The sequence below is a fragment of the Psittacula echo genome (assembly GCF_963264785.1).
Source record: "Psittacula echo genome assembly, chromosome: Z".
In the NCBI taxonomy this organism is placed as follows: Eukaryota; Metazoa; Chordata; class Aves; order Psittaciformes; family Psittacidae; genus Psittacula; species Psittacula echo.
Window position 1 is genome coordinate 13,528,459 of NC_137742.1, and position 130,652 is coordinate 13,659,110.

At 42.0% G+C, this 130,652-nt stretch overlaps 3 protein-coding genes across 3 annotated transcripts; all 3 read right to left on the reverse strand.

Annotated features, from left to right (window-relative positions):
* Positions 1-919: 919 nt before the first annotated feature.
* SLC45A2 (solute carrier family 45 member 2) lies at positions 920-15,142 on the reverse strand (the record flags this gene model as incomplete). The annotated part of the gene is made up of 7 exons (XM_080637364.1): positions 920-1,144; positions 3,634-3,839; positions 4,744-4,867; positions 6,320-6,463; positions 10,237-10,562; positions 13,387-13,563; positions 14,650-15,142. The coding sequence occupies 7 exons, from the start codon at positions 15,140-15,142 to the stop codon at positions 920-922; spliced, it is 1,695 nt and encodes a 564-aa protein (XP_080493490.1).
* A 2,000-nt stretch (positions 15,143-17,142) lies between these two features.
* Positions 17,143-37,306, reverse strand: AMACR (alpha-methylacyl-CoA racemase; the record flags this gene model as incomplete). The annotated part of the gene is made up of 5 exons (XM_080636643.1): positions 17,143-17,552; positions 26,050-26,236; positions 31,541-31,701; positions 34,265-34,408; positions 37,057-37,306. 5 exons carry the CDS (start codon positions 37,304-37,306, stop codon positions 17,143-17,145), a joined length of 1,152 nt encoding a protein of 383 aa, XP_080492769.1.
* A 10,424-nt stretch (positions 37,307-47,730) lies between these two features.
* On the reverse strand, positions 47,731-62,556 carry C1QTNF3 (C1q and TNF related 3; the record flags this gene model as incomplete). The annotated part of the gene is made up of 6 exons (XM_080637995.1): positions 62,266-62,556; positions 57,162-57,273; positions 54,412-54,566; positions 50,884-51,013; positions 49,334-49,433; positions 47,731-47,890 (listed from the first exon to the last, which is right to left on the reverse strand). Exons 1-6 carry the CDS (start codon positions 62,551-62,553, stop codon positions 47,731-47,733), a joined length of 945 nt encoding a protein of 314 aa, XP_080494121.1. The 5' UTR covers positions 62,554-62,556.
* Positions 62,557-130,652: the final 68,096 nt, after the last annotated feature.

The following is a 130,652-nucleotide window of genomic DNA, read 5'->3' on the forward strand; positions in this document are numbered from 1 at the left end:
ATCCAATGTCAAGATTTATGTGGCTTACAACCATTCATAAAATTCTTATTTTGGCCAAGTTTATTTCTTCAATTACAGTATCAAAGTCAAGAGGCCAGCTTTTTAAGAAGGAAGAAGTAGCACCTGTTTCCCATAGATGGATTGTTTAGGTGCCTACGCATGGATTTGCAGACCAGCCTTGGGCAGACATTCATGACAAGCTCCATCAGTACTTTCGTTTCATTTATGTAGAAGCAGCAGGATCCAGCATAAAATAATTACTTTATAGTTATGCTTTTAAACAATAGGCTTCAATCTTTCTATATTCCAGTCATCTTGAACACTCAAACCTGCTTTTGACAGTAGCTGGGAATTAACTGATCTTTACTACTAACATTATTACTAATCATAACACAATTGCATCCTGCACGGCCTCTGTTTGATCCTCCTGCAGCTTTTGAGTACCAGAAGGAATATCCCCAAACTTAAGATACTTGAAAAACAAGATAAATAACAACATTCTTCCTCGCTGTCCATTTCTACTACTTTTTCAGTTTATGACATATTTTCTCTATTAATTTCCACAAATTTGTAATGAGGAGTTGTCCCGAACCCAGGACAGGAGTTTTGTAATGACTCCTCATGTAGGACGTTGAGTTATCATGTGCACACACTGTCATGTGTGATAGTGTGTTCATACACTGAGGTCAGCAGGAATGAAGTAACAAAGCAGTCAAAATGTATAAGATTTAAATCTGAGGCAATAAGCAACCAGTTTTATCCAGTCTCCATTTAGTAAAGCTCTGGAATTGCAATTGCTCCAAGGAGGTAAGTGAGAAGGATGTGCAGCAGTATCAGCACAGCAACAGCACCAGTGTGCTACTGACTCAGAAAGAAAACGCTGCCCTGGGGAGCTTCCTTCCAATCACTTCACACGGTCCTACTCCACATAGTGTACACAAAAAGCAACAAAGCAGCAGCCGATCAGTGCCACTGTCGATGCTGAAATCACAGTGACCGTGCTGCCAGCAACACTGACCAAGAGCCCCAGGCACACACCGAGGATGATCTGGGCCAGCTGGACCATGGAGGTGAGAGCAGCACAGTCAATGCCCTTCCCTCGCCCAGGCTGTCCAGCTTGTTCCCCGTCCTGCAGCTTCAGGCTCTGCAAATAAGCACAAAACAAAACCCAGCAAAATGAGACGGTGCTGACAACTTGCAGTTCTCAGCCAATGCACTGTCACAACCCTGAGGTGCCGCAAGGCAAGCCAATGGCTGTCTGCTTCCCTTCTGTTTTTAATACTTGTCCCACAGAGCATACAGAATTCAAACAGAGATAGTACAAGTGCTAACGAGTTTTCCAAGCTCTCCCCAAATTTTCCCATTTCTCCCATTTGCAATTTTTCCCTCTATCACTTCTCTCAAGGAATTAAAATTAGCCATTTCCTTCAAGTTCAAGTCTATTTGAGCTCTGGAAAACTTACATTTCACAGTACAGGACACCCTATCACGTACAATTTAGCTCCAGCTCTCATGGTTGAAGGAGAGCCTCAAAGTGATGCTAAGATGAGTCATACTGTTTCCCACGCACATACAACGCATAATTCATTATAACAGAGTACTGTGCTCTGAAGTTATAGCCCAAAGCACATAAAGGAGTTCAGTATAAAATCTAAATGTAATCTTTTTGCTGGGGGGGGGGATATTAATCTGAAAATTAATGTCCAGACTAGGACTCTTCTACACTATCAAAGACCATTATTAACTACTGATTATCTGTATATCTGCTATGATATACACAGCAGACCAAAAAGCTTAGTTCATTATGTCTTCTGGTATCCAAACAATCTTGACCATTACGATGCTTTTTCGCTTTTCATGACACCTCTTAAGTTGCCTTTTAGCTGTTACCACATAAAGCTCAAAAGTACTGAAGACAGTCTCTTCCAAATCCAGTAGACAAAGTTGAATTTGGGTCCTAGGGAACAGTACCATGGAATAGGAGTTGGAATGTCGGCATTTAACAGCCCAGCACATTATTCTGGTAGAATGCATAGTGACAGAAATTGCCTGCTCTTTGTTCTGGAGTGACACAGTCCTTATACCTGAAATATTTCCAGTTTCAGACACATTTTTTTTGTTGAATGATACCTATTTTGCTGAGCTGTGCCCAGTGCTCAAAGTGCTAGGAGTTCTGGCTATAGTATATGAATGTGTAAATGAATGCAGTCTTGCACTTAATGTTGCCTCTTTATTTTTTCTATCTATCTTGTACATTATGGAAAATTTGAGCTAAATCTAATTCTGTTGTAGAATTATAGAACATATATATAGCATATATATCATTTACATATAGAATTATATATCGTTTAACATACGGCATAGCAAGTACCCTACTCCAAATAAGTACCAATTGGTTGCCTTACAAGTAACATTTGAATATATTAGCCTATTAAATACAAAGTCCATGCAGACTTCAGTGTATTTTATTTCACTTCTGTCTTGGAACAGCTCTGAATCAGAATTTCGCCTTTATTCCCTCTCTTGGAGCTGGCTGCCCAAAGGTTAGGATTGTGATCTCACCCTAAACTGCAGTCGTTGCCTGTCCTTTGTTATATCCTTCTAAAATGCTTCATCATATCATTCTCTGTTGGAAGGAACAGAGAAATTAACTGAAAACTTAGGACTCAGATCTATGCAGCTTTCAATCACATTGAGACATCCTCCTATGATTCCTCCAATAGAATAATTCAGTTTTCTTCCATTCATCCTTCTGATGCTGATGCTTAGCAGTTGTACAGAGCAGCAGGACATGTTCTCAAGGACTTGATCTAGCCCTGCACTGGTCCCAGCTGTTACTGTGTTGTTTTTCAACAGTTCAACACTTTCTTCATTAATTTTGTTGAATGTCCCCAGATAGAATGAGAACTTTTCCTAAGTCCTCCCAACTCTCCTTAATCCTTCTTTTTTCCAGCTTTCTCACCAGTTTAAGAGACTTGAGAGAACCTTTCCGTTAAAGAGCTTTACAAGATGTGAAGATCCTGCTGTGCCCAGAAACATAATATAAGGAGTGCAAGCTTTTCCAGACTTTCCTTGGAAACAGTATTTCATGCTGTGGAGGACCAAAACCCAGTCCCTGACATTTAGAGAGATAATGAGAATGAGGTATATAATACTGAACTATATAAAACTGTTTGTACTTGAATTTCACATCTTTATTAGCTAACAGCTTTTGTAACACTTTGCAGTTAAGTAAAAATGCTTCCAGCCTTTACAGTGTGGTTATTAACCTTAGGAACTCAGAAGTCACCTCTTCAACTGATACGGATGGAAAGAGGGATATAAGGAAAGTAGCACTTGAAGACAGCACAAGTGGAGCCTTGTTATCTGCTTACTGCCTGAACTCATGCTATTGGCTTTGTTTCAGTTCTGAGGATACATAATGATCTGTCTCACTGCAGGACTGTTTAGAGAGTTTGGAGCTGGGGCTTTACTTCTCTCTGTCAGAAACTTTCCATTCATAATGTGTGTCATTATAAATAGTTCGAAATTAAAATCAAACGCTGCTCACCAGTTCTATCCTGTTTTCTCCCAAAATAGACTAAACAGACCCAGACGCATATAAACTTATCCTTCCTTAGACATTGAACTCACCTCTTCTTCCCTGTGATACTCTGCAATGAGGTGGAATGGCACTGTATACAGAGTGCTGGACATGATGCCAAAGAGGGAACATAGAGCCAGAGTGGAATAGACATTGGGGAACAAGCCAATTAATCCAGTACCCAAACCAAAAAGTAGGTATCCGATGAAATAAAGTCCCTTTAGTCCTAGGTGTGGCAGGAGAATTTTCTGTATGTCTGTGAAAAGAAAGTGAAAATGCTGAAAAAAAAACAGGTCACATTTAATCAGGAAATTCCTTTAGGGTGTTTTATTTTGTAAAATGCAGTGAAGGAGATAATCTTACTCCTTCTGGAAATTGCCTCAAATTAGTGTAGGTATAAACTTGCCAAAGAATATTTGCTCACTCTGGGGATAGTCTTATTCTGACATAGCCAACTCCAGAGAAGTAGTTAACAAACATTCTGGAATAACTGCACTCATTGACAACCTCAGACATTTCCGCTGTTTGATTATAATGTGTACATTTGGCATCAAACTCTGTCTGACCTGAGAAAGATGCTACAGAAATGCCTGTAGTTAGGCTCCAAAGGCAAAAAGCCTCTCTTAAATATGCAGCTCAGCCCTCTCAAAGTTACTCAATTGAGTTTTCGGATCGCAAGTTTAATCCCGCATAAGAGCTACAGTGAAATCTGTATGCGGAACTGTGCTAGCATGTTTACACATAATTTTGAAGACCAAGGTTCATGCTTCTGGCAAGAACTTCTACTGCATTCTGAAAGACTTATTTTATGAGGAAGGCAGATGGGGAGAGGCCACAAGTACCTTCAAGAACCTACAGCTACAGCACTACTAGGTGCTAGAGCATCTCAGAATAATGCCCACGGCATCCATTTCAGTCTGGCATTTAACTTCCAAGTGATTTTCAGTATTCAGGGTCTGAACATGCAGAACAATGCCTTCTCCCAAAGTGACCCCTCATCACAGGTCATGAGGTGCGTGTCTAATAATGCTTCTCAAAGTTTTAATGTGGGAATAAAACAGTTAATTTGGCATCACATTATTTTTTCAAACAATGGCAAACAGCAAACAGTTAAAAATTATTTCAAAGCACAGAGTTGGAGTGCATTGCTGGGTACTTACAAGAATAGGCTGATGAAGAAATTGCATTGATGCACAGCCCCCAGCATCCCATCTCTACTCCTTTTCTGTAGGAAAGGTAAAGCGTGGAGTTATGAGGAGCATAAGGACTACCGTGGTATACAACCTGAAAGAGACCACAAAGATCACAGAAGGCAAGGATGACTGCACGTATACACTACCTCCTTCTTAAGGGAACAGGGTGGCCAACACAAGGCCTCATCCTTCTTAGAAGAGACAGCACCCAAGAAATCAATTAAGCAATGCCTTAACCATCCCTTCACAGCTCTCCAGGTTTCACACTGATTTCTCTCAGATTGTCACATCCCAGGCTTCTCCTTGTGTGTTATTCTTTGCCTTTTCCTGGACTGTCTAGTCTACACTGGTTCGTTTGCACTTTTTCTTTGGCTTCATTTCTCTGGTTCATTTCTTTCATTTCTTTTCCCACTCTTCTCTCTCCAATTGTGCATTCTTGCCTGTCCTGGGTTCATCTATAACAGTTATTTTTCTCCTTCTTAGTAGCTGGTGTAGTGCTCTGTTTCAGCTTTAGTCTAGGAACAATGCTGATAACATACCAATGTTTTAGTTGTTGCTAAGTACCACAACATTGCCTTATCCTGTCCCTAATTTATCTACAATTGGGCGCTTTTTTTTCTCATTTAGGCTTACCCCAACACACTAATTTTTCTACCCAGTAATTGTCTCATTCGGTTCCTTATCTAGGCAAGCAAAACCTTTTCTTTCACTTGTTCATATACACTGCAGGAAAACACAAAACAAAACAAAAACCAGCAAGCTTTCGTCTTGCCAACAGAGACAAAAAAAAAGGCAATAAAATGGGAATACTGCGTGTAAAGCACAGGGAAAAAAAAGGAAGTGGCAATGAGAAGATTTGTGCCAGGAACATATTTGAACCCTGGAAGAAAAGAGGCAGACAGGATCATACAGGCTAGAATCACTGGCAGGGACATAGTCTTACTGCCTGGAAAGGATGCAGGAAAGGGAGCACTGGGTATCATGAAGCAAATAGTTGCTGGCAGAGGGGGCTCAGGGAAAGGTTTAAGGAGGTGTGCCAGGGACAGCCAAATTGAAGGAGACAAGAGGTTTCAGCTTCAAAGCAGCTTACTGTGTACAAAGAGCTGCAATCAGTGCCTGAGGCCAGGGAGGCCGCAGTGCAAGTGAACAGGTAACGCTCACAGTGCCCACACCAAGGCAAGGCTGGCTACACCCAAGCAACAGCAGCAGTACTTTAGTTAGGAAACCTGCCCACCCCGGAACAGCTCCAAAGCCAAAGCAGAGAATGGATGTGTTTGGAACAGCTCATTTGGAACAGTTAAATAAACACAAATAGCTTTACAAATGCCAAAAGGTCTTCCTCAAAGATCCAACAGACTGATTCAGAATGGGGGTGTCTGAGATCAATTAGCTGTTCCCCAAAACTCCTGTTGAACCATCTGATGCAACCGGATCTGCCACCACTGCCACTTCCTCAGAATTATAACACTGTCTCATTTCTTTCCGGTGGAGGAGAAGGAAGATGCTAAGAAGAATGAGAAGTGAGAGGATTTTACACTTTTACCTGTCCCATGAAATCCGTGAAGAAGAGCATGTTGGACAGGAAAGCCATCCATCCAAAGAGGTGGCTCACACACAGACACCGATAGTGGGATGGCATGTTTAAAAGTGTCTTCAAGAGTGATTTAAGGGTCATCCGCCTTTGATCCTGAAAGCAAGTATTTAACAATAATACTGTATTATTGCCCTGAAGGCTAATAAAATAGCTGACAGCAAATGGAGACAGCCTTTATATCTTTTCATTGGTAAACTTCCAAAGATTTTTATTTTCTGCTAGGATACAGAAAGTCCTTCAATATAAATTTGACTTGTAGAGCTCTTGCCTAGTAAAGCCATCTGAACGATTCTCAAAGGCTCTGAGAGAGCTGAGGTATATCAGCAAAGGCGTAACATTTCTTGCTGTGGGATACTCAGTGGGATTATTGTTTACCTGTAGAACCAAGAGAAAATTTTCTGCCAAAACAAATCAATGGAGTTTCAAAAAAAAAAACAAAAAACAAACAACAAACCAAAACACAAAAAAACCCAAACAAAAAACCCCAAAACAAACCAAAACCAACCAAACAAAATGAAACCAGAAACAAAAATACAGAGACCATCAACTTTACATTGAAAATTTAAAGCTGCCACAGAAAAAATGAAACTCAAAATACTTCCTGAGAATTAAGAAGTATGAGTCATGGAATTCACCATTTCTGAGACCTCGTTCCCATTCCTTTGCCTAGAAAACTTCACCTATTCTGGCATATGATGAGATTTCCACTATGCACTGTCCTCCCCTCCATGAAGCAGGGAGAGACTGTGACACATCACAGGAGAGGCAGCACCACTCAAAATCCTAGCTCCCAGAGAATGTGAGCTCCAGCACCTGAAGACCTCATCCCACAGCAGAAATAAGTAATTCTAAAATCAAAACGTTATTGGTGCTGGTTAACAAATCCCACTGATGGGGAAAACCAAAGTATCTCTTTTAATGCCCAACCTTATCTCCCTCCTCCTTGTCTGAGTCCTGTGCCCAAAGCCATCTCTCAGTAACTTTTCCAGTCACATTCATCACATCACTTGTATCATTTCAATTTTTTTTAGTACTGTAGGTGTGCTTGATGTCAGGCATTTGTGACATGTAATTCTTACTGCTGTAAAGCTCCTCATGGCTCTTTGCTTTCAGAGAAAAGAAAAGATATTATCTGTGCATGATGAAACACTTCCAATTTCCTTTAGTGATGTTTGGAGGCAAAAGTGTTGGGAGAGATGGTAAGGGAAATGTGAAAGAATTGTAAAAGTTACATTCATTACTGTTAAGATGAATTTTGTCTTCAATTTGCTGTAAGATAATGACTTTTTTTTTATTTTTTCCTTCAATGTTCTACTTCTCACAATTCTGCTCTCCTTTGAGCTAAGTTATGCTGCGAGCTACTCTATGAATAATCGGCACGTACAAAGTTGGAAATTATTTGCTCCAGTGGGAGGTTTTTAATCCTCACAGGAATGACAAAACCTAAGTGGCTGACTTTCACCTTGAACTGCATATTGTCCAAATCCCTTGGAATTTCTCTTGGCATCACTGTCCCTTTTAAACCGAGTAAGCTTTCTATTCTTCTACATTGTCAAAAACCAAGAAAAAGAAGAAAAATTCATGTTGACTTACTAATGTTATTTCAAAGTAATTACTATCATTTGACTTGGTTTATCTAGTTCATTCAGCTTTTCCACGCAGTTCTTTAAAACAGCCTCTGCAATTAAAGTGTTAAGATAAGGACAGGGAACTAGACAAGGATACTGCTGTAATTGCAAACAATAATTTGACAGCTAGGTGAAATGCTTGCTTTCTATCTAGTTGTTTTAGAGAGTGGAAATGGAATCTGAGAAGTTTAATGCACATATTCAGTACACAGCAACACACAAAACCCACACTAATTTAAATGGCATGCTGAAGTTTGGCTCCATTTAAGTACCTTATCCTGCAAAAGCTCACGATGACAACTTATTTGCTCTATAAAATCACTGCAGCTCAAGGCCTAAGATGGTTCCTAAGGGATACAAAGGAATCAATGTAACTTGGCTTTTATGGCAGTAGATCCTGAGTAATCTGGCACCATACTAAAGAACAAAAGTCTAATCACTTTGGACGTCTGTTCATACTGTAACAGGTCAAATCTCATTAATAATCATGCTAATTACAGCTAATAGCTACATTAGCATGTAAGAGCACAGCCCTTAATTTAGAAGATACAGGGCCGTGATGCCTGCAGCAAAAAAAGAGACACAGAAAAACAGGAAGCCAAACCATTTCTTCAAGGAAGCAATTATAGTAATGAATGGACTCACAAAACATGTACCACAAGAGACAGACCATTAAGCCAGTGATGTCTAGAAAATGAATATGCCCAGGCACATCAAAGAAACATGAGACAGATAAAAGCACTTTAAGCCTCTCTCAGTCTGCCCGGTGAAGAATACAGAGAGGAGGGCAATGGCACAAGCTTGCCACAGTGGACACCAGAGCTTTACCTCAGGGATCAGATGTTACTGATTCAGAGGATTTAGTTCTTGCTAGGGTAGAAGCTCCCCTCTTGCTTCCACTGCATCTGCTCTCTTTTCATCATTTACCTTCCTTTCTTCAGAGCCCACATGGGCCAAGCAGTCAGTGGTACTCAGCTTCTCTGACAATTTGGAGGGCGCTCAGAGTGAGCAGTGCTGGTGAAGGATGCTCAAGGTAGCTTATGGTGAGGAAACAGCGAGAGCATCACAGTGTGCTAGCTATGTTCTCCCCCAAACTGTTGCTTTGCTGTCTGCTCCTCTCTGTCTTTGTCATTTTCACCAGGCAGTGTTCATCTTTTATTTTACCTTTGTTTTGCATCTGGTGAATTGTTTTGATTTGAGTTAGGAAAAGCAAGTATTATAATAAAAATGATAAATAGTAATAGGCAATAAATCCCTTTTATTTGTAGCTAAAACTTGAGTTTAGGTTTCTAACTTATAACCATCTGCACAGTCTCAATATTTTTTTACCCAATTTATCAAGACCTGACAGGGATGGATACACATGAGGCCAAGCGATCAGAAGTAAAATTAGAACAGCAGAACTGTTTTCATCACTTGTAGAAGCCAGTGAGGATTCCTAGCACTAAAAGTTATCAACAAAACAGTAAAACCGATCATCTGTTCCCAAGACCATTCTAGAAGTGTACTCTCCAGGTATTTTGGGAGTAGATTCACCTTTTCCTAGCTGCCTTAGATTGAAGCAATCTCTCATAAAAATGCAGCAGAATCAAGTAAGAGCGATGATCTGAAAGTACTCACTATTCTCTTTCACCTAAAAGTTCTGCCAAAGACACAGCTTACAACATAACTTCAAAATAAAACTAAACCTCTCGAGGTAGCATTGCTGTAAAAGTGGCAATTTTAAACACAATACTGACAAATTACTGTCAATAAACCCTCAATGGTGTGTTAGGCAGCAGCAAACCCATTTGCTAGACCAGGGAACAAACACTTCACGTGCTACGTATGAAAGCACGTGGACTTCAATGGAAGTTACATATTTATACCAAAGATCTTTAGTCTTTGCCCACAATTTGACATTAATTCTATCAGATTTAAAGGTCAAAGTAGATCCTTTCAACAAAATTCACGAGTGATGCTGAAACAGAGCAGAAAAGTGAACCTGGTTCTCCCTCATCCCTACCAATTGTTCAAAGCATCAGGACTAGCCTGCCTTGTACCTTTTGCTGGAAATACTTCATAACTTTAAAACCAATATATAAAGAGAAAAGAAAGCAGGCTTTATCCTGATCCTGTATCCTGATGGAGGATTATTTTTATGTGTGTGTGAAAAAAGAGTCAGTCTATCAATTTTAGTTAGATTAAAGGGTTCCAGGGATAAAATGACATGGCTTACAAAATCATCTCTGCACTTACCCCCATGTCTGACGTATCAGCACATTTCTCTGGTTTAGCTTCAGCCTTTATTTCAGTACATGTTGATTTTAAGTAACCATTCTTGATTTCTTCCTCTATGGAGCTATATTTATAGGATTCAGTCACTTCCAACAAGAACTTTGACTCTTCATTTTCATATCTGAGTGGAACTTCTGGAATACTGCGCAGATGTACAGCAAGGCAGATGAGCAAAACCAAGGCTGCGAAGAAGAAAATCACCTGGAATTCTGATGTCAAGGAATATCCCAGCATAATCTGCCCCCAGTCCACAGCACCTGTCAGGTAACCCAGGGCTCCTCCCAAACCTATGGGGATGGGAAAAAAAGAGAAGAAAGGTCTACTGGCACTGATAAAACAAACAAATCATACACAGTACTCTCAACATGTGACCCCCGCTAGAACTGGCTGAATAATCATTCTTCAGGTATTTATCACAAGAAATAGGAATACTGAGCTAATCACATACATGACGTGATTACCAAACATCTCTTGAGAAATCTCCTCAGCTCTGGAGCACAGAACTCTCAAAAACATGCCTGAGGAAACAGCAACACGGACTTCCATCTCTTTTCTTGACTCTTCAAAGTTTTCTTTCTTTGAAACAGTGAGTTCATAAAATTCTAATGAAATTTATGCAAAAAGAGTTAATGAAAAACCCAAACATTTTTAAATTATATCAGGACTATTTATAGTTCAGATTTTGTAAAATGTTTTTTTATAGAGGTGAATCTAAACAGAAATACTCTTTCCGTGTGAGTATTTCTTAAAGGAAATAAAACTAAAAGCGTTGTTTTGTAGTTATCAAAATCCAAGTACCTCACCATGCAGAGAACAAAACTAATAAAATACAAACGTGTAATTTCATTTACTGATTTTCTCAGAAAAGTTATGATAAAGGTGAAATGAGAATTCTGCCTTGTGTCTTGAGACTAATAAAACCAGCGCTCCGTCTGGTTGTTTTTACGATTTCTTCATTTTGTTCTTTTTGTGCCCACATAGTTTCAGAAGCATAAGAAAGCGCACACTGTTACATACAGAACAGGGCTCTGGAAGGGAAAGCAGCTCTGTAGTGTCGTGACACCCTTTTAACCAGGTGGCTGTGCAGGTCATGGGAGCTAAGCAGGATAGAAGCATTTGAAGGACTTATTGGAAGTATTTCTGTTCTGCTTAGGAGAACTGAAGACAACGTATGGCAGAACCATTCTGTCTAACAAAAAGCAACAGGACCTACATTTGCTTCACCTACAAAACCTGGGATTTTGGTTTCATTCTGGGCTTTCTGTACTCTTTTCCCTCTTGGATGTAATTAAGGCCCTTCATTGTGTCCTACTGTATTCTACAGGGGATTGTATCCTTGTTGTTTTCACGAAGAACTATTAAGCTGTCAATAACTTTTTGAAGGAAACCTACACTAAATGTTTGCACAGAGCTAATGTTTGATGTTTGAGGCTGTCTTTGCATGCTGTTTTGACAAAAAGTAATGATGACATTGGAATGCAGTCTGAGTGCTGTGTGTTGGACATGTGCGCTGTTCCTTCCACGTCTCAGTGGTCGTAAGTTTCATAACTGCAAAGCTCTACAGGGTTTCATGTTCAAACTTTAAAGTGAAGACAAATTGGAGAGCCAGATCTTGAAAATACGTAGTACAAAAAGAAGGAACTAAATCAGGGAAACAAAATGATAGCTAAAATGAAAGCTAGAAAAGAAATGGGAAGATTGCTGTCTGTGTCTAGTAGGGCTAGAACAAGGAATGATAAATGTAAATTGTAGGGAATGGGTATCAAGATTAGATTTTAGAGAAAACTGTTTAACAACAGGCCAGTGAAGTGCTGGAACCGACTGCCTTGGAAGGGCTGCAGAACCCCTGTTGAGGGAAGATTTCAAGAACAGGGTAGGTAATGACCCATAAGATAGAGGGCACAGGGTGATGGACCAAATAATGCAGTCTGTTCTAGTCTTTTTTGATGTTATTTGTCTCACATCCCTTTTCACAGCTCAGTATACAAATGAATCAGCTAAATCTGTGGCTACAAATGTGGAAATCAAGCCTTTTTCCTATCATCCAAGCAAAAATTGCAACCAGAGTTCTGTTGATGGGAAGAATGTACATAAGACTGACTCCCCTCTCTGTCCAAACAAGTGATTGTTAAAAATCTGATCTGTCAGTTTCCAGTGGGTAATACTGATTTAATTCCATGTGGTTTTAAGGTTCCCTTATAATCTGTGTTCCTGGACACAGCTATTTTAAATGCCCAATGTTAATAGCTACTACACCTCCCTCCTCAACTACAGTAACTGTCACTGAATCTATATGCCTCTGCTCTTGGTTTGGCTCAATAGGCACAAAAATCTGCATCAATACAGATTGCATGACTCCTCATCCAGTCTGCTTTTTGTCTACTCCTTTTACAGTAACTGCTTTTAAGATATGGCTGAAAGTGCCTCCTGATCCACATTACAGGTACCCAGCCTTATGTGTCTTCCCTGTGCATCTTCTCAACACAAACGTAGTGCAGAAGGTTTCCTTCTGTAACTGAGCAACATTTCAAACACGTATAAAGGCAAATGAAGCTCTCACTTCATATGCAAACCCCTGCACTGAGCCAGTTAGATGTATTTTGCGGAAGCTGTGAAGTTCTGAATTTTACACAGAATTCCTATTTCTATACAGGAAGGCACATACTGGAGCACTGCTGAAGAATGGAAACCAACTGTTCTGGTTCGTGCAGCTCTTGCTCTATGTCACACCAAGTCAAAAATGTTATTCTTAAGTGCTATGGCAAGGAAACAAGTTACATCCCTTTTCACTTCACCAAAAACTTGACAAAAATCAGAACAAGATGAATAAATGCTACTTCACTTTTTAAAATAACTAATTGCTCTTACTTAAATCATGGTTATGTTGCTGTAAATGTTTATGCCTGCAGCCTTCTGCAGCAGAGTTCCTGTAGCAGCAATCACAAGTCCTGTTCTCTGGAGCAGTGAAAACTCAGCAAAAAAAGACTCGTGACTGAAGCGCGGGATCAGATGATCAGTTCATTCAATATTAGAAACACAGGGAGGATAAAATCCATGCAGTTACCTTCCCCTCCTTTGAGAAGGAGGGAGGAAAAGAAGGGATCTGAGTACCTGTGAGGAGGGCGTGGTAATGCAGACCTTTCTCTTTATCCTCATGGCAGCAGACATCAAATAAATACGCTTTGATGGGGCCATCGATAAAATCAGCTGCAAAATCAAAAAGCACTACTCCCAGCATGGTAATGATTATTGCCCACGTCTGCTGCTTTTGTCTCTCACCGATGAAAGCTACAAAAAGAAAAACACCCTCATTCTGACAGCAACAGTACCATGTTCTGCAAAACCACATTTTATCTTTCCTGATACCTCCAAATCTAAACAATGCTTAGCTATGCAAAAGAGATTCTGTGTTGATACCAGAATCCCATCAGAGAAGCAGGATAACTGAATCTGTAGTGCTGAGCTGTGCTGGGTTAACTTACTACTTTGAGTCAGCACAAGTTTAGGGTATCCCAAGCTCCACAATCAAGAGCATCAGTAGCCTTAATCTACTCCTTCGCATCTCCATGGCATACTCTGGTAGACTAGCACACATGCAGTCCTTTTCTGCTTTATTCTACTTGTCCCACCCTTCCATTGTTGTAGATAATCAAGAATTTGCTGTAACTCTTTGGGCAGATGAATACAAGTTTATTCAACACCAGTGATTATCAGGAAGAGAGAATAAATCAATCCCCAAAAACATACACCTCCCCCCTCTGCCAAGTCATAGTGACAGCAACAGCTTTCTATCAAGACTCTGAGAACTCCACTGCAAGCTGAAAAACAATAGCATCCACGGATGTCATTCCTGTTCAATTTTGAACATTCCAAGTACAACACGGTTTCCAAGGAATTGCGAATTTCTATAATTCACCAGCATAACATAGTTCTGAGTCAAGCCACTGCTCCAGTAATTAAAGATAGGTATTTTAAATGGTCACCTTTCTAAAATAGGGATTAAAAGTTATTCAGTTTCAATTAGTATTATGTCACAAAACCAATATTTATTGCTTAATTTAACAAGCTAGATTTAAGCTCATAAAAACTTCTCTGGGCCTAAGCAGTGCTCTATTTATATGAACAGATCAGGCCACCACACCAACATGCAACGTGCTATAATCACATGCACAAACTACAGAACACTATGTACAGGGTACGTAACTGTTGGAATTCAACATATATTAAGATTTTAGTGTTCCCCAGCTCCTTCAATGCAGCTGAGCAACACTGTACCCAATTTTAACAGGAGAAAAAAGGAACCCCTCTTTTCTTTCTGATTCAAAAGGCTAGGATGAGTTTTGTCTGTCAGCACAGTGCATGCCCCTCACTCACCTGAGATCATCATGTCCCCATTGAGGTACAAAGCCATGCCTAACAGCATTATGATGCCCAGACCCAGAATGTAAGGTCGCCTCTTGCCCCAGCTACAGGTGCAGTGATCACTGGCTGAACCTACCACGGGCTGCAGCATGAAGCCCAGGATAGGGCTGATGAGCCACACCAGGCTGTAGAGGTTCTTGGGCAGCCCTACACTGAGCAGCACCGGCGTGACAAAGGCGGCCTCCACGGCATAGCAGAACTCCCGGCCGAACATCACCATGCTGTGCATGACCAGCCTTCCCACCGCTCGCTTCCTCGGCACCATGGCTCCAGCCCTCCTCACAGACTGCAGCAGAGCCTCCTCTTCTTTGGTGCTGTCCATGTCGGCCTTGGCCACCTTGAAAGGAGATAGAAACTCTCTTCTGTGAAGCTGATTGCCCTGGCTATGTGCGGCGTGCTGGCAAGTCAGTGCTGCCCGCTCTGGCTGACATGGAGCCCAGGTCATATGCCGGGTGGGATCAGACTGTGCTGGGGGAGGGACTCACATACTTTTATGGCTCTGGGATCACAAGTTATGCAAGGAAGGGGGCGGGGAGATGTGTTAACTTGAGCAGATCTGAGCTCTTGGGCGTCTGCAAAGCTCCCAGCTATCCACAACTAATTACTGTTTAAGCATGAAACACACATACAATGGGAACATACATCACGCGGGAAAGGTGCAGGATTAGCCTGCCACAAAGCTATTTCTTGCTGCTGTTAAGACAGTGATGCCAAGAATACAGAACCCTCATCTCTCTGTTACACAAACATGAACACCAACCAGAGTTCTGGTTTCCTGTGGATTGAACAGGGTGGCAAAAATCTAGAAGATGTGTCCAGAAAAGGATTTCAATGCACTTCATGAAGATAAGGAAGTGAACCTACCTACTGCCCTGGAGTGTTAGTGGCAGATAAAAAGCGTAACAGATGTCTGTCAAACAGCAACTGGCTGTTATTTTTGTGTACCTGCTGTGTGCCATCCCCAGTACAACCAATTATTTCCTTGGTTCCTTAAGAACAAAGGTATCAGGATCACTTACTCTCACTTAGAGAAGGCCTTAAAAGAAATCTGTAGTGACATACCAAGACTGTACCCTTTAGATTAGCCACCTGTGTGAGGCAGCTGATCCAACCTGCACGGAGTTAAAATGAGCCTTTTAAAATTGACTTCAGCAATTTTGGGGTCAAAAGTTATGTGCACTGGAGAGTACATTTGATAAGGTTTATTGTTCTCCGACATGATCAGATGCAGCTGGGACTAAGCAAATGGTCACCTCTTACTGTAAAGGTATGTAATATTCAGTAATTGACATTAGTGTGATTATTAGCTGGAAACTTAAGATGCTTCTGTTGATTGTTTATCTAATTTGTCAGGACCTACTAGGTAAATCTTGCTTTCATGCAGGTGTTCATGTGGTAGAATATAAAAGGTGTTTTTATGGTAACAACACCGCCAATTTCAGCATGACACAGGTAAAATGAGCTAAAGTCTATCTCATCTTTCAAAGTCTTTGTCAGCAACAAATTAATCTTTGGCAAGGTAAACACTCTGACATAATGAACTAAAACCCCAGCACCTCATATCGTCATTCCTGACATGTCAGACTAAAGAAAATTATATTAAGGCCATATAACTAATTCGTTTTAAAAGTGTATTTTCTTTTGCCTAGAAGGAGACTGTTTCAAATGATGGTTTAATTCTGAAGGAAATGAAAACCACGGTGGAATAACCACTGTTTACAACCTGTGCAGCTAAGCTGCCTACCGTTTCATCCAAAAAGAGAGGAAAGGATTAATACTTGGCTGCTATTTTAAAGTAACAAATTTAATTCTGAAGTGATTTTCTAGGCAAACTGAAATTCCAAATGTAATATAATGAGGAGACTGCATTAAGAAAATGTAGTCAGGCTATTAAATAGAATTACTTTATGATAATAACTCTGCAGCAGCACATAAGAAAACAGCATTATTTCAATGACTGTTTTGGCATGATTCGGCAAATGAACTAACACGATAAGATAAGAGGAAAAAAAGATCCCTTTTAATCAATGAATAAACACCACAACCACTTGTTTAGGAAGAATATAACTGTATTTTATGAAAAGTAGCGCCTTCATGTAATTACAACATATATTACAATGCAACAGTGTAACTAAGAATTAAAAGAAACAAACGTTTCACAGGAGGCAATATTTACTGAAGAATTTTGAGGATTTTCAGCTGCTTTCTAAGCCAGCTGTGTAGATCTTCAGAACACAATCCTGGTATCATCCTAGACTGCACACCACCCAGGTACACGTGTACACAGCTCCCACTGTTTTCAGTTGAATTTAGAACTTTAATAACTTTTCTTTAAATTATTTCAAAGCAGTATTGTAGAAACATTTTTTATTACATAATTCAATTTTTAATGCATAAAATCTCACTGTATCAGCCTGAAATTTGTCTGCTCTACATAGTCAGTGATTATAAATTAGATTTTGGTTTCCTGAATTCTATTACCTTATCAGAATAAAGTTTAGCAATCTCTTGCTTAGTGAATCCATATTCCAGAAGTACCTCTTCTGTGTGTTCTCCTATAAAAGGATCTCTTTTACACGATGGAACAGCAGGCGTCCTTGATAGAAGAGGAGCAGGTCTGGGACTTATCTCTTCCTGATCGTTCTTGATAAAAGACCTTCTTTGTTTGTTATGCTGATGGGAGGCAACATCATCAAAGGATAAAACAGGAGTCACACAGGCATCAGTACCATCAAATATACTGCACCACTCAGCTTGTGTCTTCTGTGCAAATATGGATGCAAATTTTTTCTTCATTTTGGGCCAGTCGGAGAAACTCAACTGACTGGGAAGTTTATCCGAATCTAGCCCAAGACCTGAAAGGAGGAAAACAAAGTTTAACTGTAACGTAGCTCAGATAAATTACCAAGTGCTATTCACAACTAGGTATGTTTCTCAAGAAGCTAATATTTCACAAGCAGTCCAACACAGCAGAGCATATTAGCTGAGAGTCATTTCAAACTTTATTAGGGTACCTATGAGGGAGAGGGAGCAGGAGAATAAAATGTTCTATTATTTGCAATTAGACTAAACTGCATCAGCTACAGCCTTTTAACTAAGTGCATATAACAAACACTCATTTGTATAAACACTGCATAAGAGTAGCAGCTGCCTAGAAATAACATTTTGTCCTGAGAACGTTTTCTACAATAGGTATTGTATTCTCTAGCTGGCAGTAGCAACACAAAAGTCTGCTGAATGCATCTTGGTTTATAGAAATATGCTTCTACCTCATAAAAGCCAGTACATCAGCCAGAGCTGGACATTCAGCAGGCTACTGTGTTTGAAGTCCAACACAACTGGGTTATTTCTGTGCCAGAGATGAGAAGATGGTGAGGATGGATATATCAAGGCTCAATGTGCATGAGGTTGCTCAGCTGCAGATGCCTGCAGGTTAACTGACTGCTTCTTGACTCCCTCAGTCCAAATGGACTACAGCAGTGTTTGCTGCCCCTCTCTCTCCAGCACATTTTCCAGGCTCCAACTCTACTGCTGCTTTTCCAGAAAATAAAACCCATAGTCCCTGCACTCACTAAGTGCTTAAGAACTCTGCTTCCCAGAAGATCAACTGCATGACTAGGTATGCAGTATGCACATCCCTTCTAAGACACAGGCTTTGTACTGAAAAGTCCCTGAACTAGAGATGTCTTAGGTCCTTCCCTGAACTAAGCACCACCTTTCCTGTCACTGGGGAGTTTACATCTCTCCTGTGCAGCCAGTTTCACAGCTTGTTCTCAAGGATTGTGCTCTGTGCACTCCTAACCTTTCATTCTTCTACTTCAAAGAGATGCAAGAATTATCACTCCTTGTAGGATTTGTCTCAAAATGGAGGCAAGAAACAAGAATGAGAAAAGGAAATGACACTTTTAAAAGGCAATTACATTATACTTTCAAAATGTAGATATTATAAACAGATGTACAAACAGCCTACAAAATCAAACAGAAATCAGAAGCGGTTTATTGAGGGCTGTCCAGTCAGTCACACCTTGAAATATAGGGGCATGAACATAGCAGGAAAATTTTAAGAAGAAAAGGGATAAGAAGTTAAATTGAGAACTTAAGAAAGGCTGGAGAACAACTATCATCATAATGCTTCACAAACAACAAGAAAAGGGAGCTGCTTAGAGAACAACAGCTCTGTGTAAATGGCAAGGAAAATGTCGATTGCTGCAAACATTTGATTTTGGGCATTCTTTCCTATATCTTTGAATACCTGGTATCAGATTAATGATTTGACTTACAACTGATAACAGCCTTGGCTACACTGATCTCCTCTAATCTTTAGCTGCAGATAGGCGGAAAGAAATCTGCGTATTTCTATTTCTACAGCTTATTTGTCACTGAGAGTGGTAGACACATAGCTACTGAAACATACAGGGGAGAACAAAGGAAGACAATGCCCTTTCTTGTGCTCTTTAAATTCTTTCTTTCTGCTCATAATCTCTACTACATGCACCTCCTGGGGCTCATAGTCTCCCCCAAGTAATCATAGTATTTAAGAATTAAACTGCTGAGCACAAGATACTTACTAGCTTTGAAAACAAATATATGCTTTGAAATCTTAACTTTGGTACTGCAAAGGGAAACACAGAGAAATTGCCAGTCTCCAGACTCAGGAATAGAGCCTTGCAGTTGTTCGTGTTTAGAAGAATATCAACAGAGTCAAAGACAGAATAAGCATTTTCATATCTTATTAAGAGATTACTATAGGTATCAGGATAAATATTACTACAAGGTAAATAAACATCACTCCTTATCAAGTTACCGAGTCATGTGCACTTTAAATCACTAAACTTACAATCTAGTCTTCATAGCCATTCATATCATCCTGAAAAATGATCAGCTGATGAGTATAATACTAAAGATGTACAGTGCTATATAGCTTTCTTAAGAACTAGGTGAGGCAAATTTATTTCCCACAAATGATAAGTAATAACACACTGAGACACTGTCTCAATGCACGAAACACTGTCAATTGGAAACATTATTTTGTAAGTTTTATTTGCATATTAATTATTGTTTGGTTTCTAGTAGCCAGTCCAACATCAACAGAGCTCTACCATTATCCCATTACACAATTATATTAAAGATCATGCCAGATGGAAAGTTGGCTCAACCTAACCGTACACGCTTTAGCAAAATAGAACAATATGCAGAACCTGGAATTTAATATTATATGCTCATTTTCCACTGACCACTGAAGACTTCAACTTTAAATAGCATAAACTGACAGCATTTAAGCACTACAGCTTCTCATTTTCCAGCTTGTGCTAACCATTTGTGGTGCAGACGAACAGAATCACAGCAGGAGCGACTGAGTCAACAAGGAAACAATTACACAGCACAGAACTGTTTTGGGATACCGCAGGATGACATATTTCACCCAACATAATCAAAAGCAAAGTATCTTTTACACAGAATATCTGGTAAAGCAATCACGTCTTGTTTCCAAGGTTTTTTTGTCCAAATTTTCATGTATGGATTTTTGTTTAGAAAAGCCAGGCAAACTGCCCTCGCACAGCTTTGAAATAACTGTTCTTGAAAAATCACAGAATCACTGATTCATTAGGGTTGGAAGGGATCTCTGAAGATCATTTAGTCCAAGCCCCTGCCAAAGCAGGGCTACCTACATCAGGTTACACAGGAACATGTCCAGGCAGGGTCTGAATGTCTCCAGAGAGGGAGACACCACAACCCCCCTGGGGCAACCTGTTCCAGTGCTCTGCCACCCTTCCTAATTTTTTTTTTCCTTCTTTTTAAATACAAGTCACACAATGTAGGAGTATCAAAGTAGTTTGAAAAGAGTTAAAGTTCACCTTACTAACTTATTGTATGGTATACCACATGACAACACAGGATGAAACAATTACTACCATATACTACTATATACAAAATCATAGAATCATAGAATGGTTTGGGTTAGTAAACTAAGCCTGTGTAGTCCAGATGGATATCAAAGGCCCTGTAGCTCAGTCAGAGCTGGGAGGTTACAGGAGGATACAGAAGTTATAGCATGAGAAATGTTACTGGCTTTGTTAAGCAAGTCTATTGTACGATCACAGTAGCTTGCTATAATTCATAGAATCATAGAATCATAGAATAGTTAGGGTTAGAAAGGACCTTGAGATCATCTAGTTCCAACCCCCCTGCCATGGGCAGGGACACCTCACACTAAAGCATGTCACCCAAGGCTTTGTCCAGCCTGGCCTTGAGCACCGTCAGGGATGGAGCATTCACAGCTTCCCTGGGCAACCCATTCCAGTGCCTCACCACCCTCACAGTAAAGAACTTCTTCCTTATATCCAATCTAAACTTCCCCTGTTTAAGTTTGAACCCGTTACCCCTTGTCCTATCACTACAGTTCCCGATGAAGAGTCCCTCTCCAGCATCCTTGTAGGCCAGCTTCAGATAATCTACTGTGTTCTGCAAGCCTTTTGTAGCCTGGTGTCCTGGGTTCAGCAGCAGCAGTCAGTTTTTCTCCTTCTTAGTAGCTGGTGCAGTGCTGTGGTTTTGACTTTCAGCCTGGGAATAATACTGATAAAGCCAATGTTTTCAGTTGCTGGTCAGAATGTTTACCCTGACCAAGGACTTTGAGAGTCTCTTGCTCTGCAAGGGAGGAGGAGAAGCCGGGAGGAAGCAGGGACAGGACACCTGCCCCAAACTAGCCAAAGAGGTATTCCATACCACAGCACGTCATGCCTTGGGATGTAACTGGGAGCTACCCGGAAGGGCACGTCCTCTTTTCTGTCCGGCTCTTTTCTGGCGGGTGGTATCGTATTCTCTTCCCTTGTTATTTCTCTTATCATTATTATTATTGGTGGCAGCAGTAGTGATTTGTGTTATACCTTGGTTACTGGACTGTTTTTATCTCAACCCGTGGGAGTTACATTCTTTCGATTCTCCTCCCCACCCCTCTGGGCGGAGGTGGGGGGAGTAGAAACTGCGTGGTTCTAATTTACGGCCTGGGCTTAAACCACGACACCTGGCTACAGCAATATGAAACACACTGCTAAAAATCAAGAGAAACCTGCAGAAGCAATTTACAGGTCAGCTGGAACACATTCTGTCTCTTTCAAAATATTGAAACGTAACATTAGTAGCATATGTTTCTTACATCAGATTTTTCATAAGATGCAAAGGCATTTTAGTTATTTAATGGCTGAATTTTGTAGTAATGAAATTAATGTAAGTAAAAGGATTATAGAATGTTTGTTAACAGCAAACAGTCTATAGTGAGCCCAGAATACACTCCTAATACTACAACTATTATTTACCATATCTATTTTATATAGCTTCAGTTTCTCACATAACTTAAAAAAAAAAATAAACTGTATATTTGTGGTAAGCAGAAATTCAATTTTCCCTACCAAGCACAATCTACCATGCCAATAACCTTGTCAAACAAAGATGCTCTCGGCCGAGGAAGATGGTCCCTCACTGTCGTGAGTATGACTTGTTTGCAAACATGAGTTCTAAGCTACTCAGTCTTGAAAAAGAAAGTATAGAAGTTATGTAAGAAGTTATTCCACACTTTGCAGTTCTTTGATTCTCCTCAAATCCCTTGGGATTTTTGTACTTGTGGGAAATGGAGAACAAAAGTAGATGGTAACAAAGTAAAACAGACGCCTGTAAGTTGGGGAATGGAATTCCAACACGTCTTCAGGGACAATGGCTGTATTAAATACAAAGAAAACAAGAAAAGAATATATCTGCTTATTCAAATACCCGTATGTTTGGCTTAAAGTCATCAAACACTGGCCTGCAGCGTTCATGGCTGCAGTATTTTATACTTCTCTACAGATTAAGTTGAATAGCACTTACTTTAAAGCTACAGGAGTGGGGTGGGATGGAACGTATGTTAGTTTAAAGAGAAAACAAATTCTGTAACAGTCTGGTCTTATTTGTCATTCTTCTTCTCAGTGAATCTTTGCTGGATGCTCCAGCATTCTTGTATTGGTAACTACTACACAGCAAGACTCAGGCTTTTGTCTCTCAACCAGCCAGTCACCTTATCTAGAAAGCAGTGTCTGATGGCTGCATGTACCGGTCAGGCAATATAGCATGATCACTGACTGGTCTCTGTCCTACTTAGATAGCTTTTCACTGAAGAAAATGCTAAAATTCTGAGTTCCTCTTAGTTGTTTCTCAGAAATTTAGAGCATAAAGTTGAAGCAGCAACTCAGAATTCATCTGCCTATTTTGGGGCACGCACATTGGGCAACTTTATTTTCCATGTTTCAAAGTATTCTTTATGCTTACAGTGCATAGGAATGGCTTGATTTTAACAGATGAAGTTTAAAAAATAGTTACTCAGCAATAAAGAACTGGAGTGCCTGTCTGTAAGTGGACAACAACTTCAGTCACAGCTGTGCTTGTGTACCAGTCTGCTGCTACCATTTAACAAAATGACACTACAGCCTTTTAAGGAAATTTTGCTTTTTGTCTCCATTTGTATCACAACCTTTGCTTTTTTACAGTCATAAGATCATAAAATGTTTTAGGTTGGAAGGGTTCTTGAACAGCAACCAACCCCCTGGATCCAACCCCCTGTCATGGGTAGGGACACCTTCCCCTAGACCAGGTTGCTCCAAGCCCTGTCCAACCTGGCCATGAATACTGCCAGGGATGGGACAGCCACATCTTCTCTGGACAACCATTGCCAGCACCTCAGCACCCTCAGAGGGGTGTATTTTTTTCCTAATATCTAACCTAAATCTCCCCTCTTCCAGCTTAAAGAAATTCCCCCTTGTCCTGTCATTGTATGTCCTTGTAAAAAGTCCTTATAAAATGTCAAGAATGTTTCTTTGGGGTTTTTTGTATATATTTGTTGCTTAAAGTATCAGACCAAACTCAAGTTTTTTTCACAATATTGTATTTACAATAAGTGGTCTTTCTTTATTGTATTTTAGGTGCATATTATGAATTGTTCATATTTTCACATAAGAAATATTTATCCCTTTCAGCAGTTACGGTTGCAAGCTTTCTGAAGCAATAATGTACTGAGCTAGAACAGATTCTTCTTGTGGCTTAGGGAATTTTCCTTTCTGGGAGTTCTATCACAGAAATTCAGTTCAGAATTTAAGCCTTTAAGTGTTACAAGGAAGAAAAAGCTGCTTGTGAGAATTGTATTGCTCTTTCACAAACCTTAGGGGTTTTGACTTAAGCTGAGCTGCCTGTTTCAGGCATTAATTCCTTGCTTTGAAGTAGTTTTAAAATGGTATGTTCCAATTTCCATAGTTTATTTCATACTTTTTTTTTTCTTTAATCCATAATTCTGGTCAGTTCTCCTGGTGAACAGTTTAGCGCTGTTCCAGACAAAATATATTCAAATGCCACTTTATGTCTCTCTGTCCATATTCAGAGAGTACATTACTTTAGTTACTCCTATATAACGAGAACACAAGGATATGGGTGTTGGAAATATAAGAGCTAGAGATGTAAAGATTGCAGAACTGCAAAAGGAACATGATTTCTGAACCATTTGTCACTGCCCTCAGAATTCTGGTTAGCTGAAGTGAAACTAATGTCCTTTTGGTTTTGATTCACCACAGCGATTCCCTGCAGAATTAAGAACCCAGTGCTGGATCACACTGCAGTTAATGACATGGCATGGCAAGTAAAGTTCTTAAGGGGTTCGCAGGGGGAAACTAAGTAAGTTTGAGAAAATAGAGAAGCACCTTGGGAGCACCACACATTGCAAGAGAACAAAGTCATAATGTATAGAGGAAGATCTCTCTTTGGGATCCTGCTCACCAGCTGCATACCCCATCTTGCAGCCCCATACCCTCATTTCATCTTACCATGCTCCTGAATTTCAACATCTCCTGGAACTGCAGGCCCTGAGGAGTGTCGCCTCCCAACCTCCCCCCAGTTTTATTGCTGAAACAATATGCTCTCATATGGTCATCATATGGTGTGGAACATCCCTTGGGTCAATTGGGGTCAGTTGTCCTGGCTGTGCTCCCTCTCAACTCCTTGTGCATCCCCAGCCTCCTCACTAGTGTGAGGAGCAGAAAAGGCCTTGGCTCTGTATAAGCACTGCTGAGCAGTAACTAAACCATCCATGTGTTATCAGCACAATCTTCAATACAAATCCAAAACATCTACCCATACAAGCTACTATGTAGGAGAAGAGCACCTTAAATCCCCTCACTACTACAAAGAAACTGAACTCCATCACAGCCAAAAGCAGTACATGTATCCACGCCGCAATTCAAGGAATAATCAGTGGGCAGAGACTGAACAAGAAGTAGGAGCTCACTCAGCAAAGGTTTAGCACACGCACATACAAAAATAGTTCATATAACAACTAGGTACACCCACTTTACGTATATCCTTTGTTAGTATTCCTTCTACTCATTAAGCAACACTAAAATTAGATTGAGAACTTATATCCTTCATATTCAGAATAATGGAAATAGAATAAATCTGAAATTATTTTGAATTTTTTTTGTATTTTCATAAAATTTGTACAGAAAGCATTGCAATTTGCAATGCTTTGGTATACCAAATACCAATTGCTTTGGTAGATCAAAGGAGCACAACAGAAGAAATTATTTTTAAATTAAATAACTATTAAGAAGCAAAGAGCACATCTGATTTAAAAGCTTGCAGCACACAAACAGTTCAGGAATAAAGAGGCACCTGCAAATTTGTTTTACCTTTGGAAAATGATTTTTCATGACCATTCTAATTTCTCAGATAAACCATATTTTATATTCATACTTAAAGACTGTCCTATCAAATATAAAAATTATATCTACAACCAGACAGTAAAGGCTGTCTTGAAATTGTGTGGTGGAAATTAATTCATAAAGCTGATTTTGCTGCTGGAAAAATTCTGTTCTATCAAGAAATACTATGAATTACTTCCAATGAACATTCATTTCTGAAGCAATTGAAATAGCTTCTTTTCAAAAAGAATTATATCAAAAACACCTAAAATTGCTTGAAATTTCATATGCAATACTAAAGAATTAGGTCTCATTTTTAAAGTACATTCACAATCCCTTGAAAAAATTGGATTTCCAAAACAGTTATTTAGTGCTCCAGTCACATCACAGGCAAGCCTTACTGTAACTCCAGAAGAAAACCTGTAATTTAAGAGTAGTTTGTGAAGGTAAGGTGAAGAAGGGATGAAAAAAGAAAGAAACCAAATATTAGAAGAGACTCAACTGAAGTGCTACGCTACTACCCAATTAGTTTCGAGAAGAGTTTGGCTTTTACAAAGAAATCAACATAACCAATGTAATGAATCAGTAAAGAATTGAATCATGCTTTGCTAACGTGAAACAACTGCTCCAAGCTACTTACCCTTTATTAACTGCTCATAGAATTGAGGCTCAATGGCACCAACAGCCATGAATTTTCCATCGGAGGTCTTGTAGGTTTCATAAAAAGGTGCACCACTGTCTAGCATGTTTTCACCTCGAGGTCTGTTCCAAAGTCCCAGATTCTGTGATTTCCACAGGAAAGAACTTAGGTATGCTGCTCCTTCCACCTTGAAGGTTCAAAGGAAAAAGTAACAGCTTCAGTAAATTAGCTGGCATGTTTCCTTAATTCTACATAAAACAAAACAGCAAAAACCTTACTGCCAGTTCAGTCCTTTGTTAAGATTTTTAATGACAAGATCTCTTGTAAGCAGCTTAATTTCTTAAAATTCTCAATTACTGCTCATATTGCGTATGTGAAGTCATCTAGAATTAGAGAATAAGAAGGAGCATAAATGTACTAATGCAGCTTCAGATGGATAGCACACTTTCAACATACACAGTTTGTCAGTTTAGCAAGTTCGCAAACATTAGTAATCAAGGAGAACTACTCACAAAGAGAATGTAAGTAATTTTACGTGATGGAACAAGCTTTTTGGTGCTACAGAACATTAAGTAATCTGACAGCTGTCTGGAAATCAAGATGTCTATACCAGTTTGTTAAGTATCAAATTTTTATCTTAATATTAACTTCTTTGAAGTTCCAGATTATAAAGAGACTGCTATTTTTATAAGAAAACTGGAAGGAAATCAAAGGTTAAGGCTCTCTTATACCATGGGAACTGGGAAGCTCATCTCCATCACTAAGTTAAAACAAAAATTATTCTCGCACTCTCATTGCTGGCAGGTACAGAGACATAAGGTTATCCTAAATAGGCAAGTGTCTGATGCATACGGCACTAAAAGAAAAATTATTAAACCTGTTCACTCCTTAAAATTTTGGCTATGTGGAGTACAACCATATGAAAATTTAGTTTGTTCAGCTTTTCAGTAATTCTCAAGCTTATACCAGTCTTTCCAAGCAAAATCACATCCTACAGTTCTGCTCACCAGCAGCATCCATTCTTTTTTACAACTGCATTAGAAAAACTTTGAGAGAAGGTGAGGCAGTAACAGCATACAGCCAGAAACATTGCAGCAGAACAGAGGGAAACATGAGCTGTACTGTTTTGAGTATTGTTTTGATTCATGCATTTTCAGCTGTGCAAAATTAACCTAATATTGTCTATAGAGAAAATCACACAGATTGGACCAAAATAAAAAGCTACTGAATTTTCATGTGGAAAGGTCTATTAGTTTCTACCTTTCTAAGCAAGAATTTAAAGCACACAAATCTTTGAAGTATGTCTGCATGAAGGCTTCTTCATTTAATGTGTATTACTTGGTGTCTTTCTGAAGTACCCGCCACAAGGAGGACAGGAATACTTTTGCCCTACTTGTCATATGTTAAAGTCAGTTAAAATACTTTTGTATGAGAAAATACTGTATACGTTCCCCTATATGTTTGCAAAATGATTGCAAGGATATCAAAACAGTGTTTGCCTTACACTCTGTAACACTACTCATACTGACAAAAAAACCCCCACAACCAACAACAAAACAAACCAAAAAACTCCCTCTCAAAAAAAAATCTGAAGTAAGGTTTCACTTCATAATAATAGAAAGGAATAATATCAGAATAAGCTTTAACTGAAAATTAGATTTTGGTTCTGACAGAACTACTCAATACCTATATACAATGCTACTTGCCCTGGAAACCCTTAAAAGTAAAATAGCACATGGTTTGGACTAGTATAGGGACTACAGAAATATCCTGGTTGGACAACTGGACAGATAGGTTCCACCTGAGGCCCGCTGCAATTCAGAGACAAGTGTAAAGGTGGCTAACATCAGCAGCTAACCTCCAAAGGCAAACCACACACACACTAATGTCACTTTCCTTCAAAAACTGAAAAGCACAACACGGGGAGACTCCACTTAAGCCAAACTGCAAAGTGATTACAGTAACAGTTATGGGTTTCACTTAATGGTTCCATCATGCTAAAAGCAGTCTCTGAAGCAGGGACAAGAATTCAGAGGCACTGGGCAACCTGACATGTCTGCTACACACGTCTTCTCTTCCTTCTTCAAAGTGAAAGAGTTCAAACAAAGCTGAGAATGATTCTGTATCAACCTCATCTTTACCCTCATGACAAATGAATGCCTCTAGGGTGTAAAAGCTTTGGTTTTGAATATCTCCAGGCTGAGAAAAACCTGGAACCCCAGACTTCCATTGAACAGCTCAATGCTCTTGCCATGGGGCTATTGCACAAGCTGTCATTACCACCATCATCTGCTGCAGCTATCTCTTCACAAAGAGTGAGTCACACTTAATCAGATGCCTACCATCAGAAGACACCATCTGAATTTGGAGTGAACCTGAAGTACGGCCCTGACTCACATGCCTCTATTTCAGTATGGCGCAGCAGTGCAGATGTACAATTGTGCCTACTGTATCACATCGCAGTGTCCACTCCACATCCTACTCAGCACATGGGAACTATGAGGCCCACTCTAAGAAACCTATGATACCTCTAGAATCAATGAGAAGAGACAGCAACTAACATAAACCAATTCAGACCAGGTATTTCATTCTTCTAAGGTAGACCACTGAAACACAGGATCCAGCATCTAGTTTTTACACAGGGCAACAATAATACTGGACACTGCAATTAGGTGATGCAATTTTAGCCCTTAGCCTGATCCTCTCTATGCAATTTTTGTACCAGTTTAGTTTCACCAAGTAGAGGGCTTCCTTGTGTGTATTTTACTGATTGTAAGAATGCTCACAAGCCATTTTTCAGCTTTCAGCACAGTAATTAGAAATAAAAGATAAATAACAAACTGTTCTATTGCAAAAAATCAGATCTCAATCTAGGACTACTAACCTCAAAGACAACGAATACTTACGTTTTTAGATTACTTCAGAAAAACAGACATTGTAATAAGTGGAAAAAAACCAAACAAGTAGTCAGTAAAACAATCCATGAAGATGAAAATTTAACAAAAGTAATCCTGAAGACACAAAGCTGCTGAAACAGAAATTCAGCTTCCCTATTCTGCCACAGAAAATTCCACCATGTGTCAGAGCCCTTATGTATTCAGGCTACCTGAACTGTGCAACAACTTAAAATGACAGCTGAAATGATGCTGTGTTGCGCTTCTGAAAATATCTACTTCCATGAAAGAAGCTTAAGATATAAAAACAGGCTCATCAACTCAGTCTGTTAACTGTCTTTGCTGTTGATGGGGCATGTATGGCTCTCATTAACTGCTCACTGAAAGTCTTCTCAAGTGAAAGGAATGTAACATAATGCCAGATAAAGTACATTTTGTGGTAGTGGACAATACTCCCTCCATTTCACAAGACACAAGAAACATCAGCAGAGCACTGTAAATTCCACATCTACAATGAGACAAGAAAAAACTGAAAGAGGGAAGTTTTGAGGGCTTAAAAAAAACCCCACAAAAAGTCATTACACATTCCATTCCCAGTAAGCCACAGATCTCATTAGGACATTAGCAGGCTTACATTGATTCTTCTTGTAACAAATTCTTTTAATAATTTAAAGTACCAATAGTGAAAATAAGGTAATGCTCTAAACTGCAAGAAATATCTTTTTAAATATTTGAAGACCAGTCACAATTCTCCACAGTTTTTGCTTCACAAATACGCAGACTCCTTCAATTTTCCTTTGTAGGTCACGTTTTTAGACTCAGGTCACTTGTGTTGTATTTATCGGACTTCCTCAAATTGACCTTAGAAATGTTGAATAGAAACTTTGCTGACTCTACTTCCTGTTTACATATCCCAATACAGTGTGCATGTGTTTTACAACAACATCATATTGTTCACTCATGTTCAGCTTGTGACTACTATAAACCCCCAGGATTGTACTTCAGCCAATTGTTTTCACACAGCCTTTGTGCAGCTAATTGTTTCTGCCTAGAAGAACTACACTCTGTAGTGGTCTCCATGAATTTCAGCCAATTTTCTTCAGGTCATTTCTCCAACTTGACAAGGTCATTTTCAGTTCTAATCCAAGTGTCCAACATTCCTGTAGTTCTTCCCACATGCATATAATTTGTAAATCTACTAAACACAACCACTCATCTGCTATTCAGCTTATTGGAGAAAACACTAAGAGATGTTCGTAGAATTCAACTTGGTAAGCTTTTTGTTTTGACAATCAATTACTAAGAACTATTTTCGGGGTAAAAACATTAGACCAGTTTTGCACTTATCCCATAGGATTTTTATGTAGACCATAATGCTGTTGGCTGCTTCTGAGAACGTCATGTGAATTTCCCAAAAACTTTTTCAAGTAAGCTAAGACCTCTTGCTATGCTCTTCTTTTCAAGATCTCTTCAACAAAGCTATTCTGTTCAAATAATGTATTATTTTTAAATTTATACTTAAGTCCAAATCATAGCCTTCACTCTACCATAACACTTTGGAGGTAGGTCAGATTTTAATTGCAATGCTCTTTAAAAACAGAGAGAGAGACAGACAGAAAAAGCACTTCCAGGTAATGAAGGTTTCAAGGATAAATATAAATGTGAATTTCTCCTCTTTGTCTAAGTGGGTGGCCTTGCAGTGAAAAAACGCATGGTATTCATTATTAAGCTAATTTAGCCTTTCATTCATTTTACAGCACATTAACACGAAGTGTTTGAAACTGACTTCTTGGCAATAATCCATAGCAGTGTAATTATTCTAGGGAACAGTGGCTATAGTCAGACATGACATGACCTGTCATAAATTCATTACCAGATGTACCTTGTATAAAGCTAATGCAATTCTTTATTAGGTTTGTCATTTTTGCTGTTATTCATGATATTAATCATAGAATCACAGAACGGTTTGGGTAGGAACGGACCTTAAAGATCAGCTAGTTCCAACCCCCTGCCATGGGCAGCGACAACTTCCACTAGACCAAGTTGCTCCAAGCCCTGTTCAATTTGGCCTTAAACACTGCCAGGGATGCGGCAGACACAGCTTCTCTGGGCAACCTGTTCCAGTGTCTCCCCACCCTGACGGTAAACAACTTCTTCCTAATGTTTAAATCTCCCCTCTTTCATTTTATAGCCATTCCTCTTTGTCTTATCCCTACATGCCCTTGTAAAAAGTCTCTCTCCAGCTTTCTTGCAGGCCTATTTCCATACACCAAACTTACTCACCAAATATATACAGCTAATATTTTGTGAAGAAGGCAGATTGGAAAAAAAGATAAGGAATGGTACAGGGTTACAGCTGCAGTCTGTGTCTCACACCTTAAGGATGTTATGGCAACACTGGTATGTGAAAACTGCTTGCACATGAAGGAATAGCCATTTTATGAGATTGCTTGCTTCCTTTTTCCCAAGTTCTCAATCTTAAACCTCACAAAGTTTAACCTTAAAAGCTCAGAATTCCTCCCTTTTACAGATTTAAAGTAGGAAAAACGCAAACAAGCAAACTTAAGAAACTCTACTTTCCTTGAGACCAAACTTACCATACTTGCATCAATGATCTGCCCCTTGCCAGATTTGGTACGTTCATAGAGAGCTGTAACAATGCCCAGTGCACATATGACACCTCCACCAGCAAAATCAGCTAGGAGATTTAAGGGTGCATAAGGATTTTCATCTTTTCTACCCATCTTTGACAGCACACCTGACAGTAGAGCAAAAAAAAGCAAGCATAAGCATAAATTTCACTATAAATATTCACTTTTACATTTCTACAAAGTTTCATTCTTTTTCATCCATGCAAGTAAACAAGGGAGAAAGCAAACTCCTAACAACAGTTTTCTGTCTCTACTCAGCTGTTTCTTATCAAATAGTTAATCTTTCATTTGTAAAGTATGTAATATATGAAATCATATTAGTGAAGATGCATTTAATTAAAGAGATTTTAATAAAACTCTCAGAAATAAACCATTGATAATTTAGCTATATACAGACAAAATTTCATCCAAAAAACCTGGTGTGCAATAAGTCTGTATTAGTACTTTGTACATACATAGAACCTCCCCTGTAAGAACTGAATAGGCATTATGAACATGTCTCAAAGCAACTTTGGTAAACTACTTCTTTTAATCTTTTAAGCAAAGAATGCAGATGTACAGTCTTCTCTGAAAATAACCCATCACAACAAATGATTTCACACCAACAATTGCACTTCAGTACTATCCTCCCTCTCCAACTACCCTTGGAAAAAAAAAACAAGTTGCATATAGGACGAATGGGTGAATAACACGGTAAGATTAACTCTTATTACATGCAACACAGACACAGAGAACCTGTGTTTATGCAGAAATGAAAAGGAATAGAGCAAAGGCTAAGGCAGTTTACTTCAGATGGAGCTCTTAATCTGCTAGCTTTTCTCTGCCATCCTGAACCACCTCTTTACTGTCACCTTACTCTTTGTAGCTCTCTCACAGTGATTCCCTTTTGGCCAGCAAGATGCTCTGCAGTACAACCTTACATCTCTTGTGCCTGTAGCCTCAAGTCTGAGACTTGCAGCATACATGGTCAAAGTCTCCTGAGAACTGCATGACCTGATGTACTGTTTAGTTAGTTAATGGTCTGATGAACACAAGAGCAAGCGACTGAGTGCACAGTATAAAGAAGTTTCCAAAGCCTGCAGTGCAAACAAACCCAGTCACTGACTAAAACCTCACTTTTAATAGTCTAAAGGTCATCACAGGCACCAGCAGATTAATGTATTAACTTACAGCTGGAGTTTCTAATGCAACCTATTTTTTAGTTAAAGAAATCCAAAGCTCATCTGGAAAATACTCAGGATACAAGTTCTCTTTTTTGAGGAATGTTACCTCCTAAACACCTTGTCCTATTTCCTTCAAAAAGGCAGAAAAAGTTGACTGTGAAATTTCAACCAAAATTATTTAATTTTAGGGAGACAGCACTAACCAAAATACTGATTAAATCATCTCCAGAGGAAAAAAACAAAAAAAACAAAACCCCAAACAACAAAACCATGTTTCTTTCCTTTTGTAAACAGAAAGCACAACAATCTGAGGTAGCAACATACTATGCTGTCTCTGTATTGACTCCCTATGCTAATAACAAAGAAAAATGTCATAATACTTTAAAATCACCTGGACATGAAGTCAAAAGTGTTTCAAATGAGGCAACATTCCTTTTACTCTTTTTTATTCTCTGACAATTTAAACACTGAGAAGACCTTTAGGCCTTTGCTAGAGAAATGTAATTCCGCTGACTCTATAGCAGGTGATACTGAATCACCGTATTTGCGGTGCTTCTACTCTGGCCCTTGTTTGAGCCTAAAAGAAATGCTTTATGCAGTGCAAAGCCAAGAAGTTTTAGGCCACTTCCTCTCCTCCTTCAAAGGCTGGGAGAAGCAGCAGAGACAGAAGCAGTGTGAACACCAGTCAATGGGACGATGCATGACACATTGATGGCTATCACCACAGTCGGGTAATTTTGTTATTGTTTGTTACTGCATACTTGGAGGATCATGATAGTTAAAAACAACATACTGTCTCCAGCTTAAGGAAACACAGAATTGCCACTTTAAGCTCACCTTTCTTTCACTTGGTATCAGTGGAGGGATATTTACAGCAGATATGCAAAAGAGCTCAAATGGATGAGGCTGCCTAGTTTTTCTTTCCTCAAAAAACCTGCCCACAAACATGGAGAATAATCTGCAGCCTTTTTGGGATTATAAACACACAGATTTTATAGGAAAGAGGCCCTGAAGAAAGGCAAAAAAGCTTAAAAACTTCAGTCCTCTCTTCAAAGAGTAAAACTTTATCCAGCTAAAACAGCACAAAGGAAGGAAAATGCCATACAGCCTCAGAAGACAGCCACTGTGGCTCCCAAAACTAACACCCTGTCCAGGCCATGTTTGCTCCTTTCTTGTGCCTATTTTTTGCATTTGTTGAATCCCTTAATGAAATGCTTCACCTCAACATCCTGACAGAAAAACATCCTCATTTCTCCTGGCCAGTTTCCAATGTGTGAAGTAGCTTACAGAGGGATTAAGCAAGCACCGTAGCTGACTGGGGAGAAAGGAGCAGGGAGATGCAGGGAGAAAAGAAACTATCCTTTCACTGACACACACTGCTCAGCTGTTTCATCAGACTACACATCAGATAATTTGAGCTACCTGCAAATAACCTTTCGATAAATTCTTGAGTCTTGATTTGAGAGGGAGAGGTGGAACTTACTTGTCAGGAAATTTTACAGCCTACCTGATAAAGCCAAATAATTGATGTCATGACCTGCTGACTTGGCATATTTTCCTGTCTGGCCAAATCCAGTAAGTCTAGCGTAGATGAGTCTGGGATTCTCCTGCAGAAGTACATCTGGACCAAGCCCAAGTTTTTCCATGACACCTTCAAAAGACAAAGGCAGAGAATCCTAACTCACATTTATTTTTTGTAAAACTTGAAAGGTCCGTGGTTCAAAGTTAAATCATACAACAACAAAATTAAACAGCAATTTATGAAGGAATAGATGACAATTCAGTAGCCGTATTACAGCACAACCAACCAGAATGTTATAAATTACCAACATAGATATATACATACACACACATTTTTGATACAAGTCAATTAAGCAGAAATGAAGCTTTAAGGTATTTTTTTTTTCCTTAAGGTTCTTTCTTCTTTTCAGCTTCTTTTCCTGTTTTACTTCTCCAAAAGATTGCCAGGCAGCTTGTTGCTGCTGAATGACAGAGAAAGCTACCAAAGGCTTGTTAAAAAAAAAAAAAAAAGAGAGAGAGACAGAGAAGAGCAAACTTTTATATTTTTCACAGTAAAATGACTGGAAATCTCTTTCATCTTTCCCTGGAATATACTTTCCTCACCATATTAGCCTCTCAGTATTCTGTGTGATCCTGCATCATTCAACTCACTGATGTGGATGGACGATGCTAGTATTCCACACAATTATTTGTAGCAACTGCACAAAAGAAAACGCATTCTTTTGTAACACAGAGAATCAGGAACCTTCAGAAATCAATGAAATGTAAGTTTGGTCAGCATGGATTTACAGTTAATCAGGGCTAAAATTTTGATCTGGCAGCCTAAAATTGTGGTTTTATATGAAGTAAATTCAAATTGCAAATAAATGAAAGATTTTAATTGGCTTAGTGCAGTGTGTCCAGACTATGCTCTATAATTTACGCTGGCACTGCAGACGACACATTTTGGAGGGGGATAGCATAATGTCAATGCCTGTTCTATTCCAGAATCTACTACTGCAACTTGTTTCACAGGCTAGCCCATAATATTGCTAAATATTTAATAGATCCTTGAAATCCATTTCTACTGTATTTTTTTACTGGGCAGTGGCAAGTGATTAATGCCAGGGAGAATTATGCAGTGAAACTTGGTAAAGAGTAAGATTTTCAAAACACAGGTGAGAAATGAGTGCCAAATACCTCCTGGTGTTAGAAAGTCATTGTCCAAAGGTCAATAGTGCATGTGTATTTAAAGAAACTCTCCTGTCACTTGTGTCTTCAGCTTTTCATTGGATCACACTAGCTTCCTGCTCAATCACAGATTTGCCTAGCTCAGTTACGCACCCATAAAGCCTAATGTCCAGTTACAAAATTACCTGCAATTCTAGATTAAAAAACAAAACTAAAACAAAAACCCAAATGCCTACGTAACCAAAGAAAACAGAAACTTCCACTAGAAAATAGACAACTAGCTACAATGAAAAATGGGATTTAATGTCTTAATTTTGGTTGCACAGCTTCTGAGGAACTAAACAAAAAAAATCCTAGGGTAAAAACCATCACAATCATGAACCCATTTTCAGAACACAAAGCATTATCCATGACACAGGATACATAAGCGTTTTTATAATGTGTGATGTTTAACTGACACAGCCTTCTATTTCTCAGCTGACTTCAGAAACCCCAAAACCCTTCAGTTAGCTCCTCACTGAAGCATGATCACCGGATGGTCTGGGTTGGAAGGGACCTTTAAAGGTCATCCAGTCCAACCCCGCCTGCCATGAGCAGGCCATCTTCAATGAGATCTGGTTGCTCAGAGCTTTGTCCAATCTGCCTTTGGTGATACTCTTTGTAACACAACAGCATCTTCAAGGAGCAGCACAGATACTGAAATACCCCATGCATAAGCGTAAGATGAGTGCCTATGTATGGTTTATAAGTGAAGCAAGCATGTTAAATCTGTTGTCTTCAGAGTAATGGAGAAGAGAAAGCTCAGGGGAGACCTTATTGCTCTCTACAACTACCTGAAAGGAAGAGAGGTAGGAGTAGGTCTGTTCTTCCCAGTAACAAGTGACAGGACAAGAGGAAACAGCCTCAAGCTGCACTAGGGGAGGTTTAGACTGCATATTAGGAAAAATTTCTTCCCTGAGAGGGTGCTCAGGCACTGGAACAAACTGCCCAGAGCAGTGGTGGAATTGCCATCCCTCTAAGTGTTCAAAAACCGTGTAGATGAGGCTCTCAGTGATACAGTTTAGTGATGGATTTGGCAGTCCTGGGGTAATGGCTGGACTTGATGACTTTAAAGGTCTCTTCCAACCTAATTGAGTCTATGAATCATACACTTTGAGAGTTGGACCACTACTTGCTACATCTTAGTCACAAGCTAACCTCACAAATGTAAACTGAGTTGTATCAGCAGGCCTGACAACCACTGCAGGACCAACGCCGACGCTGTGTGCACGGCTCCTCAGCTCGGCCAAACCCTTGTGCCATCCAGAACTATTTGCTCAGTGTGTCTGTCAGTGGGGCAACTCCCTGTTCAGGCAGCTGGCCGAGCACCTTCCACGGCTTCTTCCCTGGGCCGCCGCAGGGCTGCTGCACTCCACAAACCCCAGTACGTCCCGCAGCGGTCTTCACCCCACATAACCCCACATAACCCCGCAGACGCTGCTCCCTTCCCTCAAGCCCCTCAGCACCGCACCCCACAGCCCCCTCACGGCCACCCACCCAAGCTCCACCTCCTAGCCGCCCCGCTCCCACTACCCTACCCCGGTCCGCCCCGGGCCGTCTCCGCCTCACCGTGGCGGAAGGGCTCGATGAGCACGTCCGCCGCGCAGCACAGCCGCCGCAGCGCCGCCGCGCCGGAGGGCTGCTTGAGGTCGAGCGCCAAGGAGCGCTTGCCGCGGCCCTGCACGTCGGTGGACACGGCGGAGCGGGGCGCCCGGTCCACCCGCACCACGCTGGCGCCGAAGTCGGCGAGGATCATCCCGCAGAGCGGCGCCGGCGCCAAGCCGGCCAGCTCCAACACCCGCACTCCGCTTAGCGCCATGGCGGCTGCTGTCTGCCGAGCGCCGAGATATCGATCCCCGCTGTCGCTCTGCCCGCGCCGAGGCGGTTCCGGGGACGGGCTCGGCGGCCCCCGGCCCCGTGAGTGCCGCTGGAGGAGTGCGCTGTGCCCCGCAGCGCTGTTCCCTTGCCTGTCTCCGGGGGCTGAGGAGGCTCGACTGGCCGCTCGCCAGTGGAGACGGCCCGTGCTGTCCCGCGGCCGCGTCCTTGAGCTCCGGTCTGCCTGTGTTACCCCTCCGCACCAGGAGGTAACAAGAAACAGGTATTCTCGTGTTACTGGGGGTAGGACAGACAGTAAAAGATGTGAAAATCAACACTTAGTTTAAGAAAAAGCTCCCCAGCATGAACTGTCGCATTGTGGAGGGAGGCTAACAGCCATGCCAGTCGTCCACCCCGTACAGGATGGTCCAAACCCACACGCACCTCAGCCTCCCTTGGTCACACTCTGGAGTATTAGGTTAAAATATATATATATATTTTTTATATAATATATATGAAAAATATATAATATATAAAATATATATAATATATACATATATATGTATAATAATTTTCTATAATATATGTATTATATAATATATAAAAATATATAATATATACATATATAATATATATAAATATATATTATATATTTTTATATATTATATATATTTTATATATATTTTATATATATATAAGAGCTGGTTAAACCTTGGGGTCTTTTTTCACCAGACGTGCTTTTAAACTGGGCTGTCTGATGCTGCTGCTCCTGCTCCATCGGCTGTGAGCAGGTCCCCCTTGTCTCCTCTGGGGACAGAACCCACCACTGGGGTACTGATGTCTTCAGCAGCACCTGAGCAGTCTGGTCAGGACAGGGCTGCCGTGTGATCTTAAACACAGATTTTAATCAGATCTTCATGCTTGCAGTTCACCTGCGCGGAGCAGTGCCACAGAGGGAAGACTCGCTGTGGAGGCCATCAGCCATCTGCTGGCCAGGAGTGCTGCGGGACTTCAGCCAGAAATGTCTCCTGTTTACCCTCCGCAGAGCACAGGGGTTTATGTTTGATTAAATCAGGCCAGGTTTAATAAAGCCTACATTCACACACAGCTGCTGTTTTAGTGCAGCCTGCTAGAAACGGAGCCATGTTTGACTGGAGGCTGCGATCGTTTTGTTTTTGTTTAGGCTGTTCACAGGAGCAGACATCCATCCAGGAGAGGGGATGAAACAGGCATTGTATTAATGCAGCTTGTCAAAACTCTATCTTGTTCCCCATGTTTCAAGTAGGAGACAGAGCAAAGAGGGCCTTAAAATCAATTCCATGGTCATTTTATTGATTTCTTTAAAGTTGTTGGACTCCAAAAGTGTGTAAAGGCTGCAAATAATGAATGCAGAATTTGTTTTAACTCTACAATAACAAAAGAGGTCTATTGCCAGAATAGCTGTCATTTTGCAGGCAGACACCTGGTCCTGCAATGCAAGTACTTCTTGTATTCATGGCCATGGTGCCTCCCACAAGAAATGGTGGGGAGAAAAATATGTGCATATTCTTTCAAATGAAGCTGGTTTGTTTTGTTTATTATCCATCTGTCCTAGAGACACTATTCCAATGAAAGGTTTGTTTCCAAGTCATCATCATGTTACTGGGACAATACATTTCGTTAAATTATTTTCAGTTTCATTTATCCCCTCTCACCTTCAGGTCTTGGAGTTTGTGTTGAATAGGAACAGGCTATTCTGTTGTTTAGCCTTATTTTATTTCACCTGCCGCTGTTTATTTTGTAACATCCAGATAACACCATAATCACAAACACACTTGATAATGTCTGGATTTTGCTATGGTTTAACTGAGCAGCCCTTTGCACTTGTTTTGTTTTTTTTTTTGTTGTCATGCCCCATTACAATGGGTATTCTGTGACAGAAACATTCGTGTCAGGACCTTATTAAATTACTTCAGTTTCAGGGAGGTGAGAGCAGCATTTTATGGGAAAAAAAAAATGTATTTCAAGAAACTAAGAAATAAACAGGCATGAGAAAGAAACAGAAATTCCAGTTAACCAAGAGATGAGGCAGATGATTTGAATCCAGTAAACTCTCCTGAACCAGCAAGCTGGCCAGCAGAAAATATATGTTAAAAACGAGGAGCAATCCCCTAGGATGGGCTTGCAGTAAAAACGGTACCTATGCAATACCATTTAATATACATTATTAATATGCAGCAGGAAGTAGGTGGCCACGTGAATCCAGCTCTGGAGAGGCAGTGGGTAGAGGTAGGAGATTGGAGATTAAAACCCCAGTGCGGGTGGCAGGACACTTGGTTGTTTCACACCTTGTCAAACTGCTTTGTGAGCTTTATTGAATTAGGTCAGTCAGTCTGTGTCCTGTGAAATGCTTGTAATTCCTATACTGAAATCAGTGTATTTCGTAGTCAGTGTTAAAAAAAATATTACATTATATGTACTGTGTGTTACACCAACGTTTATTGCAGAGGTACAGGCACTTCCGTGATACAGGCTGGCTACACTGCATGCCAGACTTTTACAGTTTGTATCAGATTTGTTGTTTAGAAATACTCTGACTTTTCAGTGCTTTGGAAAAACACCAAGACAGCAGTGTGAAGTTACAGCTATACACAAAACCTGGATTCTCCCATTTCACATGTATATTGTTTGTGATTTAGTCCATCTTAATACATGGTTAAAGAGATACTGAACGATAGTATTGAGTTTGTTAAATGAAAAAGCAAGAATTGCTCACTTCTGTTATAGTATTTGAAATCATGATAATTATGATTGCCTAAAAATGCGAGTACTAGGTCACTACTTTGGGTGAAACTTCTCTAGTCAATTCAAATGTATCGACATTAATCTGAAATTGAGAACTTGGATTCTCATGAAATTTAAGGCAGTGTCCCAATTTTATCAAAAGTTTCAAGCATGGGTGCTTTATCCCAAGTCTGCATGTATGCCTTGCTTGAATTAAATCTGTGCTCCATAACACTTCTCAATATCCGCAAGGACAATGTACATGATACTTCACATTTCTGACCTTACACTGGCCTTCCTTCCACACTTTTGTCAAATGCAGCAGTTAAATCTCCACAATTTCAGTAGGTTCTTCAGTTTGGAGCATCTCTTTGCTTTTCGGTGTTTCTCTGCTTCTGTGTGAGTGTGGGTTTGCACATTATCACTCTCTCTCTTAAGTGTACATTCCATCACATAACAGCAAAAAGCCGCAGAGTGAACCTACCCTGAGGTCTATACATCCCTCTAAAGTAGCTGTGAATTCATGCTGTTTGAAAATCTGGTGGTTTGTCTGAGATTATGAATTACAGATCTAGACGTGAAAGCTCAGTTTCATCCACAGAAAGTAACTGCATAAGCTGCCTTGTGCTGCTTCATTAAAACTGACATATTCTAGAAAAACTACTGTTTGTGAGTTGTTAAGTCCAGTCATAAGGGTGATGGTCTGTCCGAGCTTGGTGAATAAGCTTTGCCATTAACTTTCACAGTGCCAGAAATTTACCTCCTGTTACTCTGTTAAAGTAGGATAACAAATTATTGATGCCTGTGACAGTGATTTCTGGTCTTTGGATGTTTACCCTTATACCTGAATCAAAATATCTTTACTTCATTTGAGTCATTGCTTATGGTATTATTGTGCTTTCATGATTTAGATGAAATGACTGGCAAGTAGCTTTATATAGCTAATCTTTATATTGGCTAATGAGTAGAAAATAAATATTTTCCTGGGAGTTTATTATTAACCAACATTGTTGGAACTGGAAACTCTAGAGCACAGTTATTCCCAGATTTTGTTTGCCGGGATACTGAGCTTCAGCTCTGTGCTGGGCACCACAAATACTACTGCTTGGCCATCTTGCTCTGAACTTATTTCCGGTGAGCCATTCCTGCTGGATAGTATTGTCCACTGCATTCATTAAAGACAATTTCTCATGCATTACTAGTGTGATTGATAAGCCTTTGTTTTTATAAAATATTTCCATCACCTTGCCCCTGAACCATCCAGCTGCACCTTAGCTATGACATACCTGATTCACGGTCTTTGTTTTGTGTGCCCTTGATAATCTGAGAAAGCAGACATGGACCATTCTGACAAGCAGGTAGTCTTGTAGGGAAGCAAGCATTGATCTGAAGTGATGCAGTATCAGAAAGATTTTATTCAAAACAATCATGCTTCTGCTCTTTTATAGGTTAAATGATGATCAAAAATTGAATTTCATCCCGCACTTTCAGCAGCAGAGCAGGAGTTTTCACATGTCAGAATAGGCACACTCTGAATTCCCATCTCCTGGCCTGAAGTTCCTGTCCTTAGGAACTTTCTTGACTCTCATCAACTTAAGCATTCTGTGGGAGCTTGGAGTGGTTTTATTTCAAAGAATTGCTAAGATTGAAAAAGTAAACTCTTAGAATCTGAGAAAATGCTAAAATGAAAGTTGCTGCTGTGAATTTAATTCGGCTGTTCTTCCTTACTCTTTCTGTGGTAATAGGGCTTCATTAACTATACATTTGGATTGAGTTACTGAATGAAACTGGTTTATATTCATTTCTTGCTATCACATTCTCATCACATACATATGACCCATGCCTCATTCAGCAAGCATAATACAATTATGCAATTGCTCCTGGATGAGACAGAGAAGTAGCATGTGACTAGATAATGGGAGGAACATACTGTGAGACACATTCACAGGGAACTGGAGCTAAGATGTCAAAGATGGTTTTAACGTGGGTATTTCCACTCTTGGTGTTGTAATAATGTGATTCTTCTAAAACGCTGTGTTTTGTGGAATTTCTCATGTCTGCTGGATTGTTTTCAGAAAAGCAGAAGGAAGAATCTCCATTTGTGCAATTTTTCACCAGTGAACACAAGAAGTCTCTTTGTTTAACAAAACCTTGCAGCATATGGGTTTTATTATTCTGTGAATGTGTTCATGGAGGATGCCCTGCCCGAGTTCAGATGGAGATGCGTAATACTGAGCCTCTACCACTGACTGCTTTACAGTCTTCATGCAAACCATGTCACCATGTTGGTGACACAGTGGGATTGAGTGCGCCCTCAGTAAGTTTGCCAATCACACCAAGCTGTGTGGTTCGGTTGATACGCTAGAGGGAAGGGATGCCATCCAGAGGGACCTTGACATGCTTGTGAGATGGGCTGATGCCAACCTTATGAAGTTTAACCATGCCAAGTGCAAGGTCCTACACCTGGGTCGGAGCAATCCTAGGCACAGCTACAGGTTGGGCAGAGAAGAGATTCAGAGCAGCCCTGCAGAGAAGGACTTGGGGGTGCTGGTCAGTGAGAAACTGAACATGAGCCGGCTTCAGTGTGCGCTCACAGCCCAGAAAGCCAACTGTATCCTGGGCTGCATCAAGAGGAGCTTGACCAGCAGGTCAAAGGAGGTGATCCTGCCCCTCTACTCTGCTCTCGTGAGACCTCACTTGGAGCATTGTGTGCAGTTCTGGTGTCCTCAACATAAAAAGGACATGGAACTGTTGGAACAAGTCCAGAGGAGGGCCACAAGGATGATCAGGGGACTGGAGCACCTCCGGTATGAAGACAGGCTGAGAAAGTTGGGGCTGTTCAGCCTGGAGAAGAGAAGGCTGCGTGGAGACCTCATAGCAGCCTTCCAGTAACTGAAGGGGGCCTATAAGGATGCTGGGGAGGGACTATTCATTAGGAACTGTAGCGATCGGACAAGGGGTAATGGGTTAAAACTTAAGGGAAGTTTAGATTGGATATAAGGAGGAAGTTCTTTACTGTAAGGGTGGTGAAGCACTGGAATGGGTTGCCCAGGGAACTTGTGAGTGCTCCATCCCTGGCAGTGTTCAAGGCTGGGTTGGACAGAGCCTTGGGTGACATGGTTTAGTGTGAGACATCCCTGCCCATGGCAGGGCGGTTGAAACTAGATGATCTTAAGGTCCTTTCCAACCCTGACTGTTCTATGATTCTAAACAACTATGTGCTGATTTCATTAATCCAGTGATAGGAAAGAGCAACCAATCCAGTCATTCTTGTTGAGAGGAAGTTGCCTTGTGAAGAAGCCATCATAATCTCTTCCCACAGCTATTACCAGACCTTGTTCAACCTGCAAGGTATTTGGAATGATGTACACGCTACTGAATTGAATAGCAATAAGAGTTTACATGTCTGGGAATTTTCAGAGTGTTGTGTTACCAGAATGAATGGATTATAAAACTACATTAGCAAGACAGTCCTTTAGCCCAATGACAAGGAGCTATCTTTTCTTGAGTACTACTTGAAAGGTAGAACAAACGGGGGATCAGTCCCAACAGACAGTTTTGCAAGCAGACAGCCTGCTATGCAGGCTAAGGGAGTTTAATTAGCATTAAACTAATGATGTAAGTCAGATGGTAACTCTGGGCTGGAGAATAGACTCTAGTACAGGTTTTTTTTAGTATCAGTTTACTCAAAGAGCAGGGGAGAGTGAGGCTTGGGAAGTACGGCTGCTCTGTGCTACTACTCCTGTGCTATATAATTCCCTCAAGGAAATGATTTGATAATGAAATCAACGTGGCACTGCAGGTGGTCTCACTCCAGCTAGGACCGTGTTGGGCCCAAAGACTAAAGAAACAGTTGCCCTTTGGTGTAAGAGAGAAGCTGGTCATACTAAGAAGTTAGTTCCTAGAGTTTGTGTCATTCTTCATTTGTATCCAAGTGTGACACCCAGCCTGGAGCACTGCTTTGTACAATTCCTTTTATTACTTCAGATTTTAAATCTGAACTGATCACCACAAGTCTTTATTTCCTTTGGTTGCTGAAGCAGAACTAACTTCAAAACACAGAGATTTTGCTAGTTATTCACCAAAATGGAAGAACTGTGGGCTTTTCCACATACCACTCAGTGTCTCCCTGCATGTGTTGTCTTTGTGTGGCTTTGTTTTTCTGTTTTTTTCTTTCGTTTTGAGCACAAACTGTAATTTTAATAGTGTGAATTTAGTAGGAGAAAAGCAGTTTCACTGAAAAAACCCCGCTGTTATTAAAAACTGCTTCCAAAAGTGTTAGGGTGTAACGTGGGAAGCTCAATGCAGAATTTTCATGGGGAAGATTAAAGATTTAAGTGAAGAGCATGTTCCTTACTTTCCCTTTAGAAAACGACTACTTTTTTTTTGAAGACCTGCCTTTGGCCCCCAAGGTTTTCAGTGGGACCGTTGCTGCAAAGTGCTGTCAGTCTAATTTGCTTCCTCAGTCAGAATCAACTCAAATCACCCTCAGACCATGAACTGGCCTCTGAAATCAAAGCCACAGCTGGATTTTTTTCTCAAGCATTTCTAATTAAACTGCTTTCTGTTTTCTTTAAACACCATTCATAAAACTGGGACCCAGATCTAAGATGTTTTCATTCAGCTGGGTTTCATTCTTGTTTATTCTAGTTTTTCTCACACAAAAGTTGTTTTACCTCTGCCAAGGGGGTCTAACCAGCATCTCTCAAGTTGCAGACAGCCCTATTTTATGAAATGCAGTCCTTAATGCTCCTTATGAGAACTGATACTTTGCAAGGATGTCAGAGGGAAGGACAGTGGTCCCTGGGCCTCAGTGTGAAAGGGAGACAGAGAGCAAAGCTCAACTTGTCTCTGTGTGACAGAGCTGTGTGGGAGCTTAGGGAGTGGAAGAGAGGGATAGACTCAGCACAGCAAAGGCAAGGAACCAGTAAGAATACTCCAAATTGTGGCTTTTTTGTTTCCAGAAGGTTTCTCACTTGTAACACAAATTACAAGATGCCACCTATTTTATAATAGAGGACAAAAGTCTGTGGCAGAAGACATTTTGTCTTGAGCATATGCTGAGCAAGAGGCTTTCATTTATCACCAGCTATGGAAAGATTACTAATTTTCATCAACATTTCTGGGAGAAAACAAACATTCCACTGTAAAACTTGTTAATTTTGAGGAACGGGGACACACAGATTTTTACATCAACTGCTATATTTTGAAGGATCTTTAAAATTGACAGGGAAGTTAATTTGTAAAGTGTTACAACACTCAGCAGAGCTTTCATGCAATAACTTTGCAGAAAAAAGACTGTAGAGATTTCATACAAAAACTAGAAATTTCAACCTTGATATAAAAAGCCTCTTAGCTTTACCCTTGAATTGAGGCCATGCTGCAGTTTGTTTGTCAGAAGCTGTTGTGGTGATTCTTAGTTGCTTTCCACTCTTAGCAGGCCAACTTGTGAAAGCAACATAAAATGAGAATGGTGAAACTTTGCTTTCTTTTATATCATGGCCATTACAAGAGAGAATGTAAAGAGCTTAAAATGAGCGTATGTATCATAGTTTCTAGGTGCTTTTTTCTGACCAAAATGGATTAAAATAACCATGTCATAAAGGAAGAATCTTAGAGATTTAAATTTTATGTATGTTCATAAATATACAAACACATATACATGTAAAATAAACTTATTTTGACCCTTAGTGTTGGCTTTCTCCCATTCAGTAGGAAAATGAATGCTTAGGAAATATATACTAAGATACATCTCCATAGTCTCTAAATGGTAAGGTCCTTGTTAAATATAGATACAAACAAACCAGTATAATTTTATGACTATTAATCTTTATTGGGTAAATGTATGTTTTACAAAGTAAACGAACATTCCTAACACAACAAGAAATACTTTTTTTCAGGTTTTTCCTACTGTGAACATTAGCTTATGATGCCATATATCTCATACAACTTGTGCACTAATTCCGGAAGAGTAACATTATCTCATTACTTGGTGGGTGGATTTAGTTTGAAGGCATGCCTGAATTTTACTAAAATGCTTTTTAAAATAACTCTGTGGTGCAAACCTGACCCAAGTTCATAAAGAGACAATAAAACTCATCGGATGACAGTTCATTAAAGCTAATATTTTCAGTGGTTGATGCATAAAACTGAAAAATCACAAGTCATAATCATCAAGTGTCAACATGCATTTTTCATCATAAGACGTGGTTTACATACACTAGGAGCATCTACAAGGACGTATAAATTCATAGGGCAGATTTTGATTGGTTTGCTCTATGTCATGCTACTGATAATCTGTATCCAGTATAAAAGAATTGCATATAAATATTTTCTTAATCCCACCTGCTTGTTATACATTAATAGCAGGTAACATCTGGTTAAAATGCAATGTCTGTTAAAATGTGATTTATATTTCATTAGCTTGTGTGTGGAGAGCCAGAATGTGCGGAAGATACATTCAAATTTCAGTGTTGTCTTAGTATGTTTGGTGTTGATTCAGATGAAAAGAAAACAGCAAGGCAGGATCTCAGGAACCCAAATTCTGAAAAGCCAGTCGCAAATATTAACGCTGAAGAATGGCCCAGTTCGCTGTGACCAGAACTTCTGAGACAGCCAGCGTTTGCTTTCACCAGTTAAATATTGAACTGAATTAGCTGCTGCTTTGCCCGGCTGCAATGTCTTTTTCTGAAATACTCTTTCTTGGAAAGCTGCTAGGAAAATTGTATCAACAACTTCACTGTTAAGTAAATACGCGGTATTAAAAGGTACATCCTTCTAAAAGAGCTCCAGACTCCACAACGCTTGTGTTTTTCTGTTTGTCCTGTGGGCATATTCCAGCTTCTCCGGCATATATGGCTCTGCTTTGACACCTTACATTCAGTTACATCAGGTTTTAATAATTTTAAGGCTAGGAAGAAAAGTTACATTCCCCTGTCTGATCCCCATTACACTGCATGCTAAATTACCTTAGCTTCAAGCTGCTACTAAGGCAAGAACTACTACCACTCATTTTTAAGAGAAACTGAGCATAAATATGTACTAAAAATCTGTGAAAAATGACACCAGATACATCTTCAGAGGTTTGAGATGGAAATGCAATAAACCTGAATCCTTGACATCTATATATTCACATTTTTTTCTTCTGTTTGTAAAGTTCATTCTAGTTCAGTAAAAACTCCTTCCTTTAAATCTGGTCTTAGTTGAGCCCACTTATAATTTATTTAGGTCTATTTCCATGATGCAAACTTAAACATGTACTTGAACATGTAATGAGAACTAAAGGAACAGAAAAACTTGAATTGATTGTTCAGTTCCTGACATATACTTAACTGAAGTATATTTAGAGACAGAATTGACTTTACTGTGCAAACTGCTCTCTAAATTATTTCAAATCCTTTTCCTTTGGGTTTTTTTGTAGTCACTTTGGAGATGAGAGCAATAGCAACATTTAACGATTCACTAGATACAACCCAGAAGACAATACAATGAATCTGTGTGTCAGCTACCCAATGTATTCAACTCAACTCTGATACACAAATAGCAACGATGATGTAGCATCAATACAAGCCTTCTTGATCTTTCAATGTTGTACTGCTATTCCACAGTCCAGAGAAAAATACCAGTTCCAAAAGAGAAGTTTTCTCAGATAAACATCTATTGGTTTTACTTGGTTTCAAAAAGAAGAAACCCAGCAAAGGTGGAGAAGCGTTGATGATCCCCATGGAGGGCTCCATTTCCCATTCGCAGCCAAACTTCATCTCCCTTGGCAAGTTTCAGGACTGCACTGTTGCCTGAAGTGTCTGCTTTCCCTTTCGATTCATAGCTAAGAATTAATATTTTAACAAGTCATCTGTTTGTTTCTTAACGACTAAGAAAACAACTTTAAAAAAGGATCAAAAACCCCACATTGTTATCCTGAGCAAAACTTTCTTGAAAGGCTCACAAACATTTTTTCAGCTGTATGAGGAAATTTTGGCATTTTTCTGCATTTGATTTCCTAGTCAAATTTTGCACTTTACCTTATTGCGTCCTTTCATTCCTTTCTGAATTTTAATTTATATATTGTTTTCCAGGGCACAGGAACAAATTTGTTGTGTAGTATAAAACCCTGCTCATTCACCACAACAGTCCAGGTTTTTTGCTGTGCTGCTCTTCTTACGTTGGATTCATCCTGGCTAATCTGAAATGCCCTCAGGTCAGGAGTCTTGTGTGCTGAGCCCCTGTGCTCCTGGCACAGGCAGGAGGCAGAGACAGCCAGCTCACTCCATCCTGAGGCCTTTTCATTTGAACTTAGATGCGTTCAGTATGGGCTAACCTGCTGGCTTTGCATTAGTGCTGGCTCCCTTTCTTCCACCTGTTGTTCCACCTTTTCTAACATCAGTGCTTCAGAGGAAAAAAGTTGAGCACTTCTTTTTTTCAGGAAAGACCTATTGGGAAGGAAGCAGCCTTTGGTGGTGCTTCAGGTGCGGGCTGTTGATGAAACCTTGACAGCTTAAATGAACTTGCTGTCGTCTAAGTGCCTAAAATACAATGTAATCCATCTAAGCTTTTGTGTCTGTTTATTCAGGCTCAGGAGAGAATCTTGGTTTTCGTATCAGAGCCCTAGTTGATATTTAAGAAATAATACTTTCTCTCACTGTATATGTATGTATTGATTTTTTTTCTGTAAGATCCTTCTGGCTACAGGCTACAAGCTTCTTGACTTGATCCTCATATGAGTTGATAAGCTGGAAATGGATTCTGTTCTTGTTGACCATCAAGCTAACATAAAGAGTTAGAAATCTTTTATTCCAACTGTGCTAATGATAACAAAGCCAGTAAAAGGGGGATCTTTGCTTCTTCCTCATCCTCACCACTGCAGTTTAATTGCTTTCCACCTTTAAGGTAAATTCCTCCCCTACTGATCTTTAACAAGACTGTAACCGAACACTCCATTATGCTCTTTTTCTGACAGGCAAAACAGAGGATGAAGATTGGTTTTAGCAGAATGACAGCATTGGACTCCAACCCTTACTTGCAGTGCTAATTCCTTTTCCCTGAGCTTTGAGGGGCTTGTAATTAAGATTGTATTTTATATGTGTGTGGCAGGTATGATCCATATTTGCAAGTTGAAGAGTGCAAAATACAATAGTTATTCTTTTTTTGTTATTTTGCCCCCCAGAATTTCTTCAAACAATCAATGATTTCATGTTTCTTGAAATATGAGCAAACTATCACATCTGTGCAAACATGTCTTTAGCATTAAAATGGCATGGTCTTCACTTACCTGTACAAGCTGAAAACTGTGTTACCATTATGCATCAGGTACACGTACACTTCCTCCACATCTTCATGTTTCATCATATTGAAGGTGAAGAAATACACCCCTGAAAAAATACCAAATACAATGCATTTGCTTCATAGAGAGGTAGTCATGGTATGGACCTGTGCTTCTTGCTTAGAAAACAACAGCTGAAGCCAAAATTAGTTGTCAGTGGGTGTTTTGCTTCTGCTTATGGTGTGCCAAAATCTGATTAATTTTTAATCTGCATATGGCAGGGATTCAGGCACATCGTGTTCCAGAGAAATGACTATGTTTGAGCATGGCAGGACCACTCATCCCTTCCTTCTCACTAAAAGGGATGTTTCCTGGAGCCTAATTCTAGTAACCCTTCTCTCACTCTTTTTTCCCCTCTTTCTTGCTCCTGCCCTCTCCCAAAAGGGCAACTCCAGGACAGATAGGGCTCAGCCTTAGAGGCTGTCAGACAGCCAGCATGTCACGCAGGTGAGGCAAGGCAGAAGTGGTTTTAGAAGCACCCACTGCTGCTTGCCTGGCTTTACCGCATCTTGGACAATGCAGACATAGCCACCACTTTCCCTTCTTGCACAATGCATCCTTACCAATAAGTCTTTATCTTTTTACTCTATCGCTGTCTGAAAGTTGCCAACAATGTTGTCAGTGCAACATGTTATGTATCATGAGCTCTGCAAGACTCCCACACCCAGGAGACAAGCTCCTGGTTCCTGAGCAATTAGTCTGTAGCACTGACCCTGCAATGGGAGCTTGGAGTTTGCATCAAAGTCATTAAATTATTGAGGGTCAAAGTTTATTGACATTTACATATACATTAACCTCAAAAGGAAGCAGCTGTGAGTACACACCCCCCTAGCTGTCAGTAAGATATGCTACAGCAAGCCTGGAAAACCTGACTTCTATTTAATTGAATGTAATTTCCCATAGCAGTGAGTAAATGCAGGGTGAGAAAGGCCAAGTGAAGGAAGATGGCTTCATGCTTTGCTCAGACATGGTTTTGATTATGGCCCTTCCTCCCCCATCTGCTATTGTTCTTCTTGAGCCACAGCTGTGTAAGATGGGGGGATGGATGCAGCTGAGAAATCACTCAGGAAAAGCTGTAATGCCTCATTTCCAGCCACACATCCCTTGCAGGCCAGCTCACAGCTGAACTGCTGTGAGGAAAGACGGGGATGAAGAGAGTGACTGGAGGCAGGAGGTGGCAACTATGAAGCTGCTGCTGGTGCAACATCAAGACCATGGTTATCACAACGGCTGAAGGTCTAAAGGTCTCGAAGCAGATGGTCCTGCTCCTTCCTCAGCTCTGGCCATGCCTCTTCATCCTGCCTTTGTGCCAGCACTAGGCTCACTGGCTGGCAAGCCCTCTCTTTGATTGCCTGGAAGTAGGCAGCAAGAGCTATGCAGAGTGAGCCTTATGCACTTTGCCTCTCTCGCTTTTGAGAAAGTAAAGTTTCTCATCATTATTGACCCCACTTCTCTCTATAGCTCCCAGAATTGCTTTATTTAGTTTTGCAAACACTCACCATTCACTGGAGCACCAAATCTACCAGTCATGACATCAAAGAAATTCCCAACGTTGGTTTCAACGCTGCTGAAGATGATCCCACTGTTCTGGTTACTGAAATGAGTAGCCATGGAAGCCATGAATGCAACCTGCAAAAATGCCGTTCTTACTTGGGCAGTTGTTCACAAAATGCACACATGTAGTGGAATCAGAATGTTTTTCCTGTATTTGCAGCCTGTTTATTTTCCTGACAGAGATGTTCTTCTAAAGGCTTGCTCCAAGGCTGTTAAACTCCAGTAACAAAACTCCCATTGAATGAAACTGGAAGAGGGTTAGACTTCTTACATTCAATTGGGCTATTCATAACTGTAAAAGTAAGTGTATGGGCAAGTATTTGCAGGTCAGGACTTTCGTTTGGGATTTTATTTACTTTAAAGACTGTCTAGAATGATGCAACAGAAAACTGGTATTGAAATGACTGATGCTTCCAACAGAAGTGATTTAATTAGTTTTTTATATATTCTGCAATGGATTTAGACTGGATATTGCTTTTAGCTGGATGTATGAAATACATAATATGCAGTAAAATCCATTCACATTAGTGCTTCTTGATAAACTACCTTCAGAGATACATTAGCATTTAGGTCCTTTAGAAGTAAGGTTGCTGGGGCTCATCATTCAGTGCTTTTTCTTTCTTACCAGTTGCCCTTTGGCCACAGTCACAACAACAGAGGGTAGTGGGATCCAAAAGGAGAAACCAAGAAACTGGAAACTCTGCTTCAACTTCGTGCTACACTTCCCGCAGTGAGACCTATTGGCTATGGAAGATGTTTCATACAAAGCAGTGCAAATCCTCCCACACTGGAAAGTTCAAATTACCCTCATCAAGATACCATGGAACATCCCTGACAACTTGTGTAGGTCTTTTGTGCGAGTCTGTAGTCTGACTGACAGTAAATGGGGTACAGGGAGACTTGCTGCACTTGAATGCCAGAAGGTCACATTGTGACTTGGCATTTTATCTCTATCTGTTAGCAACTTCTTAGATGAGAAGTGTTAAATTACACTTATTACTGCCCATTGCAAAAATGACATTTTTCATGAGATTCCAGCTATACCGATACTAAAAAAAATATCCACTCCAAACTTCTTTTGAGATGGAAGGGAGAATGAAACCAGAAGAGGCAAAATCAAATGCCAGTCCAGATCCAGCAGTGCAAATCATTAGCCATCTGCTCAGAAATTTGAGGAGCTCCAGATGTGAGCTGAAAGCCTGGGCTGATTTTCCTTATCCCTGCATGGATGCATTTTCTATGATGGCAAATTGTTAACGTCTTGCTTCTCAGCCAGGATCACATCGAAGTTCATCATGTGTTAAAGGAAAGCAGCTGCAATAGCAGCTTGATGGAATTTATTACTTTTTGTCTAGATTCCATTTCACATTCTCTTTGACCCCAAGCTGCTTATCTTGAGCTGATGAGAATAGTTGAAAACGATGTCCTTTCTCCCTGGACCTCATTTTGAAGTAGCAGATTGAGATGGACATAACAAGTCTGTCAAAATAATTCTGCTACTTCAAATAGTATTATATTCAAAAGTGTTTTTTCCTCTGACTACCCCTGCTCTAAAATTCGTAAGCAGGATGTTAACAAGAAATGATATGCTATATTCCATAAAGAATTTTTGAACACTGGTTAAAAACAGTGATGGATTTTTACTTGGAAATAGGTATTGCAAGAGGAGCTTTTGTTATTCATCCTCCTTCATTGTTAAGTTTTTAATTACATTACTACTACTATCTTTTTGTAAAAAAAAAAAAATAAAATAATATGTTGCTACCTCATTTTAAAATTACAAAAGGATTTATGTTGAATGCAATTACAACAAACATGTTTTTAAGATATTCAGCTATAATGGCAATTCCAGATAATTCTTTAAGAATGTTAAAATTATTCTGCTTTAATACAAAAGTCCAGTAATTTTTTAAACTATTTTCATTGTAAATTTTATTCTGTGCAATTGTCCTATCTTCATGCAACGTAGGGTAGAGAATTCAAGAACACACAATGCCAAGAAATCCAAAGCCATTTTCCCACACTGCACATGTTGGTTGTACTGTTGGTTTTGCTGTTAATTTGTATACCTTTTATGAGGATATAAACCATATATGAATAACTGTTAATAGGAAACAGTATTCTTCAGTTAATATGTGTAGATCTATAAAAAGATCAGAATTTCCATTTTCCCCATAGTGTTTGGAAGTGGGATATCTTCTTGTGCATGTTTGCTGTTCCTGTTTTGTCCCTAGTATGGTGAACTTGGTTTTGGGGGTATGAATCAGAGCAAGTCTAACACAATTCCATTAAAGTGTGTATGTGTTAGTGAGGATGTAAATCCCCTGTAGTTTCTGGGGATCTGTATTCTCTGTGGTGTCTGAAATCACATTTGCCCACAAGCGGCAGTTATTGATTAAGCTGAGTTGCTCTTCTAGATCGTCAGTAATTGTAATAGGATCATAGATGCTTCCATTACACGTAGGCTTTCTGGCGCTGAATCTGAGTGCAATTGCTTGCCCGTGCAAATGCACTTAGTACCATCTGAAGTTCTTTAGGATTCCCACATACACTTGCTACGCTGCAGTCTACAGAGTGAACAACACTTGAATCTCTTTTGCAACAGCAACCAAGGGTCTTAGTTATCCAAGTCCCATTTTCTTTTGATTGCCTTAACAGACTACATCACATCAGCACTGTACTGCAGATATATATATATACACACATAAGCTCTCTGCTACCTTCTTGATTCCTGGGACATGAAGGAGCTCTAATGCAAAACCTATAGGAATATACCAACACAGTGCTGAGCCCAAACAAATATATCCCATCTCTCATGACAGCTTATCACCTCAGGCTTGCACCCATGTTTTAATGTTCATCTGGCTTTTGGGTAGCTCATTCATAGGCAGAACCCTCATGCTTCTCAACATGTTTAAGGTATCTAGACATGCCAAACCACAGATAGCTACTGACAGGTCTCTTTCCAAAGCGGAGGACTTCTGTCTTCACTTGGTGGTTTTGACCCCATGGTTTGAAGAGTTGGATACATACGCTTTTGAGAATCTCCCAAAGCCTGGCTGACCTGAGAAGCACGTGCCTGAGTGACTCCTTTACTCCTTTCGTATGCCATAGGAAGCGCAGTTATGTATGTGATACAGCTTGACAGAAAAATGATAGTCCCTGCTATTCTCTTTTAATAGCCCAGATACTGGCTTTCTGCCCTAAAAGGGAACTGTATATGTTTCTTGCTGCCCATTTCTCAGCTGGATTCTTACTCTAAAGAAAGGCTAAGCCCTAATGTCTGCCTTTTCCAGGAAGATCTGACAAAACACATTTGTCAGTCATGACAAGGGGTATATATGTCTCTCACTATATTAATTTACAGGGGAATTTGCTTCTTAAGTGTCTTACAGTATTTAGGTGCTGTTTTTCAGAGAAGAAGGCCATAACCAAAGAACTTATACAGCCAACACAAGCCAGAGATTTTGTACCTGTAGCTCTGGAGGAATCCCAGGGTAACCCTTCTCCCCTTTGGGTCCATGATGGCCACGCTCTCCCCTTGGTCCCATGTCTCCTTTGTCTCCTTTCTCGCCTTTGGCTCCTTCCTGGCCAGTTGCTCCATTATTTCCATTGTTTCCATGATTCCCTTAAAGAAAACAGAGCTTTCTGTTTAACTTAAATAATTTCATATAATATATTTTGATAGATCTGTGACAGGGTCCTTTTTCACCAGTTTGCAAGACATGGACAGACTGAGCTATGATGGATAAGAAACAGCTGTGTGGTTAAACTGAATGTGAAGGTTCTGATGAGTAAGTTTCCAGAAGGATGTAGATTAATGTTTAAGAGTTAACATTCATGCTATCTTTGTGTTGCTGGATAAACTGCCAATGTCTGAAGTCATTGTGATATTGGGGAAATGTGGAAGGACAAGACCTCAGCAGACATGAGGCTCAAGGAAAGAGAAAGCCACGGCCTACTGGCACATACCAGGAAGCCTGCATAAGCACTCTTCCTTTTGTGTAAAAACTTACTTCGTGTTATGTTAATAGGATAGGATAATTTTGAAAAACATTTTGCTACCTTTAAAACATGTCCCTAGCCGTGAACTATCTAAATGATGCTTCTGTGCCGAAAATTGGAGAGGTTGCTGCTTAACTTAAAGGGTTTGATTGATTACGTTCTCCTAGATTTAAAGAAAGACTTTTTTTTTTTTAAATTGAAGCTTTTCTGGGATATATATCTCTTGCATAAGTGTCACTATAAAAACATATTCCTGAAACTGATGCTTAATGAGGAAATTACTTAGCAAACGTCTGTGCGACTGACAGAATTTTGAAGTTGTCTAGAATCAGTGAGCAATTATTATGCCTACCTGAAGCAAAAGCCTGACCTTTCAAATAATTACTCATGGGATTAGTAAGTGTCACCATTGTTCTAATTCTGCCGGAATTGAAATTAGATTCTTTGTCACTTGGCTTGTTCTCTGATTAGTCACTCTGGTTACAAATTTACAAGAAGAATGATGTTGTTTGAGATGAAATCTAATGGATAAGTGATTCTTCAGAGTTTTTGTAGTGCGAAAAGAAAAAAATTACTGCAAACAAGGAAGCTAAATGGGGGAAGAAATAAACCAATTTTTGTTTGGATAGAGAAATCAATAACTACTAAGAATAACAAGAATGATCCTTTGTGTAAAGCCAGAACTACTCCTCTGTCAGTTCAGATTGAAAGTCTGTAAGTGACATTTGATTCCAACAAGGGAGAAGCGGCTGTTGTTCATTCTCCTTATGGGCACAACAATACAAAATGTGGCAGGTGAAGGAAACAGAGAAGTACCAGGGTGGAGAAGGTAGGGTTGCTATCAGCCATACATTTGTAGCATCTTGTGGTGACAAGAAGAGTGACTGAGAAACATCCCCACGTAAGAAAAGAGCAAAGCTGGAACTGGGCTGTGTCCCAGCGTGTCCACTACAGCCTTGAAAGTGTAGGTCTAATACAAACTTGTTTCTTGCTTCTCAAAAGCCAACAGTTTATTAATGCATATTTCTGCAGTATTAATTCATGCAGTATTTCTGGACAAGAGACCTCACCACCATTAGATATTCTTACTTCTGTAATGGTATTTTTATAAAGGATTGATGCATGAATAGCTCACAGCAGGCTAAGAGCAGATATGCCTATTGACCTTATTTTGCCTAACATATAAAATATGTCAATGTAACAGCGTATTTCAGTATCTTGCCAACTGAAGCCCGTTCTTGAAACACTTCATTCACTCAGATTTAACTTCATAACAAGTTTAACTGTTACTGTAAACTGCTTCTACCCAAAATCACGACGTTGATTTTTGGTGTGTATGCTTATCTGTCATGTTTGTTTACTGTCAGTATATTTGTGAGGCAGAAGGATTATGAAATTGCATTTTTATTATGATAACATATTGGCTTTTGAAGATGAGGCAAATCTGACAGTCATTGGCATTCTGGGGGGCTGGAACTAGATGGTTTTAAGGTCTTTTCCAACCCTAACCATTCTGTGTTCATTTACATTATATGCGTTCTTTAAGAGCAATGATTTTCAAATCCCTGAAGATAGCTGTAATAATCTTACACCAACAGGCAATTAACTATCTTTTTTCCTTTCTGTAGGCTCTTCTTTTTCTATAGCTGTTATCAGATAGCCTTTTGTTGTTTATTCTGTTCTATGTGCATTTTTAACTGGGGGGGAGAGGTGGGGAAAGGTACTTTTTATTATGGAAGACAAGAAGAAGGAAAAGAAGATATCTCTGTGAGAGAATAGAAGCATTCTTTTGTGTGTCTTTGCAAAATATTGGCTAGCAGCATGCTACATAAAAAAGTTCCTGAATGCAGTACACAATAGCTTAGCTGGATATTCAAAGGTTATCGCAATAATCAACTCCAGCGAACAAGTTCTTCCAACTTTAATGGAAGTTTCATGCTGCTTTAAGAAGTTAGACCAATTTTCCATAGAAATGTAATAAGAGTACATTTAATATGAACTTGTGAAAGCTGAATTTTAATAAAAATTGGTTTTCACTGAGGAAGGTTGTGAAGTTTAATTGGAAATCTCTGTCTCCCCAGAAATTATAGAAAAACTTGTTGCTGAATCTGTCCTGAAACACTGATGTTTGGATAATTCTTTGATATTTCATAGAATAGCCTGTAACTTACAGCCTGAAATTAGACTGATCAAAAAATGAATTAGACTTCATCTTTACCTGGCATCCCAGGGGGCCCTGGAGGTCCTGGGGGCCCTTGGTAGAGTCGAACTCCAAAGTCACCACGGCAGCAGGAACTGCAGTCTGGATTCTGCGGTCCAGTTTGTGGGGGCTAAGTGCACAAAAATAAGCTTTAAATAGCTCATTCATTGAGAGTATCAATCATATGCATGTCGGTTACAGGGTCTTCATTATATATTCTCTGTTTATGTATTTGGTAAGTTTTCAAAACACTTCTTATGTGGGCTGAAATCTCCCATGCTTGGGTTGTCCCTTAAGATAATTATTTTTGGAAGATTTAAGGGAATAGCTCTTCAAGCATTCTAAGTGCTATATGAATATTTAAAAAAAAACCCCACTTGTCAAATAATGAGGGGGTTAAAATAAAATAATACCAAGTAATGAATGTTGGAGGAGTATTTCAGTTAGTTTCCTATCCTGCTTTTCAGTGATCCCACATTTCAGATGACCTTTGTTGGCAAGCAATTGGTAAGACATAAAGGTAAGACATAAGACATTTGACCTTCAGCAATGAAGTATTCTCCACTAAACATAAAGAAAACTATGTTGGACCACCCAAAGGAGATATTAAAAGATGTATGTGCAGCATATCCCTGTTTGTGGCCCTAGACATGCATATTTACAGGCTACTAAACTTGGGAGAACCGAAAAATGTGCCAAGAAACATGACAAAATGTGACGTTTCCACAACAGCTGGTGTTAGGGCATTTGATTATCTTGTGATTGTGGGTGTGTAACTATGAAAACCCATTAGTATGCTGAAACTAATATAGTAGCATAAATAAACTAATGACTTTATTATATGCAGCTCTACTACTGTAATAGTAGTTTGATAATAGCTTTGTTTCAGTGCTTTGCTTTTCCATATTATTGTATTTACACTTGTGGAGTCTCATTCAATCCTGGCTGGATTTTGTAACTAGGCTCTTGTGGTGATTTATTGATCTCAAATCTCCCTATGAGATAACTGAGGTAGAGGTCCAGAATTTGATTTTATTTCTCTACCTCTATCTCATTTCTACCTCTTTGTTTCTGTTTCTTACAATTCTTTGTCATTATCATATGGTGCAAATCTGCAGATCTTCAGTTCTGGAGGGGAATAGTTAACACTAATCTGACTACTACTTTTCTGTAATCGGTCTACTATTTGTTTTCTTCCCTTTTTTCCCACTCATCTGTATCATTGTCAAATTACTTGCTTAATGCAGACTTGTCAGTTTAATGGCAGCAAGCAAACCTCTTGTGAGATGGAAGCTGGCAATTGAACATGTAGATGTGCTTTATTCCTGCCCTCAAAGTCATCAACTGGCTTGATCTGAAACACTAAAGCTTTTGGCCCATGTTTTTATCAATACCAAGCACACCCCCTGCATTCATTAATTTCAAGAGGCTTGGGATTTTATGTTTGTGGCTACAGAAAAGCCCTTTCATGCCACTAAAATACTGCAACTGCTCCAATAGAACAGACACATGTTCTCTGCAGCTGGAACCACCAACAGTGAAGCTACCATGGGAATAAAAGCTGACCTGACAGCTCCACAAATATGATTCGTATTTAAAGAGTTATGGAAATGTTAAGATTTGCCAATGGGCAGAAGGTCTTATTTATGGGTTTTGATCAATACTGTGCTTTTTAACCTTAATTCTGGGTAAGGTCTATACTTTATGAGAAAAATTAGTTCTGCCTGTAGGACTGTCTGTTCCATGAGAACCTGTTTGTATCTTTCCTGCGGTTTATCTCCCCCAGCTGTTTAGGAAGAACATAAGTGACAATCACAAGGTACACTGTTTAAAGCTTTTATAACATGAGAGAAGTAGCCCTGCTTTCAGCACATTTTCAGTCCTTGAAAGGGAGCCAAGTACAAAACAACTGGAAGTCCGCGAGCATTTTGTGCCGTCTGAAATGCTAATGTTGCACTGAGATTAAAATCTCCAGCTCTTTTTTTATAGCGCTTCATATTCATGTCTAATTAGAAGACAAACTATTCACTCACCTGCCAAGAACAAGTAAGTCCTAGAAATATTCAAAGACTTAGAAGTGTGGCTTGTATGGGAGGCATGAATCTGGCAAACTGGACTGCATGTGAGATTCTCTCTGTGCAGGTACGATTTGTCTTCTTTATCCAATGCACTGAAATCCTGAACAACATTGTTACCTAGCCAGCTATGTTATCTTAAAATAGGTACTAGTGCTGGTCATAACCAAATGCGGTTTGGCATTACCTCTCAGAAAGCTATCAGGTTTTTAGATCTGAAATGAGGCAAGTCCCGCCAGTCTGGTTGTATGAGAACAGTTCCACAGACTTTGCAATAACTGCTTACACAAGTCATATGTAGTATTGACTTACTATCTTTACTGATCCTTTGAATGGGAAGAGAAAAGTGTTCAGCCAGCTGCCAAGAATAATGAATATTCAGTATACTGTTTTAATCTGTAAACCCAGAGAACTTAATGAAGAATACATTTAAAGGGAGAATGTGTTCCTAAAGTTAAATTACACTCAAATGGGACAAAGAGATTAATTACAACCTACTTGCCAAAGGTGTCTTATGCAGCCATTTGCACATAAAGTCTATCACACAATGAATTGTTGGCATTGCTTTCAGACCATGAATATGATTTAGGAGCTTATAAAATACATCTGCCACATTGATATCCTAATACAGATAGAAACCTGGAAATATTTCTGAGGCTATTTGCTGAATTTCCTGTGACTTAGTGTGTAGGAGGCAGTTCTAAGCAACAGATGGTCCATAAAATTCCCTTAACTTACAGCTGTGAACGAATTGTAATTGGAGAGCCAGTCCTTTTTCACTTCCTGATTAACCTTATGGGTTTCTGATATATTGTCTAAGACAATGCAAAAGACAAGTAATGTACATCCACCATTCTTGGTTCCCGTTCTGAATGCAAAATAGTATGTCTATGTGGGGCTAAGGCTCTCTCTCCTTGCCGCTTCCCTAGCAAACAATTAAGCAAACCAAATTTGACAAAAATCAGGATAAAACACCAGTAGGCTGAGGAGTACTTGAAGATTTTCAAAGAGCAACTTGAAAAGGAACAATATGGCTGGTATGGCTCTCCCCAGTCACGAAGAGTTCTTCTGCTTGAGAAATGCCCATTGTATTTTATGGAAGTTACCAGCAGGGTGGAAACTGGCATTGTACCCAATGCAGCAAAGACAAATGGTATTGTCTCTATTCCACAACAGGGAATAGGACCATTAAACAACTTTAGCAATTAGGAGAAATTCTCTAACCAGAACTAAAATAACCAAGAAAGTGGGGACTCTAGGGGTGAAACAGCTTTCAGATAGCTCAAGGTGAAGAGAGAAGTTTGATATGAATTCAATTATGTCTGTGCCACCTTTGTTCCTTCTCTGCCTGAAAATCCCTGGAGCTTGGAGATGGAAAATACCTATTGCGTCAGCCATTCTGTGATGGATTATCCCTGTTGTACATCTGCTAGTGCTCCATTTCATTTCAGTAAGCCAAAAATTGCATCATTTCCCCAGCAAAGATTGCTTTTTAGAGTGGGTCTGGCAGGTAAATGACTGCCGTCAGCTGTACTTAGCCCTGCTGGGTTCGATTTTAATGCCACAGCCTCTTCCCCCAGGAGGCAACTCCAAACATGTTGCATTAGATTCTCTGATGAGAGACACATGCACCACATGCACAGTGACACTTTCTGTGAGGGGAAGTTTCACTCCTAAAACAGTTGTAATTTTGTATTAAACCCTGCATTATCTGAAATTATGTTGAATTAAAGGAGAATCTTAAAGTACCGATAATAATGGTCTGTAGTATGCAGATGCACAATTGTCTCTGCAGTAGAGAGGTACATGCAGACTAGCTGGCTCGAACTGTATACCTGATGGCTTACACTGTTTGCATACTGCAAGTGCGGTTGAACATACCTACAATTAAATATCTATTTTACTGAATACACTGGAGGAACTTACAACTCCTGCCTGAGAAATATAAAATGCAAAGCACTATGAAATTTAAATACAAGGAATATAGTGGTGTATTAAACCTATTCCCATAGTTGAATATGTTTCAGTTTTTCAAGCCTAGAGCAGGATTAAAATCAAATCTCTGCTTAGCACGTTATTATTCAACACTTTTCTGCATGTCCATGGTTTTTAGAATTCAAAATGTCATAGTTTGATCTGAAAGAGTTTTAAAAAACAAATTATAGAAGGTGAACTTTACAGAACTCGTATCAGCAGTAGGAACAAAAGACTCATGTTCTTGTTGTTTCTAAAAACATCCATCCACAAAAACTTTGTTTGAGTGGAATTTTGTTTTGCCTGGTGCTAGAAAAAGCTTCATCTTCTGCCCTTCAGATTTTACCTTCTAAATTGGGCTGAAATATATTATGTATAATGAGATTATGTCATTTTCCCTTTGCTGTGAACTAACAACTGTAAAATCTAAAATGCCATATAAAAGGCATAGAAAGATTCCCAGCTTAAAATGCAGATACTACAGATAATTTAGTTTCACTCTGAGCCTTTTTTCCTCTGAAACTGCCAAGTTGATATATTTTGTTATTAAATCTACTCATTACAGTAACGTCGGGTTTTCTCAAGCTATTTTTATGATAAAAATTTTGAACACTAAGAATTTCATTGTGCTTGTCTCAAGCTCAAAAATATACTTTGTATACATAATTATCAAGCAAACTTATTCTGTGCTACTTCAATCTTTCCAAATACCTCTAGAAATTATGTAATTTTCTTTCACATCGAAGTGAGTTAGCAGAATCTAAGACTTTAATACATTAAATAAGTAATACCTTGACATAATTAAGAGACTGTATATCATAATATATGACTGCACAGGATCAGAGGTTCAGCAAAACAAAGGGCTGCTGTCTGTATTGAAACCAGTGTCCCCAACCACAACTGGTTCTACCAGCTCATTTAAAGATCCTATAAAGCAACCAGAAGGATACAGACCGATACACACTTTTAATTAAAAATATTTCATAAATATATCACTAATAATCTTAGCAAAAAAAAAAAAAAAAATATCTCATTAGCTTTAAAGATATCTTTAGAAGATTAATTCAGAGTACCTGGACTCTATCTGAGGTAGTCAGTTCTACATCATCTACCTCTGGTCTCAGGACTTTGTGGTCTGTAGAAGTGCTATTATCAACAGTCCACTCTATAAGTTGACTCCGCTGTTTCAATATTTCCCTGCTTCTGGAACCTTTATGGCCAGTCTGGTGGTGACTTTGCAATACTTTGGCCACTGGATTATAAGATCTTCTGCTCACCTCCATGTATTCATCTTGACACAGGCAAAATGGAAGAAAAAATAAAGCTAGCAGATGCCAACTGATGAAATCCTTCTCTGCCATGTTATTCAAAGTAATTTTTCAGGAGTCCAGCAAATGCCTTGCAGGAGAAGCTCTTTGCTGCACCAGGAGTTATGTGGTTCTTTCAGCTTTTCCACTAGTAAGCCTGGCACTGAGACCAGTACCAGGTTTTATACGGTTGCGTGCAATAAATAAAACTAAAAATGCCAAAGTGACAGGATCCTTCATCCAAAATCAGTCATGCTCCTTTAAACAAACCAGGCATTATTCACCACTTCACCACCACAAGGAAAATTGATTTGTATGCTGGAAATGACCACAGCATTTAACGGACTCCCGTGGTTCCTATTTGGGGGCATAAAAAAATGTAGCACCTTTTTTTTGGCATGTTTTTGTTTAAGTGTGAAAAAATGTGATGGAAATGGAGAACATGTGGCTAATGGTTTACGCTCCTTCATTAGACATGGAAAGGCTGTGAATTCACATTCTTAAATGTCTTTTGGACACAGTCACCTTCCTTATTTGCCAGGAAATTCACACACACAACTGCGTCAGCCCAGTTTGAAAAATCCTTCCAAGAGCAATTAGGAAACAAAAGCACAAGAGGAGCTTTTGCATATGATCCTACCCCAATGGCTGCTTCTGACTATGCTTTTCATTCACTGAAAGAAAAATACTGAATTTCTGTCAGTTGGCCAACGGTGGAAGCAGACTGGGTAAGTAGTTCTGAAAAACTGGGTTGAATTCAGATTCACAGAGCCCCATTTCTCAGCATTAGTTCAACCTACTCAGCCAGGCAGTATTTTTTCCCTTGAGTTCCCAGTGTTTTCCTAAATGCAACTGCCAAACCAAGTTTTATGTCTTTGCTGCCAAGTAGATTTACTGGGGACTTATTTCAGACTAAAAGAATCAAATTATATAGGTATAATAATATCCTTATATTTTTTGAACCACCCACTAGTATCCTTTAAAACCACAACTGCACAATTCAATGCTGCAAATGCATACACATCCACATGCACACCCAGCCTTCCTTAGAGCAAGTAGCCCCTTGGCCTGTGAGAAACCTTTCACCAGTATGTGGCTACAACATTACTGAAGGCTTCGGTCCCAGCTCCACATTGCGATGGACTGGCTCATACTTAAGTTTTTCAAGGCTGACCACCTTGCTTAGCATTTGTGTGGGGCTCCTCTATGCCTGATGAAATGTGAAGGCTGTGGTACAGGCTGCTACCTAGGAACATCTGTAAGATATTTCTAGAGCACAGGACTGAGGTTATATGTCTAAGGATGGGATGTGGGGGAACTGGGAGCACCAAGGGCCTGTTGGGATGTTGGTGAATGTTTCATCCATCCAGACTGTAGTCTCTGAAGCTAATGGTCCACAAATATCAATAAGGCTTCATTTTGAGGGGAGAGATAGTGTACTCCAAATGGCATACTGGGAATAAACCAGATATGACAAACTGGAAGGCCAAGGCACACCAGTGAAATAAGGTGCCAAGTTATCTGATAATGTAAAAAGCCTTAAGCATACCAGCATGCTAAGGCAGGAAAGCATAACACCACGGGCACTGCTAAACAAGGGAAATGATTTACATCTGCTAAAATGCCCGAGCCTCATTGACTGCAGCTGCAGCCATCGTATATCCTCACTCCCTGGCATGTTACTGAGATGGGGATGAGATATGGATGATCTGAGAAACTAAGCTTGATCTTAATCCTTCTGAAATCATAGGAAATCTTGGGTTTGACCCCAAGTAAGGCTCAAGCAGCAAGGATTTTGAAAGGGGCTGTGGCTTTTCTGTCTAAACGGAAGATGAACCCAGGAGAGAGATCTGCGATGTGAAGGCTGGTCATTCAGATCCTTGTAGATACTGGAAAGGATGCACAGTTTGTTGCTGAATGATGGCAAGAAAGCACTCTGTTTTGTTCAGCTCTGAAGTGTCCAACATAAGGACATGGAGCTGCTGTAGCAAGTCTAGGGGAGGCCACCGAGGCTGGAGCACCTCTTCTATGAAGACAGGCTGGGAGAGTTAGGCTTGTTCACCCTGGAGAAGAGAAGGCTTCGAGGAGATCTTACAGCAGCTTTTAATATTTAAAGGATGGCTACAAGAAATCTGGAGAGGGACTTTTTACAAGGGCATATAGTGACAGGAGAAGGGGGAATGACTTTAAACTGAAAGAGAGAAGATTTAGATTAGATATTAGGGATAAGGTCTTCCCTGTGAGGGTGCTGAGGTGCTGGCAGAGGGTGCCCAGAGAAGCTGTGGCTGCCCCATTCCTGGCAGTGTTCAAGGCCAGGTTGAATAGGGTTTGGAGCAACCTGGTCTAGTAGAAGGTGTCCCTGCCCATAGCAGGGGCTTGAAACTAGATGACCTTTAAGGTCCCTTCCAACCGAAACCATTCTGTGATTCTATGATTCTATGATTCTACATTCAGATCCTTTCTGATCCTAGAAGATCATAGGAGACAGCAGGGCAGGGCAAGTCACATCATGGGAGAAGGAGATGCAGTGGAGGGGAGCGAGCAATGATCAGTTGGGTACGTCTGCTGGTGGCACAAGTACAAAGGGTGCCAGCATTGGCCTGTACCCAGCCATTCACCTTGACAATACCCTATTGAACAGTCCACAGAGAGGAGTGTGTGGCTGTGCCAGTCCCCACAGACACATGGGGTCCAGGCTGAGCCAGCACAGTGCTTGGGACTCCTGGGAGCAAAGGCAGCCAAGGGCAGGTCTTCCTTGTTTCTCATTCTCCACTGGCCAAGCATGGCACAAGAGCAGAGACCTCAGCGGCTGTGGGCTCAGTGTTTCTCCCCAGGGATGACCATGATCTGATTCCTGCAACACTGCAGTTGTCTCAAGGGCAGCCCCAGGAACAGGGGAGGCTCAGCCCACAGTCTTGCCAGACAGAGCTGTGTCTCCTTGCTTCATGTTTCTGTTGTATTCATCTCCCTTATTTTGAAGTCTAATGGCAGGAATCTTAATTCAATTTCAGTGAAATCGTGGATTCTCAAGCCAAATGTTCAGGATCATTGAATAACACTTCATAGATTACCTCTTGAGCCTTGCTTCAGTATATAAATATTAATTAACTAAAGACCCTTGCAGAAGAGGCTTCTTAGACTGTGCTTTATGACTACTGAAAATCCTGATTTAAAAAAAAATTGCAAATATTCCAGTTATTTCACTGGGAAGGAGAGATGGAAAGGAATTTATTGGGAAGCAAAGCAAGACCTCTGAAAACACAGCTCCAGATTTTGGAAAGTGCTGCCACCACAGTGGGGTTTCTTTTTCACATAGAGAGGATTTTCTTGGTAGGAAGAGAGTTTGAAAACTCTGGCCTCTGCAAAATTGGAAATGACTCAGAGGCAAGCATTAATTTATCTTGGCACTTAATAATTTGATTCAGCAAGTGCTGGGACAGCGCTGATGTTTTCGACTGCCATTAGGTCTTTCATGGCTTTCCAAACTCTGTTCCAGGAGCTTCCTGTGGCAAATGTTTCCAATGTGAGTAATGAAGATCCACAGCACCCGTGTCCCAAATGGAGGAGGAATAAAACCAATGAGATTTGGGCTTCAAAGCCACCATCTATCATTTCATGCAAAAGCTGAAACAAGCATGTTTCGTGGCAGCTATCAGAGAGAAGAAAGATTCCCTTCCTCACTTTTAATAGAGTCCACCTGGTTCCTACACATCACTCTTCTGCTGGTTTGATGCTACACAATTTTTTTGGTCCGAATTAATAATAGTTTAGACTTTGTTCTATTATTTCCAATCTTTTGAACAGAATCCCGTCTGCAGAAATCTTTGCTGCCCAATTCTCCTCTGTGCCTTCAGCAAGGAGCAGCTGTCCCACAAAACCATTGTCTACAGGCAGAAATTTTTTACTTGAGAGCAAAAAGCAGTGGAGGAGCTGATTCTGATTCTCCATTTTTGATTTCCAAATGGTCAAATACACTTACCCAAACATGTATGATTCTAAATAATAGGATGTCAAAATATCAATGCTTTGTACTGGCCTATCTCCTTGCTCTGCGTTTGCATACCAGCATCACCCTTACAGCCTTTGCCAGCTGAGCCCAAGCACAGCTGTAATTACCTTTGCCTTGTGGCTCTCTGGCAGCAAGAATATGCCTCCACCTGGTAACCAGCTGTTTAAGATGAAGTGGAGCACATGGATCTGTTTATGTCAGATAATGAGATATCAGGAAGAATGCAGTAGCTGCTAGTTGGAAGCCGCTTCCCACCTTCTCTGCAAGCAAAAACTCTGAGAGAAGGGGGACTCGTAATAGCTCATTATTATGAGTTATCATGATAACTCATTATTGTGTTAACTCATATTGGCACTGGGAAAGTGGCTTATTAGGTTATTATGTAAAACTGCAGGCCACTGTTTCAACAGGCAACAAACAAAATAATTACAAAACCAGAAAAATAAAAAGCCTGCTGTGGCCCAGGTGAGCAATCTGTAATTAAAACATTAACATTTAATATGTAATTAAACATTTACTGTTCTTTCACTTAGAAATAATCCTACTTGCAGTGATAACTCACCCATACCAGACACAGGTAATCTGAACTTGCTCTTTCACAAGCAATCTCCACTGAGAAAGCCAGGCCACAGCTGAAGGGGTAAAGGCCACCCAGCACCGTGCCGCAACCAAATTCCCAGCCCACTGTAGCAGTCTGGGTTCATTACTTCCTGGGTGCGCTGCCAGCCCTGCTCCTGCTGGGCTGCCTGCTCCCTCGATCTGGCACTTCCACCACTGCTGCAGCAATGCTGGAGCCAAGCCTCCTATGCCCCGTGCCAATACGAAATGCCCATCACTCTGCTGCCCTTTGGTTTGCTGCTGCAACAGGCACAGACCTCAGGGTGGCTTTGAAGCCTCTTCCCACCTTCGTGTTGACCACTGGAAACCCACAGGAACAACCGAGGGGTGTTCCTTGAAGGCTCGTGTGATCTGCTCCTAGTTTCTGCAGGAGTTTTGGTCAGTAACTGGGATTCAGGCAAAACCCACAACTCTCCTCCTTGAGGAAGCCTTCAGAGATGGACCACCGAGGGGAAGACAGATTCATGTGGCTTTCCTCGTGTTGTGCACCCAAGAAATGCTTACAGTCACAGCCTGTGCAATGTCTTCTCAGTGGCTGAACATTTTCTTCCCCTGTAAGCCACTGCTACTGAGCTCCGCAGATGTGATGGTGCAGTGAATGCTTTGGGCAGTTTGTTTTGTGACACTCGAGCTGTGGGTAGTTTGAAGTTACACCAGTTCACAGAGGTATGCAGCAGTGAGGTGTGTTTTGCTGGTGTTTTCCTCACTGGAAGCCATCACTAGCTGTCAGAAGACATGGCTCCTGCCCCTCACCCAAAGCAGATGAGTCTTCAAAAGGGCCCGGATCCTCCATAACTTGGGCTTTTCCATCAGTCAGGGAATCCTCTTGCCTTGCTTGACACTGGCATTTTCTTTCCAATATAATATGAGAGCTGAGGCTCGGGTACTGGCTCTCCACCATCCTCCACCACCCCTTGGACCCCTCTGGTTTGCCCAGGAAGGTACTGTGGGGTGATGTGCTCCAGCACATGTGGTCCGGACTGCCACTGCTACCTCATCCTCCACTTTTTATAGTCTAAAAAACATCTTTCCTACCCTCCATACACCTAAACTAAGGGAACCCCTAAACAAAAAGGATTAACCATAGGCAGAAATTCAGGCCTGAGCTACCAGCTATCAGCAGAGCCACCATCTTGGGGGATTCTCCAAAACACAGCATATCTGCACAAGCCCTTGCTTCAGGTTCCTCACTGGAGACACAGACCCCTTCACTCTGTCAATGCCATTTTCAAAGGCCTGTGACAAACTGCCTGGATCAGACTGTCAACAGTCCCAGACAGGATTGCCAGGTGGTTTATCCAAGGCTCTTTCAAACTTGCAGGAATAGATTTCACGGTGGTGATAGGGCTCTAGTGGTGGAACAAATAATGCAGCGTGATAAGCTTTTTCCAGTCTGCAATGCATCAATTATCCATCTCTAATTGAAGAGCCAGATCTCAGTGAGTTCCAAGAAAGCAGGGTGGGGAGAGAACAGACATGGTGCCAAGAAAACAGCTGTGGTCAACATTTTTGTCAGGATGGGTATCGTGGTTTGGATTAAGCAAGATCTAACCTGAATCTTTGGCTTCATCTTAATTCACCTTTTTTTCCCTCAGGTTTCAAAATATTTAAATTTAACACTTGAAATATGCTCTTCTCTGCAATTCCTCTGTTCTGGCCAGGACCAAAAGCATAGCAGCGAAAATACCACAGAAAAAACTGCTCATTATTTTGATTACCCAACAAGCAATAAAGAACGTCTTGTGAGAAATCCTGTTCTGTCTGCATCCGGAGCCCGAGCTTTGCACATGCAGGAGGTGTGGGTAGTTCAGATAAGGTGTGCTGGTTTTGGATGGGAAGCCAAGACACAGTTTCAAGCCCACCAATACCCAAGACTGTTCTTCTGTTCTGCAAAATAAAAGCCATGGAGACAAAACACTCTCAGCGTGCTGTAGTATCCAGGAGAGGTCGAGAATAAACTGTAAAACATTTGTCTGTGGACTATAAGCAGAATTCCAGAATTTACACGACCTGATGCCACATAAATTATTTTTAAGGGCCCAGATTTAGCAGTTACATCATATTCACATCATATTCATACATCTAATTACATCAGATTCTTAAGATGTATCAAAGACGACATGTCTTCAGAGAAGTGTGCCATCAAGTGAAAACCAGGGCTAATGTAAACGGTCAAACTCTCTCAGGAGTTCTCACTACCCTATTTGGGCACTGGATGAAAATGAACTGTGGCAGATCCATAATCTATTAACCTGATAAGATCTAGTTACTGGGATAGTTCTTGACTGTTCATATTGATTATTAAAGTCTTTGTTTTATGTGTGTTTTGAGATGCCATCAGTCCAGAGTGGGGCTGTTAGGAAAATGGCAGGGCTACAAGTTTTGGATTATGACCTTCTGGTGAGATCATTAGGAGAAGGGTCCAAGTGCTTGGTTGTGAACACTCTGTGTCCAAAATGAAGCCAGAATGAGAAAACCTGTGTCACCACGACTGGGATCCAGAGGTCACAAAACAGATAAAATAAATCAAGCTGTGGTAAGAGGAAGGGTGTCCATCGCCATCATACCCTGAATAGGCCAGCTTGCAAGGAGCTAAGAAAGCAGCCTTATAAAGAGGGAAGAAGGCTGGGAGTATCAGAACAACGCAAGCCAACCTAGCATGCGGAGCCAGCAGCTCTAGTGTACTGCAGACCTAGCTTTTTGCTTCATTTCTTCCCCTTAGGAAGACAAATACCCCATCCACAAGCAACTGTTTGCCCCAGAAGAGGCAGAAAATGGATAGATTGGGCAGAACGGAGAGGGCCATCTAGCACATTCACTTTCATTCATTGCCTGCCTGTTTGAGCTAAAAATATTTTCAAAAATATATGCTGTAATAATAACTGGGAAAGAGCCACATGGACTGGAGACGAATAACTTCTCTTACAGGGCTGGCAGCCCTTGCTGGGTAACAGCGCAGCCAACTAGCACCATTTATAACAGAAAAGAATGAGCTTCCTGTTGTTTGTCTTCCTAATTTGGTTTCTAAATATTCGCTTTCACAGGGAGGAGGAAAAAAAAAGATAGTTTGAAAAGGAAATTAAATCACTATAGAGGGCTTTTTATGGCATTTTCAAAAGATTATGGCTTTATACACTTGAGGAATTCCTTATTCATCCATAAGAAAGGACGGACGTTCCTACAATGCTCCGCAAGCTTACAGACTGTTCCTAGACCTGTTATCAACCACATTCAGGCCTTCGGTTTCAAGACTGTTAGCAGTGATTCCCTCTCATTGACAGGATGGCTCTTGCCAGATTTCCAGGAGTTTGTCCAGTTTTTGGCCGCTGCATTTGTTACCCAATGTCCATCCCCTTGTGACAGCCCTTGGGCTACAGAGTGAGTGAAGTGGAAATAAAAGAAAGCTAGACCTAAACCTTTTGGCTGGACACCTCAGCTCTCTTGCAGTGCCACAGGCATACCTACTTCTCCTGCTGTTTCAGGTGTCTATGTTATTTGAAGTATCAAAGGCACAAGAGCAGTCTTCCAGCTCCTGGTCTCTTTGCTGCAGTTAAGGACCTCAACAACCTATTTATGTCGATATCAATTTAATCTATATTTATGTCTATATCAATTATGTCTATATCAATGCCTATATATGCCTTATATCAAGACAGTGGTATTTTAACCTGCCACATCTATTGGTATAGTCTCTTTGGGAGACAGGGATGGTAGGAGTAGGTGCTGTACAGAGATGGAGGTGCCTTTGAGAGCTATGATATCATTTCAGCGTTAGCCAGCTGATGTGAAGGGTGTCCTTCAACCCTGGAGAAGTTCCTTCTGGTAGCAAGAGCAGGCCAGGCACAGTGAGGCAGTGCCTCCTGCCCATGGTGTGCTCCAGAGGAAGATGCATCATCTGAGTCAATTTCCATGAGCACAATCATGCACACTGACAAGATGAATAAAATATTCTGCTATGGCATAAATAAGATAAACTGCAGTTCAGCAGACAGTGTAAAAAGTAAGACTGCTACAGAAGGTCTTTGCCCTTTAGCACTGAAGGATTTTCCCACACTCTTTCTGCTAGCAGTACCAGACAAGTGTCTTTCCACTTTCTTGGTAAAGCTGATGCTCTGGTATAACCCAGAATGGGTTAGAATAGCCTTTTTGATGGTGGCTCAGCTGCAGACAGTGGTGTTTCCATCTGAGACAGCTGCAGGGTTGTGGGATCATGGATAATTCCTTTGCGAAGCAGTTCTGGCTCTCTCTAAGCTTTCATAAGTAGGAAAAGCTGTGAACTCCCTTGAACTGGACAATTTCTTATACTCTGCTTTCATCCCTCTTTCTCTGTCTGGCTCATTGCTTTTGACAAGGATTAGTTGTTTCTCAAGTTTGCAGTGACGTGATCCATGCTGTGCCAGTTACTCCACTAATCACTCTGTACCCTGACACTGAGGACAGTAGGATCCCTTGCTTTGCTCTTCCGAAGTATGGATCCTGCAGGAGCTTTGTCAACAAATAAGACAGGCAAAAAGGTTCTTTTTTCTGTAACATAAAGCTACAAGTCACAAAAGTGGCTGAGGACCTTATATAAGCAATTAATCCTCTCCAATACGTTGCAAGCTGCACACACCCAATGTAGTCCAAGGCAGGGCAATGAGAGGCTGTCAGAGCTACCCCATCACCAGGTGACAGTGACCCCACCAAAGGTGCTTGCTTAGGAACACATTCTGAAGTTTTATTTTGGGAGACTGCCTCTAAATAGTAGGTGAAAAATATTAGATTCATTTAAAAAGTGGATGGACACTGAGCTGGTGTCTTAGCTATCTTTTCATGCCAGAATGTTCAGTTTCAAAGCCGCCTTCCCCTTCAGTAATTGCTGTGTAATGGCTACCTACCTACTAAAGGAGTCTACTTAGTTTGTTAGATGCCATAGTTTGGTAGATACCACACCTTATGGAAAGATATGTTGCTTTTTGTTTTCAATACGCTTTCTGGAAAGAAAACATTTCTTTCTACAAACCTTACCAAGAAAAAACTGACAGAGATAAAGCTGTTTTCTAAATCAATTACCCCTAAGGAGTATAATTTAATTTGATTTCTTGTTGACTGATTACTATTTCTATGTAGGATAAAAAGCAGTCTTTGTTTGCTTTGGGTTTTTTTTTAATATAAAAGCCAGTAATCTTGGCACCTTTGGCAATTTAAAGCTAACAAGTGCAGAAGCCTGGATGGGTTCACAGGAAGTGTAATTTTCTCATAGAGCTCAGATTCATTTTGCCAACACAGGCTTTGGAAAGACATAATGAGAGCTTATTTCTCTAACACATCTTTAGAAAAACCTCTGAAGCCTCAGGACACAGAAGCTGCTAAAGCAGACATTAAATTTACTGATCTGATTTTAATGGTGCTCATTTGTTCCTAAGAAAACCAGATGGGACGCTGAAGGCCAAGATATCTTCTGCAATGGGACACTTTTGGCTCAACAAGTTTCACCCTGCTTCGGCAACTTCTATTACAGAAGCTAACTGTAATAGAAGTTAGCTAACGTCAAATCAGTTTCTGGTGGGAAGGAAACCTGAGTATTATAATGAAAGGCTTGGCCACAGGATTGTTAGCAAATCTCTGAGCAGAGACACTCCCGAGGGACAAGGCAGCAAGCCCAGCCTACGCCTGCCCCTTTAGGCTGAGTTACAAGGATGGTATGTAGGAAAAGCAATGCTATCATTGCAATCAGCATGTTTATTTTGCTGTACCCTGTGGCCAGCCATAGGCAGGGGTGAAGCAGGCAGATGACAGGGTGCAGCCTGAAAGATGGCAGCAACATCTCAGAGGTGTACAAGAAAGAGAAACTCTGTACCACACAGCAGCCTTTGGCAGCATATCTGCTGTCTCAGCAGCAAAGCCTGCAAAGCCTGCCTGGGGGGAAAGCTCGTGGACCACAACTCCACCAGTGCAGCAAGGATAGAGATGGGGCTGGCCAAGATCTGGCCACCTCCTTCCCCACCAAGGAGAGTCTAGGGGAGTGGGGCTGGGCAAATCTTCATTTTACTCACCCTCCTTGAGACAACAGCTTTCAGGTCCTTTTGGAGACTTGGTTTCACACATCTGCTGAGAAAACTGATACCAGAGACTAGCCGCAGGTGCTCCTTTAAGTATTTTTTTTATAAGAGAAAATCCATTCTTCTCAGGGTGCCCCTGAAAAACTGAATTAAATCCTTTCAAATAATTTCTGAGTGATATCTTTACCATATGCTCCAGCTGATGCGATTTTCTGCTGCTGGTGCTTACCCCATTTCCCCCTCCCTCCTGAAAGTTTCCACGTTGCACAGGTTCCCTGTGACCAAGGCAACAGGAAAGCACATGTTTTCCTGAACACCAGGTAAAATCAATCCCCACCAGCTGAGGTATGCCAGGAGGTTACATAGAAAGAGCAAATATGAGCAAAAGAGAGGCTAAAGGTGTCCACCCAACCCTGCAGAAGAGAAGCTCTTGTTCAAGTCAGAAACACAGATTTACTGTCTCGCAGCAGTGTATGTGGGTAGAGCTGAGAGGATCCAAAGCAACCTGCTAAAGTTTTAAGTCAAGTGGCCACAACAGTTTGCTAGGCTCACAGTTTCCATCAAACAGGGTTTGCACAGCTATCCCAGCCCCTCTCAGCACTGCAGCCATAGGGGAAAGGAACATCATCTGCCTCCTTCCTGGCAGCAGACCTGAACTGAGTCCTCAGTATAGCCACAGACTGTCCATCGCATGTCCAAATGCCATTTATAACTTGCTTTAGAGACTGGCTTATTCTGGGGTCTTGGCTGCAGATCCAAACTGAGGTTCACACCCTGCAGGAACCTGCAGCGTTAACATGGGATCCTGCTATGATGGGCACCACAAAAGGGAAATGTTTGCTCCCTTTTGGGGAAGGCAAACCCCAAAAGAACCAGAATTTCTCATGATCTGACCTTACTTTACTATCAAAGCAAGTAAGATGATACACTAGCAGTGGGCAGAGCAGCAGGAGCTGCCATCGGTTCAGTACTCCCCACCACTGCCAAGTGTGGAACCCCTGCAGTGGAGTGATACAGTGGGGATGGCAGAGGGAGGTAAAGAAGGGTGAAAAAGGGGAAAGGAACATTTCTGCTGAGGCCAGACTCAGCTATCTAAAATACCTCTGTTTGGTGTAAGCGCCATCAACAGAGAGAGGAGGCAGCCCAGCTTGTCTCTGTGCACAGAGCACATAGCGTGCATGCAGCTTGCTGACGAAGGAGATGGATCCTTCCCAGTGCCACACATCCCTTTTAATTGAGGCAAAACTGGAACTGAACCTGGCGTCAGACCCGGCAATGGGATCTGCAGGAGGATGTCGCCAGGGAGCAGGCAGCCAGCTGGAGTGTAACTGCTGGCGAGCACTGCAGGCAGCTGTGGGCAGCTGCTTACCCTGCGCTGGCTCCATGCTGGTCGCAGGAGTGGGATGGGTGAGTTATCCCCTGTTCCCTTCCAGTATCTGAGTGTCCTTCCTTGCTGACTTGAAAGGAGCTGACTGGAGCGAGAGCTACAGCATTGTATTCATGGCAATGGAAATAATAACGAGGGAAGGATGGAATCTATTGAAGCTAGGGACAAACTCGATTTTGACTATGTGGGAACAGAATGCTGCTTCTGTATGAGCCACTTGATACTCCAGGATTGATAGTGACAGAAGCGATTGGAGGACTGGAGCACCACTTCTTTGAGGACAGGCTGAGAGAGTTGAGCTTGTTCTACCTGGAGAAGGCTCTGGGGAAACACTGTGGCCTTTCAATACTTAAAGAGGCCTGATAAGAAAGATGGGGGCAGGCTTGTTAGCAGGGCCTGTTGCAATAGAACAAAGGATAATGGTTTTAAACTAAAAGAGGGTGGATTTAGAATAGATATAAGGAAGACATTTTTTACAATAAAGGTGGTGAAACACTGACACAGGTTGCCCAGAGAGGTGATAGATGCCTCAGTGCCTGGAAGTGTTCACAGTGAGACTGGACAGGGCTCTGAGCAACCTGGTGTATTTGAAGATGTCCTTGCTCATTGCAGTGGGTTGGACTAGATGACCGTTACAGGTTCCTTCCAACACAACTAATCTATCATTCCATCATGGAATGATTTCAAATATCAGACTACATGCAATCAAAGGAATGGGATCTGGTGAGAAACATATTCATCTACCAAATAACCCTCTTTCCAACCCTGAAGGGCAGAAAAGGGCATTGCAATTCAGAGACCGGCACTGAGATTCAACTCAAGCAGGATAAAGTACGTGGTCTCTCTCATAGAGACACAGACAGCAGAGCCCTCTCCTGTGACCAGAGCGATGTAAATGGTTTTGAGATAGGAGAGAGCCCCACGAGTGCACAGGACCTTGGTGAAATGATACCTGCAGCACAGTGAAGTGGGTGATGGTTGTGGAAGTGCTCCCTCCATTGATGATTGTCTTTCACCTCCTTCAGCTCCTGCAGCCAAGAAGGCTTGTCATGGAAAAGGAAAACTCTGCTTCTGCTCTGACACCTCTGTCCAGTCCCCAGGAAATTGCACCAGGATATTTCCAACTACTTTAACTGCTTGGGCAATTCAAGAAAGGGCTTGTTTTAGTTACTGATCAATAAAATTTTCACCAAGAAATGTCTTGACATCAGGCTTAGTTACGGCAAAGTTTTTCTCCATTTTTTTAAAGATCTATTTAACAAAAAATAAGTGTTGAAGAAAATGACTGAAGCCTCTGTACTGAGCAAGTACTGAGCAAGTCCCTGCCACTTTTGAGCAGCACCAAACCTCCAATTCTGGTCCTAGTTTATGAAAGTCCTTAAACCTGTGTTTTCATGTACCTTAAGTCAGCAAAGTGTTTATGTTGGTTTCCTGGTCTGGGGCTCCATCAGGAGCTGTAGTTGTGTGCAGCAGGTAGGATGATGGAGAGGCTCAAGAAACTGCTGCTTGCCCCATGAGCCAGGGAGAATTTGGGAATCTGACACTAAGCCACATCTCAGAGCTGTTTGTAAAGGTCTGTGAAAGAGGCATTCAGAAACTGCCTCTGGCCCACAAGAGCAGGATGTATCCAAGCAACCACATTGGTCAGATAAACTTCTAATAGGGAAAAAGCAAGTTTAGAAAGCACAGAGAAATAACTAATCTAGATGTCCAAAACCATACATGAACAGCTTGAGATTCTTCTTTACACAGGTGATTTCCTGCACGTCAGAATTACTGGGCCTTTGCTTGCCAGCCCTCCTGTGTTTTGACTGCACAGAAATAATGGGGTGTAGAGAATTCTTTCTCTGGGAAATCCAAGGCAGGAACTTACTGGGCACTTTTTATCTAAATTACCCAGACATGGTATTCCATCTTATGCCAATCCATTCCAAAGCAAGATCTATAATTACTCTGGACACACTCCAGCAATTAACTTTTTTTCTCTTGTGAAACTTGTTATGCTTTTTAGCTTCCCATATATGTTACATGATACAGCATAGCAAGTAATACCATCCTTGAGCAATCACTGAGGAATCTTGCACTGTGAATGTGTTGCTAGGCACTGCAGCACCTTTAACGATGCTTGTGTGGGTCATCATCTGCTTCTAAACTTGTGAGAAATATAGGTAAAGAATGCAAGCCTAGAAATGTTTGGAGGTGTTTTGTTTTGTATTTTAATTTAAAGTTTGTATGTTCCTGAGTGCTTGACTTTGAAGGTATTGACACAGCTCATCACAAAAGATTACTTTAAAGATATAGATACAATAAATGCTGCTAATAGGCTTGTTTCTATAGGCCTCACTTGAACAGAAACAGCACCATCTGTTGCTCTCTGTGCTGTCAATCACAGCAGCTTTTTCTCTACCCAGATGATGATTAGGAGAAATGAACCATAAGCAACAGAAATCAAATGAGAAGGAGAATCTTTATTTTCAAGGTGGGCTTAGACTGCCATAATTTAACCTGATCTATTGGACATGTAGGGCTGAGTTACTGCTGCTTTTTCATTTTACAAAGACAATGCCCAATCGATAAGTCTTGTTTCAAAACCTCATAAAAGCAGTGATGATTTTGCATTTCTCCAGCAGTCTTGCAGTATAGGAATGACCCTCATAAAATTATAACCACCAGGGATGGAAAATACTTTCTAGGTTTAGTCTGATCCCTAAATGTCAGCTCAGATATATTTCTCAGGATGCATCTTGTCCAAGCAGCACCACCCATTATTACTTGGTTTGGTTGAGAAGCTGCATTTCTCCAGTTGCTTTCCCAACACTTGCTCCCAGAAGGGTTAGATGACACCATGCTGAAAGCCCTGCTACCAGCTGGAAGCTGTCTGTAGTAGGGCTCTCATGTTACTGCAGCTGAACCTTGATAGCAACAGTGGAAAATCTCTCTCCATTTTCCTTGATGCTGTATGAGGCAATACATAAGGAATGTCTGAACTAAGCAGCAGAGGTGGGCAAACCATATCAGAAAACTGAACAAGAGCTCTTGAGCTGTTACGCTTTGTGCCATTCATCATTTTGCAGTTCCTCCTTGGAGATGGAGATCCTTGTCCACAGCTTAGGAGGCAAACACTGCAGTTTGTCTGGGTTCTGCAGGTCTCCCTTAGGTGTGAGAGCTTTCTCTGGGGAGTCCAGCAGTGCCAATGGCTGGAGCCAGCTCGAGATGTGCAAGCTCCCACAGCCACACACCCAAATTTGGGAGAGAGGATGTTTTATTTCAACTAGTCTGCTGTAAAGAGTCTAAGCTGTTCAGAAAAACACTTGGTTTGATTGTTATTCATGTGGCAAGGATTGTACTATTTTGCAAGCACTGGAATAATGTTATTGCTATCCATGTGTCTGCAGGGCAGAACAGCAGCACTTGGGATGTTGCTCAAGGCGAAAGTACTGCATCAGTCCCGTGCTCTCCAGTTCCCAGCCTTAGTGCTTGGTGACACGAAGGAGCACGGGACCTCCAGGTCCTCATCACAGATAGGAGAAGAGCTACCAGGAGCTGCACCACCACACACCTCCCTCCCCCTCCCCTGCACTGCAGCCCTTGCCTATTGCCTCGCACAGGCTGAGCGCCAGTAATTTCCTTTGTCTGAATTTTGAAGATGAGGTGAGGAAAACAAATTCCTGTGTTCTGAGCGGCTGAAGGAGGGTGCTGAAAGAGGCAGAGGAAACTGGCAGCTGCTGCTCTCCTTTACTTCGAAGCTGTGTTTGGAAAGTTGGACACCGGCGTTATGGTCGAGATAACTTAAGGGTGCCTGACGGAAAATGTGACTTCTTCCCCTCCTCTCTTCACAAGTGTTTGGTTTCTTTACATAAAATGCCAGGACAAAACTGACATTTGTTTCACATCAAGTCCCAGTTTTCACTTCAAGTTTTGAAATGTGAAGAAAAGGAAAAAAACAAAAGTGGTTTGTTTTCTGCTCTGTTGGAATGGTTCCTTTTGTCATCCCTCTGAAAAAGTCGGAAGATATTAAAAAAGAGGAGAAAAGTGCTGATTTTAAAAGGCAGAAACAGAACGAATTAAGAACAGAGAAACTAAAAATTACTTTCTTTTTTCTTCATCTGCTTTTCAGAACTACACTAGGTTGCTTAATCTGTAGTTTTCATGTTGAGATTTCTATCCAAAGTCAAAGCTGTTTCACAAAAGGCTTCAACGTCAATTACACTACAAACTTTGATGGGGAAATATTTGTTGAAACTGTTTGAGGATTTCTTCCTGTGCAGAGAGAACTTGTAGTGGCTGTCTGAAATTGGCATTAACCATTCCAAATCTCTGTACCACCTAATGAGCACAGGTTAGCACAAGAAGTTGGATATGGATTCATTTTCCAGTCACTTGCATTAAACTCAGTCGTGAGAGTTGAGGAATTTATCAACCCCTCCAACTGTGCTCTTCTCTTATCAGACCTTTCAGTGCATCAATTACGTCCTGTGGCAGCCAGATGAAGCTTCCCCTCACTAACACTGCAGCACACAGGGCACAGCCACAGCTCAGTAACACCCTCTTAACTTATCCTCATCTAGATCAGAGAAGGATCTGCTGCTGGAGGAAGAAATAGTAAATGCAAAGTTAAGATACCACTGCATTCCAGTCAAAAGTGCATTATATTGGAGCACTGGGGCTTCCTCGGTGATATCTGGGAGACTACAGAAAGTAAATACATACACCAAGGGCTTGGCTTCCATCTGTTCTGGTTTTTACAGTCGGATAAAATAAAGGGAATAGCTCAGAGAGACTAAAACAGTTACCAAGAAATACTCCAGCCTCCAGTGGTATGGCCTCAGCTCCACAGCTTGGGAGGCTACAGCCAAAGATGCTCTGCTGTGGCAGGAAACATCTCCTGAAGAGCAAGTTCAAGTGAAACTGAACCCACAGAGGGAGGCACCAGGCCAGGGAAGACCACAGGAAGCTCATGCAGGAGTCCTGGGTGCAAAAGGTTTGTGTTAGAACCAGGATAACTTCTCACCAGCAAGGCCAGCAAGGTTGACTCTTACATGCTGAATAAAGCAGATATCACACCCCTGCTGAGGAGAGCAATTCTGAAGTGTATGCTGGCAAAGGCACCCAGGTATTATTGTATACCTAGGAGGTAGGAGACTGTAAAAACCTGAGTGCAACACCCCTGTCACAATGGTGCCTTTCGGCTTTGGGCTTTGGGTACCACATGACAGTTGCATAACCCCAAAGAAACCCATTATTTTAAGTGTGGTAGCAGCTGAACTTAACCTCGCTTTGGTCCTAACACAGAGACATGAAGAATGGCAGGAGGTTGGCTTCAACAACTGCACCCTATTTCAACACAGCCAAGGCCTTCTGGCAAACATGGCACACCTCAGAGACCTGTCACCATGTACTCAAGATCTTCTGAGTCAAGGATTAGGAGTGGGAAAAAAGTAGCTTGAGGGAAGCTTCCAACCGTGTCTCTTTGGTTCTTCCTTCAGACACTGTTTGCAGTTTTAGTGGTGATACTCATGCCAGCCTTCTTTCCACCACGTACATTGCACTTTCCCCAGCCCTGTGGGATGTGTTGGTTAGGTCCCACACAAGAAATCTGGTTTCCAAAGTAACCCTCAAAGCAAACTAAAAAAAGGAAACACCGAGATGTTTGATTGCTTGTAGCTGTCAGGACACTTACCAGCACTGTCTGCATGTTTCCAAGCCTTTTTCTCTACAAGCCAAGCCAACACCCTTTACTCCATATTCATTCAGCACTGTTCATCTACACATCAGTTTAACTGGCAGCAAGGGAAACTATAACCTGGCTTCAAGGAGTCCCACAGAAACTAACCACAGCTTCAGGCCAACCTGAGCCAACATTGTTCCTCTTTCCAGCAAGGGCAGTTCCAGTCGCCCTGCCCTAATACTATGATCTCCAGCTCCAGCACATTATCTGAAGCCTCTGTATGCCTGAAAACATCTAAGATGGTCACTGATGGAGAAATAACTGTCATTTATTCCAAGCACAGTGCTCTTCAGTACTTAAATTTGGATGAATGCACTCACATTGTATATCCAGGGCTAACATTACATCCATTATGAAAAAAAATGTAAAATTATTCTACAAAATTATAGAAATGCATTCTTAAGGGGAGAAAATGCATTCTTGAGTTTCAGGTGCAAGAGTTTCCTTTTATTGTGGAGTCCAAGCCACTGGCTACTTGTTTCTTACATGTATGTTCAATGTCCTGGTGTGATGAGACCTTACAGTCTGATACCAGAGTCAAAGGCCTTCATGCAAATAAACAGGAGTGATACTCAAATTGATAGCACTGCAGTGCCACTACTAAAGTAGGATAGAAAGGAAATGAGAGCAAAATATAGCTGAAAAGGGAGCTGTCTGCAAAGTCACATCTGCTATATTTTTTGTCCTTTGTATCCTTTTAATGCTACAACAGTCTTCCATCCACGCTCCTGAGAAGATGAATTGTTAACAAGAACTGTTCTTGTGTATCTCTGTGATGACACAAAAGCAAACCCCTGTGGCTTTCACACACAGTCACAGCAGAAACTAGGTGTCAAAAGGGTTTGATAACACAGTCTTGAGAAGTTTGAATAGTCTTGAAGAGCAGCTGGTGGTGAAACCATCTCTCTCCCTGGAGCAGTCTGGGTGCTGCCAGGAAACACTGTGTCTACACCTATCCCTCTAGTTCAAAATGACCTTGAGATCCCTACATGACCCACTTCCATCAGCCTTCAACACAGTGACTCTCAGCAGTTTTCTCAACACCAAAGATAAGCTCAGAAGGAGCTACTAGCCCATGGAGCAGCCCCATAAAAAGAGTACTGAACATCTCAGTGCCATGCTCAAGGAATACAAGGTACAACATAGAAGACTTTGGTGCTATCTTCACATGGACTTCACATGGACTTCGTGTGGATTGGATGCGCCCTCAGCAAGTTTGCCGATGACACCAAGCTGTGTGGTTCGGTTGATACGCTAGAGGGAAGGGATGCCATCCAGAGGGACCTCGACATGCTTGTAAGGTGGGCTGATGCCAACCTTGTGAAGTTTAACCATGCCAAGGGCAAGGTCCTACACCTGGGTCGGAGCAATCCCAGGCACAGCTACAGGTTGGGCAGAGAAGAGATTCAGAGCAGCCCAAGGAGAAGGACTTGGGGGTGTTGGTCAATGAGAAAATGAACATGAGCCGGCTTCAGTGTGCACTCGCAGCCCAGAAAGCCAACTGTATCCTGGGCTGCATCAAAAGGAGCGTGACCAGCAGGTCGAAGGAGGTGATCCTGCCCCTCTACTCTGCTCTCATGAGACCTCACTTGGAGTATTGTGTGCAGTTCTGGTGTCCTCAACATAAAAAGGACATAGAACTGTTGGAACAAGTCCAGAGGAGGGCCACGAGGATGATCAGGGGACTGGAGCACCTCCCATATGAAGACAGGCTGAGAAAGTTGGGGCTGTTCAGCCTGGAGAAGAGAAGGCTGCGTGGAGACAGTATCTGAAGGGGGCCTACAAGGATGCTGGGGAGGGACTATTCATTAGGGACTGTAGTGATAGGACAACAGGTAAGAGGTTCAAACTTAAACAGGGGATGTTTAGATTGGATATAAGGAAGAAGTTCTTTACTGTTAGGGTGGTGAGGCACTGGAATGGGTTTGGCCATTGTTGTGAATGCTCCATCCCTGGTGGTGTTCAAGGCCAGGTTGGACAGAGCCTTGGGTGACATGGTTTAGTGTGAGGTGCCCCTGCCCATGGCAGGGGGGTTGAAACTAGATGATCTTAAGGCCCTTTCCAACCCTAACTATTCTGTGATTCTGTGATTCTATGATTCACATGACAAGCTGACTGAGAACAGCACTAATGTCTATGCTACATATCCATATGGACAAACACTTCAGGCTTATACAGCACTCCAGCTGTTTAGATCATGTTGTTACCTCCAGGCTCACCTCTGAGCTTCTGTTTAGAGAAAATAGCCTCTCACAGCTGGAAAACAAGACTTAATATCAGCAAGAGCAGATGTGCCTTCATTATAGGGCTGCACTAATAACTCTGGGATATGTCTAAAACAGATTGACATTACCACAGATGCACCCACCTGAAAAGAGGAGCAGAGAGGGGGAACTGGTTTGCACAATTGTAAACATCTCATTTATAATTACTAATTGCAAGCCGAATTGCTGTTACATCCTGAACAAGAGTCTCCCTGCCCCTGCTGCTGCTGATCTTATAAATACCTGAAAGAACAAGTTTTTCTTTTAAAAAAACATAAGGTTCACTTTTTCACTGCAAGGCCCTCCTACAAATCCTTCCCCATCACCTCCATGTCTCTCAGGTTCCCATCATAGCTCTTCCTTTACCCAGGCTGGGCTGGCATCTCAGCTTTGATGGGCATTAACACATATGCCCTGTCTGTTCTGCGGTGGTTACTCGGATGCTGCCTCTCACCCACTGGATCATGGAAAGTAATCTGAAAGAGGGAGAAATCCTGAAGCTGAAGGAAGAGATTCTCTTCCGCAACCCCCCAGTCTGGGAAAACCACAGGGATGTCCCGTGTTGCTGAAACTGTGGCTGTGGCTGACAGCAATGCCAGGGCCCAGCTTGGGTCCTGCCCTGCAGGCGTTCACTTCTGCAGCATAATAAAACCAGAACAGCTATTTAACACAGCTGAGCTTTGTGTTCTTAAAGGTTTCTGCAGAAAGAAAAGAACACTGGGAGGGGGTTTGCATGGGAAGAGTGAGCTTGTGGAAAAAAGGCCACAAGACTGGCTTAGTCAGAGTTTTACATGGGCTGGATTAGTGAAACCTACTCCTACAGCACTAATTACTGCTCTTTATAAATGAAGTGTAATCATACAAGGATTGTGGGTCTGTATGAAAAGAATTATGATGGAAGTCAAGGTTTTTCTTGCCTAAATTAAAGGAGCCACTCTATAAATTCAACAAGAATTTGACTGACCTCAGCATCTCTTACCCATGTGCCATAAAAACTCTAGAAAAATCAATAGGCTTCTCTTTCTGAAATGAAGATAATGTTTCTCCAGCACTGTACATGTGCACAATGAGGGTCTAATGGCTCAGCAGATGGTGTGAACTACTGTTCCTATAAAGTCATATGGGAATATGGAGGCACATGGCCAGACATGCTGATGTGCAGGAGAACAAACAAGGAAACAGGAGGAGAGGCTGGGGAGGATTGAGGAAGGAGCTGTCTCAAGGGTGTCCATGTAGCAGAAGAGTTCATTTTGTAGGTAAGTATGCAGACAATTTCCGAATGTGGAATATTAATTTGATGAATCACAACAAATTCCTTGGAGTCATGCCAGGCTCTGTATAAATATGTGCATTTCAGGTGAGAAGAGAAACACATGTGAGGACTGAGGAGGTTATAGCTGCCACTTTGAAACGCAGTACCAATCAGGATTTTTGTTCTGGTTTCAGCTGGGATAGAGTGTATTTTCTTCCTAGTACCTGGTACAGTGCTGTGTTTAGGATTTATTATGAGAATAATAACTAGGTTATTCTAGTTATTAATTACTAATTCTAGTTATTAATTATTATTAATAACTAGATTATTCTAGTTATTATTCTTATGAACCGAATGATCTTAAGGTCCTTTCCAACCCTAACCATTCTATGATTCTATAATATTGATAATACACAGATGTTTTAGTTGTCTCTCAGTAGCGCTTACCTTGTTCAAGGACTTTTCAGTCTCATGGTCTGCCAGTGAGGAGGGGCAGAAGAAGCTGGGAGGGAGCAGAGACAGGATCCTGACTCAAACAAGCCAAAGGGGTATTCCGTAGCACAGTACGTCATGCCCAGTATAGAACTGGCACAGTCACCCGGATCACTGCTCAGGCTGGGCTGGGTATCGGTTGGCAGGTGATGAGCAATTGTGTTGTGCATTTCTTTTCTTTTCCTATTCCTTCTTTTTACTATTAATTATATTTTATTTTATTTCAATTATTAGACTGTTCTTAGCCTATTGGTTTTAACTTTTTCCACTTCTCCTCCCCATCCAACTGGGGCAGGTCGGGGGATTGTGTGCAAGCAGCTGCGATGTATTTAGTTAATGGCTGGGGTTAAACCATGACAGTCCTCTTTGGTGCCCAACCTGGGGCGCAAAAAAGACTGTGATTTAATCCCAGCCAGCAACTAAACACTATGCAGCAATTCATGCACAATCCCCCTAGTGGGACGGGGGAGAAAACCAGAAGGGTAAAAATAAGAAAACTCGTGGGTTAAGTTAAAGACAGTTACCTGGTAAAGGTAAAGCTGTGCACACAAGCAGAGCAAAACAAGAAGCTAATCCACGATGTCCCATGGCCAGGCAGATGTTCAACCATCCCATAACAGTTACTTGGGAAGAAAACCAGCATCACCCCAAATGTCATGTGTCGTGTCCCCGCCCCCCCTTCCTTCTTTCCCCAGCTTTATATGCCAAGCAAGATGTCATATGGTGTGGAACATCCCTTGGGTCATTTGTGGTCAGCTGTCCTGGCTGTGTCTCCTCCCAACTCCTTCTGTACTTCCAGCCTCCTCACTGGTGTGAGGAGCAGAAAAGGCCTGGATTCTGTGGAAGCACTGCCAAGCAGTTAACTGAAACACTCCTGTATTGTCAGCACTATTTCCAGCACAAATCCAAAACATAACCCATACTAGCTACTATGATAAAAGTTAACTATCCCAGCCAAAACCATAACAGGACTTTGGAGTCATCGATTAAGAGCACTCTTCTGGGTATTCCAGTTGGTGCTTGGAACAGACTTATATTATGAAAATATTGTAAAATAATGTGCTGTTCATACACAATAATGTTGAGTGATACTCTGCAGTGTTTCCCCCTTGCTATAGCAAAGACTGTAAAAAATTACTCCCTCCATCAGAGAGCTGTAGATAAAACATTGTATAATTGACAATGATTGTATAATCAATAAGGAGTTATGCTAGTTTAGAAACCTCTTCCTGTAGTTGAATTGTGGATCACAAGATGCAGTATTCAAGACAAGGGTCACTTCAAAATGGCAAGAATGCAGCAAAAGCCTAATTGTGAGTTAAGGCTATAAAAGAGCTTTTGTGCCCTGAAATCTTGGTAATTTAAACAGATGTTTGTTCACAGAGATCTAAATGTAATGGCAGTGAATTGTAAGTCCTTACTTACTTATCAGGGAAGATGGAACCAAGGCCAGACATTTGCACATGTGTTGAAAATAATAGAAGCAAATCCATGCAAGTATGTGGCACATGATGTCCTCCATGCAAGTTACCTGCTAGCAGAAGACTTTTCACTCTGTAGGCCATCCATGGGTTAATCTTGTGATTAATAGGATATGTCAGTGTTGGGTAAGCCACAAGGACTGCCAGGCTGAGGCATGACTTGGATTTCTGGTGGAAGAAAGAAGCAGAAGATGAAAACATCTGAATGATGAAAATATCTGATAACATCTGAAACACTGTGTGTGGTGGGGCGAACACAACATGCAACAGAAAAAGGGGTGAGCAGGCCACCTTTATCCAGCTCCCATGGGAAGGGCTGGCATTCATCCTAACTGGGAGTGCTGGAGGGGTCAGCAAGGGTGAAGCAGACACCCTGGGCTTTTGTGAAGCACCAGCTGTGTAGCCAGGGATCAGAAGGGGATGCATGGGTGACTCATTGCTGCAAGTGAAATGAGGAGGCTAGCGGGGACCTCAGCCAACAAGCCCTGGCATTGCTCAGCATGAGGCAGTGCTGTGCTTCAGAGAATCTGGAGAAGAGTAGGTTATCTGGGGCTTGGTCTAACCCAAGGAATACTGCCTGTGTCTCTCCCATGTAACAGCAGTCTGTTCACCAATGCTCCGCATCCTCTGGCAAGTATTTGAAGCTGCTCAGCCAGATATGGCTGGAGATCGGCAGGTTTGTAGAGAAATGCAACAAACCTGCAGTCATAGACCCTGCATTTTGATGTGCAGGCTGAGCAGAGATCACCCACAGGGGATGCAATTACACTAAGACATAAGCAGGCTAGTGGCAGGCTGTTACTATGGAGGTGACAGGAGTGGACACGCTGTCTGCTGCTATCCTTAATGTATGTATTGGTTGTGGGTATTTGGGGCCAGATGTGTCCCAAGCCCTCTAATCTCCATGGAGATTCCTCCTGGAAAACAGGCTTTTTTTCTTCTTCTACACATTACTGTGTTCAATTAGGATTATTAGTGATACTTGGGTCCTTGTTTCCATGAGGAGGAAATAACCAACTATGCGATTCAGCTGTCTTTCCAGCATACTATAGTTTAACAAATAATATACCCCCAGTCCCATGGCTCTGTGAACAGATGAAACAAGCAGAGGGAGGATCAACTTTGGTTGTCTCAAATATGGCTTTGTTTCAGCCTAACCAGTGCTTCGGGCCCTCCCGGAAAGTGCAGCATTTGCCTGCAGTCAGTGACTTGCTGGCATCAATCCGAGGGTGCCAGCATGACCACATGCTCACAGAGCTATTCTTCAAGGGTCTTAATTCAAGACAGATGTGAGCAAAACTAAGAAAACGCCTTAAAGTCCTCTGAGTTTGGATATGTCTGAAATTGCAGATAGGATCTCCGTTTCACACATGTGCTATATCTTTAGCTACCAGATCTCTGGATAAGACCATCTTTGAATTTCAGAGTCATAAAGAATAATTTCAGGATTTCTGTGGCATGCAGTCCTGACAGACAGGGAGCCAACAGTGGAAAAGGCTTTAAGCACATAGGATGGCCTTTGGGCACACAGCAGAGGGTATAAATGCACATACGGCTCATTGTCTCTAGGCAATTTGAGCAGCTGGGGAGAAGCTTGAATGCAGAAATGTTGAAGTGATCCGGCCACATCTGTGAAGTACAATGTCCTGTGCTACAGTGAGCATCATCTGAGGACTCTCAGCAGGACCATTCCCATTTCTGAGATTGTAGATGTTTTCTATTACTCCAAATGTCACACTCAGTCAGGAACACTCATGGAAGATGCAGGACCTGTAGCTGTGAGGCACAGATCCCATATTAACTAGACTTTTACTCAGGAGTTTTCCACCAGGATGTGGAGAAGCCTGCATGAAATACAATAGTTGCATGAATTTGCTCATCTTCATTTTCTGCTAAGAAAAAAAGAGAAGGGGAATTGCAGAATTTCCTAAGGGGTTCACCACACCAACAGCAACCACTCAAAACAGTGCGCACTGGAAAGCGCAGGGCTCTGACTGTGATCTTTTTGCCCTTTCCTCCCTTTCCTTTCTGCCAGTAGTTCAGTTGTGTCCTCACACCATGAGTGAAACTGTGTGTGTGGAATATAACCCCAGTCAGCCTCTGCTGACACTGCTGGAGGAGCACAGCTACTCCAAAGTACAAAGACTAGGGTTTCTTTCTTGTAATTTTTCTTTCCTTTTATTCTTTCTTCTTTCCTTTCCTTTCTTTTTCTTTTTCTTTTTCTTTTTCTTTTTCTTTTTTTTCTTTTTCTTTTTCTTTTTCTTTTTCTTTTTCTTTTTCTTTTTCTTTTTCTTTTTTTCTTTTTCCTCCCCCCACCTTTTATTTTCCTTTTTTTTTTTTCTTTATGTTTTGTCTTCTTAGCTTTTTCTTTTTCTTTTACTCCCCGCCCCAGCCCCCTCCACCCAATGGCCCGACCTGGCAATTCCATAGCTCATCATTTGTTTAAGCACATCATGGAGATGATCAGGCTGTCTCAGGAAGGAGCAGCTGGGGGACAGCACACAGAGCAACAGCAGCTACTTGGCAGAGGGCTCAGGGAGGCTGTGGCACCCAGCACAGCATTCACCTTCAGCAGGGAAGGATAAAGGGCTCTATTTAGCCAGGCCGGCTGCCTGGAGCTGGAAGAAGGCAGGCTTGTAGTGCCTCAGCCTTTCCAATGGTCTCTGGAAAGCTGGAAGGTGTCTTTTTGCGTGCCCAAGGCAGTGATTTTTAATGCTGAGAAATCCTGGTTTGACAGCAGGAAGGATGGCTGTCGGTGTCACTGACAGCTCACATAGCAGGGCAGGGCACAGCGAGCCCTGATGAAAGGGGAGGTTGGACCCAAAGGGGCAGAAGTGACACTCTCATAGGAGAGCACTGGGCTTCTCTGGTCAGGCCAAACAGCCTTGCAGCTAAAGGAAGGTCCCTTCCTTGTGCTGTCAGCCAGTCTGGAGTATCTCTGGTTGGGGCAGTGCTCAGAGCAGAGCTAGCTGTTTCTCAGCCACTAGCACTCCTTCCTCTTCATGCATGCTGCTGCGCTGCAGAAAGAGGCTTTTTTGCCCAGGACTGTGATGGTGATATGAGGAGAATTGCATGTGTTTTGCCAACCTTTTATAAACAATCCCAGAATCCCTGCCTGGTTTGGGTTGGAAGGGACCTTAAAGCTCATCCAGTTCTAACCCTCTGCCACAGGCAGGGACACCTTCCACTAGAACAGGTTGCTCCAATCCCCATTCAACCTGGCCTTGAACACTGCCAGGGATGGGGCAGCCACAGCTTCTCTGAGCAACCTGTTCCAGTGTCTCACCACTGTCACAGTAAACAATGCACATTCATAGCTGATACAATATAGACAGATTCTTTCTATTCATAAGTCTCTGTTTAAAGATGTACCTTCTGTCCAAAGGTCTCAAATAGTTTTACAAGCTATATCAATATGGCACTTTGGTCATTGTTATTTGACAAGTGAACATTTTTTATTCATTTTTTATTTACTTTTTTAAATTTGAAAATTAATATTTTTATTCACTTTTTTATTCACTTTTTCTTTTTGATTTAATAGAAAGAGGAGAATTCATATACCTGCGGGTAAAAAACAGTGCTGTAAGTCCTTCAGTCTCCAACCATCTCCCACATTCAGTCCTGGGACTGGAACTTATTTTCTCTAAAACAAAGTTTGAAGAAATTACAAGAATGTCTCAAGTAGAGTTTGTAGCAATTTTATGCATAAAACAGCGTTACACCAGCAGTGACATAAATATGAAAATCTAATGTACCAGAGAAAAATAACTGCTGAGAACAGCATGATAGCTGGATTTCATGCTGTTTGCTATAATCTTCTCATATAACATGGCAAACATATTTCAGAATGCAAACACTCTAACTTGCTTAAGTTTTGAATGGGAATACAATCCACATGACAAAGACTAGGAAAGAAATGTTTGAGAGAGATGGATTCCTCTGTATCCGCACATCTGCCCTGAGGAAAGGCAGGAGGAGGAGGTAAATATATTGCAGAAATATGGAGAACTTATAAAGTGAAATAGAGAGAACACGAAGTTAACCTTACTCGAAAGCCCTTGTTTTATCAAATAGAAAAAAATTCAGGGCCAAGATTTCCAATACTTCTGTATTTGGAATAGTACAAGAATACTTGGAAGCATCCTGTAAAAGTGTATTTCTAACACAACTGAATCAAATTTACAAAGCTGTAGACAGAAATATCAGGCATATGCTATGGAGTCTCTCCTGGGAACCTCTGGCAATGAAACATCACAGCAATCACGGTAGTTCAGCAGTTCAGCAAAAACACTCACTGTGATGTGCTGAAACTGAATGTGTGCCCAAGGGACAAGCACACATGTCAGGGAGGTCATTTTGATCCTGTATGTAGCCTTCATGAGTCCAGCTCTGGATCTGGGTGAACTGTTCCGATGGCAATGTTTTTTAAAGGTTTCCAAAACTTTGTAGAAGGTAAAATAACAAACTATTCAAAATCCCTTTAAGAAACAGGTTTTTTATCTCTGTCAAAATGTAAGTTCAGAGTGCTTTTGGATATAGTCGTTAAATAAATTCAAGGGGAGAAAGAACTTACTGAGTGAAACACGCTGCAAGAACTTGTGATTAGAACCTATACCCAGGTGATATTATACCCAGGTCAGAAATTAGAAAATCTGTGCAAACAGAATATTGCCCTTGATATGCTTGGCAGGAATTCTGCTGGAGGGTAGGTTTGTTTATGCTTGGTGGAGGAGAAACAGGTTGGTGTGGAATGGGCAAAGATGCACGGTGGATGCAATTAAAAGCTACGCTTGGTCCATCCAGCACAAGCCAGCAACGTGGCAGTTTTTCTAGGCGAGGTGTGTAGGCTCCCTCTGCAGCCAAGAGAGTAAATCAAGAGCATGAATCACACCACCTATCTCAGATGTCTGTACTGGGAGGAGGTGGATTGCCTTATGCGGGCAGTATTTCTCTGTTGTTTGGACTGGGAGATGAGACAGCTTCTTCTAGACACTTAAACTTCAGACAAAGTCCTGCAAGCTGAGTCTCAGCTCTGCCTGATGGTCCCTTTCATGTGACCAAGCAGGGACGGTTCCCATCACCTGCAGTCCTTCCCCTGGCTTCACTCAGCTCCAGCCACACACTGCTTTAGTCTGAGATCCAGGCTATCTGTAGCATACGGAAAGAGCGGTCACTCCTGGCAGTATCTATATAAACATTACTCAGTAAGAACAGGTTTCTTTCTTCAGACACTGCCTTTTTGATGCAATTCAGCCATTCTCAGCTCCTCGTGTCCTCCCACTGTCACACTTCTTGGTGGGACCTCTTGCTGCTTTTCCCTTACAGTGGCCCAAGCCACAGCCAACTCTTCTTTCTCATCCTCTTCCACAGTCAGTATAGACACTAACACAGGCAATGCCTCTTGGAAGCTTCACAGACTGGGTGCATGCATGTTGGTGCAGAATGCCTCACGGGGCTCTGTGCCCTGGTGTCAGCAGGGGCAGCCCCCTGGGTCCCAGCAGAAGATGCCTAGGGCCCAGTGAGTCCCATGTACTCCACCAAATCTTATTTACCGCAATAACGTCAAGCAGAAAGAAAAGGCACGGAAAATGGGGTTTAAGGAGCTGCTTCTGGGCAGTGCCACAAGACAGTGCTCCATCTCCCTCTAGTGATGCCTGGGAGAGGGGAAGCAGGTGGCAAAGCTCTGTCTAGACCATAGCTGGAGTTTGAGTGTGGTTCATGCCTTATGGTGAAGCCCTGGGAGGGCTGCTTACCTCTCTGGGGACATCTCCCCTCTCCACAGCTTCTCTCAGCAGCTTCTGTGTCCCCACCACCAAAGCGGACAGTGATCGATGTCACGGGAAGGATGTGCAGGCCCAACTAATTGTACACATCAGGTTGAAATAAAGATGTTTTATCTGCAGGCAGTGCCACAGACATACCACACAAGGGGATATATAGTGACACAGGAACCCAGTTTCTGAGTCCATGGCCAGACAGGCTTTTCCATCCCCCAGCACATGTTGAGAAGCACAAGTCCATACCTGACCTGTGGTTTCCATCTCTGTCTGCACGTCAGAGCTCTGGTCCAGGTTAAATACATCATTCGTTATTGTGGGAAGCAATCTATGGAAAAGCTTCAGTTTTTATTCAGCTGGATCTAGCAGAGGCCACATTAGAGGTCACACCATCCTACTGCTGCCAGAAAAGAGAGGTTTCTATCCCTGGAGACAACCATCCATGCAGGCAGCCTGCAAAGTGAGAAAGCAGGAGCACGCAAAATGGTCTCGTGCCCCAGGAGAGTGTAACTGGTCTACGTGGTATAGGAATTGGCTGTGCTTTGTGCAGTGCTCAGGAATTGCCTTGGGTTACCTTTCCTGAGCAAGAGACATCCCAGATGTGCTCTCTCTGGATAGTCACATGTGGCAGGGGATGAATACAGTGCCTTTGCTGAGGTGGTGAGGGGACACGTGGGTCATACACCCAGGCACAAGGCATGAGCGTGTGTCCTCCTGGGCTCCTCTCCTGCCGTGCCCTGGGATTCGGTCGGTTACCAGCAACTGGCTGGTCAGTGGGGTGGCAGCAAACGCTGGTGGGGCAGAGCAGAGCAGTGAGGATAGGGCAGGATCTATCTCCCAGCACTGCAGGGAGGGCAGCAGGGCACAGCCGTTCCCAGCGCGCTGGGCCTTCAGTTAGCTTGCACGAAGAGCGGAGCCCGCTAGATGGCAATCGCAGGTCTAGGATGGCCAAGACCGCTGCAAAGCTCTTAGGGTTTAGCTTTCTGGAAAAGCGAGTGAAACGGACTGTAGTGCCTGTACCGGGAGCACACGTAGTTAGCACTCCTAATGCTTGCTGTGAGTTGCTTAGGGGTAACTGTCCATGCAGGGGGATTGGAACAAGGTGATGGCTGGGGCTGATGGTCGATGACAAACTGAACATGAGCCAGCAGTGTGCGTTCGCAGCCCAGAAACCAGCCGTGTGCTGGGCAGACATGTGAGCAAGGGAGGCAGGACCGCTCTCACTGCCCTTGGTAGGAAATGCTAGCTGTTACCTGCAACTTCACCATTAAAGACTTTTTCCTTAGGAATCTGCTTTTGTTTGAGGAACGGCTAGGTGGTTAAATTCACAGCATCATTAAAGATAACACTTTTTGTGAGGGACACCCAAGTGGAGGTCCCCCAACTCAACATCCTGGTCCAAGCAGGTGAGATCAGGTTGCTGAGGCACTTTTCTGGTCTAATGCTGAAGACCTATGAGTATGCAGATTCCCTATATCTCTGGCCCCTGCTTCAAGGTTTGTTCACTCACATAACAAAAAGTCTTTCCTTTTATCTAACACTCCAGCTTGTGTCTGTTGCCTTGTGTCCTACCATCGTACACCTTCGAGGCGAGTTCCCCTGCTCAGTCATACCCTCCTATTAGCTGCCTCACTCAGTCACACTCTCCTATTAGATAACTCTAGACAGCAATAATATTCCCTTCACCTTCCAAAGAACCCATTCCCAGAGGAGTATTACACCTAGAGAGTTTCACTATCAAAAATGACCATATTTTGTTTAAAATTTTATCTTTTTCTAATAAAATATGCTTTGGGCAGTAAAACATATGGGCACATAAACCCAACCGACACATGGGTCCTGAAGCGAAGCTTTTTGTGTTGCTTCATGAAAATCAGGGCCTGTGGTTACCCCTGTGTGGTTCATTGCACCCATTCAAGGAAGTGTGGTTTGCAACAGTGGCGGCTGACACCCACATTGGCATTGTGTGTCTGATTGCCAGAGAGCATGAAAGCTTTAATGACTTCAGCTGGGGTGAGGGCTCTGACTCACTAACGGGTTTATGACAAGTATGGGAGAGCTGACCTGACTGCCTACCCCCTCTCTATCCCACCCTCTTGTGGAGGTTCCCAGCCCAGCTGCAGGCATAGCTAAATGTCTCCTTATACACTCCTGCACTGCCATAAACTGTAACCTGGCACGCTAAGGTAAACTAGTGCCAGTTTTGGTTCTCTTTCATACACCAGGGCGGTAATTTGTACATTCTGAATTGCTTATCCCACTGATTATCTAGAACTTGATGGATATGGAAAGCTTAATTTCCAAGCCCAAGGAGCTTTGATAATCAGACAGCTGAACTGTACAGGATATATTGTGCTTATGGATGACTTGAGCTACAAGGAAAAGAAGAGGTTATCTCTGCACTCACAGGCAATAAATCAGAAAAAAAAAAAAAACATTAAAGGACTAAAGCTGAGGGAGGAGAGCAACATGAGTTCAAAGTCACATGAACTCACTGGCTATGTGCAAGCTAAGCTACCTGGGAGGTGGGAAATTCTGCATTACTTGGAATTAACCTTGACAGCATCATATTTCTTAGAAAACCAGAGCGCAACAAGAACAGTATCATCCTAAGAGCCACTCTTGTTACCACGTATCACCTTTAGTGAGTCAAATATTCACATCTCTATGTACAAGTAGAGCAGATATGCAGAAATATCAGTTTAACTCTGAAAACCTTTATTCCTGACTAACACAAAACTCGATTGAAATGTACAGGTTTGGCTGACGGTAACTTGTACCTGAACATTTGACAGCCAGCTTGCAAAATACATACTCTCCAAACTCGGAAAGGGACACAAAACTCTTCCTTGACTCCAGTGATTTTCTATAATGACATCATGATTCCAGGCATTAACCCCTGCGCTCGCTTTCACATGCTGGATGAATGCTACACCGCCTCACCGCCCCTTCCTGATGCCTTTGATCCAGGAAGACACAGCAGTTGCAGCAGCTGCTGACATGTGTCTGGAGGAAGAAAATTATGTTCTGTGAAAGGTTTAAAGATTTCCTGGTTGATTCATTTGAAGCTGGAACAAACCTGAGTTTATTTTATGAAGAGGAACCTTGTCTCAAGCCCATGAAGACTTCATTTTGACAAAATGGCAGTGTTTGTATTTTGCATTGTGCCATACACCCGATTCAGAGCTGCTTTGCATTGATACTGGTGTTACAGGAGTGCTGCCATAGCTTTTTTTTTTTTGTGGGGTCACAATTTTGGGGGTTGTTTTGAGCACATCTGTGCAAATCTTATTGAAAAGACAACCTAGCACAGGTCTGCTCGGGACGCCCGCCAGCTCTGCCTGGCATGCAGTGAAACATAAATGGAGGTTTTTCTCAGCTCTAATAATCACAGCCAGACCTGGCACTGCTTAATTTAACAGCAAGGGTTGGAGGCCAAGATTTTCTGTTAGCAGAATCACATGGGAATTGTAAAAGGCTCAGAATGTCTGAAAATCAGACAGCTTATCCAGATGGCTGAACAGCGGGCTTAGGGACACAACTTGAGGCAGACAGTTTCAGAAGTCTTGGCTGTATGTACCAGCTGTAGGAAGGAAGGTGATGAGTACTGTTCCTTTTTATTGTGTAGAGATGAAAGTATTAAAATAACAGTCATATTGCAGGTTAAGAATTCTTGCCTTTAATCTAGAGCATACTATATTGTCCCCCTTTCATTTGGGTATTTGTAACTTTATTATGCAAAAGTCAGTCTTTACTAGTGAATGGAAAAGAGATCACTTTTATCCTCATGGTTAGAAACAGGGAAAACATTTTTCATTGCTTTATTTTTGCTTAGGAGAAACTAGAAAGGATATCATGGAAATGTGCTGGCATGGCAGAACTGGTCCTAAGTCATGACAGACTCTCAGGGGAGACACAGGGAAGCAGATGCTGACATAAGCAGCAAGGGTGTCCTTGTTTGGTCACCTCAAAGTCCCAAAAAAGTCTGTCATCTATCCATGTCATTGACTGCCTTTCCTCAGGACCCATTTGAACTGTGCTGGCTGCCCAATTCCAGCTGCCCAATTTCCTCAGTCCCCCAGATGTGCAACCATGTGGCCACAGACATGAGTCCCTCCTCCTCTGATCTCCTGTCAGATTGTTGATCATACACTCAGTCCTGGATATGATGGACACACATCCAGCTGTTCAAAGGGACATGCAGCAGTTTCTGGTCATAGATGAGCACATCTGATGAGATGCTGCAGGAGGGGACATGCCGCATGTCCTTCCAACACCTGCAGTGGCTGTGTGGCCCATTGCAGCTCAGAGGCTGCTGTATCTTCTGAATCCCACATTTTTTGATTCCCATTTTCTTCAGGGAGGAAGTGTTGGTGTCCTAGAAGTAAGAAGCACAAAAAACATCATGTTCAGTTATTGTCCCTCAGAAAGAGGGTGGCTACATCCTTGGCTTAGCAAAAACTGCCCCCAGTTCATGCTTCTCACTGACCCTGCTGTTGTCCTCAAAAGTGTAAGACAGGAGCTCATGATTAAACAGCAGAGAAAGGCTGTGCGAGCCCCTGCCCTGGCCCTTGTAGCTGGCACAGGCAGATGTGCCCTGGATGCACAGTTCCTCTGAATATAGTGCTCTCTTCCCCTAAAGCAAGCAACAAATTGGCCAGAGGCTTCTTGCTGTGGCCCTCCATACGCTTTGCTGTGGTGTAAATGCGTGCTCTCAGGTCACTGAGAGCAGCTTTTACTACAGTTTTCTTCTCCTTCTCTGTCAGTCACTTTCCCTTGAATGGTATCTAGGTATCCACCTTAGCAATACTTACCCAGCACTTCACCAGATGTCAAATGCCTGTTCAAGCACTAAAACAACAATGTCCTTGCAGAGTTTTGATTTCCAAGTAGGTTGAAATCACTGGTTACATGCCTACCACTCCTGTATAAAGGCCAAAGAACCTCTTCACTCATGGCTAACAAAGGCTGGCAGCAAGCTTGCCTTTCACCCTTCTGCACTATCCCCCCCCACCATATGAAATCACTGCAGCCTTTCGAGCTTGATGAGTTCCATTGCCAGTTAATTACAGCACAACTGTGAGCCCAGCAGGCATCTACAGGGAGGACACAGCTATAAAGGGAAAGTGGAAGTGGCGTGGTGCTGTTGTTCTCAAGGCACTGGGTCCAGTTCAGTAAGAAGAGCTTCAGAGGACACAGGCAGGGTTTTGCTCTCTCATGGGCACCAAATCATTCCCATATCCAGGTGTAGGTCCAAAGGCTCCCATCCCCTGTGAAAAGCAGGGTCCCTCCAAGCATGGGTGCCTGGAGATGTCTTGAAGCAGCATGCTTAAGAGGATTTCCCCAATAAGGGGCATGTGCCATCATGGCAGGGCATCCCACTTGCCCTGCTGCAAATGGACTTCCTCAAGTCCACTGCAAGATCCAGAGCTGCTCAAGACACCAATTTTTTTTTTTTTCCAGAACAGCACAATTGGGTTTTTTGGGGGGGTTTTTGGGTTGGTTTTTTTTTGGGGGGAGGGCGGGAGGCAGGACTTGTTTTTGTTTTTTGAGGGTTTTGTTTGTTTGTTTGTTTTGTTTTTGGTTTTTTTTTTTTTTTCTGGAGGAAAAATACAGCTTTTCACTGGCAGAGAAATTGAACCTTGAAATATTCATTTTAAAACCCAGAAGTTGGAATTCAGGTGTTTGCTACATAGAAGCTTATCAAACTGTAAATACCACCATCATCCATCGTGACAGAGACAGTTATACTGCAGGAATCATATAAGAGGAGATAGAGTTCAGCTGAGAAGACTGAGTACCCACAAGTACAGAGGTATAAAAACACACGGTTGCTCTGTTTCCCAAAGAAGTCAAATGCAGTGTCCAAGAAAAATAATTTCAGTGTATGAATTAATAAGAAATTTTTAAAACCACCTTTTTTGGTTTTTTGGTTGTTTTTTTGTTTGTTTTTTTTGTTTTTTTGTTTTTTTTTTTTTTTTCCCAGAATACACATGCAGTGAAACCCCATCTTTTTCAACAATAAAACTGTTTTAAAAGTACAATGCAACTAATTCTATCAAATTATTTTGTTTCAAATAGTACTAAGAAGTAAAAACTGGTTAATAGAGCAGAAGAAGCACAGCACCCCCAGCAGACATTCCTGGCAGAGAACAAAACAGTCTGTGGACTCTGGGTGGTTCAGATTTCCTAACTAACCTTTGCAGTAATCTCGCATATGAACCTTGTCTGTAGCCACAGACAACCCAAACACTGGCTTCTCAGAGGGAAGGAGTCACCTCTGACAGCACAGGACCAGCTACCATAGGACCCATTCCTTCACGCACATCTGGGAGCTTCAGGCAGTGAACTGTGAACTAACACATCTGTAAGGATGTGGTATTTCTCCCAGTGTCATGGTTTAAGCCCAGACAGTAACTCAGAACCACGCAGCTGCTCGCTCACACCCCCCCCCCCTTCAATTCTTCCTCCTCCTGCTCCCAGAGGGATGTGGAGGAGAATTGAAAGAATGTAAAACCCACGGATTGAGATAAGAACAGTTTAGTAACTAAGGTATAACACAAATCACTACTGATACCACCAATAATAATAATAATGATAAGAGAAATAACAAGGGAAGAGAATACAACACCTCACCACCCGCCGACCAATATCCAGCCCGACCCGAGCAGCGATCTGGGCCTCCCAGGTAACTGCCCCCAGTTTATATACCACGCATGACGTGCTATGGTATGGAATACCTCTTTGGCTAGTTTGGGTCAGGTGTCCTGTCTGTGCTTCCTCGTGGCTTCCCCTCCTCCCTGGCAGAGCAGAGACTCAGAAAGTCCTTGGTCAGAGTAAACATTACTGAGCAGCAACTAAAAACATTGATGTCATCTGCGCTGTTTCCAGGCTGAAAGTCAAAAACACAGCACTGCACTAGCTACTAAGAAGGAGACAAATGACTGCTACTGCTGAACCCAGGACAGTATCCACCCCTTATTCCATACCATTCACGTCATGTTCAGATCACACATTTTTCATTACACCATCGCTTTTGTCTTTCATCTATATATATACACAGAGAGAGAGAGAGAGATATCATTCCTTAGTGCATGGACTAAACCCTATGAAGCTGCTGAGTTCATCTGGTCCACGATGTTGGGTTCCATCTCTTGTAACAGTCTTTCAGAGCAGGAGACACAGTGTGTAGTGTTGGATTGTTGCCTCCTGATGACACCACAGAACTTGTCTGGTCACTGCTGAGCTCGTCTGGTTTCATCAAAGTTCATTCTTTGTTGGGATCATGATCGGAGGGAAGTCAGGGCCATTCGCTGGTGACCTGAAGACATCTAGTTGGTGGGCTATAAAAGTGCTACATAGCAGGCAATAGCATATAATTGAGTTCATTGGCTGTTTTCCTCTAAAATCAAATCCCCTTGAGGTACACATTGGACTTCCCCATCTTCCCGCATTACCCATCAAGTATATCTGGGTCCCTGAGCAAAAGCAATCCCATGAGTGGGTTTGCCTTTACCTGAAGCAGGAATAAACCAGACTGTCTTCCCCAGCAAATTCTTCATGTGCACCACAAGAACTTTGTCCTTTTGTAAAAGTTCTGACTGGGCTGGGCCAGCCCTGTTGGCAGATCCTCTGGTGTTGACCAACCAGGTGGCCTTTGGTGAGTGTGTATCCCAATGCTTGAAAGTTCCCCCACCCATTGCTCTCAGTGTAGTTTTTAACAGCCCATTATACCGTTCGATTTTCCCAGAGGCTGGTGCATGGTAGGGGATATGATATACCCACTCAATGCCATGCTCTTTGGCCCAAGTGTCTATAAGGTAATTCCGGAAATGAGTCCCATTGTCTGATTCAATTCTTTCTGGGGTGCCATGTCGCCACAAAATCTGGTTCTCAAGGCCCAGGATAGTGTTCCGGGCAGTGGCGTGGGGCACAGCGTATGTTTCCAGCCATCCGGTGGTTGCTTCCACCAGGGTAAGCACATGGCGCTTGCCTTGGTGGGTTGGTGGGAGTGTGATATAATCAATCTGCCAGGCCTCCCCATATTTATACTTCAGCCATCGTCCTCCATACCAAAGAGGCTTTAACCGTTTGGCTTGTTTAATTGCAGCACATGTTTAACACTCGTGAATAACCCGGGCAATAGTGTCCATTGTTAAGTCCACCCCTCGATCACGGGCCCATCTGTATGTTGCATCTCTGCCCTGATGACCTGAAGTGTCATGGGCCCATCGGGCCAAAAATAATTCACCTTTATGTTGCCAATCTAAGTCCATCTGAGCCACTTCAATCTTAGCAGCTTTATCCACTTGTTGGTTGTTCTGGTGTTCCTCAGTGGCCCGACTCTTGGGTACATGGGCGTCTACATGACGTACCTTCACCACCAGGTTCTGCACCCGGGCAGCGATATCTTGCCACAGTGCAGCAGCCCAGATGGGTTTACCTCTGCGTTGCCAGTTGCTCTGCTTCCATTGCTGCAACCACCCCCACAGGGCATTTGCCACCATCCATGAGTCAGTATAGAGATAAAGTACTGGCCACTTTTCTCGTTCAGCAATGTCCAGGGCCAGCTGGATGGCTTTCACCTCGGCAAACTGACTCGATTCACCCTCTCCTTCAGCAGTTTCTGCAACTTGTCGTTGAGGATTCCATACAGCTGCCTTCCATCTCCGATGTTTTCCCACAATACGGCAGGACCCATCAGTAAACAAGGCATACTGCCTTTCACTTTCTGATAGTTTATTATAGGGTGGGGCCTCTTCAGCACGCATCACCTCCTCCTCTGGAGACATTCCAAAATCTTTGCCCTCTGGCCAGTCCATGATGACTTCTAGAATGCCTGGACGACTGGGATTTCCTATTAGAGCTCATTGTGTAATTAGTGCAGCCCATTTACTCCATGAAGCATCAGTTGCATCGTGTAGAAGAGACCCTGCCTTTGAACATCCAGCCCAGCACAGGCAACTGGGGTGCCAGGAGGAGCTGTGCTTCAGTGCCAATCACCTCCGAAGCAGCTCGAACCCCTTCATAGGCTGCCAGTATCTCTTTCTCAGTTGGGGTATAGCTGGCCTCAGATTCTTTGTATCCCCGACTCCAAAAGCCGAGGGGTCGACCTCGAGTCTCCCCTGGAGCTTTCTGCCACAGGCTCCAGGTAGGACCATTCTCTCCGGCTGCGGTGTACAGTACATTTTTTACATCTGGCCCAGTCCGGACTGGTCCAAGGGCTACTGCATGAACTATCTCACGTTTAATTTGCTCAAAGGCTTGTTGTTGCTCAGGGCCCCTATTAAAATCATTCTTCTTCCAGGTCACATGATAGAGAGGGCTTACAATCAAACTGTAATTTGGAATGTGCATTCTCCAGAACCCCACAGCACCCAAGAAAGCTTGTGTTTCTTTCTTATTAGTTGGTGGAGACATTGCTGTTATCTTGTTGATCACATCTGTGGGGATCTGGCGACGTCCATCTGTCTTGGTTTAGCAGTAGCAGCAATTTTTTCTCCTTCTTAGTAGCTGGTGCAGTGCTGTGGTTTTGACTTTCGGCCTGGGAATAATACTGATAAAACCAATGTTTTCAGTTGCTGGTCAGAATGTTTACCCTGACCAAGGACTTTGTGAGTCTCATGCTCTGCAAGGGAGGAGGAGAAGCCGGGAGGAAGCAGGGACAGGACACCTGACCCAAACTAGCCAAAGAGGCATTCCATACCACAGCACATCATGCCCAGGATGTAACTCAGAGTTACCCGGAAGGGCTAGAACTCTGCTGGATGGGGGGCGAGGTATTGGTATCGGTCAGCGAGTGGTAAGGTGTTGTATTCTCTTCCTTGTTATTTCCTTTATCATTATTACTATTAGTGATAGCAGTAGTGATTTGTGTTATACCTTAGTTATTAAACTGTTCTTATCTCAACCCGTGGGAGTTGCATTCTTTTGATTCTCCTCCCCATCCCTCCAGGAGTGGAGGGAAGAAAGGTGGGGGGAGAAGTAGACTGCATGGTTCTAATTTACAGCCTGGGCTTAAACCACGACACCATCTTGCCATTTTATTCCCCAGAATTGTATCTCCTGTGCAGGTCCCTTGACCTTACTCCGTTTTATGGCAAAACCAGCTTTCAGCAGGATTTGGATTATTTTCCTCCTTTTCTCAAAGACTTCTTCTGTTGTATCGCCCCACACAATAATGTCATCAATGTACTGCAGGTGTTCTGGAGCTTGCCCCTGTTCCAGTGCATTCTGGATCAGTCCATGGCAGATGGTAGGGCTGTGTTTCCACCCCTGGGGCAGTCGGTTCCAAGTGAACTGGACACCCCTCCAAGTAAAAGCGAAATGTGGCCTGCACTCCGCTGCCAAAGGAATTGAGAAAAATGCATTGGCAATATCAATTGAGAGCTTTAAACTAGATTCGAAGGGGGATGGGGTTGTAGCTGGGCTGGCGCCAGTGGGGCAGCACTCTAGAACTGATGAAGACTGGGAGGCCTCCTATAATCCTAGGGTGAAATTGGTGAGCTCAGCTCCCTCCTTGAAATGCCTGTACACCAATGCGTGCAGCATGGGAAATAAGCAGGAGGAGTTGGAGACCTGTGTTAAGTCAGGAGATTATGATCTGGTGGCAATTACAGAGACGTGGTGGGACAGCTCGCATGACTGGAATATACTCATGGAGGGCTATGTCCTTTTCAGGAAAGACAGGCCAGCCAGGCGGGGTGGTGGGGTTGCTCTTTATGTGCGAGAGCAGCTGCAATGTACTGAGCTCTGTCCAGGAACAGGGGACGAGCGAGTTGAGAGTCTGTGGGTGAGAATTAAGGGGCAGGCTGGCAGGGGTGATACTGTTGTGGGTGTCTGTTACAGGCCACCAGATCAGGGTGAGGAAGTTGACGAGGCCTTCTACAGGCAGCTGAGAGCGGACTCACAGTCACAGGCCATGGTCGTCGTGGGGGATTTTAACTTCCCTGATGTTTGCTGGAAGGACTACTCAGCAACCCAGCCACAGTCCAGGAGGTTCCTCCAGTGCATGGATGATAACTTCCTCATGCAAATGGTGGATCAGCCAACCAGGAGAGGAGCGCTGCTGGATCTCATCCTCACTAACAAGGAGGGTCTGGTCGAAGCAGTAAAGGTTGAGGGCTGCCTTGGTTGCAGCGACCACGAGATGGTGGAATTCAGGATCTTGTGTGGTAGGACCAGTGGAATAGCAAGTAGAATTGCAACCCTGGACTTTAGCAGGGCAAACTTTGGCCTTTTCAAGCGATTGCTATGGGAAATCCCATGGGCAAGGCTGCTTGAAGGTAAAGGGACCCAAGATAGTTGGTTGACATTCAAGAATTGCTTATTCCGAGCTCAAAAACGGAGCATCCCAACATGTAGGAAGTCAAGGAAGAGGGCCAGGAGACCTGCGTGGCTAAATAAGGAACTGCTGGGTATGCTCAAGTGGAAGAGGAGAGTTTACAGGTCATGGAAGGAGGGGCTGGCCACTTGGGAGGAATATAAGGCTGCTGCTAGAGGATGTAGGAAGGCAGCTAGGATGGCTAAGGCCTCCTTAGAATTAAATCTGGCAAGAGGGGTCAAGGACAGCAGAAAGAGCTTTTTCAAATACATAGCTGATAAAACTCACACCAGAGGCAAGGTTGGCCCACTGGTGAACGGGATGGGTGCCCTGGTGACAGAAGATACAGAGATGGCAGAGTTATTGAATGCCTTCTTTGTCTCTGTCTACTCTGCTGGAGGCAGTCCTGAAGAGCCCTGTACCCCTGTGACCTCAGATGAAGTCAGGTTAATGGAGCAGTTTGCCTTAGTCAATGAGGAATGGGTTAGGGACCAGTTGAGCAATCTGGACATCCATAAATCCATGGGTCCAGATGGGATGCACCCCCGGGTGCTGAGGGAACTGGCGGAAGTCATTGCTAGACCACTCTCCATCATCTTTACCAAGTCTTGGGAAACGGGAGAGGTACCTGAGGACTGGAGGAAAGCAAATGTCACTCCAGTTTTCATAAAGGGCAAGAAGGAGGACTCCGGTAACTATAGACCGGCCATTCAAAACCTTCAGAACTCTCAAATGATGCTGTAAATAGTCTGGTGGGGGAGCTGGGGATGTAAGGGAATGTCTCCTTCATAGGTTGACCACCTGAGGAGGGGAAAAAAGATGTGTAATTGCTAAACACTTCCATTATATACTTCCCAAAGTATAGAAGTTATGACCACACTGGGAAAGCAAGCCAGATCAGTTTCATGATCAATGAGTCTATTGTATTACAAGTCATTACCACAAAGTACAGTGAAACAAGAACCTTAGCCCAAGCCCCCAGCCGATAAACACTAAACCAGCAAATACCAGCTGTAAGTAAAGTACGACATGCTGAAACTCTGATATCAAGACCAACAACTTTGAGAGCAAATAAATCAGCACTGTGATGAGTGACTATTAATCCAAAACAATAAATGCTTATCACAAATACGATTAGACACACTCCAGTCAGATCTGTCATTATCTCTACCCTTCGTGCCTCACATTGGGCGCCACAAAGAATGGTCACGGTTTAAGCCCAGCTGGTAACCCAGAACCATGCAGCCGCTTGCTCACTCCCCCCACTTCCTCCCCTCGCTCCCAGATGGATGGGGAAGAGAATTGAAAGAATGTAACTCCCACGGGTTGAGATAAGAACAGTTTAGTAACTAAGGTATAACACAAATCACTACTGCTGCCACCAATAATAATAATGATAAGAGAAATAACAAGGGAAGAGAATATAACTACTCACCACCCGCCGACCAATACCCAGCCCGACCCGAGCAGCGATCTGGGCCTCCCAGGTAACTGCCCCCAGTTTATATACCACGCATGACGTGCTATGGTATGGAATACCTCTTTGGCTAGTTTGGGTCAAGGGTCCTGTCTTTGCTTCCTCGTGGCTTCCCCTCCTCCCTGGCAGAGTAGAGACTCAGAAAGTCCTTGGTCAGAGTAAACATTACTGAGCAACAACTAAAAACATTGATGTCATCAGCGCTGTTTCCAGGCTGAAAGTCAAAAACACAGCACTGCACCAGCTACTAAGAAGGAGACAAATGACTGCTACTGCTGAACCTAGGACACCCAGCTAAAACCATTTCAGTCCAAACAGCAGAACATAAATTTCACCATGATTCCTGCTATCTGAATTAGTCCGCTACTTAAGGGTTCAAAGCTGTAGAAGGGGAAGGCCTCCTTGGTAATGAGCTATTAGAACCGTACGATGTATTCACAGTTCATTCACTCTCTTTTAGAGTAGGAGTATGTTTTCTGGGAGCTCTGGCAGGATACAATCCTGACATGCACCAGCAGCGCCATGCTGATGCAAGAAAATGCAAACACGTTGACATGTAATAAAGAAGATGCAGAAAGTAGTAATTCAACTTAAATCAGCGTTAGTAAAGCTTTACCTGCAGAATCTAAGTCTGGTTTGGGGAAATGTTCTTCAGAAAATATGTAGACCAAGAGGAATAAGGATGACAGCAAGAACGATCAGCTGTCTAGAAACTGCTATCTTTCCAGAAAAAAATTGAACTAATGGAGCAGGTTGCCTTGAGAAGCTGAAAAATTTCTAAGAATAGGTTAGAGAGTGTCTGTCGGAAATGGTTAATTTATATTTGATGTTATCTTGAAACGGGGAAGGGACTAGCTGGCCCTTCAACATCCCTTCCAGAGCTATTTTTATGTTTCCATGACAACTCTCTTGCAGCTACACTTTTCACTGTATCAAGGCATTGGGGTACTCTAAGGTGACTCATAGAAGCAGTTTTTGAGGATTGACACTTAACACCCACGTGTGAGTTGCTAATAACAGTTTTTACCTAGATTGATCCTCTTATTAATTGTTAGAGGATTTTTTCACATAAATCTGTCATGAAACCATTTTCATCATATTAGCATCCTCCTATTGAAATTCAGCACGGATGGGATGACAGCAGCAAGATCACACCCATTTTTGGTAGGGCACAGAGGGAAGAATAACATTTCCTGTAGTCACTACTAAAGGAAGTTCTTTTAAGCAAGATTTTCCAGCTGGAATTTGCCCAGGTATTCCAGAGTTCATATCAAACAAATAAATGGCCACAGAGAATTTGAATTTTGAGCTGAGCTGCAGTGTTGGGGAGGGGATGTGAGGAGGGACTAGAGATAGTGCAGAACCAGTGCAGAAGATGCCGCCAGTTTGGACATACTGGAAGAGAAGCCAAAGAAGAAGCTGCAAACCACAAGAGTGCAAACCAGCCAGGACTGATTAAGAAGTACTCAATAAGCAAATATTCTTGGCTGGGGAATGGGCTCTTACAAGAGGTTTCCACAACAGCACTAGTAGAGGAGATGAAAACAGCTATCGAGTGACAGTGAGCTGGCGGTACAAGAGCAGAGGGTGAGGTCAGTTAGAGCAGGTGAGATGGGGGAAATTCACTTTGCCTTTTAGAGACAAGCTTAAATTTTCCTCACTAACTGGTATTCTACACCCTCATTATGTAACTGTAGGAAAATGTTAGTTAAACAAACTCTGGGCTGCTACCCTGAGCAATCTCTTAACCAGCCTGGTGAGCAGTTTGGCAATTGCCTAGGATTCAAAAGCCCGGACGGAAAACTCTGAAACAGAAGCTTTCACCACGTAGCACACTGGCATCCTGAGGAAAAGACCTTGGCCTGGGACCAGGTACTGCTGAGTAACAAAACCAAACCCTAGGACAAGTTAGCGTGGACACTTTCTAATTGTAATTTATACACTGCTTGAACAATTTTAGTCAGTGACAGAAGTACAGGAATAATAAGACCACATAAGTACCTACACAGACATAAAGACAGCAATTATGAAGTGATGTTACATGCTTGCTAAAAAAAGCCCAGCCGCTTGCTTCTCCCTCCCTACAGACTGTTTTTCTTTATGCTTTTCCTCTTGCTGCACACCCCACTTCAGTTTCACATGACATTCCCAAGGGCTAGTCCAGGCCACATGCCCACACGGGAATCTGCTGGTATACCAACATATATCCAACACCCGCTAGCAGACCTTCTCACCTGGAGGTGCAGCCAGCTAGCCACAGGGAAAGCTGGGCTGCTGGGGCAGGCAAGGCATCCTGCCCCATGGCCTCTCCTTCTGAGCCAGAAGGCAACAGGAATATTATGAGGAGCTGGGCCAGATTCTCGTCTCACATGGAACAGTATTTAAGTTGGTTATATACCAGTGTGCAGCTGCTGTGAGGTCGAAGTGAGTGCTCATCCACAGAAAGGGAATACAGAGTAGAGGCAGCTCTAGGTCAAAGTCATAGGAAAGGCACTGTGGTGCTTAACTGCATTTCCAATTACTCTATATGTTATATCATACACTGCGTTCTTCCTGCTCTTTCAGTCAGCCAGTAATCCAGCACTAAGTTGCTGAGGAAATGGCTTTTAGTTCTTCTACCTGTCCTCTGTGTTGCTTGTGGGGGCCTCTTCATCACTGTGGGAGGATACATGACATTGGCTGGGATGGCTGGCATTGCTGCACTCAGTCAACCGATTTAACTAACAAACACTCCTCTGGCATCCAAGGAAGATAGAGAAGGTAAAAATGCAGCAGGTTAAAAGGAACTGCTGGGTCCTTCACAGCAGTGTGCAGAAAGGAAATGAAGATGCATCCCTTTTATTTTTATTATCATGCTGTCCTTTCACCACACGGAACAATACCCAGGCAGCAGAAAGGGTTCTTCAGCTGTGCTTCTCAGTAGTACCAAGAGTGGGTGATTCCAGCTGTAACTCTAGATGTTTCAGATTAGGTATCTCTGGTCTAAGGGATTTGATATGATTCCTTCTGTAGTTAACAGATAGGGAAAGGCAGCTGCAAAGGGGTGATTCACCCCACCCTAAAATAGATGGAATGAGTCATTCCCAGACAGGCTTATCTCCTTCCACTGATTATAGAGAGAGACTAGACAAATAGCTTAGGTGAGATGCCATGGCTTTCAGATGGCTAAAATTAAATGAGTGGTATCCCAGTCTGTAATCATAAAGGTCTTTAGGTTTCCTGGACAAATGATTTTTTTAAGAGATAGAAGTTTTACCATCTTCCACTTGCAATGAATTTATATCAAGTGTTCTTGTGTATTTGGAAAAGCACAGTACAAACAGAGGTCTCAGCTTTCAGCATAATTAACAGAAATTCCAGAGAAGGACAAATAGGGCTCCAGGCAGCTGGACCCAAGAAAATGAAGGCTAAGTTATGTGTGATCCGTAGTCACTTAACAGAATGGGGAGTGTTTATTATTAGAAAAATGGATTTTGTGGTCTCTTTTCCCAGCACCACTTGCTGGAATAGTTAAACACCAACAGACACTTTATGCAGACACTGAACAAGCAACTTAGCTGAAATGCTGGAAAATGAGACGTTGCCTAAACCCAGCCCTTCTTCTGCAGGTATATTGTGTACAGTCTGCACCCTAGTCCCATCTTCCCCTCTCCTCTCCTTTTCTCTCCTTCCCTCCCTTCTTCTGAAACAGTGCACTGTCAAGAAATCTCCGACTTCCTGACAAAGAAGAGGATCAAAGTTTGCTGCAGCAGAGTAGAAACGTAGCCATGTAGTTTCTTAAAGCTTCAACATGTTTTATAGCATAATAAATAATAATTAATGGGCCATTGCATAGCTCGGGGCAAAGCTGCTAAAACAAGTGAAGTCAGTTTTGCTGGATAAGGTATGCAGCAGGATGGTTACGAGGGCAAAATGTCACAGCCCAGCAAAGACGGGGTGGTGGGATGGAGGGGGGGAGCACAGCTTCTGGACCGAGGCAGAGAGCAGAAAGATGTCTTCACACTGCCAAGACAATTTCCTGCAGCACTGGTATGTGCTTTGGTTGCATTTTCTATGTGACATATTCCAAGGTGGCAGGGCTTCAGAAGGATAAAGCCTACAGACAGAGGCAGTTTCTCTGGAGCCTGTGATGAAATTGAAATATTCCAGTGTAAGCAGAACGCCTGCGATTAGTGCTGCAAGGGATGCAGTGTAGGTATAGACTTAGACCTCAAGAAACAAGAGTGAGCTGCTACTTGTGAGTGTCGGGAGAGCAAACCAAACCAAAGCTACTTCAGCACAGCTGTACTGAAACTGAGAGATCATAGAGCTAAAATCTCTAACAGCTGCCAGGGCCTCATCATTTCTGAAACAGCTGTAATGATTTAAGGTGTTACCTCCTGTGATGAGGGAAGTCTCCATCACTCCTGAGGAAAGGAAGAGTTAAATAACAACATCCCATATCCCACAGCAGTCCCAGAGCTACTTGACTAGGGAGGTTTAGACCACCTGGTAGCTACATAGGGGAACAATCCACTGACCAGTTGCAGTAGTAAGGAGTTAAAATCTTTGCTTCCCCTTTCTTTAGACAAATAAATCTTTCTGTGGTTGCCTTGAAGGAAAAACAGGCTGTGGTATGTAGACCTCTGGGAGAGATTTAGGCCACCCTTTGTGATGAAGGGAAAGACCAGTGTGGCAAAGCTGCTGCAGGCCATCTCCTGCCCTGTGCTTCTTGCTAGAGTTTGGCAGTGACCATTCAGCATGCTGGGATATGATGTCACCCAGCAGCCCATCTGAGGCAGATGGGCTTGTCCACATTGTTCTGTATTTACCTTCCCATCCTTGGCATCTGTGCCTTCCCAAGAAAATAGGTCACTGGAAAACCTCATGGAACAGGAATACATGAAAAAACCAGCAGAATAATGAAATGAGTGAGTTAATGGCTCTTGGAGCTCTCTTTCCAGCAGTGCTGGGTGTGCTTTCCTATTTACATGCGACAGTGTTTTTCTCATCCCATAAGGACAAGTGACACAGGCTTTGCTGCTCCGTGCAGAGGCCCCAAGGAGCCTGGCAGAGCTGCTCGCAGGAGACCACACTTTCTGCTGAGGCCCCATCTGAATGCCTCCCTGCATGTCTCCTACAGAGACTTCAGAGGCAAAGCAACAGAAAAACACTCTGTGCTAACACTTCCATGAGGAGAGTTGTTTCGGAAACTGTTGTCCCTGCCAAGTATAAAAAAAGGCATTTTACCTAAAGGAAATGACTCGGGCCAGACGAGCTATCAGATCCCTTCCAGATGGAATTTGTACTTTGAAACAACACTGTGCCCTGAGGAACCACATTATGGAGCAGGAGGCACCGACCTTGGAGGAAGTGGAAAGGTTTGCGTGGCTCCTAAGTGCCTGCTGCGGATCAGAGCTGAGGCTCCTTTTAATGCATGGACAAAGTTTTTGTGGACAAGGTCAATGGCAATACAATGATAAGTATGAAAAGGGCCATGGGAGAAGTCACTGAAGGGTTCAGTGCTTTTGGAGGTAATTTGGTTTCTCCTAAGATTAAACAGGGGTAGTTATATAAGTTACAGATACAGGCAGGAGTCCCAGATGCAGGAAGAACATATAATGGGGCAGTAATTACAGTTCCAAACGTAGTGAAACCCAGGACTACCAAAGTGATGCTGATACAAGCTTTATGCACCAAGCTGTGGCATTCTGACACAGCCATTTTCTGTGTTGTCTCATTGCACTGCACTACCTCAGAGCTGGAGCCATGCCTGGCCACGGTGCTCTCTGGGCTGGCAGCACTCAGGCTCTTCCCTGTGAAGAGCTAGAGTGGAGCGGAGCTGCCTGCATGCTATGGAGCCTCAGAGTGGGGTTTATGCCCTTTGTTCAAGAGGGAGGTGGGAAAAAAGCCATCTTATGGTAAGCTGTGCTGTGGGGAGTGGTAGTCCCAGGGATATGACTTAATGTCCTAAGTAAATCAAATCACAAGAGGAGCAGAAGGCTTGTGACTGTCCAAGAGACACAGCTGCCCTGACCTTCACTGCCTCTTTGCTCAAGACTGGTGGTATCATGCAATGAGGTGACTCAGAGCTGCTTGCCCCTGTTTTTGTGAAGGATGCAAATGGTATTGCCCATGGCTGTTACATGATCTGCTTCCTCTTTAAAACCTTCTTCCAAGAAAAACATTCCTTCCCCATTATCTTCTCATTTCTCTTCTCTCCCCTTCTTCCTAATCCCTTCTCCACAGACAGGTCATTTGTCACTGTTTTCTCAGACTAAATTCCCCATCAAAACGTCCTCCTCCAGACATGGAGAAAAGGGGCTGCAAGCATCCTGCATACCAGTCCTTACGGCTTCACAATGCCTTGCACAGAGCAGCCAAGGCTGCTGGCTCCTAAACCTTCATTAGTCCCTCCTGCCTCAAAAAATACATCTCGGGGTATTAGGTGGGCAGTACAGTGACATGTAAATGCCATGAAAGTTTATCATGGGGTGCTTGAGGCATGAAGGATCTTGTTCTGCTCTTCTCTGTTCATCATGCACGCAGCCTTGCCACACACTGAGTAGCTGGTAGCTTTTTAATCAAAACAAGCACCTCACAATCTGTATTTGTTTTCAGTTTGGCAGGACTAAAACTACCAGCAGGGTGCTGTGGATGGGCTCATGTCATTTTTATGGGAGGTCAGGTACATGGCCTACTAATTTTGATAAACTTGATCATATGCATATTAACTCAAGCACTTTACTACAGGTTTTTATACTGGTGTTTTCAAACAGCTGAAGGCAGGGAGGGTCACAGGAGTCTCATCTACCTTAGCTTCAGGTCAGCCTCAGCACAGGACACTTTGGCAAGGAAAAGGGGGCAGGGAGAGGAGGGACACCAGACTGTACACTGTCTATTCCTGCTGCGATTTTGGTCTCTTAGGGTTAATTAACTTTAATGAAAGCAGCCACAAATCAGCTCTGACATACAGAGGCAAGCTGTGTAGGCACAGCATGAGGAACAAGGAGTTGCCACTCCTCCTTGGTAGTCACATGCCTGAAACCAGTTGCCATTGCTCACGGCTAATGTCTAGCGTGTGTTTTCACTCATTTCCCTCTGAACAACCACCACCAGCAGCCAAGAAATGTCCTCAAGCAGGGCGCGGAGGAAAAAAGCCAAAGGCTCTTGCTTAAACCAGTTATGTGCTTGCATTTACTTCAGAGGAGTCACCCCAACCACTGCACACGAACCAGAGAACAAAGTTTTAGACCCTCCAGACTGGATCCCGTTTCCTGGGAAGTCAGTGACTAATCCCCCAGGAATGGCTGTGGTGGGAGATTGCTGCTGCACAGCCCTGCTGCCTCACAGCTCACCCTGATGGTGGGATGAACAAGGCTCTGAGGAACAGCTGAGCAGCTCCACAATAAGCACACTTCTTTGTGTTGCCCAGAAACTGTGCAAACATCATTATTTCTCACACTGATCCTTCCTGTTTGTTCTTACCAGCCTGAACACTTCACCTGGGGCTGAGCAGATTAAGTACCACTGGGATGCTGGATGAAGGGTGGTCAGAAAGACCACAAGGAAAAGGAGGAACCCTCCTGGCAATGACACTTGAAATTTCCTCTTCAGGAGAGCCCTAATTCTGTCTATCCTGAGGAAGCAACCATCAGGAGCTGCACGCTTTCTGTTGTGGGGAGAGCTGAGACCCTGAACTGACCTGCTGTAGTGATGAGAAAAGAGAGCAGGAAAGTGGAAGACAAAACTTGCTTCATATTGTCTTCATACCTGAGCACCTGAATGCATCTAAAACAGGGTATTTAGAGGTCAGGTTTCACTTCCTGGGGGAGAGTCAAGCTAAAACATCCCTCACTCTCTCTTTAGCCTTCCGAGTCAGTGTGGGAAATAGGAGTCTGCATGTTGGAAAGCCCCTTGTGCTCCAGCAAAGACTGGAAAACTTCCCCATTCCTGGAAATCCCCAGCCAGCTCCAGCAGCCCTGGGCTGGAGAAGTGAGCCAGAAATGACCAGAGTTACACTCCTGGAAAGCCCAACCAGCCTGTGGAGCTGGGCAAGGGCTGTGGAGAGCATTGCAGTCGGCAGGGCAGAGCCATGCACGCTGCTGAACAGCAGGACTAGGAGCTGCAGGATGGTGAACAACAGTGGGAAATGGTGGGAGAAGGGATTTTTCCTTCCTCCTGCAGCTTCTCATGTGGGACAAAGTTACCAGGGGTCAGCTGAGACTGGATGGGGGGGACCAGTGTCTGCTTCCTCTGCATTTGCACTTTGTTTATATATGTTATTACTGTCTGGAATAAATGTCTTCTGCATTCCAGACAGGGATAATGAAATCCATTAAGGGCAGGGGGAACAGGGACAGTGGGTAAGGCATCCCAGGCAGCCCAACCCAAGGACTTGGCTGTGCAGAGGCAACAGCCCAATGGTTTCACATCACTGCCATACACCCTTACACACAGGACTCAGCTTCCTTCAGCCTCCTTCCCCTTCCTCCCACTGCCCCTTCTCGTCCCCTCCATCTGGTTCCCAAGGGAATCAATGTGCACTTAGGAAGATGCAACTCATCAGTCTGGGACTTGCTCAGAATATTCAAAATCTCTTTCTCATTAGGGTTTTTCACATCAAATTGGTTTGATAAACGTTTTGACCTCTGCATACCACTGATACATTCTGATTATCAGTGGTATGCTCCCCTCCTGCTCCCTTCCTCCCTCTACCCTTACTATAAATATTTTGCAGATGCTGTGCTCATTTTTCTTCTATTATAGCCAGCTGGCAACTTTGTTGGCACGCCAAAGAATTCCAGTCTTTGTAGCAAAGCAACCTTTTAGTCTTAAATTCTGGGTGTTTTCTCAACAATATGCCAATCGGTTGATATTTTTAAGATTTCTATTTAATTTTGTTATTAGACTGATGGACAGAAAGTGCAATCTAGAATAAGCATCTTCAGAAAACGCTGTCCACCAGAGTGAGAATATTAAACAGATGTAGCTGAGAAATGTTATGGAAAGGGCCAATTTAATTTCACAGAAGGTTAGTGCCTTCATGCAAAATATTTAAACCAGTCCATAGCATTTTATAATATGGATAGAATTTTCTATTAAATTCCTTACATGGGGCTAAAAGTTCACCTGGAAGGATGTCATCCAGTATTGAATTTTTATTTGTTGAATATCTCAGACATCTCCAACTTTGTTTCTATATAATAGTATTATTTTCATCCCTATTAAATGCTAAATGCTCTTCCATAGCAGAAGCAGCAAAGCAGCTAGCAAGATCTGCTAGGTATACTGCTGAAGGCATCAGCATGCACAAACTGTGGTAAGTCCATGAGGCTGACATCCGAGGAATGCACACAAAATCACGGGAAAAATGTGCTGGACACAGTTGATGTGGAGCCCCTGTGGTGCTTGTGTGCTGTGGAAGGAAGAGAGCCGGAGAGAGAGGAATTCAGTTCTGTCCCTATCAGTGGTGAGAACAGATGAAGCACAGGTCAGGGTGTTTTAAGGGTGGTTCAGTATAACCAGTCTTTAATGGAGCACCTTAGTTTGGACTCTGGGCCACACAAACCCAGTCACACAACCTCCAGGCAGCCCCAAGTGCAGGCAAGGAGAGGCTGTTTCTATTCACCATACATCGCACAGGCAGATGCCCAGAGCAATAGGCTTGTTTGATGGAAGCCAAGTTAAGGCTGTGGTTTTCAAGCGTTCCCAGCACTTGTTCCTCTCCCATCACCACCCCCGTATTATTCCCATGCAGCAGCTTGAGGAGTGCTGAAACAAACTGCAATAGGCAATGCCTTTTTCTCTTTCTTCACACACACTTTCAGCATAAAGGAGTTCACTGACCCGCTCCAACATGAACATCACATGTGGCACTGCAAACAGTTGTTTAAGCATGAGTAACAGGGAGGTGTGAGTATGACACAATCAGGAGTGTGGGTATGAACTGGTTAGGCAGGTGTAGCTGTTGGGAAAAACATCTACAAAGTTTGGCTCAGAAACCGAGATTTTGATCTCTGGGTAAGCAGGGGAAAGATAGAAGAGGTAATAAGGTGAAAATCAGCCCAATATGGCAGAGAAGACAAAGACAGGAACCCACAGAACAAGAGTGGAAAATCAGGAAGGTCTGAGGAGCACCAGCAGAGGATGGAGCAGTGAAACTGAGGGAGAACAGCATTTGGAGGAGCGTATTTGGCAAGTGGAGGGGAAGGAGTGGAAGCCAGATTGATGGTATGTCAGACAGTTCTGGAAGAGACAGATTTGAAATTCAGTTATGGATTCTGCTTCTGAGGCAGAAGTGATTGACTTGCGCTTCACTTTAACTTTTATCCAGCCACAAATGCAAGGTTGTTTGCTGCCACAGCATGATTCAAGCATTTTCAAGGACCAGATCTGGAAGACACAGTTAAATACATTAAGCAGTTATGCCTGACTCACTTGAATGGATGCACTGGTAAAAAAATCCAATGCTGGCTTAAAATCTTTATGGATGCTCAAGTTATAACTGCTTGCACCCCTGCTCCTTGCACATACCATACTTCCTCCAAATCCTCTCTTTTCCTCTGACTTGCCATTTGGATAAAGAGGCAATTACAGCCAGCCAGAAAACCAAGATATATAAGAAATCTGACTGACTAGCTGCCTACTGACTCTTGGCAAGTGAGAAGGTTAAACAAATGGAATCACAGGCCACGTGTGCAGAGTCAAACTGGAACATGGCTGAGTTACTTGCTTCCCTTAGCTCAGCACCACCTCTGAACCACAGCCCAATTAATCAGCTCCTGACAACTGAAACACTCTGACTCCTCTTGGGATTAATCCGAGCCTTGCCACAGTGTCAGCATACAGCCACCCTGCCTGTCCCTGATAGCACCAACCCTAACCTTCTGCGGTCTCTTGGGATGAATCCCCTCCCAATCTAACCAGCTGGATAAGACTTGCCCTTTCTCTTCATCACTAGCGTCAAATCCAGTCAAGGTCTGAGAGCTTGAATTCCTCAGTTCCACCATTATGCACCTCTGTTCATAAGCCCAATACAGCTCTGCCTTAGTCCTTTCTTTTTTTCTCCTTCCAGACTCAGTGCTAACTGGGTAATGAACTCAACTAGCTGAACCCAAGTCCTCTGCAGTGACCTCTTCACCTGTGACACAGGGAAGTCCTGCAGCTCACAGCAAGCTGGGACAGAGGCTGCTTAGTCAATGCACCCAGTGGCCTGACCTGCCTTATGGGTGTGAGATCTCCAGCAGCAAACCAAAACCACTAAAAAAACTAAAAGTACGTTACAATGAATACATAGCACAGTGTGAATGTGGTGGAGCTGAGGATTTTCCCATGTATATTATGCTGCCTGGAGAAAGAAGAGTTGGAGAAAACGTAAGACAGTAGCCTTTCTAACCAGGAAGGACAGGCAGGATGGAAGCCAAGACCCTCACAGAACTTGGATATCATGGTCCTTATTAAGCCATGGAGCTTTTCCATGGCCATGAAAGGGCCAGTATAGCTAGAGAGAACTGTAACTGGGGGGACAGAAGGGAAGCCTGGGTCTCTTCAGTTCATCTGGTTGCTGAGGCAGGGAATGCCAGGCACGCATGCCCAAGTATCCATAGTACAGAACAGGTCAGAGGAATTACAGGTAAGGGACAGGCCACTGATGCAGAGAAGGCAATTATCTCTTTTGTTTACTTACTGTAACCTCATTTTCCAGCCTTGTAATACAAAGCCAGATCCTGTTTCTTCCTGAGTAAACTCTTACTGTCTTTATCCTTACATTCCTTTGCAGCTGGAGGTGGTCCAAGTGGGACTCTTGGATTCAGTGGCTTTTTTTTGTTTGAGATAACTAATGCAATTAAAGCTGTGTGTACTATCCCTGTCTTGGGGTTTGCACTGTGACATCTGTTTAGCTTCATAAAACAGGAGGACCCTCCCTTGACTCTTTCAAGATGAATTAAATGGTAAGTAGACTCATAGCAAGCAAGTTAGAGAAAGCCATGACTGTAATATACACAGACACAGTCAGAGAACTCATATACTGGGAGCTGGTCCTTATCAGTCACGCACACAGGCACACAACCAGGTAGCCTGCAAAGTTGCTAGGACATAGACACACAACTGCAATACCTGCAAAAATTGTTTCAGTTAACTGAAAACACAAATAGGAAAAGTGAGGTTCAGTTTGACACAGATCTACAATATTTGTATAGAAAACCAAACATTTGCTAATCTGCACACATACGTAAATCAGGCTCTGATACTTCGCTCCACTATGTTGGGTCACACAGAGTTATTTTATTCCCAAAAGAAGGAGCTTTGTGTGGAGTGCAAGTGAGATGAATCACTTCGGTAAACAGGTGTTTGCATCTCTCCCCACTTCCCCTTTTACCCCACCAGGTCCTAAAAAGCCAACAATGGCTTTAACCTGTACTGGCCAGCAATGATCCCCTTAAAGATATTGAGGTAGTTGTGGACTGCAGATGCAGCTACCATCCAGATATGCCTATTTCTCTCCAGTAAGGCAAAGTGTAATGTAAGTCCTGTAAAAGTTACTCTGCTCTCATTTTGGCAACAATCTTCAGAAAGAAATTTGTGTCTCTTCTAAAGCCCTATATCTTATGAAGGGAAATGGAAGCATAAAGCAAACATACATTTAAATAACCTGGATATGGGCCTCACCGGAAACATCTAAAATGCTCCTGTGGTCACAAGAACAATTTTCACTCCATGTTTCTGGACTTCATAACCCACCACCATAAGCGCTCAACATTGGGAAAGCAAGATCTCTTAATGGAAGTATTATAGACTTGTAATTTGCTTAGGCTGCAGTTTCTGTAAAAAGATTTCTTACTATTCTAAGGAAATGAAAAACGTATGTTTTATGTTCATATAAAAAGCACAGCCATTAATAGAGCAAGGCCACTAAACTGCAAGAGTGTTACAGCAAGAAGTTGTGGTGCAGTTCTATTTTAAGGACAGTTAGAAACAAGTACAGACTGCTCTGCTGAAAGACTATAACAGATTTTTGTGGACATTCAGCTTGAAATGTAATGGACAGCATAATCAATATTAAGTAAGTACTGAAACTGGTTTAACTTTAATATGGACTTCACTTTGGGCTCCAGTTCTGTTGCTATTTACACAAGGGTAATTTCCTTGTCATCAGAGTTGTAATTCAGAAGGTGCAAATCACAATAAACCTTGTCTTTGGCCATGCTTAATTGTCATGATACAATTAGACAAATAAGCTCTACAGATGGACATTACCTTCAACTCACCCACTGTGCTAGATGCTGTTGCATGCTTAAGGAACATTTTACCCAAAATGGTAGATGGCTTGTTTTATCCAAGACACCATCCGGATAACAAGCCAAAGACTTGGGATGTATCTACTTGTGGTGCCAAAATGTGGGGATAGCTACATACTTACAGGATTTATTTAGTACATACTGAAGTGTAAAACTTTAGTGGGCATCTCTGAGGGAACGATGCAGACCATGTTGCTGGCAAAGTTGTAAAGCAGAAGCATAGAGTTGTACATATTGAATTAGATTTCCAAATATTTAAAGTATGCCAGATATATATATATATATAGAATCAGCATTATTCTGTTATTAAATCCATTTGTTATCTGTGAAACAGTGAATTCCAAGAAGGTCCTGGCCACCATTAAACAGTTTTATGAAGGACAATGTATTTAGTGATAAGTGATTTGAGGTGTAAATCTCTATAAAATAACGGGATGTTGAAAACATTTCAAGCACCCACATTAAAAAAAAAAAAGATCCTTAATTTAATCTTGTGTCCAACATCCCAAAATGGAGTCACCCAAAATCACTATTTTGTAATGACAAACTTGGTTTCATTTCTTTCCAAACTCAGGCTATATAGTTTAAACCTGCAACTGAATCCCTTTGCGGTTTCAGCATGTCCAGACCAAGGGCTTAGGTCTTGTCTTTTTTATACAAACTGGCCCAGCTGAAACTCTTTGATAATAACTGAAATATGCCCGAGGTCAAAGTGTTGGTGAGGATCCAGGTTTTTGATTCTGTCTCCTCTCTAATTTAAACCCTCTATTTGATGAATTTACTCAGAATAACAAAGGCTGAAGGCTAAATGGGCCTGTGGTCATGCCTGGAAAGCAAAAGAATATTGGGGTTTTTTACCATGAAGAATTCAGACTCATCATACCAGGAATTCAGACTGACTTCTATCATTTATAAGTACTACTTTGTCCAGGAAATGGGACAAGCTGAGAATTGTACTGTGTCTCTAATAAAGAATATCTGACAACCGAAAATCAGCTTAAGCAGGGATTATCTAACTGTAATATTCCCAGTTAATAGTAAGTACATTCATGTTAGACAGCTAATGGTTTTAAACAGCAACTCACATGCACACCCACACAGCCCTAAGCAGTGCTTTGGCACAATTTCTGGCATGTCTGCAGTCCTGCCAGGGCTGCTCTGATGATGAGTTTCCCAGCACCAAATGCGTGGTGCCTGACTGAAGCAATGCAGGACAAGCTGACCTGCTGTATGAACTTTCATGGCTGTTTCTGTGATGTCTGGACCCTGTGGAATGTGAAAGTTTCCTGTTTCACCAGTGTACCATGACTTGCATTTTGGGCAGAGAATCATATAAACATAATTAGATGGCTAACAGCTAAAATTCCATTTAGAAATGCAGTCAAGATCTGTGGCTTTCATTTCTATTTTATTTGGGACGGATTAATCTGATATTGCTTGAGAGTAACTTGCCTATTGCCTTAAGGATTTGGGAGTCTTCCAGCATGCTGTTTATGGGTTATTTGTGCCTGCCTGTCCAGAGTAAAGGTAAAGCAAAAATTGGATGATTTTCACAAGTCAAGCACTCTCAATTGTAAGCAATCAGAAGATGCCATGTGTCACCTAGCTTCTTTCTGGTTCTCCTCCCAAGTATCAAGATACGCAGCTTTTAAATACCCACTAGGAGAAGAGTCTAGGCTTTCATAACTCAAAAAGCATGTATTTCCCAGCTGAGGGTGATGGGCTGAAAATAATTATCCTGCTCCCAAAGCAGCCTTCTCCTCTATCAATGCTGCTGTCATCTGTGGCGAGGCTGAGCCGAATCAATTTAAGGCCAATACATTATTGATTACCTTCTGGGTATGCGTGACAACATGTGGAGTCTCGGGGGATGCAAGAAGAGGAAAAAGGGACTGACTAAGGTCGAGATCTGTGTCTGAAGGTCAGCAATTCCCTCCTGTAATCAGACACACAAATAACCTGATTTTTCCAGAAACTACAGACAGGGAACTGCTTTTTCACCCACCTTCCCCACAGATGGGTAGGAGATGCAGGCTCCTGGTGTCACCGCCTTTTAGTGGTTCTCATAATATGAGGATGCTGGAACTTGTAAAAATTTTGAAAGCAGTTTTCCACTGCAGGTCTTTAGAACCAATTGAGGATTTACTGTAGTGTCTGTGATGGGGGAGGAGGATCTCAGGCAGACTGATTTCAATGCATCAGGAATTTCTGTCTATGGAGCCTGTGACTGCATTTATTGGACAGAGAGGCTTTTCTAAACTGCTTTTCCAGAACATCAAGGAAGGACTTCTAAAAATGAACACACACAAGAGGGTAGACTAATTTAGCTTTGTCTCTTGCAAAGCACTCATGGGTGAGCTCTAGAAGCCAGCCTGTGAGAACTGGTGCCAGGGATGTGCACTGACACCCACGAAACCCAGAAGAATTAAATTATCTTATTTTTTTCTGTTTTTGTTGTGTAATACTTTTCCTCTTTATGGCACTATGTTCAGTAGAAATGACATGTCCACTCTTTTATTTAGTCTTCAAAATCCATTTTCTCCTTTCCGTTTGTCAATTCTGCACATATATTATGTCTCCAACTCTTCCATATTAATGTCAACTATAGGTCATACATCAGCTTCACCTCGCTAATTAATTTGGGAATCTGTACAGTTACTGGCTATGGCAAAGTTTATTTGCTCAAGCAATTATCAAACACCAAGAAATATTTTATAATAAAATAACAGTGAATTTTTTGACCTCATTAAGTATACATCACAGGAGTATGTTTACAAAAAACAAACAAACAAAACCAAGGAAGAAACTAGTTGTTATGAAAAGTCTGTAATGAGTGAGGCTGCATCAGCTGCAGATTTGCATCCAAAAGATGGAGGTCTCCCATATCTTCTTAGACAATGTCATGTACTTACTTTGCATCCACACTGGATATAAGGACTGGTGGTGAAAAAAAGCAGTGGGGATTAACCACACCTGGAAAACAACTCCCTCTGGACTCCTGCAACATGGGATATTTGCATTAGTAAACTAACCACAGCTGACGCACAGACCTGAGCACTGACAGAAATCTTCCTTGTTTTGCTTCAGTATTTGCATGGCTTCAGCCTGTGTTAAGAAAGGTCTCTGAGAGGCTGTGCTCACCCTTACGCAGGTGTCAGCACCAAGTGGCCACCACTCCCAATAGGCAGCTTGGTCGTGAGCTGTTTTAGGCACAGCTTGCTGATACATACGCAGGGACTGTAAGTGTGCTCTGTAAAGTCACAGGCAGCCCAAGGGAATGGAAGAAAGTGAAGTATGTGTAAAAATGATAGGAATATATGGTTATTTGGACCTGACTATCCTTTTTTTGTGATTTTAAGGACACCTCTAACAGGAAGGAATGAGAGAAATCAGAGGAAGAAAAGGAGGAAATTGGACAGTGTGTAAGAAAAATATACAAAGGGGCAATATGCACATATACAATATACAAAGAAAAGTCAGGAAAAACACACACAGAGCTCAATTTTTAGGGCAGTTAAACATCTTTTCTGTTTTTCCTCAGCAGTAGGAGTCCCCATTGCATTTTCAGCCACAAGATGTGGGCTCAGATTTTCCTCAGCTGAGCTGACACAATTGCTTGGGAGGCCACGCTGTACATGTTTTTGCAGTATTTATGGACATGATCTTTGTAAAACCCCCTCTGCTTCTCAAAGACAGAAGCTTTTTCAGTCCAACGTGGAAGTTTTACTGGAATATGACCTTTGTGTTTTTATAACTGATCCGAACCAGGGTTATCATTAGCTTACAGCTTTCCAAACATGCTCTCCCAACCCCTTCTCCTCCTCCCAGGCCACTAGCAGTCTGCAAAACCTTGTTAACAGCCACAGAGGGATCTTACATTTGAGGCTGTGCAGGAAAATTTTCTGATGCAGCCCCTAGCTACTATCATACCCATTCTGCTTATCTGCCCAGGGTGAAAACTTTAGGAAATGGTAAGGAACATCTTGTTGACAGAAAAAGAAGCTGCATTTGAGTGATGTCTTTATAGCAGTAAGAGAGGTTTTCCAGGGTTCTCTGTTGTTACTCACACATTTTTATTATTGCTTTTAAAAAAATTTATAAAGCATCCAGACCATAATCACACAGTTACCAAGCATTCCTATCTCCCAGATTGTTACTCCTTAGAGACAGAGGAGTCTGGGGTGGAGGGATAGAGACAGATCTCAGCTAAATAGGAAGGAGCAGGAGTTGTACCTCACGGAACAAAATTGGTCAGAGCACCTGAACAGCAACAATTTTTATCAGTGATCTGGGTATGAAGTTTCTGTACAAAATCTGCTTTGGAAACATCAGAGTTTATAATTACAAATCAAGGCTATCATCCTCAGATTGATGGCCCCTCAGTACCACACACAATTTTAAAAGCTCATTCATCATTTTCCATATGTAACCTGTTCAGAGGTTAAAAGCAAACCAAAGCAAAGAACATGATTGTATCATTACTTTCCTACCATTACAAAAATACTATATCTTTTCGAGTTGTTTGCAAGCAAACAAAAAGATAAAGATCTACAGAAAAAAATGTAAACATGGATGGATTTTTACAATGACCACTATGAGCATTCAGTCTCATCACAGATGCAGCCTGTATCACAGAATTTCACCCAGTTGATTATTTACTCAGACCAGTAACTGGCAAAATCTAAAGCTCATCCCCTGGAACAGCCTCCATCTGCTCATCTGCTTCCTAAATTTGTGCTTAATTCCAGGGGCAAGCACCACTTTCTTCTAATGCCCCCTTGCATCAGTTTGAGATATTAATGTAATTTATAGCTACTCAGAAGTCCCCTTTCATTGGCAGAGCAATGTAAAGAAGGTTTAATGTGAATGCAACTGAGTTCCAAACACATAAATAACTAAGACTGCAACTATACATAAGGTCAGCTGGTGAGGAAATCAAATGGCAAACTGTTCAGGTCTGGAAATCGTGCCCACTTTGGCATAATAGAGAGTGGGAATTTATCATCAGCTTTAGGGTTTTGTTCACATTTGTTTGACCTTCAGGGTGTGTTCAAGTGCTTTTCTGCTTTCCTAGGTAATTAATGGGGGCAAGCAAGGAGATCTGGGCTTCAGGAAGGTAGCAACTCTGTGAAAGTAGTATATTTTGAGCAGTGATATCTCGGATAACTAGCTTAATTGATAGAAGCTTTCTTGTTTATTGTTGTCTGCTCTGCAAGATAATTCTTACTGTAAAAGTACTCAGGCTTGGGTATAAATCTAGATATATTAATTAAAATGTTGTTTTAAAAAAGATCAGTCCCTGATCAGCAGATTTAGTAAAACTGAATGTCATCACTAAGGCTGACCTCTCTGACACAGTACCTGGGAGGAAACGATGGGTGGAAAGGAGAGATTGGGGGAGAAGAAACGCAAAGCGTTAAAACAAGAGCAGGAGAAACAAAGGCAAACAGAGCGGAGTGAACCACATGGGGAAAAGAAAACACAGGTCATGGAAGAGGGCAAAGTATGAAGGGGAGGTGTAAAGGAAGAAATCCAGACAAAGAGAGGGCTAGAGACTGAGAGACAAAAGGTGTGGGAAGGGTGAAGGGGAAGAAGGAGCTACAGGAACCTATTTCAACTATTGCCATTACTAGTGGAAACATTTTTAAAAACCTGATAGATGCAGGGTCGTCTCAAAAATCCACAAATTTAGCACTGGAAGGCTTTGAATGCAGGGCATTTCTTTACACGCATGGCTACGAAATCCAGATGTTCCTCTGATCAATGAAGGGAACTGTCACTGTAAATTATGTTTAATGGTTCGTCTTGACACTGGAAAGGATGTCCTGCATGCATGATTTATAGCCCCAAGGAGATAGTCTATGAAAGTTTCTTATACAGTGAATTGCCAATTTAATAGACACAGCCCTGATATTCAATAAAAGCATTTCATGTTCTTTTTTTTTTTTTTTTTTTTTTTTTTTTTTTTTTATGGATTTCATCTGATCTCAGAGCAATAAAATCTTAGGATATGTTCTTACTGGTTAAAATTAAAATTAAGCATAAATTGACTTTACTGATTAAGTGATCTATAAAGTCTCAACCTGCCACTGCCTGGAGATTTGATGAGAAGCACCAACTTCCTTTTGCACATCTTCAGATCACTTTTGTAACAGGGAGAGGAAAAGTTTGCATTGATACATTTGCATGAAATAAAAAGATCGAAGAACAGGCTATCTGTTGGAATGCCTTCAACTAGACATAATACAGATACTGCTGCATGTTTTAGCTATTTTTCTGACATTTATACCTTTCATCCTTTTCTTATATCTGTAATCTGTTCTACTTTAATAGAACTATTTGCATGAGAAGAAGCTATCCAAGGAAGTAAATGTGTCTAGGATTGGCTCCTGACTGCTTTTAGTATGGTTATCAACTCTGGACATCTGTGTTTTTTCATATTAGTTCTGTAAATGAATGCTTGCCCTTTGAGAATTGAGAAGGACCAGGAAGTAGCAATAAACATCTGCAGCTCCAGACTGAATGCTCTAGCAATTATTAGTTGATGGGATATGCAGTAAAAATAATTATTTTTGACAGTACAATTTATAAGCATAATTTCCCTTTGCTAACAAGTATTTCTGTACAAAGATGTGGCTAGCATACCTCTGTGCTTAATGAATTCTGAGCTGGTCTTTTGTGACACCACCTAACCCAAACAGCAAGTACATAACCAGGCAAGTAGCTCTGTGTCAATGGTAGATACTCATTTTTGCATTATTAGGGTTTCCACGTCATTTGGTTTTATAGACTATAAATTCCAAACCTGTATTTTGTAATTGGAAAGTGTAGAGAATTAAACACCCACAAACAATGAAAAGAAGCAGTCCAATCTGCCGTTTATACTGGTAAGGCTGCAATGCTGGTAAAAGATATAGTCACGATCTTATGATTCAGAGCTTACTCAGCTTTTGTTAATGGTTGGATAATTAGTTTTAATAATGAGATAATACCTAAGGATCCAATCTCTATACCAGTTTAATGTTACTGGGAGCTGTAACCATGTAAATGGAAGCATATCTGGTCTCAAGACCAGATACCTACTTGATGTTAGCTGAAGAAAAGAAGAGCATATGGACAGGTTCTTATTATGCTAAGGCAAGTAAAACAGTGAAAATGTAATTGGATCCACTTTAAAGGAAATTTACATGCAATAAACATTATAAATTGTCCTCGTAAATGAGAAAACAATCTATGGTATTAAACTGGCACATAATTAAGATTTGTAATTTTTCATAAAGTTATTGACTAATAAATATCTTCATGAAATAAAACAGTTGATATCAATAAATGCATGAAGCCCACAAACCAGAACCCTAAGACTGAGCACAAATTGACAATAATCTGAAGGGAAGAGACTGCTCTAAAACCATCCAGGGGAGAAAACAGTGAAAAAACACAAACCAAATCATATCAAAACCAAACAACCAAACAACTAAAAATTAAAACACACACACAAAGAACAGTAAGTTGTCTCATTTTTCTTACTGATTTAGTTAAGGGTTTTTTTAAACAAATAATCCTATTAAATCAATTATGTATGAGGAACATCACATTCTTTGCTAACCTTCTGGACTAAAGAAGCATGAAGCCATTCCTGATGGACAAATGCTTCTTTGGACACCAGTTGTATAAGGCAATACATGCTACTTTGTAGATTAAATTCCACTAAATAAAGATGGCAATCTCACTCTATCACGAATTGAGCTGAGACTTAAAGGCCTATTAGCGTGGCACAAATTCAATTTAATTTGATACAGCTTTCATACACAGATACATATCATGTAATCCTACTCCTCACATGCAGAGAGGGGATTTGGACAGACATTTTGCTCTTGTTCAGCAAGATAAAGGGACTGTTCTGGTTCTGGTTCTTAGATCAAGTTAAAATAAGCAAATTTAAAATAAGTTGGGAAGCTTTGACTGTGTCTACATTAACATTTTGGTTTGGTGTGGCTTGAGAGTGAACCTCCCATCATGTTGGTTTGACTTGCAGAGAAACTTTGGGGCATATAAATTAGATTCAGAAGCAGCTCCATCCCAGATGCCCATTAAATGTGCTCCAACTCCTTTGGGGAATTAGGGGTCGTACAGGTCTAAACCAGCAATTTGCACTTTGGATATCTTTGAATGAGCTGTGCTGGGGACACTTTGCCCAGGGGACAAAACTGAATGTTGTCCAAAGAAACAACTCCCAGCTGTGAGCAGAGTAAATATGGGGGCCTAAGTTCCAAATGGCTTGCTAAATCAGGCATAGGCCATTATCATCCTGACCTGGAAGATGTATCTCACTGAGCCCTTCTATTCCTCACTGAGGAAAAAAGGTCTGATTTGATATATTCTAACAGACAGCAGGTGAGATGGTCAGGTTCTTGGAACTGACAACAGAGTCTTGGGAAGGAATGATGCTGAAATACAGGGAAGTTCAAAACCAACATGAAAGTTCTGTCAGAAATGAAAATGAAGTTCAAAGGCAATACTGCCATTCCCAAGGGAATTTCTCATTCCATATATTACATTAATGAAGACTCTCAAAGTAAATGGAAATATTTGCTTTCTTCAGAAAACGCTGCAAACAAATCTCTCAAAGCACTGAAAATGTTGAAGGATGAAGTCAGTACCAGAGACTGTCTTCTTCATGAGTTAGCATCTCATTGCAGCCAGGCACCACCTCATTGCAACCACTGAAGTATACACTTTCCAAATACAATCACTGGGAACGTGACTGCAATTTCATTCTGCATACTCCTTCACATACAAATTGGACTTAGAAAATTCAGAGGAGGAGAGCAAAACATATGCAGGATTCTGGAATAAGTATCAAGGCTGAATTTAAGAGTGATTTAATGAAATTGTAAGTGATGTAGTTGGAGCTAGATTGAAACTTGATGGAGATTTAATGAAACAGAAAGAGGTATATAAAACTCGTTCCACAAGCCAGAATGGCAGAGGCTATCACTTTTGCCCACCAGGAATTAAATTCTGGACAGCGAACTGATATGGGCCCAACTAATAACGGAAAATACAAACATATCCAAATGCAAAAGTTTTAACATCTTCATTTAAAATACTTACAATTAAAAACTTCAATATACCATTTATCAATTTGGTTCAATTATGGTTCCTTGGGGATAGTGACAGAGAGAAAATTATGTTGTTGTAGAGTTTGGAAGGCAAAATTTGGCTCATTTGACAAAAGGGGGGAGATGACCTAATCCTTTTTGGTAAAATTACAGAAAATGATGGTTTACAAGTAATTTTCTGAATCTCCATACACAAAAATGTTCTCAAGGGTCTTCCTTTCCTTGAATTTTCTAAACAAAAACCTCCTGGTTTCACAAATGGTTGCAGAAACAAAGGCTGAAAAAAGGCAAGAAAAAATTATTTTAAGGTGCTTGGTATTTACTTCATTCCAACAAGCACCAACTATCTAATGTGCATAGAAAAAATGCTTGCTGTATCCATCTGTCTCTACTCTTCAGCATTCAATTGCAACTATACTTTCGTTACCCAACTACTTAAAATGGAATTGAGAACAGCCTTACTGCTAATATGTATGCACTGTTTATTTGCAAAACAGATTTGTGTTTTAAAATTGCAAAGTGAAATAAAATGGCAAGCAAGTACCCAAGCAAACAATTCTATCTTATTTACTTTCTGTGCTTTATTATTACATTTAATTGTAAATGGTTCCATTCTTTCCAGTAATAGTTTCAACCTGAGGCTACAGTTTCTTGGCTTTTATTTTTAAGTGTACTTAAAAGTTGATTAATAACGTTTATCCGTATCTCTCAGTAGTTGTATTCTTCCTTCCAGGGCAACAGAAGGAAATAACTAGCAACTGATTAGAAATCAATGTTCATTTTTTTATATTTAATGATCCTTATTAAACCTGAAAGTTAAAGGAAATGGAAGCAGCACCAGACTGTCAGCTGGATTCTCGCTATCATGGCCTGCAAGAAGAGACTCCTGTGCCCAGGGCAGAAGACAACAGGTTCCAGAGTTGGGCTCCATGTTTCCTCAGAGGTTGGTACCACCAGACCCCTTTGTAAGTTCAGACCTTTCTGCATAAGTTATCACTCTTGCAGAAGAGGTGCTCTATTCTCATTTCTTGGGCAGCAGCTCAAACTCAAGAAAAGTTTGAAACGGAAAGAATTGGTATGAACACATTGAAACCTGTGCTCTCTATTCCAAGACAACACCAACACACTTCAAGACATTGCTGATGCCAAATAAATGTTGGAGATAAGAGATTCTTATTTCTAGGAACTCTGCATATCATCAGCTATAGCAGCCCATGGTTTCAGGGTAATTATTAGTAGATTTGTGCATGGGTAGGCACCTCCCAGAACACACATCATCTGCCTTAAATCTGTGCACATCTAACATGGCATTAGACCAGCACAGCCACCACATGATGTTTACACTGGTGTGAACAGAGTGCATTGCTGGGTATCCCTTATATTCCACTAATCACTTAGCTGGCTAATGCACTCCGGAAGGGCTCGAAGCTGGTAGTGGGTTGCTGGCCCCCTCCCACAGTCATGACCATTCATTTTGTTGAGTCCTTTCACATCATTTCAGCTCCCACATTCTCTCCAACTGTAAAGAATATGGTTACTGCGTGAGTGTCTGTACTTCCACATGCCAGGTCTCTAAGCAAGAGAATAAAGTAGTTCACATACCAAGTCCTGGGAGACAATGCCCTCCTCCTCCTTACCAGACAGAGACTATTCGGTGAGAAAGTGTTGGTGATAGCCAGACCTATCTGTCTGGCCCAGCTCTTCACCTGGAAGGAGAGGATAGGCAGAGGTGTGAGTCCTAATGGTTCCTGGAAAATAAACACTTGTGGTATCCTTGGTGTAATTGGAAAGCTATAGATTGGTTTGTGGTGAAAGCACACTGGGATTTCTGTTACATGGGTTTCTCTGGCAGAGAGAGAAGAGCGAGATTTGGCCTAGACTCAGTTACAGACACACAAATTCCCAGATGGTCATGAAGGATGGATGAGCTTGTGGGAAGGAGAAGGGGCGGTGGGGGGCAAAAGGGGGGTCACCCTGCTGGTGACCGCTGACCTTTAGACATAACTGTCACACACGGGTGTGACGTTGCAAGTGTGACACACACAACTGTGAGTTGCTCCACAGCAGCAAAATTACTTCTTCCCTGAAGGCTAGAAGAACCTGCTAAACAGGTGGACTGAGGCTACTTTGGCGGTAGGTAACAAAACATCTGAGACTGAACATTCAAGCAAAAGAGCAAGTGCACAGTGTAAAACTGTGAGAATAGAGGACATTTCAGCCACACCATTGCACAGACACAGTATTCCACATGGGAAAAATTCTACTAGACAAAAGAAATCACTTTAAAGAAATCAGTTCACAAAAGTATGAATGATTTCTATTGAGTGAATTTATACTGGTTCACCCCTCTGGAGAATGTGGCTTTGGGGGTTTTTTTAACCTTGATAATGCCTTAACTTTGACAATGCCAAACCCAGATCTCGACACTTCATGAAACTCTGCCCCTGGGTCCATATTTATAATCTTTTATATACAATTTCATTCCTCTTTGATGTTTTGATTTGTCTTAATCTCAAAAACCTGGTACAGCATATCAAAGCTTTACTCTCACTCCTTTGTTTGCTACATATTTGGTGGTAATTAGGTGCTTCATTTGCAGAAGTCCTTATGAAAAGCCTCTCTGCTGGAGCAGGATTACATAAGATTTTTATCTGTCCTTGTGCAAAGTGCAGAAATCTGCGAGGTCTCCATACTAAATCACAGAGTCTTAACCTTGGATCCCGTCCCACTTTCCAACCCTTTAATATTTTTCCTTGTGATCCAGGATAAAAGGAAGGTCTGACACTCATTTACACCAATCCCAGCAGAGGCTGCGGTCGATATGAATCATACCCAAATAAAACAGAGATAGTAAAGAAATATTATATTTTCTTTTTTTTTTTTTTTAACAAGTTTTCACTTATACATACAAAAGAAAAAATTAAACTCTCGAAGAAAAAATGAAGACTCGTAAAATTAAAAAATATGGTCTGAAAGTCTTTGTATCAGAAGAAGAATTTAGAAAGCAAAACAGATGACTGACAGAGTGAGATTTGGTTCTTTTGGAGATTTAAGAAAACTTCTTTTCCAAAAGCTGGAAGAATGACAATAAAGACAGAATGCACACGGGATTTTGCACCTTCGCATCAAAATCAGCAGCAGAAATTGTGTCATGCAAATACAGCATGGGACTGAACTGAAGTTTCAGCTTGCAGACGCCAAGAACATTAAGAAATCTTCTAAGGAGCAAAGACAAAAAAATAAGCAGTTTGAAATGCCATTGCAAGGTGCCTGGTTTCTCTGTAATGCAAATAGTCATTTAAATATGCAGGAATGTGTATTTCTTCAGTTTGAATGGGAAGAGGAAATTGATTTACAAACACTGAGTGGAACAGAAACCTTAAAGCAAAAGTAGAGACAGAGCAACTCCCTGTATCATGTGGAGTAAATACAGCATGTAACTGCCTCTTCCTGCAGGAACAGGTTTGTTTTTTGCACTATTACAACATAATCAAGGTGCTCTCCAATGTAATTGAGCACTAGGGATTTTACTCTTTAGTGATCCTCAGATTAGTATAATCTTGGTTGTTCTTTGGCAACTGGCCTTTCAGGACTTTCACTGGTGTGCCTTCAAAGAGTCCTTTATTATTGAAGAGGAGCTGAAGTCAGCTCTATGGGAAGTGTGCTCTGCCTGGCCTCTGGTAGTCTGGTGGCTTCGCACAAGTGTTCCCATCAGGCTTTCAAAAAGTCTCATTCCTCAAGCTTGCACGGAATCCTCTAGGTTGTGCAGAGGTGGGGAGCAAGGGATTTTTTCACGAGTGATCTTGGGGTGTCAGTAGGTGAGAGAATCTTTCTCTCGCTTGTGGAAGAATGGAGAAAAGTTGAGCAAGCTGAAATAAGCAAAATACCCATGGCCCATGCAT